This window comes from Streptopelia decaocto (assembly GCF_964273445.1).
Source record: "Streptopelia decaocto genome assembly, chromosome: 7".
In the NCBI taxonomy this organism is placed as follows: Eukaryota; Metazoa; Chordata; class Aves; order Columbiformes; family Columbidae; genus Streptopelia; species Streptopelia decaocto.
This window is the reverse complement of record NC_138661.1, coordinates 29,489,717-29,633,895: the sequence shown is the minus strand read 5'-3', so window position 1 is coordinate 29,633,895 and position 144,179 is coordinate 29,489,717. Positions and strand designations below refer to the sequence as shown.

At 37.4% G+C, this 144,179-nt stretch overlaps 2 protein-coding genes across 6 annotated transcripts; both read left to right on the top strand.

The window, feature by feature from the left end:
* Positions 1-58,602: 58,602 nt before the first annotated feature.
* G2E3 (G2/M-phase specific E3 ubiquitin protein ligase) lies at positions 58,603-79,672 on the top strand. Of its 4 annotated transcripts, XM_082057623.1 has the most exons (17): positions 58,798-59,288; positions 60,635-60,750; positions 61,543-61,598; positions 62,613-62,710; positions 64,674-64,775; positions 65,169-65,293; positions 66,716-66,881; positions 67,609-67,715; positions 68,758-68,874; positions 70,212-70,336; positions 70,440-70,572; positions 71,264-71,389; positions 72,191-72,501; positions 73,139-73,320; positions 73,497-73,669; positions 74,608-74,807; positions 75,407-79,672. In XM_082057623.1, exons 3-17 carry the CDS (start codon positions 61,562-61,564, stop codon positions 75,646-75,648), a joined length of 2,244 nt encoding a protein of 747 aa, XP_081913749.1. In that variant the 5' UTR covers positions 58,798-59,288; positions 60,635-60,750; positions 61,543-61,561; the 3' UTR covers positions 75,649-79,672. The 4 variants fall into 4 exon arrangements, with proteins under 4 accessions (XP_081913748.1, XP_081913749.1, XP_081913747.1 ...); XM_082057622.1 differs by lacking the exons at positions 58,798-59,288; positions 60,635-60,750 and adding an exon at positions 58,603-58,657; XM_082057621.1 differs by lacking the exon at positions 60,635-60,750.
* Positions 79,673-80,661: 989 nt separating this feature from the next.
* SCFD1 (sec1 family domain containing 1) lies at positions 80,662-135,174 on the top strand. 2 transcript variants are annotated; one of them, XM_082057625.1, is made up of 25 exons: positions 80,662-80,747; positions 84,735-84,805; positions 85,584-85,672; positions 86,705-86,795; positions 87,615-87,737; positions 88,250-88,337; positions 93,476-93,565; positions 94,732-94,787; positions 96,490-96,575; positions 98,354-98,453; positions 101,851-101,990; positions 102,398-102,488; positions 102,820-102,893; positions 103,454-103,535; positions 110,425-110,521; positions 114,357-114,427; positions 115,329-115,408; positions 115,973-116,035; positions 117,051-117,126; positions 119,296-119,349; positions 124,088-124,140; positions 126,692-126,725; positions 127,988-128,053; positions 132,130-132,198; positions 133,148-135,174. In XM_082057625.1, exons 1-25 carry the CDS (start codon positions 80,717-80,719, stop codon positions 133,169-133,171), a joined length of 1,899 nt encoding a protein of 632 aa, XP_081913751.1. In that variant the 5' UTR covers positions 80,662-80,716; the 3' UTR covers positions 133,172-135,174. The 2 variants fall into 2 exon arrangements, with proteins under 2 accessions (XP_081913751.1, XP_081913752.1); XM_082057626.1 differs by lacking the exons at positions 126,692-126,725; positions 127,988-128,053.
* Positions 135,175-144,179: the final 9,005 nt, after the last annotated feature.

Sequence of the window (144,179 nt, the reverse complement as noted above, 5' to 3'; positions counted from 1 at the left end):
AGCCAAAGGTTTCCAGACAGATGATAAGAAGACTTTAGAATATGTTCTCACATTATGTGATACACATGTACAGCCCATATAAAGTGTCAGATTCTATTGGATACATATGTGGGGTCACTATGGGAAATAACAACACAGCGTGAATGCTCACTCTTGTGAGGGTGACAAGTCACTGTCTTAGTAGTGCCCAAATCATAAGAGATCTTTGGTTTCCTACTTCCCAGGTGCAATCAGGGTATGAGAAAGGATTAAGCAGAGGATGTTGGTGTCAGAATCCCTTCTCAGGGTTTTGGCTGCCTGGGCTCAGGGCCAGCACTGACAGTGCGGCCATGCGGCCTTGAGTCAGAGAGCTGTTGGAGGAAGGGCTGTAAGAAGCCTTAGCACAGTTTGTCCCCTTTTGTCCCCTTTCTCTCAGGAGCTGCATAAAACTGGTCAATCACCCTTGGTCCCTGCCTGGGCTGTGTTGCAGCTATGCAGGTGCCTGGCCACATACCTCACTGGTCTGGACCTAACCCACTGATCTGGACCTTCTGGCTTGGTCTTGTACCTGCCTTACTGCTTATGGACTTGGCTGCTGGTTGACATGTTGGCCACATGTTCCTGGACCTGCTCTGCTCTCCTTGTTCAGGGACTGGGGGACTGTGCTGATTGTCAGTTGGGCCATTGCCCCCGCTGCCTTGCTGCTGACCTCGGCTCTGGCTCACCACCCTGGCAGAGCAGCCTGCTCTTGCTGCTCCTTCTCTGGTGGAGCCCAATGTGACCCCAGTTTCACCACTGCTAGGAGGAAGAAAGCATCCAAAGAGTATAACTTCTATGTTTTAGTTCACCTTGTTTAGGCTTACCTTTCAACCTCTGTGGAATACAGGGATTTTTTTTTTTATGTGCCTTTCTTTCGTGTCACTAAGATTTTGCAGGCCTATGGATGGTAATTGGTACTTTTAATGAGAATAAAACACTAACCACTTTGACATCGCAGTCTTCTCATGCATAATGTTTTTACTTTCATTTAAGTGTATTTATTTGGGAGTAAGTATGTAAGATCAAGCCTCTGAGAGCCCATAATACAATAATGTTTCTAGGACACTGTAGTAGCAGTAAATATGCATTCTCTTCATCATCATAAATGTAAATCAGAGCAGGTAATATTGACATAGCATGCATAGTGTCTTGCTTTCTATATAAACTTGGTGTACAGTCACAGAACTAAAGTAAGGCAAAATGAACATCCTCATTCATACTGTTTGTGCTCCAGCTTGCTCCATGTATGTAGAAATAAATGGAGACATTTAAATTAAAGCAAGCTTTGGCACAAATATTCAAGCACACTCTATAAGTGTATGATTTTTTTTGCTTCTCATGATTTAGAATCCAATAGCTATGAATGTTTTAAGACAGAGGAAATTGGTTATATGAAAGTGAGAATATCATTTTGCCAAGACTGGTGCTTAATTTATCTGTGCAGTATTTATGTGTTTGCAATTTGTTAATTTCCTCTTTGTCTAAAATTAAACTGAACTTTCATGAATGGCCTGTCCATTTTTGTATACCTCTCATAATAAAAAGCTGAAAACAAAACTCAGACATGGATACTATAACTAGTATCATGAAACACAATTAAAAAAAAAAAAAAAAAATTCCTCTTTACCTGTTATGGGACCGACTGTCATTCTCCAGGACCCTGCAAATTTCTAACAAATCCAGTAGATAGTATTTATACTCATATTGGTTTGTTCATTTGTGGGCTTTGTAAATCAGTTAGATACCATATAAACTTTCTAAGTGAGATGCTGAAACATGAAAGACTCATTGAGAACTGTCTCATACTGAAAAAGCCCAGTTTGCATTTTACCTGCAGAAGTTCAATCGGTCAGTGAAACTGAAGTGCAAAAAACTATATTTTTTTTTTAAGTGAGGATTACCGAATTCAGGATGATACATTTTTATGATGCAGTTTTTTAAAATGTTGTTGTGTTTAAACCCCAGCTGGCAACTAAGCACCACACAGCTGCTCGCTCACTCACCGCTCCCCTTGCCCACCGCTGGTGGGACCGGGGAGAGAGAGAATCAGAGAGTGAAAGTGAAAAAACTCATAGTTTGAGATAAAGACAGTTCAATAAGTAAAGCAAAAGCCATGCACACAAGCAAAGCAAAACAAGGGATTCATTCACCACTTTCCACCGGCAGGTGTTCAGCCATCTCCAGACAGCAGGACTCCATCACGTGTAACAGTTACTTGGGAAGACAAACACCATCACTCTGAATGTCCCACCCTTCCTTCTTCCCCCAGATTTATATACTGAGTGGGACACCATATAGTATGGAATATCCCTTTGGCCAGTCAGGGTCAGCTGTCCCAGCTGTGACCCCTCCCAGTTTCTTGTGCACCTGGCACACAGTGAGAAGCTGAAGAGTCCTGACTATTTAGCAAGAACTAAAACATCAGTGTCTGATCGACATTCTTCTCATCCAGATTCCAAAACACCAGCTATTAGGGAGAAAATAAACTCTATCCCAACTGAAACCAGGACATATGCTTTTCCTAACTGAAACCAGGAATAACAGGCATAAGCAAGGTAAATAAAGGAACTATACATGCATGTATTAATGAATTAAACAATTACTTTGAAAATAGTTTAATTTAACACTTGAAGACTGCAGAAAGGAAAACAGATTGTATCTAAGTACAGGGCAGTTATTTTCTTGCTTTCTTTAGCCTCTGAATCTGCTCAAGAAAACAGGAAGAGAACAAAGTGCCGCTGTGCTCTTCCAAAATAGTGCAAGTTCTGCACTTTCTGGATGGCACCAGCAGATTGTTTACACATGCTTACTATGCATACACCTGAATTCCTTCACAGTGAGTAAGCTGGTGTTGCAGTGTATGAATAATAATTATAATAAAAGCTACCCAAATGTTCAAAGATTTTACTGTTCAGCTCTGGGCACGTATATATGTGCCTGTATGGATGTGTCCCCAAGATTCACAAGAGAACCTGAGTAGATCAATAGCCAGAGGATCATAGCTGTTTATTTTTTAATACTGGTTTAGCTTGTAGCCATAAGAGTGCAATTTTCTATAAAATCTAGAAACACATTCTAGTATGTGAGTGCTCACTTTATCCATATTGCTTGTTAAAAAGTTTTGCTGTAACTCTTCTGCCTAACATAAGTAGGTCAGGTTTGAGTAAGATCCAATTAGTAACGGGTCTCAGTATAAGTTCCATTTAAACATTTACCAACAATATTTCATTTTTAAATGATGTGCAGTAGTGTGAACCTTTGACCATGAAAAAACATGTAGGGCTGCTTCTTCACTGTAAAGATATGTAGCAACATAGGTAATACTTTCTCCACAACTGGAATTATAAATTCTTTTCTGCTGTTACCTTATGATACTTATAAAAAGATACACATTGATATTAAAGTTGCCGCCATTGGTGCTTGACCATGAAATCATACAAAAGCTCGCTTTTCTACAAATCTACAAATGTCTAAGGTGAAATATTTTATTTTAATTAAAAGGAAAGCAGGTTGATTTTCCTTTATTATTATGTTAAAGTCACCAGCAGAACAACAAATAAATGAGGATAGATCAATAAGCAGTACACGAAATTAAAACTTCATTCATAATGAAGAAAAAACCCCACATTTCAAACAAATGTTCTGGCTTTTTAATATGAAGCTGATCTAGCACTTTTATTCCTGAGTCACACACAGAAATGTTGCTGTGCAGTGGACCATAACAGCATGGAAGTCTGACCATTTTACAGATTTATGGAATCCCAGAGGGATTTTCTTTCTAAATATAAACTGTATGCTATACTCACAGGTAGAGTCTTAAAACAACATTAATGCTCTGATATCAGTGTTGCCAGGAAAACATTGATACTTTGAACCACTGCTGTTACTGGGCAAATCTGTCATTTCAAACTTGATTGAAATCCAAGACTCTCAACACAAATGTGTATCAAACATTTTGAAAATAACCCACAAAAAATGTTGTAAATGAATACATAATTTTTAAAGTTATTCAAAACAGTCTTACTTCTTAACAAGCCTTTTAATCACCCTAATTACGCTAACCCTAAGAATGACTGAATGTGCAAAGTGCATAAAGGGAAAGCTATTTGTTTGCAGACAGCCTTGAACGTAAAGGCGATACTGTAACTGGCTACAGGCTTAGCTTTTCCATCATCACCCACACACATGGAGGTCTTCAATGTCTGTCAAAACAACAGCCACTCTACTGACAGTTCACTGGATCTTCAGGTTACTGTAACTTTGCAGTAACTGTTATGAAGAAAAAATACATTAACTGAATTATGAGCAAACTATAGATTATATATAGGATATAGCTGATAATATGTCTGTAAAGTCCTTTTATTTATTATAGGTTAAATTTTGGCAGATTTGCATCTGGCTTCCATTTGTGAGGTAAGGGCACTAACTTGAGATTTGAAATTACACTCATGCAGAACACTTTATTTTGTCAGCTTTGTAGTGGAGAGACATAAAATTACTTTTTAAGTGAAATTTTCATTGTCTATGACTGGAGTGGTGAAGCCAGAAGAGGGCACAGTGGAACACTTTAGGAGAAGAGTCTCCACCAGTGATGACACTTCACACCAAAAGATTTGTTCGTTCTGAGAGGGAAAATGTGGCTGGGTCCAAATGCCTGAAAGCAGTGAAGCCCCCAGTAGCCAACGCCCTATGAGACACACAAACATCAGCAGCTCTCACCTCTAGAGACCCCCCCAAGACACCATGATCTTTCAGGTCTTTCTCTAGAGCTGGCTGGGACTCTCTGGATCCCTCCAGCAGTCATCTCCTCCCATGGTCTCACCCTTAGACACACACAGAGAGACATGAACACACAGCTCCCTGGCCACTTCATCCACTCACTAACGCATCTGGTTTGATCTTTGCTAGTGCTTACACACTCACGTGTCTGCATATGCTCCAGTCCCTGGCACCACAGACACACGGTCCCTCCAACCCACCATCTGACTCCAGCTGGTGAACTCAGACCCCCATACACACACATGCACACAGAGTAGACCCTCACCCAAGAAAGAGTTGGGAAGGAATTTAATAAGAAGACAGAACAGACTGCACTGATCAGGCACAAGGGGTGGCCACACAAGCATACCCATCAACAAACTATTTACATGTGACAGGCCCTTTTTATCCCCTTATTTCTCTATTTTTCCCACACTTGTTCACCCCAAATCACCTAAATTCCTCCCTTTTCCATCCTTTAGTTCATCTCAATGGGTTTCACACCTGGACAGTGGGGCTCAGATTCTCCTGGAACAGGTCTGATAGGCTGTCCTGTCTTTTCAGTCCTTAATTTGCATTTCTTTACTGATTTTGTGCCCCAGTGCCCTCTGGTCACCTGGAGATGGGCCTTTAATGGGTCGATGGCTCCTGTGATGGGCCTGAAAGAAAGCTACCCCCCTGCCATTGTATCTCTTTGCTCTTTTGTGGATGTGCAGATGAGCGTAACATAACACATTCTGCAGGTATGCTGTATTAGAAAGGATTCAGCAGACAAAACATCCTCAAAACACATCATCCTCAAAACAACACAAGAAGTTGCTGAACCTCCAGTATGGGTTTGTGTAGTAACATATGTTATTACAGATATCACAGAATCATAGAATGCTCTGATTTGGAGCAGACCCACAATGATAATCAAGTCCACAGAATCACAGAATGTTAGGGATTGGAAGGAACCTCGAAAGATCATCTAGTCCAATCCCCCTGCCGGAGCAGGAACACCTAGATGAGGTTACATAGGAATGTGTCCAGGCGGGTTTTGAGTGTCTTCAGAGAAGGAGACTCCACAACCTTCCTGGGGAGCCTGTTCCAGTGTTCTGTTACCCTCACTGAGAAGAAGTTTCTTCTCATATTTAAGTGGAACCTTTGTGTTCCAGTTTGAACCCATTACCCCTTGTCGTACAGTTGGTTGTCACTGAGAAGAGCGTGGCTCCATCCTCGTGATAGTCACCCTTTACATATTTGTAAACATTAATAAGGTCATCCCTCAGTCTCCTCCAAACTAAAGAGACCCATCTCCCTCAGCCTTTCCTCATAAGGAAGATGCTCCACTACCTTGAACATCTTTGTTGCCTTGCTCTGGACTGTCTCCAGCAGTTCCCTGTCCTTCTTGAACTGAGGGGTCCAGAACTGGACACAATATTCCAAATGTGATCTCACCAAGGCAGAGCAGAGGGGGAGGAGAATTTCCCTCGACCTACTAACCACCCCCTTCTAATACACCACAAGATGCCATTGGCCTTTTTGGCCACAAGGGCACAGTGCTGGCTCATGGTCAGCCTGCTGTCCACCAGGACCCCCAGGTCCCTTTCCCCTACACTGCTCTCTAATTGGTCATTTCCCAACTTACACTGGAACCTGGGGTTGTTCCTACCCAGATGCAATACTCTACATTTGCCCTTGTTATATTTCATTAAATTTTTCCCTGCCCAACTCTCCAGCCTGTCCAGGTCCCGCTGGATGGCAGCACAGCCTTCTGGTGTGTCAGCCACTCCTCCCAGCTTGGTGTCATCAGCAAACTTGCTGACAGTGCACTCTGTTCCCTCATCCAAATCATTGATGAATATATTGAATAATACCAGCCCCAGTACTGACCCTTGAGGCACTCCACTAGATACAGGCCTCCAACTCTGCCCCATTGACCACAACTCTCTGGCTTCTTTCCTTCAGTCAGTTCACAGTCCACCTCACTACCTGATCGCCCAGACCACACTCCCTCAGTTTAGCTGTGAGGATGCTGTGGGAGACTGTGTGAAATGCCTTACTGAAGTCAAGGTAGACCACGTCCACTGCTCTGCCATCATGCATCCACCTCATTATGTCCTCATAAAAGGCTATGAGGTTGGTCAAGCACGGCTTCCCCTTGATGAAGCCATGTTAACTGCCCCTAATGACCCTCTTATCCTTGATATGCCTTGAGATGGCACCAAGGATAAGTTGTTCCATCACTTTCCCAGGGATGGAGGTGAGGCTGACTGGTCTATAGTTACCTGCATCCTCCTCCTTGCCCTTTTTGAAGACTGGAGGCACATTTGCTTTCCTGCAGTCCTAAGGCACCTCTCCCGTTTCCCAAGACTTGGAAAAGATGATGGTGAGTGGTCTAGCAATGACTTCAGCCAGCTCCCTCAGCAGCCGTGCATGCATCCCATCTGGACCCATGGATTTATCGATGTCCAGATTGCCTAATTGCTCCCTAACCCAGTCTTCATCAACCCAGGCAGACTCCTCCATTGTCCTGACTTCCTCTGTGGCCTCAGCAGTACGGGGCTCCTCAGGACAGCCTCCAGCAGAGTAGACAGAGACAAAGAAGGCATTCAGTAACTCTGCCTTCTCTGTATCTTCTGTCACCAGGGCACCCACCTCCTTCATCGGTGGGCCTGCATTGCCTCTGGTGTTAGTTTATCTGCCTCGTATTTGAAAAAGCTCCTTCTGTTGTTCTTTACCCCTCTCAACAGGTTTAATTCTAAGGAGGCCTTAGCTTTCCTAGTTGCCTCCCTACACCCTCTGACAACAGCCTTATATTCTTCCCCAGTGGCCAGCCCCTCCTTCCATGATCTGTAAACTCTCCTCTTTCACTTGAGCTTCCCCAGCAGTTCCCTGTTTAACCACACAGGTCTCCGGGCTCCCTTCCTTGACTATGTGTCTAGGATCGTATGTGTCAGCATGCTCTGATCTTGTGCCCGGTAGAAGCAGTCCCTGAACACTAACCAACTATCTTGGGCCCCTTTACCTTCAAGCAGCCTTGACCATGAGACTTCCCCTAGCAATTGTTTGAAAAGTCCAAAGTTTGCCCTGCTGAAGTCTAGGGTTGCAATTCTGCTTGTTATTCTGTTCCTGCCACACAAGATCCTGAGCTCCACCATTTCATGGTCGCTGCAACCAAGGCAGCCCTCCACCTCTGCTGCTTCAACCAGATCCTCCATGTTAGTGAGGAAGAGATCCAGCAGTGCTCCTCTCCTAGTCAGCTTCTCCACCATTTGCATCAGAAAGTTATCGGCAATGCACTGGAGGAACCTCCTGAACCATGGCTGGCTGGCTGAGTCGTCCTTCCAGCAAACATCAGGAAAGTTAAGATCCCCCATGACAACCAGGTCCTGTGACTGTGAGGCTGCTCTCAGCTGTCTGTAGAAGGTCTCAGCAACTTCCTCATCCTGATCTGGTGACCTGTAATAGACCCCCACAACAGTATCACTCCTGCCAGCCCGCCCCTTAATTCTCACCCACAGACTCTCAACTCCTTCCTTATCCACCTCTGGACAGTACTCAATACATTGTAGTTGCTCTCTCACGTAAAGAGCAACTGCACCACTATGCCTGGCTGGCCTGTCTTTCCTGAAAAGGACATAGCCATCCATGACCACATTCCAAGCATGTGAGCTGTCCCACCATGTCTCTGTAATTGCCACCAGGTCATAATCACCTGACCGAACACAGGTTTCTAACTCCTCCTGCTTATTCCCCATGTTGCACACATTGGTGTACAGGCATTTCAGAGAGCGAGCTGAGCACACCAATTTCACCCTGGGGGTATGGGAGGCCTTCCGGTCTTTATCAGTTCTAGAGCGCTGCCCCACTGGTGCAAGCCCAGCTACAACCCAAGTCCAACTCCAGTCCCTGCATAGGACAACCCCAAAATTCTGGTAATGCCTATGATTAGAACAGCATCAGCTACAGTAAATGATTCCTAAAACTGTTACCCACTGTCACAAATAGGAGCAGAAGTTTTCTCACATTTACCTGTGTAGAGATAAACTCTTAGTGCATATTGAGTCTAAGGAAGCAGGAGAGAACACTATCGTCCCAGGTAATTTGCCTGCAAAGTGAAAGTTTTGTTGGCCATTACGTACTATAACTGAGTTGGGAACCAGAGGCGTGTTGGTTCCAGTGGAGTTCCAGCTGGCAGGGTATAGACCTTCCAGGCCTACTGAAAACTTAGGACAGAGGTGTCCAAACTATGCCTTGCCTTCGCTGATAATTCTACAACACTTATATCAAATCTATTGTTCATGTTCATGTGGTTTCCATGTTTCCATACTGTTGAAATTTCAATCTGCTGTTGTTTATTTTTGTACCAGTTTGGAACTTTTATATCAATAGGCAGGATTCTCATTTGTCATCTTTGGTAGCAGAATGATAGTAAATGAACTTTTCAGATTAAATTCTTAGTGATTTTGTGGATGGTAAAACCGTATGTTGAAAAAAGAATGCAAGAGAGTATTGTGGAAGAGAATCCTCAACCAAGGGCAAAGCTATTCCTGAAGGGGACTTTCATATGTAACACATACCAGGTATTAGAAAGGACTCGGAATTCCCCATTTCAATTACTTTTGTGAAATGTCTGGAAGGATTTTAGAAAACAATTTTGTATATAGTTTAAGACAAGACACAGACCCCATCTGAATGAATATAACATTTAATAAGGTAAGCTAAAGGGTATCACAACTCCCTATTATTCTAACAAATAAGTTTACATCTGCTCCTGCTGAGGTAAAATCTACAAGCTTCTAGATTTCCACAGATATTACACATTCAATAACTGGCACAGGGAACTATTTTCATATCATCCCATTAAATCAATAGAAAACACAGATTTTACGTTAAAATGGTGTTAGACATCTGCTAGCATGAGTGAAGCAAGTATTTGGCATAGGGTGTTAAAATGAGATGACCTGTAAAAAAAAAAAGCATTTAGAAATCCTGGATCGAATTAATTTCTGTAATACTTCCATTAAAATGGTAGTACACGTTTGGGGTGGGTTTCATTTTATGTAAATCAACTATGAAAATAAAGAGTTCATTGTAAATAAAGAAGAATAAATAATATTGAATGTATATAAATTAGTAATATGCTCTCCCGTTAAATTGATTTTAGTCCTGGTCATCTTATCTCAAAAAAGGTTACATCAATAATAGAAAAGCATTTCAAAAACATTACTGGAGGAATATAAATGGCTTGGCATATTGAGTAATGTGAAAGATCAGCAGTTTCATAAGGTGAAGAAGGAAAGAGTAAAATACACAGAACAAGCTGAACGACTACGTCGAAGATATTCCACCTAGGGAACACATTGCCGTGGGATGCTGCTAATGCCTAATAGATTTCAGATTTGGAAGTCATATAAATTTTCATGCTAATGAACATAAATCAGCACAGAGAAAGTTAAGAAAAAGTACTTTTCCTCTAGGTAGATTGTTTCAGGTGTGTGTACTGTGGAGCCCTTTGTGGCTTCCCTTGAAGTATCTGCCAATTTATAGAGAGGAACTGGACTGAAAGTGCAGGGAGTTTCTGGTTCACAATATACGCATGACTGTGTTTTATTAAGTAAAGCTCAGAATATTCTTCTGAAGTATAGCTAAGGACAAGCTTGATTTTTGCATCAGTATATTTCTTCCTTTCCATTTCTGATCCCTCTGCCTTTGGAATCATGAGAGCAAGAAATTTGCTGGGTTTTCCTGCTTGTTTTTTTGTTTTTGCTTTTGTTTTGTTTTTCTTCCTGTTTAGGTGTTCCTTTTGTGTGTTCATTGTAACACACAGAGTAATAAAAATATCTTCTTATTGAAAACAGGAGGAAATGCATTGCAAAATACTCTAATATTTCTCTTAAGGTCCTTCATATTGGGCTTCCACCACTCTCAACCCTTCCATATTTACCATGTCTTAAATAGAGAAGTAATTTATTGTCACCAGAAACAGTATTTTTAGTAAGGCACCATGAACGATTGCTGTCACCATTCAGAGATGTATCTCATATTCTGAGAACTAGTTCTAACAAAAACATCCTTTGTTCTCAAGAAAGCACACATAAGATCAAAGTATTAGCAAGGCTACCGTAGCTCATCTCAGCTATAACATATTCTGTATGTCTAAAATGATTATGATATTTTATTTATGTAAACACCATTTTAAAACTTCCAGATGAGTGTTAATCAGTTATTATAGTGTTTCACAAGATCTCCTTGGCAGAGAAACCTCTCTCTGCTGTTAGATAAAGCAAGATTTTTCAAATATATTTATCCTCAGTGATAGTGGTGGGTTCCAAAGGAGCAGTTATCCCAAAAATCACTGACAAATCACAATCTTGGGGTAAGTTGTATGGTACTATTGGGATATTTGAAATTCATCACACTCCCTTTTAGGTTTACTAACGTTGATGTTAATCCATGAGTAGGATGTCCTTCAGTGAATGAAATCTATTTTTACAGCTGTTTTAAAATTGATTGGATTGCAGGCACGCCTACTGAAATCACTCAACCAACTGAAGAAACAGAATGAGATTTGGATTATAGGGTTTCAGATAATACCAAGTCCCTTCTGAAAGGTATGTTATTTCTTCTCTTTGTTCTGCTTTTGGAAAAGTATAGCTGTGGGTTGGTGGTTTTTCTCAACTGTATAGGTCACAGGAATTACAAAGATTTCCAAAGCAAAATCACAGTCTGTGTTCCGAATAAAGCTAATCCAAGGCAGAGTGCTTTGCAAAGGTATTTAGTAAGTTATGTTATATTAGATATGATCATCATTAGTGTTCTTTCATGGACACAGGAAGGTGTCCTCTAGTTATCTGTTCAAAACAATTCAAATATTTCAATTTTGATTATTATTTAACCATACGATTGGTTAGCAAAGCTCTTACAATGTATGTCACTACACAATATATTACACAACCATTAAGGGTAGAAACCATTTTTGTCAAAGTGACAACCAAACCTGGTTCCTTACAACAGGTATTGAAAGGCTGCTGCCCTGCTAACCAAATTCCTAGTCCTAGGAAAAGCCACTAATTCTAAGGATTTCAGCATGCACATCTTCATAAGCTGAAGGTGTAGAAAATAGTGATGCCATAGAGAAAACCAGCTGTCTACAGCTGGGAAGTCTACTTAAAAACCTGTCAGTTTTCTTTTAGAAACCTTGAGATCTACTCCCTTGGTTACCTATGAACTCTTAAGATACTGATGTTGATTTCATTTCAGATTTTCAGGGAAGCCTTTTTTTTTCAGGAAAAGCTGCATGAACAAGCCAAAAAGAGTACATTTCTAGTATCAACAAATATATATTACTTTAACTGCATTTTTCTACTAAAATAATGCTCTTTCATTTGAAATAATTGCATTCATTTACATTCTGTAACATTTGTATGTTAAAATATATTGACTGAATCTATCCATAGTAATGCTGAAAAAACAAATGTAAACTTTTTTGTATGTAAATATAATAAGAGAGGTAGTTTATCTTGACCTCATCGGACTCTTAGCACTGTCCACCATAAAAACAAAGTTAAGGTACAGTGACAGAGTTACAACAACTGAACTCAAAACCCTTCCACATTATCTAACTAGAATGATACTTCAGTACAGGTTTCACAATGATCTCTCCTGTATTTGGTTCAGTGTTCTTATTATTGATTTCTGTCATGGAATAGAAAACAAACATGACATTTGAAGATGACACAACTTAGGAGAAATTGCAAGTATATTGGAAACTGCATTAAACTGCATTAAAAAGTTCTTAATAAACTGGAAAGGTGATGCTGAAAAGAGACTGCAGCTCAGTAGGGACAAGTGTCAAAGTTCAGCTATACAGACACAGCATGGGCAGTAACAGGTGAGGGGGGAGTTCTGCAGCACACAATCTGAAACAAGTCTCACACCTTGTTGTTCAAGGCATGTTGAATTTTCTTTTGGTCCACTTGATGTCAGCTGAACAACTTCATCCAGTCTTGGAAAATGCTACTTACAGAAAGTTGTGCACATCTGGATAGAGTCCAGAAAAAGGAACTAAAACAGACAAAGATCTGGAAAACATGACATATTATTACAGGTTGGAAGAAAGTAGCTAAAAAAAGCTGAGAGAAGGCAGCAAGGAAGGGAATATGCTATTAACCTGCCCTGTGCTGGATATGACGAGAAAGAATAGCCTAAAATTGCAGGAAACAAGTTTTAAACTATACAAGTGACCATGTAAATAGAATGCAAAATAACATACAGGCATAGATAGATTCAGCATATTGCAGAATTGCCACTAGATACATGAACCTTAAAGACAGGTTGGGTGGCTTTGTGCACCCTAAGCTCAGCGTCTCCCTGAAGTCAGTTTGTATTACCCAGTCTTAATCAAAAAACAATGAAGAGACAAAATCTTAATCAAAAGCAAGCATAATCCTATTTGAATATGTTTGATTGTCAATTTACACATTTACATTAAATGTAACGTACAATTTATCTTGATAAATATGAAGATACCAATGACTAAGCATTGCTTTAGCATGTAGGAAAGAGAATTTTCCTTTTTGGTTTGTCAATGATTCACCTCTGACCAGCACAGAGTATTTCAGCAGGTTATAAAGGCATCTAAACATGCCTAGAAGACCCTGGCATTTTCAAAGCTGGGAAGACAAGGCAATGGAGTGATGAAAGGAAACTTTTCACCACTGAATTAATATTAACAAAAACAGAAAGAGTGGGAGGGAGGGGGATTTTGAATATGAATAGCTCTCAAATATAGCCTTCTATAAAAATAAGTATGACTCCACGCTGTCAGATTCCTTTCCATTAGTACAACTTGAAGATGCAGGGTTGTACATCAGCCAGAAACCATAAAGTATGTTTTAGCTTGACAACAAGATACAAATAGGGTGAGAAAAACTTTGGAACTCATTAAGTATTAGGTAGAATTATAGTCAGCTTTCCATTTCTGTACTATTGTCTTAATACTTGTATTATAGTAGTTGTTTATTTTTATTTTGTAAATGAATACATTAATTTCACCGTGGTCTCAAGCCAGATGAATTTAGTTCTTCTATGACAGATTTATTCCATTTTGAAGCATGCACTGAACCTGCAGACAGGGATATCAAGCACTCTAGCATTTCCCAGCCCATTATTAGAAGCTGACATTGTCTCTGCTCCAACTTGAGAACTGATAATGTGGGGATTTACAATTAAAAGGTTTTTAGATGTCAACCAAACAAATTGTTTGGAATGGGTTGGACCATCTTTAAATCCAATTCTAAAGCCTTTGGGGACCAGATTTCATAAGATACATCAGGAATAATTGAGATACAGTTCATTCTGTTTTGCAAGGGAGGGTATATTACATGATTTCTCATGGTCCATTCTTATTTTCCACAAAAGGGACATGGACCTGTTGGAATAAGTCCACAGGAGGCCATGAAGATGATCAGAGGGCTGGGGCACCTCTCCTATGAAGATCAGCTGAGGGAGTCCAGGTTTTTCATCCTGGGGAAGAGAAGGCTCGAGGGAGACCTTATAGTAGCCTTCTAGTACCTAAAGAGGCCTACAAGAAAGCTGGAGACTTTTTACAAAGCCATGTAGTCAAATGACAAGAGGTAATGGCTTTAAACTGAAAGAGGGTAGATTTAGATTAGATATAACGAAGAAATTCTTCACCCATGAGGATGGTGAGGTGTTATAACAGTTTGCCCGGGGAAGTTTTGGATGCTTCAGCCCTGGAAGTGTTCAAGACCAGGTTAGATGGGGCTTTGAGCAACCTGGTCTAGTGGAAAGTGTCCCTGCCTATGGCAGGATGGTTGGAACCAGAGCTTTAAGGTCCCTTCCAACCCAAAGCATTCTATGATTCTATGACAGAGATTACCTTTAATCCAGTTAACACAGACAGTAAGAGCAATGAAGACCTCACAATCTTTTTAGAGCTGTACAGGGTTTCTGGCATTCAGGATGTATGATCTCAGGCTCCATTATTCTAATGTGCCATTTCCTGATCTTTTGCCTCTATCATGTTGTCTTTCTCTAAAGTCCACAACATTTAACATATGAACCTCACTGGAGACCTTTCTACTATTTTCCATCACATATATTTGAAGATCCTTACTATGTGCCTGATACAGCCCAAATTCAACTGAATTATCACATATTAGTAAATTTGCATGATTAGTTGAACTGTGATTGCTGTCTCTGTGGATGTCCCTAATCTGCAGAAAGTGAAAGAAAATATGACGTAGCTTAAGCTGAAATGAGAAATGAGAAAAAGTAACAAAACATTTCTGGGGAAAAAAAAAAAAAAAAGAGAAAAAAAGAAGAAAAAAGAAAAGAAAAAGAAAAAAAGATTGCTGGGAAAATCATGGGTATTGCACTTTAGAACCACTCTTTGTATGTTTTGGTCTATGTTTTTATTTTCTGAACTATTTCATAAAAATAACTGAGAAACTAATTTATACCCTTGTAAAAGATTTAGAAATCTGTGTAAGAAAATATGGACATTGAAAATAATTTAAGCAGAGTCTTTTTATTAATAGCACACTCGGTTACCATAGCTCAGCTGACATACTTTTACTTCTACTGTGGTCTCTTTATTTTTAGTCCAAGGCTTTAGTATCTTAAGCCAGACCTTGCAGCACTGAACGAAACAACTCAATAAAACCAATTTGGATACAATACCCCGAACTGGTACTTAGTGCAATATCCAGTGTTGGTGACAGGCTGTCTGGGGCCCTGCCAATGCTGATTTAGCAGTATATGCCAGCTCAGTGAGTCAGAAACAGTTTTTAGATGTGCTATCTCAATTGTGCAAGGTTGCTCAGAAATCCCTTTCCATTTCCAGGCAGAATAATTGCTGTATTTCCAATCTACTTTCCTTAGGAGAAAGGAACAAAGGAAAGGAGAAGCATCAATAGAATGGCTTTTACTATCAAATTTGTGGCCTGCTTTGGAAGGTCACCACTTTGAAAATATTCCACTCTAAGTGAATATTTAGGTCATGTGATAGTGGGTGCAGCTTTCTGTCATTCAAGTATGCAAGAGAAAAATAGTAATGGAAAAGAATAAGTGCTATGAAACAGAAGGAATAAAGGTTAAAAAAAGTCACTTGCTTAGGAAAAAAATAGTTTAGCAAAGATTCAGGAACGCACATGTGTAGTTCTATATAAATTTAGCCCACATAACATATGTGAAAGCAAAAGAGAAAGACAGAACACAGGTATGATCTTTTTAAACATGTCTTTAATGAAATGATCTGGTACCAGTTCAGTTGTTGGGATAATACTTTCCCTCGAGTATAGAATGGGTTTGTAAAAAATGCCAGTTTCAGACCAATTCCTGTAGAGTTTCTCTGTTCAGCTCACTATGAAAAATGAAAATGGCATTTTTATAAAAACAGCCTAAAATAGCTATTTGTCATTTGCCTAGGACAGCATCATTATTGACTGGCTGCATAAACAGCAAATAGAAACCAGAAACCAACTAGAATAGGCTTATCTTACTTGATTTTTTTTTTAATGTAATAAAACTGGATAAGATAAAATGTATGTTATAACAGTTACTGAAATCAGTAACCATCACTTACTGAGTACCTGTGACAAGACTGGTACAGCGTAAAAGAAAGAAAACTTGCCATCTATTCAGATGTCCATTTGAGGAAATTACAAGCCCAGTGAGACAAACAGGAACACTCAAACTCATGTTCCCTACCCCAAAATCTAGTTACAATAGCTGCAATAAGTGATTGGAAAAAGAAATTCTCCATTCCTAGGCATTGAATGAATGACCATCCTGCTTAGCAACACTATTTATTCCCAATGGGTGAAGCACCTCCTTGTACTGCCACCTGTTCTTCTCATGTGACAAATGACCCTTTGTTCCAATGGCTTTAAGAGTCATATATCTTTCTGCTAATTTTAACCTCTGAAAAATCCCTCTCTGAATTTTTGGACCAGTCTTTTTCTTTCCTACCTCCCCCACAAATCTGGCTGATCTTCCCATCAGAATTCCTTCTTGATGAGTTTTCTATTGCTGTTTTCTTTTATTTTGTGTCTCACCTTTGGATAATAACAGGCAAGCCTCTGTAGCTAAAGCCTAGCTTATGCCATTCTAATCACTTGAAACACTGAAGAACAGTTTCCTTTATTTGCTTCGAGACACTATTTGCCTTCCATGCTACTCCAAAAGGAAATACTCAAGAGTTCTTAAAAGCTGAAGAGGTGCTTATGATAAACACTTTAATGATAAAATTAAAAGGAAAAAAATAAAGAGGTTTGGGTTTTGTTCCATTTTTTTTTAATACTGACCTCACTTCCTCCTTAAATATGGTGCACAATAAAAACTGAAGTAAACAAATGCAAGGGGAATTTTTTTTTAGGTTTAAAATTATTTCATCATCATTAATGGAAACAAGCCATTTTAACAAAATCATAGATTTAAATTAAATGTCAATATACTTTAAATCCAAAGCAATGTCAATGCAAGTAGGCACTGTTAAAGGCTTAAGCCTCTCCTTTGAAATACCTGTGTTGAAAGACATGCAAAAACTGTAAGTCCAAAAAATGTTAAAAACCATCAAATTAAATATATCTACAAGTTGAAAAAACTTGATATAAAAGCTGAATTTGCAAGTGTCCATGTAATCTGTTGTTTACAGGCTTGATGTCTGTAAACCACATTCCCATGTTGAAAAATTTAGCTCATGGTAGACCCTAAACTCCTCTGAGAGAAGTGTAGCCATCTGAGAAATGTGGCAGGTGTCGTTGCAAAACATTGCATCATAGAATGAAATTGCAAGTGTCATAGTGACAGATTTGTGGTCTGGCATTCTGTACAGATCATCTACTGAGCTGTGAAAATACATAATGGGACAGAGAGTACTATGACCTCTCTGCAGGATGGAAAGCAGTTTCCTCTTGGCAGGGCAAAAACTTTAGAACAAAAGACATGAACAATTTAGACTTCATTTCAGAATTATATGTGGCTTCACCCAAGGATATATTCGATCATTTGGTCAGTTTGGTCAGTTGGGGGCAGCTGTCCGGGCTGTGTCCCCTCCCAGCTTCTTGTGTACCCCCAGCCTCCTTGCTGGTGGCGTGGCGTGAGAAGCTGAAAAGTCCTTGACTTAATGTAAGAGCTGCTCAGCAATAACAAAAAACAACTTGTGTTATCAACACTCTGTCCATCACAAGTCGAAAACAGCATTATACCAACTACTGGGAAGAAAATTAACTCTATCCTAGTCAAAACCTGGACAACAATTTAAAAAAAAAAAAAAAAATAAAAAAGTGAGAACATGGGATTTTGATAGTGATGGATCACTGAATTCCCAAGAAATAATATAGCTGGTATTCTCAAGAAATCCCAACATAAACATGCAACATTCATATAGCTATTGCCATGCCTTAATCTCTTCCTGCAGTAAAACGAGTGAAGAGTGGAGTAAGTCCAGTAAATTAACTTGGAGAACATAAAACCATTATCCAGCAAATTTAATATTATTCAAAAAACTAAGGGCTGTAAGGCAAGGTGGCCATTGGCTTGTAGAAAGAACAGATATAGATAGTTTAAGTGAGTTAATGTGCAATTATTAGATTGTGGGGGACAGTCTGGTCTGGTCTTTTTTCCCTGCACATCCTAAACTGTTTCTAGATGCAGTGCTGATTTTTATTCTTTAGTATATTGGAAATCAGAGAGGGAGAGAAGGTTTTCTTCTCTTGTTGAGAAGAACTGGAGATGGAACCTAGCCATGATAGGACAAATAAAATCAGGTTCCAGAATCTGGTTGGGAAAGAGCACCGTGTTCAAGGGATTTGATAACACTGTATCTGTAAAGCTTTTGCTGTTTCTCCTCTGTATATCTTCTGACAAATATATGTTGTATCACACTTCAAAGAGAAGAGCACTGAGTTTGTGAGAGATCGACTTCTTGTAGTCATCCTTTGGGGCAAGTCTCAGTATATATTTTGGGGTATACAAATTCAGGTATATATTTTTTTCTCTTTTTCTCATAATTGTGCATTATACTTACATGACACTCTAATATCTAATAACCACTCTTCAGACAAAAGTTACTAGAAAAGACAAAAATGTGTAAGGATTGTTGGTAGGATTGTTAGTATTTGGATACAGAAATGCTCTCAGAAGACTTTTACTTCAGTCTTGATTCTGCCTCTGATTTGCTATAAAATGTCAAACACAATGTTCCTCCCAGATTTTCCCGTAAGAGCACTTTGGTTCTATCCTTTCTATTGAGTCTGTTTTAAGATGTTGGAGCATGTTCTCTGCCTTTTCCCCTACTACTCAGAAGGCAAGATCCTGTTTCTACTGATTACACTAATATAGTATATTCCTACAGACCAGAACAGAACAAGATCTGCTTGAGAGCTTTTGCTGTCAACAAAAGATGAGGCTTCCAGCTGTTTGTAGGCTTGCCCTGTCAGTTTGAGCAACAGTGAAACTTCAGCACTGAATATCATTATGCAGTAGCGACAGCCAAAAAATGGGCAGATCACTTAGCATTTATAAATATACAACACCCCTCAGAAGTTTCTTAGATTTTCTGTAGAGTAGTTTCATGCTTTCAGTTCAGCAGTCCATCCTTTCTACTTCATAAAAGCCTTATGAAGCTCCATGAAAACCATTCATTCCCCTCATTCCACAATATTTTGCGTGTAGTCCGCAAGATACTCTTCAGTGAATTCAGAGGAATAAACCAGATTCTCATCTACAGATCAATTAATTATAGGATTATATGACAGGAAACAAAACTTGAAGGCTAATGTTTTCTTATTGCTCAGATGTCGTGAGACTAGTGCACCAGGGCACCCCTGTTGCTACTTAGAGTCAGGTGAAGTAAATTTCAGTACGGTAAATTAATTACATCTGGAAGTTCTTGGCTGGAAAAATATGCAACATATTGAGTGTATGAATGGTAAGATTGTACCTTTGAGCTGGTTTATGACAGTAGCAAATAAGCACTCATTTATTTATCCATAGTGAAATCTGTTTATGCTGATACACTTATCTACACATAAGAAATCTAGAGAGCAATGCTCCTGACAAATCTAAACTTCAAGGTTTAATTTTACAGTTTAAATTTGAAACTATTGAAAATAATATGTTTGAAGGAATTATTAGAATGGAGTAAAACAAAATTGAATACAAGGAATCATCAAGCAGGATGCCATCTTTATTAATTAAATGAAGAATATATAGGGTTATATCATAATCAGGGTTTTATATGTTCAACAGAAATGTGTCGACCTACATGGGCAAAAATGTATATGTTTTTCATTAAATTGATAAAAACTTTCCAAATTTGCCCTCTATATATTTTCTTTTATGGATACATATCTGTCAAGCTCATGATTACTAAATGGAGTTCTGTCACATTAAAAAAATGTATCTGTGACAAAGATGAGATGACTGTGAACAAGGCCAGTGACACTGAGCTACAGCAGGACAGAATAAAGCAGAAGGTTTGATAATGAGAGATTGCACTTTCCAGCTATTCTTGGGGACCAGAGGGAGGGAATTATTTGGTTTATGCTGGCAGCAATTTCCCTAAGCCATGTGAGATGGCATACCTCAAGCTGTTGCAAATGTAGGCAGAACAACCACAGGCCATGGCTCTTGGTTAGATCTAGATTCCCTGGGGTATAAAATATATTGAAAAGGCTCCTAAATAGGGGCTGATCACTTAATTTGACTGTTTGAATGGAAGTCCCACATATTCTTCAATCACTAACACTTGTTCACAGCTCCCTTGAAGCTTAATAATCACTTCTGCTTTTTTTTAAAATTAGATTAGCTGCTTGTGGTTACAGTTTTACAACTGTAACATATCAAATGTGTTAAGCAGTACTTAGGCACTGTCCCCTTTTCTAGGTTCTGTAAAGCTGCAATGAACAAAGGTTATTAAGATCCTGCTGTGTTTAAGTTTCCTAAGGATCAGTTTTAATAAACTGTTTGTTTCTTCAGAAATGTACAGTGGTCACGTTAATCCTTGGTTCTTGAAAACTTAAAACTTAAAACAAGCTTTCCCAAAGAATATTTGAAAAGAAAAGTGTATCAGTATTCATTTGTGGATATTTAAATAGCTCACGATTTATCCTTTTTCTGTAAGGAAATTGTGGTTAACTGCAATGGTTAAAGATCGTGTTTGGCATTTTTCTGAAGTGACAATACTTGTAGCCTTTTGTTCTTTCTAATGTCACTGCAAGAAAAAAATCATTCAAGGTTTTCAGTTTTAGCAAACAAGAAACACCTTTATCAAAACACACCAAAAAATCTATTCTTATGCAAATTCTGTGTCAGACATATAAATGACCCTTTTGGTCACTCCTCTACAGGAGGTGACTGATTCATGCTACAAGTCTAAAATATATATACTAATCAAAACACTAAGAAAAATTTATTTTCATAATGTCAGGTAATGTAAACTTTATTATAAAATACTTCACAATTGCATATATTGTATTTTAATTTAAATCCAGCCAGGTGTTCTTTAAGGATAATATGCCTTAGGCTGAAGCAAGACGCACTAAAAATATACTTTATCCACCTAATTATGCTTAGATAGGTGACAACAAAAATGTGTGTATGTGTGTCTTCTTGTGTGTATATTGTACAGACCATTTGTAAATTGCCATAAAGATTAGTCACCTAATTAGTTGCTTCTGTATATAATTTTTAAAAGATCCAGATAGAGGATACATTGGCAAATGTTCAGACCATCTTTATGTTATTACATCTAATTGTAAACATCAACACATTTAATTATCATGCAAGTATGAACAATTATGTCATTACTTCATAAACACACATGAAAGGTTATGCATCACTGCCATATATTATAAAATATTAGTAATATCATGAAAGACAACCGTACCAAACTTCTTCCCTAGTCTTTGGTTTACACATCCTTTGAGAAAGTTGCAATAGCGAGGTTATTAAAACAGAAGATTGTTTTTCTGAGAGAGAATATGTATCTATTCTATCTGAAACATTGAGAGGTATCTGCATTGTCTTTCCTTTAATACCTTGTTGGAGTTACTAATACAAGTTTATACATCCTTGACGATGTTTAGTCACATACATTCCACAAAAAAACAGAAGTAAACATCCATTTACCTTCGGAAGAGGCCTTATGAAAACTAATTTACAGTAAATAATCTAGGATCATGGAAGCTGTATTGTGCTTTTTAATTTGTTTGAAAGCAGATAACGAGTAGGCTAACAAAAAAGTAGTAATTTTATATTATCATATTTACACATGCTCCTTTGCACAAAAGACACTCATTTTAGAATATGTCTAGACTTATTGTTGTCTAACGCTTTAGCATTTTAATATTCAATTTTGACTTACACTTAAATTTGCTAAATTTTCAAACTCTGGACTCAAACTCTCATGTCAGGTGTTGGATTCTGAATATTTTTCAAATATTTGCTATATATTATAAAAGCCTTTCATAAGGAATTCTTAGCCCATGCATGCTTTGGAGCAGAAATCTCAATGTTGTCCAATCATATACAGCCAAGTTAGGAACTTTTAGCTATTACAGTTCATCTTGTGCTAAAGAATATCACATATTAGATCTTAGTAAGAAATTTTCAGAATTGTGCAAGATACTTTCCTGAACACTAGGCATGCTTAACTCAGCAGTGCATGACAATATGTGCACTAGGCATCCTTCAACTCTACCCAGCAGTCAACAGGTCCTTACAGTCCAAGGTACTCCTATGCAAAGACACTATTCAAGTCCAAAAGTGGATTAGGTATTTCAGCATCAAACTGCATCCATTCTAACAAACCTACAAAGACACCAGGCTCTTTAGCTACAGGGAAGCAATCTGCCACACAACTATACTACTTCCCAATTAACTGCTCCAGAATTCTTCTGCAGTAAGAAAAATAGCCGCGAAGCATGCTGGGAAAATGATGTAACATCAGCTAAAAGACAATAGCCTATTACTTACCAGCTATTTACCAAGATATACTACAAAAGTTCTGTGCTGGTGGTTATATACAAGATGCAATATGGTTATTATGCTGCCAATTTTTGCTATTTGTTTTCTGGAAAAAAATTAAAAATTGTATCTGTTGCTGTGCAAGAATGCTAATTTTCTAAGTTAGAAACTCAAAACAGGAAACCCAGGAACTGAGGTTGATTTGGCAATATCAATTCAGTCTTCACAAGTATGTTTTAGGCTGTAGTCCTTATTTATCTGTTCTTGCAATATTTTTTTCACATTTTGCCTAATTGAATAGACTACACTGTGTTCTGGAAGTGAATCAAAGATAAATTGTGAGGGAGAATAATGACCAAAAAACCCGTGATTCATCCATCGTGTAACTAGGAAAGTCTGTAGGAACAGAGTATGTCTGGAAATGGTAAGCAAAGGATGAGGGATTTGAATTGTGACAGTAAGAACTGAAACTATCACAAAGTTCTAATGTGATGGTAATCAAGACACTTAAACCAAAATTTTCACATATGGCTGCTAATGGTTGCTAAAGATGGCCACATTTTCTGGGTACCTATTTGAGTCATCCTTGGCAGATACATAGAAGTGCCAAGTGATCACAGCTGTGACTAAAATGAGCTGGATCTGTGCTTGTTATTTAAAGTGCTCTGAAAAAATCAGGCCCAAACTCTTTCAAATTAGCTAAATATTAGTGAAAACTTGATGATTTGAATTTGTTTCAAAACTTTAATTTCTTGTACAGACTTCCTTAATACTGACAGAGTAATTTTGCGAATTCTTGAGTTTCTAATCATCTTACAGTTTTAATACAGAATTTGTAGTTATTTTGATGTAGCTTACACAGGTAGACCTAAAGGCCCAGACTCAAATTACCTATATTCCACCAAAGTATCTATGGCTAAGTGGAATTTAGAAATTACATTAATGCTTGCAATACTGTTTTCACTTGCAATAAGCCAATTTAGCCTCTGAATGGATTTAGTACTGTAATGTTAGACTGACTGTAAACCTTAGCTGGTTGAATGAAGTTTCAGATGGGCATAGAGATGCTGTTTCCATTGCGTTATCCAGGAAGTTCACTTCTTTGCTTGTTTTCACTGTTCCCACAGCCACTGGAAATGTGGAGTGTCTTCATCATTTTCAGAAACTTGTAGACAGCATCATGCAAGGACGTGTTGAAAACTGAGATAATCAAGCATACCTCAAAGATTTCAGTTTCTGACCTCTGGGCTACTTGCAGACTAGCTTTCATCTGAGAGGTAATTTTATTTTTTTAAATTAATTAAATTAACTGACAGTTTATTTCCTGGTGGTAACAAGATCGCTTTTATAAACAGGATATATCCTGTATATCCTATTTTACAAGAGAATTCTAGTATGAAAACTTGGCTTTTTCTAGCTAGTGGAAGAATTTAGCTTAGGAAGATCATAAAATGACAGATTGGTTGAGGTTGGAAGGGACCTCTGGAGATCATTAATCCCATGCCTCGCTCAGGCAGGGTGAGCTAAAGCAGGTTGCTCAGGACCATGTCCAGTCAGGTGTTGATCATCTCCACAGACAGTGACTCCACAGCCTCACCATACTAACACACCTGTATTCAAGTTAGCTTGTGTTTATTTCTACATTTTCTTTCCTTCTTGAATTGCCTAAAAGTCCTCTCTGCTAAATGGTTATACCATTATAGCATAGCAGGGATGAATATTCATCAGCTTTCATCAACCTCCAACCTACTTCTAGGACAACTTCTTTCTTAAATCAAACATAAATCAAACACAGTACCTTCCAAATCTGATAGCCCTATCAAATAATAGAAGAATTATAGAATTGTCCTGGTTTTGTTAAAAACAAGACCAGTTCTCTTTTAGTGATTTTTTCTTTTAGCTAAGTTCTTCTAGGTGGCTGTACTTTTCTGAGTTTTAGCCTGCATATTTTTTCTCGGATGTTGTACTCGGTGCTGATAAGAAGACCAATGGAACGCTGAAGAAGCTCATGTTTAAATTTATTACTATGGTAGCCAAGAAAGGTTGATAAGTTTTCCCACGTTCTGTTGTGAGAGGGGCGTATTTGAGGAGGTGGATGGAACAGGTGACTAAAAACTGAACAACTGAAGTATTCCATCCCATAATCGTCATACCCCCTATATAAGAGGGTGATCACAAGGGTCAAGCTTTCTTCGACCATGGCCGGCACCTAGAGAGGACCCTGTCTGTCTGCCTGAGATCTACAGGCCTCAGGCCCTGCATCCCTGCAAACAGTTTTCAGTGTGCTGTGAAGTCCCTCCCATGACTTCTGGGTGCCTGCCCTACAGCTGCTGGAGCTGCCAGCTCCGCACACCCAGCTCCTGCTGCTGGAGTGACACCAACTCCACATCGAGCACTTGAGATTGGTTTTGTATATTTTGTATATATTCTCTATTTATTAGTAGCATTAGTAAAACTCTTTAAGCCCTTCCAACTTGAACTCTAAGTCTCTCTTCTCTTTTATCTTCCCTATCATCTTTCCAATCTAAAGGAAAAAGGGTGGTGGGAAGTAAGAGGGTAACAGGCACCGTCTGTCACGGTTTATTGCCGCCTTGCCTTACACCCTGACAAGAATAAAAGTCACAATGATTTTGACCTAATACAGTCCCTGTTTTTACAGCATTTCATCTACTCTAGAGATTTAAACTGTATAGTGTGCCTTTTCTACTCAGGCACTGAGCCTGTAAATATGTAATGCATACCTAAATTTAATGGATTTTATCCCCATTGAATTCCAAAGCACTAAAGTTTTCCATGTTGTAAAGTTTCCATGTTTCATGTGGTTGCTCTGTCATTGTAGCAGAGCTAGTGTTTGTGGTCTAAGAATCAACATTTTCTCCAGTTTTGTTGAATATCATCTCTTCTTTCTGAAAATCAAACTTTTGAACCCTTATAATGTATGACCACTTGTAAAGTGATAGTATTCTTGTTACTGTGATTTGTTAGCAGTTACTTTCTTTTTAAAGACTAATATGTTTTCCAAGTTATTATCAGGGAAACTGTTTGGTATTCGCTTTCCATTATTGCTCTAGGCAGGTTTCCTGGAGGATTATCCTTTTGTTAATGCTTACTATCTTTTGCTCAAAAACACATTGAAATTTAGTAATAAAGTATATGTCCTTCTTCCTATAAATCTGAGAATCATTTATTCTGATGAAATATTGTGAAAGATATTAAATAGTTTGGCAGAGGGCTGGGAAGCATAGAGAGGTAGCAAAGTCTGTTTGTAAGTAACACGGGTAACCTCTGTGCATACAAAGGTCTTTATTGCCTTTATAGGTATATAGTCAGACTTTTTGGTCAGTAAGAGGTAGTGCAGGATAGGCGGTACACGTGTGAGGTGTAGGTTTGTGGCCAGGTGTGGATTTTATAATAAAGGAAGGTGAGTTTTCAGTCAAATGAAAAGCTTTTGAAGGGAGTGTAGAAAAGGAAAAGAGTAGTACCCTGAGCCTCAAAGTAGCAGTTGATGGAAGTTTCTGAAGTGTTGGTTGTGAACGTAAAATGATCAAACAGGAGGAACAGGAAATCATAACATGAAATGGGTGGGTATTTCTGAAGAGAGAACTTAAGTTCTCTTAGAGATCTTAAGTTGATGACTGGGAAATTATGGGAGGCACTGAGCTTAGAATGGTTCAGTTGCATTGTCAAAACTGAGTGTAGAAGAAGCAAGATAAGTCATGTATAGAATTGGTGGTGTACATGTTGACATTAGGGGGCAAGACTTGAGCTAGATTTGAATGAATGAAATTGAGAGTGGAAATAGGGAAGAGGTGACACAGTGATAAAAATTTATCCCAAACTGTCCTTACTACAAAGTGTCCCAGTTTTCTATTTTAGTACTGAAAGTGAGAGGAAGAGTGCCCCCTTTTTATTTTTTTTTTCCTGAATTCCTGGCCAGCTTCCCTTTCCCTGTCCCAGAATGTTTCCTTGAGAACCCTTGAACACAACACCCCAGTTTTTCACTTTAAAAATATGATCGGTCTGCAAGGAGCTAGAAAGAATCTGCAGATCGCTACTGACTTACCAGTTATTTTGGCATCTTTTTCCACATGACCTATCTTGGGAGATATTTTAACTCACATTGTGAGGGACGTTTCTAAATGCAAACCTTAATCTTTAATGGTTGTTTTTGTCGCATGAGCCAGCCTCACAATTTTGATCTGGATTGTACAAGTAAGATTTTGGTCTGATGTTTTTCATATTTGCTGTCTTTGCTTTCAGCTACATGAATGTAAATACACTAGTACTCAGTTAAGTGTCTCAGTCTACTGAAGTACAATTTATTCTGAATTTTGGTCTGTTTTCATTCTGAGATTTGCTCTACCATATCATGAGGGACAACAGAGGTTCAAAAATACACACCGACTGTCTAGAATGTTGTTAGCCTTTTGGTAACCATGTGTCTTCATTAGTTGAATGAATATTTAGTATGCCTACCTAACAAATAGTTACTGATTTTCAGGCAAAGTGATTCTATGATGATATCTGTCATCACAGCTAGAAATCTAGAATCTCGCCAAAAGTCTGTGGATGTAAATATGGATTTGATGTTTTAAGGTTAGATGAGTTTGGTCAGAAAGGGCAATAAAACTATCAATCTTTGACAGAAAATACAAAATAAATTCTGACTTCCTCATCCCTACTTATCTGGGATGACTTGGGAATTCCTTTTCAGCTTAAGTCCAGTCTGAATTCTCTTAGATTCTCAAACATTTGCCATCCTACTGGCATGGCAGTGCTTCTCTCTCATTTTGGCGGTAGAGGAAAAGGAAAAGAACTTTCCTCATCCATTTATGTCAGAGAATACTTTCCACTACCATTTAAAAGGCAGTTTTCCCCCATCATGATTAAGCCATAGTATTTAGCTTCTGAAAACAGCCTCTGGATGGAAGTGCAATGTGTTCCAATACAGTTTGCTTTCACATGTGCAATTTGTTTGTGACTCATGAATCCCCATCAATATGCCTTCTGTAGAAGACATGAAAATGCCATCAATCCTTTATTTGTATTTGAATCACATGTATAAGGCACTGAGATTTCATAAGATACCAAGCAGATTTTAAGAGGTCAGCAGTTTTCAGCTCCAGAACAAAAAAAATACCATCTATGTGCAAGATTTTAGTGAAAAAGTCAATGTGAAAGAGCAACAGAAATTCCTGACAAAGCCTCCCCCCTTCAATCCCTCCCACTGCCTCTCTGTTGTCATCCTTCTTAAGTATCACCTCTCCTTTCCATCAGGACTGGCACTCAAAGATACCAGATGGCAGCCTCAAGATTGTAGCACCCTTTAATGTCTGCCCTTTACTGTCTGGCAAAAGTGTTGACATTTCTGCCTTGAATGAGAACTGAAAACATTTAAAAATATATTCAACATGAACAGTCAGTGTCTAAGATGTTGTTTACACACTGCTAATGGGCTTTGACTTTAATAGAATGATCCTTAGGTTTGCAGAACCCACAGTCAGGTGTGAACTGGATATTTTCTTCCGTTATATCCATTACACTAGAGAAATAACCAGCTTTTCTGCCCATGGACTTTAGAGCTGCACATACTATTTCTGTCAGCAAATATGAAGGCACTGTTGCGGCTTTTCTTGCAAGCATCAGCCAAGCTATGAGAGTACAGTCTCCTAGAACAGCCCCCAGGAAGCTCTTCCTCCTCCTCTGGGAGGAGTTCTTACATGGGTAGCATCAGGAAGACATCAGGCTCCTAATTTTAAGAAATAAGAAGTTCCTGTGCTATTAAATGTTTGAGTCTCGAGCCGTTACTAAATTTTAATACTCACCATCACAGGTTTTTGTCTTTAGTCATGCACTGATGTCCAGGAGGTAAATTGTACAAATGTCTCTTTGTTGCTGAAAGTAAAATTAGTTTATTTTGTTGGATGAACTGAGTGCAGAAATAATGATTGAAGTGTCCATTTCTGAGAGTAAGCTTCAGGGAAATCGCTGGAATTCTTTCTTTTCTGAAGGACTCAAAATAGGTGCCTGAATCCATAAGAAGACAGGTGTTTTCTATAAAATGCTAAACAGTTTCAACGTACAGTAGAGCAGGGTTACAAGCAGTTCTTGGTATGTCACGTTATTGGGCGCTGACTGAATGCACCCCTGATGCTTGTGAAGAGAGCACTGGTAGCTGCTCTCTACTCCTGGGACTCATTCATAGCACAGTGTTATTTCTGATGGACATTTTAAAACCCTGTTTTTCTCCTCTTCATCATAAGCTGTTAGACAGCTCTTACTATAAAGGTTTTGAGACAACATTTTATGTTTTACATGTTTGCAGAGTTTTCTTTTTTGTTGTTACTAATTTGTCTCTAAATATTCCCAGTTGTTAACAGGCAGAAATTTCCCATTAACAATATATGCAGCCCTTTAATCCTCAAATATGTGGAACAATTCAAGACATATGGGTGACAAAATATAGGACATAATTTACCAACAAATCCCGCAGATTAATGTATACTGCTTAAAGATTTAGCGCAGAAGGACTACACGTCTGGGAAATGAATGCTACTTTCTGCTTGCAAACCCTGTATTTTGACAGGCCATATTGTCTTGAGAGAGAACATCAGAAAAAGAATGAATAATTAAATCAGAAATAGATGAGACAAATAGTATAAGGGACGGTACATGGATTTCCTTCTTAAAAGCTGAATTCTACCCACACTTCACATGATCAGCCAACCATTCCACACTAAATGGTGACTTGACTGGACACAGGTTTCTTCCTGTTAGTTTCTAAACTAAACAGATGAAACATTCAGATTGCTAGCAGATGCAGTGAGTTGTTCTATGGATTTATGAAGGCACATATCCTTCAGTGCTTTTATTAAAAGTCTGTGAGGTCATCTTAAGATTAAACCTGCTACCTCATTGATCTAAATTATTTAATCAGTGTTTTATTCAACAAAACAACGAAAACAATTGGGTTGATTTTTCTAAAAATAGTACATAGATTTACTTTTTGGATCCAAGCTTTAATCTGGAATAATATTCCATATGATTTATCTGAAAAAAATTGGATATCATTGTACTTTATTAGACATCTCCCTTCTCCTCCTCAGCAGCATGAAAACTGTAGGACAGAGTTATTTTTAGATGGAGTGAGCAGAATGAGAAACTCCATGTCCTGTATTAAGAACTAAATATGAGTGGTCTCTTTTGTTCGAAAGAGGTAGAATAAGAATGTGGGACACAAATGGCTTATGTCAAGGCATGCTGTTCCTGCATTACCTTATTATTCTTTCATATTTTAAATGTTGTTTTATTTCATCTTCACATTAGAACACGCTGAGTGATAGGGTTAGAAAGATCTAGTGGTTTTAAATTTGCACGTCTAAACCCTCTTTATTGGTATTTTGATGACATCTAGTGGTGACAAAGCTGTTAGCCAATTTTATGTGCTACGCCTATGTAGCAAGACCATCACATGCAGAATGCTTGTGACTGTGGGTGCGAGGCTGGCATTTCATAAACGGAAGAAGAAAAGGCTCCGCAATAGTTCTCTTCTTTCACTGCCTAATAATTTCTGCTACTTTCACATTCAAAGAAACTGATATTCTTGTAGGTTATTTTGAGATTTCAAAGTCAGGTTCCACTGATATTATCAGGAGTGATAGCAAAATAGACCGGTACCTGGGTTAGATGATGCCATAGTGAGACTTCGATAGCCAGCCCGTTCTTCAGCCTTCACCCACTGCTAACAAGATAAAAACATTGTGTACAAATTTTAAGTGCTTACATGTGACAAAGCAATACCTGGTGGTGACAGAAAGCCGCAGAAAACATGGCGGTTTAGATGTTTCTTAATGAAAGAGAACGAATCTCAGCTGCCCTGGTTGTGAATATCAAACCAGTTTTACATATGTTAGACAGTTGCCTTTGTTAAAATTCACATCCATATCTGCGAAATCAGTCTCAGGCCCAGTGTATGCAATAAAGCAAAAAGAGAAATCAAGCTGTGAGAATTCTCTTTTCTCTCCCTCAGAGAATTAGTGTTGAATAGAGATACTGTGGTTGAACACCACTATTTTCTACAACACAAACATTTTATTTTTAATAAATATTTATGAGGAGTTGGCAGAGGAGGAAGAGGTTATATTTTGTTGATTAGAAAAAACAGTGATTCAATAAATGACATTAAGCTACTGGCTTTTCTGCTTTTGTTTCAATAGCATGAATATGTAGTGAGAGAGTGTGAGAGAGAGTCTGTGTGTGTGTGTGTGTGTGTGTGTGTGTGTTTGAAAGAGAGAAATAGTGTGTGTGAGACAGGTGGCAGTGGGGTTGCTATAGCAATTACTTGTCACTAATGATAGGAGGGTAATTACTGCAGCAAATTCCCACATAGCTATTCAGCACACAAGTTAGACTATTTCCCATCCTAAAATATTCTTTCTGTATTTATAAGATTACCTTTTTCACCAGATGGCTACAGGCTACATTTCTAAAATTTACAATAGTGTAAAATGAGAAGTTCATTAATTATGGTGTCCCTGGAATCAGAATTTGGTCACCCTATCAATTTTTGAACAAGGCAGTGAAGTTCTGTCTTTTGGGGTCTACTTTTTTTGAGACACAATACAAAATTGTATTTTTCAGAACGCTTTTGGTAAGTTCAATGTCAAAAAACATATTGAGGTCACCTTCAGTGTTGCATTCAAGTAATCGAGATTAGTACGTGATTGAGTCTGACTCATCACTTAATTGCACGAGATGTAAATCAGGTTTTTCTGCAGTGAACTAATAAAATTAAACTATTAATAACTGTGCAAACAACTACAAATCAGGCTATGTTGGAAGGAAAATAGACTCAGGCATTGAGAGAGTCATTGAGAGAGTTTCATTGCAACATGTTCATTAGTATATTTTTCACTTCCTCTCTTTCCATTATTTGTAGCTTAACACTGGCGTAGCCTCTCATACCAATCAGAAAAAAAATATATATATATGCTGCACTTCATCTTTAGGCTGGTTCATTCTGCAGGGCTTAAAAATTTCTAAAGGAATAAATATAGATACAACTTCTTTGCTAATATATATAATGAACATTTGTGTTTTGTGTAGAGCAATCACCACTAATAAAATGGTCTCAAAAGGTGTATATATCTCATTTCCACAAAAACATGATGTTACCTTGGCTACAGTATTTCTTAATGATTCTCTTTTCCTTAATGATTCTCTTTATCCTTTTACCTGCCTTTTAGTAATGAAAATATGGATTACAGACATTACCTTTTAATTAACTGGTGGCAAATATGTGGAATTACAAGCTGCTTTAGAGAGTTCATTTTTTCACCCCAGCTGGCTGGACTGTGATGATTTGAGGAGATACACAATAATTTCTGTCTTTTCAAGAAGATGAAGTAATGGATTTCATAACTACAGGCTGGAAAGACAGCACCCAGGCTTCCTGGGTGTATGAGATTGTCTCTTGTGCCATAATTAAAATATGTTTGATGCACTCCAACTTCAGTGTATTTCTTTCTGACTTGTTATAAAATTTAAAACTGTGCATCTGTCTGGTTACTGGTATTAAAAATAGTGTGAAACTGCTTGCCTAGTCTTATTTCACTTTCCATTCTTCAGACTATTTACTGATAAATTAATTTTTCCCACTTTTGTTTCTCCAACATTGCATTTTATTAATGGAAAAAAAAATATAGCTGTTATTTGGTGTACTAATATTACTAAAAGAAACTCTTATAAAATGCAAATGTTCAGAGTTATTTTTTTAGTACAATTGAGTTATTTCAATTTATAGATAATAACAGGTTAATACACTGGAAATTAAAATCCACTTGCCAGCTGGTGACCTTGTATAGTAATTAAAATAATACTTGCTATAACAACATGAATAATTGTATGTTTAAATAAGGATTTTCACAATTTCCTTTCCTTTGTTTATGCCTCAGGTAAACATTTCATAAATGGGAAGGTTGATTTATAATCTGCTTCTGATGTGTGAATCAGTAAATCTTATGAATCAGTTTCTCTTCAAAGACAGCACTTGAATTCCCAAGGATTTCATGAAAAGCACTTCCCATTTTTCTTACTAAAAATATATAGCTTGATGCCAATTAAAATTCAGTGCACAGTGTATCCAGTAACCCTGATAATCAGTAAAAACATGTCAGAGAGCAAGATGGTTTCTGCAACTGAATGGAAATTTCAACAAGCAGTTAACCTACAATAGGAAGAAACTCATTACTGGGATAGCTTGCTGCCTTACAGCACTTGAAAAGCTGATTAAAGAAATAATGATGTGAAACTATACAAAATCCCAGCAAAAGCAGTAGGAATGGTAATGACAGATGTTTCACTTTGCACCAATACTTATTTTGGCTCAGGACGACAACAAAAAAAAAATCTATCGGACATTTACATGTTACATTAATACACAAGAATGACAATTTCTTCCCCAAAATCCCACATTGTTTTTATTGTTTCAGCTCTTTGACTCTTGATGACTTGAGCTCAAGTCCCAAACGGACTTCTGATCAGCAGGATAGCTGACTGCAGAATAAAGAGAGAGAAAATGTGTAAACTTGGTGAAGTGTTCCACAAGCCCCAGCTTGCAAACCTCACAGAGACTGCAGCCCATCCAGCTCACAAACTCTCACCTAATACAGCATGCTGTAAGTTGTGAAGAAATGTGTTTAAGTATAAATAGACTGCACTGGCTTCAGGAAGTAAAACTGTTCCCTTAGTTTAGTCAACACATTGCTTGCTGGGGAAGCTGAGAGGCCAATGTCCCAGACTCACCAGTGATTTCTCCCAGTAAAATGAAAGTCAGCAATAATTGTGTGTATAATATTGTCTATTAGGTGGTGCATAAAGGCTTGCATTGTATGTACATACTGTAGTTGTATAGAAAACATTACCGAGTGAACCTGCTTTTAGCTTGATGCCTCATACAGTGGTAATTAAGGAGAACAGTCTTTTGATTTGCTACTATTTGCAGTTCTGCAGGAAAAACCTAGTTTAGGCTATCTTGTGCTGTGCATTGTTGCCATGTTTAATCTTCTGATTCGCTAGGAACAATTACAGACGACACCTATGGGGAATTTAATTGCTTAGCTCCTGCCTCTACAGCAATTGTAATTATGGTGCAGTACTATTTGGAAGAAAAAAAAAAAAAAGACAGAGAGAGAAGGAAAAAAAAGTGTGGTGTTTTTTAGAACATAGCACTGAATAATACCAAAGTTAGACCTATACAACAGCATAGCTCCAAGAATTACCTTCCAGAATTAACCCTGTGTTTCTTTTGATGAGAGGCCAGACAAAATAAAGCATTGGTTATTGTAAATATCCTCATGTAAAGCTTTTCATTTAAGCCTATCGAATGCATTTATCCTCCCAATATATGTGGGAGTTAGCACAGCTTCTTTTTTTTCCCTCTTTCTCCAGCTGAGGAAACTAAGGCACAGAAATGTGCTGCCTGATTTGTCTTTATGAAAAATCCAAAGGAGAGAAAATTAGTATGTGAGAAATTTTGAATTTCTAGCATTTCCAAGCTCCTTTTACTTCTCATGGATGCAGCTTTGAAAGAAACATAATGGGCAAAAGATGTGCCTTTTTAAGCTATAAGACCTTAAAAAAATCTGTAAAATGGAACACAATAAATAAATGAATAAATGTTGCTGTGCACTATTCTGCTGATAATTCCTGTTGAGCAGAATTGAAGATGTCATTGTCTGAATCATCCTGCACAATCCCAACCAAAGGAAGCTGTAGACAGGATTATCCTATTGCGTTCTGAAAGGAAATTTAAAGAGAATCCAAAAAGGACTACTGTATTAGAATTTATTTTATTTCTTATAGAAAAAGAATGATCACTGCTTCGTTTGCAGTAAGGCATTTTTATTTCTTTCATCATCCGGATGATTTTCAGAACTGATCTTGATGGCAATTCTGTTAGAAATTAAACTCTCATCAGGAAGTCCTCCGGTGACTTCATGCGTTAACACTTTTAGATGTTCTATACAGATCCAAATCAGGACCGATACTCCACAGAACAGAGCCTGTTCTGGCTGAAGAACTCATGACATTTAATAATAATGCTGAGGTTTATTTGTCTCAAATAAACACTAATCATACAGAAGTGAAATTCACTTACAATTTTCTGTAAGTTACCTGTTCACCTTCAACATCTGCTGTTTTCCCCTTTAAATGATATACAACATGGCCAAACGTGTGACCTATAGATAGCAAAAAGGCAACCCACTCCTTTAGTATAATTATACTGTACAAGAAATATACGTTGAAGATAACTACTAGGTTTTTGTCTTTGCAGCCTATCAAACATAAGTTTAGTCATGCCAGAGAAGTATAATGCTATAATTGCCTGTATGAATCTTGGTAGCATTTAGACAATGTGCTGCAAAAGTGAAGGTGCACAGTACGTGCCCCTGCAGATCTGCTGCTGTGATTAACCTGAGAAATTATGTATGAGAAAGAGAGTAACCAAGAGAAATGTGTTTTCTTCACATAATTATTAACTTCTTTTGATACTGACATCAACAGTACTGACAAGATCTCTTTGAAAGTCAAGATTACCTTTCTGTAAGTTTTGCATTCTTTGTCATTAAAAGAAAAAATACCTACATTGACATTTTAAGCTTTTCCCAAGTTTCATATTAAAAAAGCAAAGGAATTACTGAAAGATTCTATGAAGGCCAAAGGGAACACATCTCATACAAGGGCCACTATAATTTTTTCCACATAGTATATCCTTTTTCTTTTTCTTCCAGTGAGTTATGATAATAGCTGGTCATTTCACTGAATAAGCAGTTCCGTGTGCGAACTATCCGTATCTGTTCTCCCTACCTTTTATTCTGTTGCAAAGGACTTCTTCTGGACTGCTACAAGACTGGTCAGGTTTTCCACTCATAACATAATCTCTGTGTTCAAAGCCAACGTGATAATCTCCCTGAGAAGACAGCACACAGGAACTGTCATTTGAAGACCTGTATTTTTCCACCATCTGGCCAAACAATGTTGGATAAGTCACTTGAAGACTTTGTTCTTCAAATTTCTCACTTGTAAAGTAAAGATATAAACCAACATTTGCAAATTGCTTTGTGCTTCTGTTGTAGGTTTAAAGTGATTTTTGTCTTTACTGTACCTTAAAACCATGTTCTGACTTTGTCTTCTCCAAATTTACATATGTAACCCTCAACCAACCTCAAACTGTGTCTCCTGTTTTGTAATATGAACGGTGCAGGCATAGAACAGACAAGAAGAGACTCCAAACAGTGAATCTGAATGCACTTTCTAAACATGCTTTTCCATTGCAGATATTTGCAAATGAAACCCTGTGATGTAGCATTTAATTCCCACGAGAAGTACTATTCTCATTATATCTTCTGTCTGTATACAAGCTTCTGCTGTGTTACTTGTATTGCCATTTTCAGCAGGGACTCAGAAGAGAGAAAAGATAGAAACTCAGACTGAATTACTAAACTGAAACACAAAGATAATGAACTGGAGTGCAAGAGGACAGCAAATTAAAAGACTGGGAAGTTGTTAGCCCATGTAAAAATAGGAAGAAAAAGAGCTTTATTCCATACTTTTGAAGCGTTCTTCAAAGCTCAGAGAGCCTACTAAACGAAGCAGTCCAGTTAATCTGCCTAGAGCTCCTCAGTTCAGCTCTCTTTACAAAAGAAATCAAACCAGACATTTTTAAGAGCAATTATTTTTTTATGAAAAGGAAATAACCAAGACCTAGAAAGGCACATTAGGGGCTAGAAGACACACCAATCAGGAAATGGTTTAAGATCCCCATTCAGCTCAATTTGTTTTAAAGTATTTCAAACCCCCTGAATACAGCAAATTCTACAAATCGCCAAGTGGCTGGGAGACACAGTGCATATTGCCAAACAGATTTAAATGCAAAACCAAGACTCTTGTTTCCCAAAGCTGTGGAGGGTGATTATAACACTGTCTAGTCTTAAGGCAAAGCTACTCTCTGCTGGTTTTATGTATTTTCCACCAGAGCCCTAATGTTCGCCCTCTGTGCAAATACACCCACACAAGAATAAACCCATTCAGAAATTTTGTGGTTCCAAAAATGGCAAGGATTTGGCCAAATCATGCCCTGGTTCACAACATTATCAGCCACAAGTACTCAAGCATCATCAAATACTCCCTGTCCTTTGCTTTAAGACCAAAATTATAGTAATTTACAAATATGTATTTAATAATACATTTTAGAATTTTAGTACTTTTCATTTTGAAAACTCTTGTGAAAGTGTATATCATATGTTAATTTTTTGAGAAACATAAATTCTAGGAATTTATATTTTTTATTCAAATTGAATCCTCAGATTCTACTCTATCCAAATAATTTTAGCAGCTGAAACATACAGAAATGCACCACGTATCACAAGACCATGATAAAATCTGAAAGATTACAATGTTGGATCCAAGGGCTGCAGCTTAGTTTTATTGCTTCAGAAGTTTATGGGTACTGTCACATGAAAGGGTACAAAGCTATTGTAATTCTGACCTTTTCAAGTAACTGGCATTCTGCAAATGTTCTGACACTACTAATTTATGGGATTGTGTGAATTTTCTTTTTTTTCCTTGAAAAAATAAGCCATCTGAATCTCTTAGTCTCGATAGGAACCTGAGAACTGAAAGAAATGAAAGCAATATTTCCAGGTTTTTTTTAAAAAAAAGGACTACCACTCAGGAAATCAGATATTCAGCTGTGTCTGCAGGTTATAGAAAGCTATGACATAATCTTTCAGCAGAATGAGGGAGATTTGCAAAGTCCTTTGCAAGGCTTGCAAGACAGAATAATTCAGAATATTTCTAACAAGACTATTGATTGCAAAAGCACATTTTCTCTCCACTTACCCACAGTTCTGATTTTAAAGGCCTGCACAATAATGGCGAGGGATATGGAGCTGAAAACCTGGTAAAAGCTGCACACAGAATCCCTGATATCTGATCAAAGACAAGCTATTTGAGACATTTCATAAGCAACTGCAACTATTTGAAGGATAAATTAAAACTATTTACTGAGAAATAATATGTGAAATAATGTCTATCAAATAAAGATTAATAAATAGGCATTAAAACAGAATATTAATATAGTCCAATAGCAAAGACCAGATTTCTTCCCAAGACACATGGAAACAATTCCACAGATTTTCAGCAAAGCAGCACCGGGTCAGACATGCATTGAAAGCAGTCGGTTTCAGCATAAGTTGCACCACAAAATGCAAAGAAAAGCGGAAGTGGATTAATATATTCTTGACTAGGAGACAAAGCTGTAGTGTTGCCCACAATCATACGGAAAACGATTCTTTCTTGGATCTCATAAAAATGTACAAAAGTTTTTTCAGATTACATATTTGTGATATCGGAAACGAATTAATGTTAAAGAAGGATTAGGAACAATGACAACCTGAAGGAAAAAGTATGAATTCTGACTCTTTTATGTGTATGTTGCAAATTCACAATGGCATATTTCTAGAATAATTGCCATTGTGAGACAAAAGTTTCCAAATGCAAAATCCAAAGATGGGTTCTCGTTATCTGAAGAAAAAGGTCTCCTTAACTAACAATGGCATCCAAAAGTTATTATATGTCATAGATATAACAGTGAAAATGCTGCAAAACACCTGTATTATATGTAAAATCTCATAACCATGCAGACTAAGTAAAAGCTGACCATGCTTGAATACTCCATCATGTGACTGCAATATCAGTGTTTACCACAATAAAGCAAAACTATGTAAGAAGTGTTATAGAATAAGAGCTTTAAGTAGGTGAACACAATTCCTCTCACCAAAAGTGCTGCTATTAAAGATAATAGAATAAATCCCCAGTTGCAAGACACTGGTGTGAAAACAAAACTACAGCAAGAATGACAACTGCATGTAGAAGAAATGTGACTTCAACCTTTCAAAGTAATGGTTAAGTGATTCGCTCCATGGTCAAGATAGCTATTCTTGCAAATCAATCTGGTCACACTCATTCCTGAGGATCAGTCCTGCAAAAAGCACCAAAGCTAAAGAAAAAAAAGCTAATAGAGTTTCCCAGTTCTTTCAGAATACTCAAAATAATACACCTATATTTCTTCACCAACAAATTCTTACCTAATCACTAATAGTGAAAGTCATTGAATGCACAGCAAAAAAAGGCTACGATAGAGGCCTAGCTGGATGAATTGTTTGGATAATAAAGGCCTGAGATTCAGTAGTTAAACCCTATGAACAAATGTCCTGTAATGTCCCTGTCTCACAGAGTGCTGCTGAGTGAATTTATTTGGTATTTGTTGCTGTTTTTATTTAGCATTATGTTTTGTTTTCATTTGCATTAAATGGCTATCAAAATGAAGTTTAATCTTCAATGTTGAATTAGTTTTAAGCATTAAAATAATCAACTGTTTCTTGAGCCAGATTTTGTATCCTTTTAATCATTATCTTTTCCTACCCTTCAAAGAATGTTTCAAGAAAAATGTTTATAAAGACCTCCTTTTTGTTCTGCTAACCCTGCAAACTAAACATGTTCCATTTATTTTTAAATAAAGTGAAAATTAGCCAGGTGTGATAGATAAGCTTTCTATACACAGGTCTAAATATTGACAAAAGGAGACGTGTCACTGGAAAAATCATCAGTCTAGCAATTATCACGTTAGCATGTTAAGTGGAAAAAGATGTGAAACTTCCAAATGTGTCAATACAGATTATTTCATTTCCACCAGCTATCAGCTATACTGTGAACATCAGTGCCTTAATGTATATGCAGCAGCAGGTTGGCTTTTGCAAGCAAATACCTTCATTGTGGCATCCAGAATTGCCAGACCTATGGGAAAATCATGTCTATCCCTGTGCTGCCAAGCAAATATTAGACATTTTGAGAAGGCCAGACAATACAGAGATAGAGCCAGAGGACAGGGGCAGGAACAGCCAGTCAGCAAGAAGTGTCTTTCTACCAGATGTGGCAGCAACTTTCAGGTCTTCACCCAGGTGGGCAGAGAAGAGAGGACAAGGAGCTGGACACCATTTCCCCAGGGAGAAAGTAGCAGCAGAGAACAAAATGTCCTAAAACCCTTTTTAATAGTAGATCCAGAAACCAGTTGTGATTTTTAACAGCTGGTTATGCCAGACTAAATCCAATGTCCTTCAGTACAGTCCTAATCCTTTTACAATTCCCTGCCGAAAACTTAAAAATGGGATTGGTAGCTGAAAAAGAAAGCCTTTTCATCACTTCCTTCCAACCTCTGCTAGTCATTTCACATCCCTACATATTAATAACTTCTCAGATAAGGAATGTACTTGCCATTTTCATAATCTAGCCAATGTCACATTGCTTGCAAGTCAGCTTAACCTTTTCTATTGTTGCTGCCCATCAAAGAAGTTAGATTAAGTTGCCTTCATTAATGAGCAGACAAAGAGAAGAAGACAGAATAATGATCCATGTACAGGGAGCATTTAAAACATATTTTTCTTTATAATGTAAATAATTTAATTTATTCCAAGAGCCCTGAGTGGATCGCTGCCTACACTAGGTTTGAAGTTGAACCTCTTTCTCGGGTGAATAATAGCACCAGCAATTTTGAGGCAGCTTATGAGAACTGGAATCACAGGATAATAGCTCTCAGGATACATTATTTTGGTGGGGGAACTTAAAGGAAGTTCTCACCCCTGTGTGACCAAACAGCATGAGATAAATACTCTTGACACCAATTAAACTTTCTTTCAAGAATCTCACATAATCTAAGAATTTTTAATATAATTTTTAAAAATACTTTTTAAAAGTCAGTGTTATATGATGTGTGCTCAAAACATGAGATATTTTTGGTAATGATTATTTTGATGTATATCAATATAAGGTTAGCAGCATGGACAGTGCCTCAAACAAAGCCTGTGGACCTCTATAGAAGGAATCCCACCAATTTCAGTGACTGTGGATCAGACCATTACTGAATGACTCCAGGCCGCATTGTGCAATTTGTATGGGTAGTTTTGTTAAGAGCTACAGTACAGTACATGACTACCATATTTTGGCCAAATTATGTCCCATCCTTATTCGATATTTTGAGCCTCTTTTGCCTCAGAAGTGCATTATGCAGGCTGCTGGTGGGATAGCGCAAACATTATTTGAAGTTTGAAACTACTTTTCTACAGAAACAAATCTGCATATGCTAATTTTTAATAAGTACTGGCAACTGTTAAGGTGTATTACCTTCCTATCTATTTCCTTCAAGTATTTTAGTATTCTTTGACTTTCAGGCAAGAACTCTCAAGCACATAAAACAGTGACAAAAAGATGACATTCAGAAAAATATCACAAGACAAAATTCCAAAAGTTAACAAGAAAGATATTTTAAGATCGCCTTTATGTCTTTTTTTACTCTCCCTTGGTGCTCAGCATCCTGCAAGATTTGGCCCCAAGTCATGGAGATTTTAGGCAATAGTTTCCCTACGCTTAAATTTTAAAAGTAGTTGCCATGACAACTGCCAGACACAGCATATGGTGTGTCTGTTACCTCCAAGATAACAGAGCAATTTTTAAAGAATTTTCTTTACAATATGTTATGAACCTTTGTACTTTTTACAATTTTTTAGAGTGCAGTCTAAGGTACTGTTGTTCCCTGACATTCTCTTCAAGTTGAATGCTCATTTTGTAACTCTCTCATATTAGGCAAATATTTCCCTTTCTTTCTTGTCTTTTTATTCTCCCAATATTCAGCAAAACATGAAAGAATAAAAGGGAAAAGAGACGTCTATTAATATTTGTGTACAGATTTCGCTTAGTTTTGCTACAGTATTACCTTTCTTTCATAGTGACAATTCAAATGCCAAAAAAAACAGAAAAAGACAGAATACAGAAAAAGACAGAAATCTTATTAAGACGTCTTTAATATATTGGTGCTGGGCAGACATGATGCAGAACTATATGCAGCCTTCAACCCTTTGACTCCCATACTTGCCCAGCTTCTCATCTCCAATGAAGAGTTAATGTCTGTGTGAAGTGGCCTCAAAAAAGAGGGGCTCAGAAACACGCCCGTCACCTCGTGTTTGGGAGGCAGTATATTCTCCTTGAACACCAAAGACCTGTGTTGCAAACCCTCATCCAAAATGGCTTGGCTCATGAAAATAAATCCGCCAGGACAGCTTGCCGGTGGGATGACACTACTGACCTCCCTCCACACACCCCAGAAGATCCCACAGTCCAGCAGAGCTCCCAACAGTTACACATTGCAGTGCTTGCCTGGCTTTGTAGAACCATACGCAGCGGCCTTTATTCCCCCTTCTGCCCCTGAGATAGGATTAAAAGAATAGTTACTAGGATACATAATAATGCTCTGCTCTGTAATTCTCTGTCCCCCGAGTCCTTCATTCTGACAACTTTCTGCAGTTAAGGCACCTTCTGCATAAATCTTCTAAAAAATGAAAAAATAAAACTCCACCAAAATAGGACGTATGAGTGCATATTTAATTTTCCCCCTGAGGAGAAGCTAAGCAAGAGAATGAACCACTCATTAAACACTTAGCTTAATGCACAACTACAAGGTGCTGACACTACTTTGATGAAGACAGAAGATAGTGTGACAACAGAATAAAATATTTTAAAGGGGACTTTGCATGATTGTGTTTTTTTCCTTTATTTACTCTTCATTTACCACAGTTACTTCTCAGGGAAGGGGTAGTCATTCTGTAATTGGAATTGCATGTGATTACCTTCAAGAAATACTTGGCCAAATGTTTTGCAAATAAATGCTTATATTTAATTAACAAGTTGCATGGTTCATGGCAGCAATTTATAGTGTAGTTTGGTGGGTGTTTTTTTTTTTTTAAATCCTCTATTGCTGTCTGGCCAAGGTGAGAAAAAGACCAAAAAGCATAGTAGCAGGTACTATTTCTGGGCAAGTGCAGCTTTCAGCAAAGGGTGAATGACTGTGCTGTGGGAAAAACAGGAGAAATTTTTGCTGCTAAAAAGAGACCAGTGACAGCATTTTTTTCCTAGTAATAGCAGTTGAAGTTAGCTAATAACCATAGTTACAGGAAAAGCAATGGCAGTAACTTCAGGTTTTAGCTGCTAAGTGACATGTAATAGAAAAAGAAGCATGGTGATGTGTGAGTTTCACCTTAGTCATGCATTATCAATTTATTAGCCTGGAGCATTTAGGAGAAAAAAATTACTTATGGTACCCTGACTGATCGAAGGATGGTGAGAAAACAGGATAACTATGCTAAATTAATAAAAAATATATTATATCTATTGTATATAAGTTGAGAATAAATGAAAATTCTAAAATGTACGAAGATACAGTTGTCATACACCATGCCTCACTTTCATTTATGCTGCAGATAATATCATAGTACACGGGTAGGTGATGAGTTAAGGCCACTTCAGTACCCATGAATGTAATGTTTCTCTGAAATTGTAACTGCATGGGTTCTTATGGCTTAATTTTCCTTGCCAGCTCACGGATGGCATTGTCTGTTGCATTAGACTATGCTTGATGTTAAGGTCTTTGCAAGTCCCTAAAGGAACACTTGATCTCTCTCCTACTTAGTCACTTCCTTTTTCTGAAACAACCTCTTTCCACTTAATCCTGATATTTCTAGTTCTGCTCTTAGCAATCAACCACAATCTCCATGGACACTGGCTGGCTGTTCCAGGCCAAGAAGGTGCTGAAAGAAGTGGGTTTGTTAGTCTTAAGAAGAATGAGTAAAGGGGAGATCTTATTGCTGCCATCAACTGCCTACTAGGAGGATGTGGAAGAGCAGAGCAAAACTCCTTCTAGGGTGCACAATGATAAGAGGTGATGGACACAAATTGCAAAATGGGAAATTCCAATCAGATGTTAAGTAAAATATTTTCACCAAACAGTGGAACAGGTTTCCCAGAGAAGTTGTGGCATTGCCACCACTCAAAACTCAATCACACAAGGAACTGAGCAACCTATTTAAGTTGGTGTTGCTGTAAGTGTGCCCAGATGACCTCAAAAGGTCTCTTTAAACCTAAATTATGTGGTGATTCTGTCATCTAGTCAACGCCAGCTCAGGAGAGCTCAGCAGGCAGTGTTTGTCGCTGAAGAAACCACTCTAATTGAAAATCTAAGTATGCCTGAGAGAAGAGGTCCCTCTTATAATTGAAAGGGTGTGATTTATCCAAAAGTAGTTTGTGCCACAGAGAAAGAGGTTGGTGTTGTTTTCTTTTGCATGTATTTTTTCTGTGCTGGTGTAGAGGTGTTCCTGATGAAAATATAAATAGCACAGAATCAACTCCTAAACATGAATGCACCAAAAATAAAATATCTTATAAGTTTCCTTTCAGTATGGCTTATTCTATTTCAGGAAACGTAGAACCTAATAAGTTATATTCAAAGCCCCCCCTATAATTAAGTGTAAGTGAAGTATATTGCTATGGTGTATTAGTGACTCCATGTAAACATATTTTCCTCCTGAATGGTTATAAACAAGCGCACCATAACCTCATTTTTAGCTTTTTTCCACATTATAAATTCATTTTTCTCTTTGCAAAATGTCACTTTCTTTCCAGCAGGTTAATCCCAGGAGGTCTGGTAACTACAATTACTCCATTTAAATATTCCACATATCTGTCAAGACTCAAAAGAATTCTGTAGTGTCAGTTTAAATATAAATATATATAATTCTAGTTAATAATCATCACTTCATGTCTGTTATGAAAACTGTATTACTCATTCTGAGTGTGTGTGATGCTGTGTACATATGCAGTGTTTGTTGCAGCATTTTCATTGATTTATTGGTTAAAAAAAGACAATACTAGCTGCAACACATGAATGATCTCATGCAGAAAACAATACTCTTTAAAGGAAAACTTGTCTATAAATTTTAATTCTAATTACTTAAGGAAAAGCATCAGAAATTTCCTAGCTTTTACACAGAGAAATCTGAAAACGTATATAGTACTGTAAAAGCAAATTGCAGCAAAACATATTTGATGCTTTTCATTTCTATGTCATTTCCATGCGAAGCAAAGCTTTTCATTTACCACTGACCAGAACTTTTTTTTCTTGGTAGGGGGTAGGAAGGTTTGGGAGAGTTGACAACTTTCTGCCATCTTATAAATAGCCTGAAACACGACACGGTGAAAAGACAAACATCTTAATGGCTTTGAAACTAAAATTGTAATTTTGATCAAAAATAGATCACAGTTTATTTTCCTTAAGTTGAATGTTCTCATCGGATCTTTATTTATAACTTAGCCTGCTAGAATAGCCTTTGTGACACAGGTAGAAGTGTAACTGTTTTTACAATGAAAGTTTCAAAGCAGCAGAATGAATATCCTTATGCCCAATAAACACAACTAATACCAATGAATAGCATTTCAAAGCTTTTAATCTCCATGACAACCCACCTCCGATTCTTCAATAAAATGCCACTTGACATGCACACAAACATACTCATTTATGCACACCTACCATGTGTTCAGAAATATCACCGGTCCTGTACATCTTAAAATCATATATAATACCACTGATGTCTTTCTCTTGGAAAACTAATCAGTCAGCACTCTGGCTAAAAACTTAATTTGTATCCTTCTGCTTGTATTAACTGTTGAATAAACAAAAGGCAAGGAGACACATACAAAATACGGTCGAAGCATACAAGGACATACCTTGCATTTTGGCAAGCATCAGGAGAAATAACTGATACATAAACAAACCTAAATAATTACTTCAAAGACCTACACAACAGAAATTGCATAGCAGAATTATTCACATGACTTTTTCTGTCTCAGAAAGAAAACAGTTGACTTAAATATTATAAGCAGAGGGCTCACTCGACAATGTGAGTAAGTATCTAATTACTGATATGAGTCACGTACTGATGTAAAAGTAGCTCACACCTTATACTGGAAAAATCACGACAAATGTTTAAAAAACTGTCCCAAGACCAAAGTTCAACTTAAGCCTCTCCAGGAAATAGAATGTAACAGAGATCTGTCCACGTGAAGGAAACAGATACCCACTGCCACTCGCCAGCTTGTAAGATTGCATCCACAAAATTTACTAATTACAGTCACTTTTCTTGCCTGGTTGGTGTTTTTAGGACTGGTTCCCTGGACTACCCGCCCTGCCACAGCTGTAACACACCTTGCCAACATTGCTAAATAACCTGTTTTAACCATCTGTCATATCTAACACCCCTACCCAATCACAACACCCTTTATTAGTCAGGGTTAATTGCACATGTTTCAAGTACATTTTGTACCTATTAAGCTACTCTGCAAGGTAAGAGCTGATGAACCAAGCAGATCTCTTTTTCCTGCCTTCTCCCACGGTGTATCAAAGGGTAGCCTGGCCATCAGCATCAATTTTGGGAAGAGCACTTTTCTCTGCACACACACAGAAAGAGAAGAAAAAGTCAGAAGTGGATTTCAGCTGTAGGAACAGCCTTCTCTGTGGCCTCCTAGGCCATCCCTCACTTTCTTGTGAGTCTGCTCACCACAAGACCTTTTATGCCAATTAGTATGGTCAGTGCACAGCAGATGACATAAAACTCCTGTGAATCTCACTGGCAGCCTGGAAGCACAAGTGAGAACCTTGGCAGAGAGAACTCTGAAATACCACCAGGTATCTTTTGTGACATACAGAAACAGAAATTCTCAGCATTCCCCTCCTTGTCCATTCCTTTCCACCATCCCTACACTGACCTCTACTACAGAACAACACTACACATGAGTTTAGAGAAGAACAAAGGCCACTTCAGCATCCCTGAAGGTATGCAAGGTATGTCACAGGACCTTAAAGGTTTAGGAAAGGCTCCAGGGCATGCTGAAGACCTTCAGTGTGCATGTGAAGGGCTTGGCCCTTAACAGAGTTTCAGAAGGTATTATGGATGCAGTCCAGTTGGCTCATATGCACTGCTAAAAGACGCATAACAGAACTGTGTTTCAGAAATGTGAGGGGGCAGGGCAGGGGGGCATTTTGCAGTCTTGGAGTAACCAGTGCTGCACAACCTGACCACTCTGCAGACATCCTTGACCAGTAATCTATCAGATATATTAACTCTGCCTATTCACTTAAGATTAGCTGTGAACTCTGTAATAAATGTGCCAGTTTAAATATCAGAACTGACTTTTGCTGTTGCCTTAGGTGTCCAGACAAAAAGAAAAAGCTTCCTGCAATCCAAGTACACCTCCCATAATGTATCAATACTAATAAAGCTGTCTGTCCCAAAAGCCTCCAGTGTGGCCACCCCCCTTCCTATGACTCTATCAATAGTGAAGTCATACCATGCATTCTAAAATGGCATTGCATATACTATAAAATAAAGGTAACTTGTTTAAGTTTTGTGGTTAAATGCGAAATTGAGTTTATTTTCAAACTTGGGTACATAAGGTCTGCAGTCCACTTCACTGCAAGTCAACAGAATGAGCCTGTCAAGATGTATTCACAAAAATTTCTTGTTCTGCCCTGTAATGTCTTCATATAATACTTTTCCCGCTTCAGAAACTTCAATATGAATTATTATCGAGACAGAAACTCATCTGCCTTTTCTTAGATGTTTATGTTCCTTCTAAATCTGGCAAAAGGGCAGGAAGTCTGAAAGACCAAAATTGAATTATTTCCTTCAAGAAGACTTAATATATTTTCTCATAGTAAAAAAGTGGAGTTCCAGGGTGACAGAGGCATATACAGGATTTTACAAGGCAAAATTAAACTTTCCTGAAAAAAAAAAGCCTTGAGGTGCTTCATCTTGCAGCCTTTCTTCATTGATGGCCAGTTACATCACTTCTAAGTTTTCATTATCCTCCCTCCATTAAAAAGACCACCTAAGTTACCAAAAGGCCATTTAGAATTTGCATAATCTCCTTTCATGTATGTTGAATGCCACATGCATCTTCAAAATGCTAATGCTTGATTGTACTGTCTAGACTGAACATCGAAATTGCATACCTAGAGCTTCCCTGAAATGTTTTGTTTCATAGGCTGGTGGTGCCAAAAAGATCTTAGCTACATTATTTAGCTCCTTCTTACTCAAACACAACAAAAGGTCAGAGTAACCTTTTATCTGAATTTCTAAGATGTAGAAAGCCCAAGGTTGGCCTGTGCACCTCTACAGCACAAATCGTTGTAGAACATAAAACTGTAGAGATTCAGCTTATTGTTTCTGCTTCTTTAAGGCACAGTTGAAATAAAATTAAAAAGACAGTGAACCAGACTTTACATGGAGCCCAGATATAGTTCAGAGTAGATTGAGAAAGTCACAAGTTCAGAGATACTAATTGTTATTAATCACAGTGATATTTTTACACTATAGCTATCACAATGGTAACAACTTAATTTTAGATAAAGAACCCTGTGAACAGGTAGCAAAAATCTTTCTTTGCCACTTGGGTTTCTAAGAGAAATCTTACATAGAGACTACAGGTTTTACATGAGTTAGCAGAGCCTTTGAGCTGTCAAGACCCAGCGCAAGTTAGAAGATCTAGCCATGCAACTCATGGTAAGGATAAGAACCTTCTTCCTATTGAATGAGTTTAGGTGTTAAACCAATGCTTCACTTTAAAAAAAAAAAAAAGATGTTTTATATGTTCATTTTATAAATACTGCATCATGCAGTTAATTCTCAAGTCAAAATACTGTTTGTCTAGGATCCTAATGACATTTACAGGGCTTACAATTAAATAAACGATACTTTACCATGTCTCAGTGTCTTGTCCCCGTAAAAATTACATACTGTACTTCTGCAGAAATGTATCTTTTCTTCTGTTTAGCTTATTATCTATGGAGAAAAAGTTTTAGGTATCTTTTTATGTCGTGTAGCTGTAGTTTCTAAACTATATGTAATTACTTTCAATGCAAAAAGAAAACTATAATGGGAATAGCTTTATTGTCATAGTTTTACAAGTGGGTGTGAGAAGTGATTTAACTTACAGGTACTGATTATTTAATTGTATTGATATAGAGCATACAGCCTACCATGACTAGTGAATCATTCAGACTGACAAGAGGAGGTGTAAGAACACTTCTTGCTTCTATTCTGCCATATCCTTCCAGTTTTACAAAGGAAAAAGCTTTATTCATAGGTGGGGGTTAGTGAGCCATTAAAGTTCTTGATAACAGCTATGAATGCATAAAGTGAACACGTCAAATCCATACAGTATAATTCTGAAATTAATTGGATAGTGAAACAAACTATTCCAAGAGATGACTATATCATCAGATACACAATATAGCTGACTCTGAGCCTACATATGGTTTAAAAATAATCTTTGTAAACTTTACAAAATCAAGCTTATACATAAATGGCTTGTTCTAACACGTTCCATTTCATTTGTTAGTGTGCGACCTTTATTCAACACAATTGTTGCATAAACCCATTTACTTGTTTAGATGTAAAAAGACACCACAAACTATTAAAGTCTTAGCTACATCATTATGTATGAAAGTAATTGTACTGTGTATTTTTAAACCTATGGTCCAGCAGCAGTAGTTGATAAAAAGAACATTAATCTAGTCTGCAAAATATTGTGCTCTGGACAATACCTGACCAAAAATAATTAGCAGAATTTAGATAAATTCTCAGTCTGGCTTTCAGCAACCTGTATAGAAAAAGTTACCTATAGATATAGGCTTGAATATGACTGTTTGAGTTCTACAGCAATGTTATACAGAAATAATAGGGCTCAGATTTTAGATACACAGCGAAGCAAAGGCTTTTGGCTCAACAAAGTCTGTTTCTCTTTTCTTCCTCATCAGTTTTGTTTATGTTTTTCACTCAGCACAACATGATGAGAAGCAAGCAAGTAAGGGATTCACATAAATCTCTTAATTTCTTTTCAGTATCACTTTTTGATGGGGATAATTAAAAATAAGATGCAAGTCATCTGCTTTCTTTAAATAGTTATAATTTTGTATAGTTACAGTTAACAATAAATTTTAAAGTTATATTTTTCTCACTGTTTTTCCTACAGTACCTAAATAATATATATATTTCTGTTTGTGTGATTTTTTCACAGCATACATAACCAAAATGCTTATCTTCTATTTTCAATATTATTAATAATTCTTTTGTTAGCATAAACAAATATTCTAAGAATCTGGGTAAAAGTAGTATCCTCAAAGCAGTAACTAATTTGCCTAGTAACAGAAACATTAAATGTAAGATGAGATTTTTCTTTTTATTACTTTTTTTTCTCATTATTAACAGAAGGAACAAAATAAGAGCTGTGTTAGAAGAGATCCAGCACCGGTAAAAGAGTTCTGAACTAGTGATTATATTCACTAAATCGTGACAGAGTTCCTTTTAAGTACTGCCACGTGCTTGTTTTGCCAGAAATGAAGTGGTTTTCTTCAACAAATTACTAAAAGTCTGCCTGGTACTTGTAGCCCAAGAAGAGCAATGTTGTTGAAGGGAAATCTTTTCTCCCTTTTTTGTTTGGTACAAAAGCCAACCCCAACAGGCCTACCCACAGGGCAAAAATCTCAGAAAATGAGTGGCTGAATATCCTGCACAACTTCACAAGTGACGTGTTTGTAATGGCCCATGGGAAGAAAGCTGGCACTTCTGGACTACTCTTTGGTGAAAACAAGTTACATTTTATGGAATAAAAACAAATGAAATCTTTGGCTGGCTAGCTATCTTCAGATGAGGAAGCTAGACTATTCTAAGTAATGGATCACGAAAAAAACCTACAGTTTCACTTGGATGACACCTGAAATGAAAATAATCCTGGTCTAAGGCAAAGCTTGCAGATCCTGACAGAAGAACCTTTGTGCTGGTAAATTTAGCACAGCTTATTTCTAACACCTGGGATTTCATGATTGGTGATGGTTTCCAAGTTGCTTTTCCAAACAGTGCATAATGGTGTTTTTATTTAAACATGAACTGAAAGTTATAAGTATGGCAATTCACCCTATTTATCCATTTATAATTAATAAAATGATGAAACCACTACAATTGAACTTACCCTTTGAAAAATAGGATTTAAGAGGCTCATAACAACAACTTAGAGACCTAAACGTGGAATGTGAGCATTGATACAGAATGTTCTAAGTCTGCTAAAGAATTCTATTAATATATTGTTGTTCAGCATTAAATTGTAAAAAATATTTTCAGATGAGGTGAAAAATCATAGAATTGTGAAGTTTAAAGAACAGGTAGTGTAATTATAACAAGATACAGGTGAGCTACTTAAATTATCATATTCCACTTAACAACTCAGTGATCATAATCATTTTGCAACTCTATTATATCCAAAGTGATGAAGAATAATTCAGAAAATCATTGACTCCATCTAGTGGTGATTTTCTGTAATTTTCACATGCAACTCCGCTTCAGTAGGGAACTCTATTCCAAGCTTTGATTCTAAAACAAGAGATAACAACAGCAATCCACTTGATTGATATATGAAATGCTTTTAGACTTTTTATAGTATTGAAGTAAATCTGTTTCAAAACCTATGCTTAAGCGTTTCAATTTTAATCTTAGGAAAATCAGGTGGTAGTAACTCCCCTATCTCTTCCAAGAACGGTGCTCAAAATGTCTTGCAAAGAAAGTCAACATCCTTTTTGATACACTTGTGAGAGGGTATGTATCTCCGCTTGGGGAGCTGAGACAGGGAGAAAGGAGACAATTTTGGCTAGTGCCAGAAGGTAGGAAAGAACCTGAGTCTCCCCAGCCACGTGGCTCAGGGTTCCCCCACCGAGAACCATGATGAGGGAGGCAGAGTCTTTCTCCTTGGATGTTTTTGGCTTAGATCAAGGACAAACTGGTGCTGACTGGCACTCCATTATGACAAACGAAATGAATTTTTTTTTTCACTTTATAGCTTAAAGAAGGGAGCCATTTCACTGCAGCCGCGACCTCAGCCATTACAATGAAGTACGTTTGCAGCCTGCTGAGATGATATAAACTCATTAGACTTCACAACCTGATCTACTTACACAGTTCCCACTAGTGTACAACGGAATCAAAATGGCAGCATGGTAGGAAGGAATTTACACTGCCACTCCCCAATGATATACTTTATTCTATAGAAAAAAAAACAATGCCAAATTCCCAGGGCAATAACTGACATTTTTCAAAAGCATTTAATCCAGATGAAGTCATTTTGGATATTCTTGTTAATATAACAAGTACAATGCAAGTCTGCTTGCAAAGTCTGAGAGGCTTGGAAAGCAGTTTACACCAGGCTGCCACATTTATTCAGGGTCGATGAAGTCCATAGTGATCAGAATCAAAGGAAGTAGAGACAAAAGTGATTTTAACATTGTGAAGATTTGGGGCTTTGTGGAAGTGTGGACATCAAACAAGGTTAATTTTTATTTCTATTTTTACAACAGTACTGTTCAAGCAATATGGTGGACCTCAGGAAGGAGGCCCAGTATTCATCTCTGGTTACCATGATAGGGCAACATAAATGTCCAAAGTACTGTTCTATAAAGTCAAATATATAACACTTCCCAATTAATAATTTGCAAAGCTGTCAATAAACTGTGAACTGGTCCACAGCTATTAGAAAAATATCAATTACTGATATAAATAAACATAATTCCATAAGTAGGATGACAGGGCTTCAACTCGAGCTTGATCTGACTAGAACCACCTTGTCAAACATGGCTTACAATAACACCTTGGACACCAAGCGAAGGATTTGCAAATTCGCAATACAGTGAACTGTGCTTTCAGAGCTAAAAAAAAAACATTCACTGGTGAAATTATCCAAAGATTATTTTGAGTACATAAACTTGGGAAACAGAGCGCGCTTCCAGCAGCAATATAAATAGCCCATGTCAATAAAGCAGCTCACTTGCCCTCTGCTGGTTTTAAGCAACCACAGTTGATTCACAGCATTTGTCCAGCCAAGGCCTCTCCCACTCAAACCTCTCTTCCCTTGACAAGAGCAGTAATGAAAATTGACTGGTTCTTAGCTACTAGCATGCATTTTCACAAGACATCACTTGCGTTCAGTACGCTCCTTCCAGGACAAAGTTTTATTTTATGGCTGTCCTTGGCAACACCTGTATATGAATAGAGCATCTTTAAGTAATCCTCTAGACAACTGAGAGTGGCCTGGTAGCTAAACAGTTTAAAATGCTGGAATTTCATAGGACTCTTCTCTCTCAGGCATGATTAATGAAATAAAAAACAGAGGAAAAGCCCTTTTCCAGTTTTCAAGTGATGGAGATTCAGGATGACCTCAGGTCTTCATATATGAGCCAACTGCAGCCTGGCATGAGACCAGTCATTTAGGATGTATTACATTTTCTACAGCATCTAACAATCTACTAATTTGGTATGAGTGGTTGGATGTGAGTAACAGTTCTCTCCTGACTGTTCATAAATAAGATGTAGATCAACATAATAAATGCAGGACTTGAAACAAATACAGTACTATATTTTTCATGGTAAGTGATGCAGCAAACAGTTGTAAGAAACACAGCTTTATTAATGTATTAAAAAGACTGACATCAGATACTAGCCCTTTTCTATTTACCTTCTAAATAACACCCCAGAGCTGGTCCCCAGTGCACAGTTCTAATACTATGGTCTTATAGTTGTATGCGCCTCCTCCTATTACATTCATACCTTAGAAAAAGCAAAAATGCCTAAACAGAAGAACAGGCTTTTAAATAAGAGTAATTTTCAGATCTTGGCCAATTTGCAGACTGTGAAAAGTCTGGATAATCATGGATTGTGGTAGTTAGTTTCAGCTCTAAATTTCTGCAATGAGATAACACTCATGAGACAACATCTCAACCAAACTTTTGTTCTTCAAAGAAGATCTCCTTGGTAGAATGGAAATTGAACACAGAATGTTTACGTAAGGGTAGCACAGCTGAATTCAGGTGCAGAATATCTCATAATCATTAAAACAATCAAGACTTCAGGTTGCCATTTTGGAGCTGAGAATTTAACCTGATGTCAGCACTTGAGAAGAAATAATGAAGAGGTTTAAGATCAAATTTCCTATATTTGAAAATACAAAAGAAATCATCAGTAACAAATACAAAAATCAAGACTCATACTCATTTGTCACCAGTGAATAATGCTTCCTTGTCTGGTGCTGGCTCATCTGGTATTTTCATTCCACCTGCCCATGAACTTCATGAGAGCACTTGCATAGGCCCTTCCTCCCAGACTCTTCATTGCAGAAAAAAAATGTAGATATCGTAACCCACTGAAACCTTCCTGCCTTTTACTGACATGAAGTATGGTCAGCAGAGAGTTAACTGAGCCCATCGCCATTTTTCTTCTGCTTTTGTCAGATTCCAGCTCTACTCTTTCACAGTGAAATTCCTATATTAGCATCTCAATCTTCTGAACAGAGATTTAGTGTTACAAAGCAACAAAATTGAAACAGTGTTCTGGATCTCAAAGCTGGAATCTTCATTCATATGTAATTCAGAGGCATTTGTGCAGCACAAGACCATTACGTGCTCCCTCAGGGTACATCACAGGTTTCACATGGAAGTGGATCTGTATTTCTGTCTTGTCTGGGTCTGATGAAAACAAAGGGTCTGCAGGGTGCACTGAAGGATGATCTACCATTGTCTGAGAAGTCAAAATTAGCATCTTAATTATCACTGTTAAAACCAATGTTCTTTCAAAAACATGCAGTTAATTTTTTTTTTTTTTTTTGTCAGGGCAGTTTGCTTTTCGGTGTGTGAAGTTGTGTCTCTGTATTGGTAAAAACTAAAAGGGTCTTATCCATCTTAGTTGTAAATGATATGCAGAATACCAGTACTGAAGGAAAAAAAAAAAATGATTGGGTATTAGGTGAAAGGAATTTAAAGTCGACTCTAAATGGTGGTCAACTCTCATTGACAATTCAGGGATGTGTTCCCCTTGTTTCCAAAATCTGAGGTTCTTCCTGGCATCCTCATTAAAGATCAGGAAAACAATAACAAGTCCTGTTTTATTAAGAACTAGGACTCATCACCTCTCCAGCAAGGTTCTCCACGAGCTTTTAGCAGAAGCAACATGCTAAGCAGGGAAGAGACAGAAACCTTCTTCAAGTAAAAACATCATCATCTGACGTACGCTTTTGGTTCATTTCGAGATGCTTGAGAAATTCCTGTTTTGGCATCCATTGACTGCTTCCTCATCTGAGTCTTCTCCATTACCTGTTTCACTGTGCGTGGACTCAGTTATTACTCGATGAGTAAGCTGACTGCAGTCTATCTGACTGAAGCACTTTGATTTAAACTATTTCAGTTAAGTTTGCCTACTTCTGCTTATTTATAAAAGCATTAAGATTTCCACAGTAAACTAAACAGAAAACAGCAGCCCTTAAAGGAACAACCCCTGCTCACCTTTAAAATAAGTATTTTATTTAAATGCTCAAAGAAAATGTTTCATACTCTACTTAACCTTTATTGATTAGATTCTTGCCTGAGGTGGGCTAGGAATTTCATAAGCGAGGCTGCCTATTTCCCAAATTATGTAAAGTATTTGTATGCTCAAAAGAACATCTCAAGAAACCTTAAACTTTTTTAAAGATAGAAAAAATACAGAAAGGCTTTGACCTTCAAAGAACTAAGTAGACTGCTAAGTAGACTGCTAGAATACCAAAACATTTTCCCAGCTACCCATTTTCCTTAAAGCTACCTACTGTACAAAAATCATACAATTTTCTTTTGGAATGTTTAGAAGACTCTAAAACAAAAGTATTTTTGCAAAAATGAATTCAGAGTACTAAAGAAGCTGTATAAGACCTGGCAGTGTTCTCCTGACCTTTAGAAAACAGGATGTACCTTACCCTTTAAAGATATTATGACTGGTTGTTTGCATCTTAATCAAATACCTCACGAAGTATCATCAGCATCACCCACAATCTGCAATTAACGACTCTACAAAATGCTTTCTGCAGGGCAAGTATTAACTGACATTTAAATATAACTTTCAAACATAAAACAAAACATAAACTATTCAAGCAAAACATCACATTTACACCTACAGGCTAGAGTTTGTTCATTGGGACTGGGAGATGATAAGTGGAAGTTTTCCTGCCTCATATTTACATATTACATATTTTTTTCATAAGAAAAAAACTTTCTATGTTTTTTAATGAACCTAAAAAGCTCAATAAATAAGCAAGTAAATAAAACATAGATACATGAACTACAACTGGTCATCACATGCAGAAAAGTAATTTTAAGTGTTTTCTCAACTTCAGAAAGGGTAACAGACACAATGTGTGTAATCACTTTCACCTCAAATATCTGGGTTGTTCCCCCAGGGTTCATCTACCCAAGGCAATTGCCTTGCCCTCAGCAGAGAGCTGATCATGGATCACAGTGTTCACATACAGCAAAAGAGAAGCACCATTTAAACTTTTAGCTCGGGAGGGAAGAATTATAAGCAATTTAGATTATGTCCTGTCTGAAAGGACAGGGAGTGGAACAGAGTGGTATTGCACTTTAATATAGACGCATTAAGCTCTGACCCAGAATGAGCACAGCAACGGTAGCAGCACACTAGTTCGGCAGGGTGAAGCCACAGCATCTCGCAGCAGGAGAAATATCACCCCTAACCGCTGCTGCTCACGTACCTGCTTATTATCTGAGCAACCCGGTACCAGGAGACCTGAAATTGCTGTTTTGTGAGGAAATTCCTGCTGCCAAGAGGTGGTATGTTTGAGTTCAAAAGACACTGAGAACAGTCAGAAGTGGTTTCAGATCAAAACATTCAAACAAAGACCAGCAAAGACAACATGGGAGAACCGGGCGGGGGGGGGGGGGGGGGGAACAAAAAACAAACAACATTTGTTTTGTGCTAAATACTGAACTAGTACTTTTCAAGGGGTTATGTGAAAACAAAAGAACCAAGAGAACTCATGATTAAAAAAAAAAAAAAATTAAAAGGCAAGCTAGCCACCTTTCTCCTGAAAAAGTTAGAGACTAAGGACCCAATTAGTTGGTCTTCACATTTTATTAATATTAACCATGCAAATTGAGTATAAAATGCTGCCATCATGGTTAGGTCCTAAAACCTTAACAAGCTATGCCATGACTGCGCATCTCCAGACATGATCTGGAATTCTAGACAGCCCACTGTACTTCAGATGTTTAGAGGAGGATGCTATTGATTGTCAGAGTTTTACCTAAATATAGAAAAACGTTTGAGGATGTCCCATTAAAAAAAAAAAAATCCATAAAGAACAGCAGAACACACAGATGCTTTCAAATATTAATTCTTCCTTTAGAACTTTTTCTTCCTTCTGAGTAGGGCTACCTGAATGACAGACAAAGACTGAAAGAAAACCAAAATGTTCAGGCTTTTTCTGACTGCTAATAATATTAAAAAAAAAAAAAAAAAACAACCCAAAACAACAACAATATACTGGTTTTAGAAATTATCAGCATACAGCAGAAGTATGTAGATTATTACTTGGGACATTTATCAAGAATGTGTCAGACTGGGTTTTAACCCCTGACTCTCAAAAGACAACTTTAAAGCTTCTCATTCCCGTTGGCAGTGTGACAGCTCCTTTTACATATTAGAATAGTCAGCAAGCCAGAGGGGGTAGGGTCAGGAATTACACACTACACTTATTGAAAATACAGAGTGAAATCCACATAGGAGGATGGAAATCCACATAGGAGATGGAACCTATTCTGGATTTTTCATCTAGCAGGTAAGTGCTCAGTTATTGGATAAAATGGGACATCCATCATACTGAGGCACATTTAGGAAAACCAATGTGATTTCTTAAAAATAACTTATTTTAGCAAAACAATAATTACCTATCATTGTCTATCTCCACCTTTTGCCCTGTTTCACATCTGGAGACGTCCTTCTTTTTCAGAAGTACACACTGTAAGGTTATGGGGAATAGTATTTTTTTCTGAGGATATCTGATTAACAGCTGTTTAAGTAAGTACGTAAACTCCAGATATACGAGCCCAGGAGATAATGGACACAATACCAAAGACCAGAAATCTCAGGCCACTGATGGGCCATTGAAGGAACCACTCAAAAGTCTTCAGGAGATTCAACCGGAACTGTCTAAATGGCGAGGGGGGTGGCAGATTATCACAAGTCCCTCAGGAATGAACAAATTCATGATGGGATATTTTAGGGTGCCTGTATGACTGTGCAAAATGCATTATGGGACTTTTAGGGGAAAGGGTGCGGTGAGGGTATTTTGAGGACAGAGCTCACCTACAGCCCCAAACCCACCGGACTGAGCCTCCTTTTGAGGCAGTGGTGTCCAGATGGCAAAACATTGTGTGAACATCAAATACACAGCCTTAGTGGAGAAACTACATTATAGTAAATATCATTTTGTCCAAGTGGGTTTCCCATCAGCCATGGGACAAACAGGTCAGGGCTTGGCAGCAGAACCGCTGCAGCAGAGCAAGCTGCAAAAGAGAGTAATTTTACAACAAACAAACAAACAAACAAACAGGATTTCTCAGGAAGGGAAAAAAAAAGTGCTCAAAAACAGGCTTTCTGGAACGGACTGCCCGGTATTACAGAGTTTGCAAGGGCTGAGGGGGTCGACAGTTTGTGCAGACCCGGCACTTTGTGAGGGCAGAGATGCCGAAGGCAGCCCAGGCTGCCGCAGCCCCTGTGCGGGGCTTTGCTTCTGCGCGGCGGCGGCGCCAGGAGACCGGCGGCCCGTTAAACCCCAGCGGCAGGAGCGCTGCCCGCGGCGGGAGGGAAGAGAAGGGGAGTGGCGGCCGCGGGCGCTCCCGCTCGCTGAGCCCGGCCACACAGCGCGGCCAGCGGCCCCTCCAGTCAGGCACCGAGCCCCACTATTGCCCGTCTCCCCGCGCCAATGCAATGCACGGCGGAGCGGGGGCGCTGGCTCTCCGCTTCCGGAGCGGCGGCGGATGTTGGGGTTTGAATCGTCTGTCAGTTAGCACGGGCTGGTGGCGGGACTGCCTTCGGTGAGTAACGCCTCAAGGGGGCTGAGGCTTTTCCCGGCCACCTCTGACCTCGGGGTTGGCTGAGCCTGGGGATGAAGGGGCGAGCACAGCCTTGCTGCGGGCGAGGAGAGGCGGGTGGGGCGCTGGGCCGCGGAAGGGGCAGTTTGAGCTGCCGTGACGGGGAAGCGGGAGGCCCGTGGTTCTTCTGAGGGGAGCCCGGCGGGGCAGTAACCTGCAACAGCTTCCCGGCCCGTGTCTGGGGGCAGGAGATCGCGCAATAACAAATTACGAGGAAATCTTCCCTCTTCCTGTCGCGCTTCTGGGAGGAAAGCTGGTGGGGGGCCGGGGAGCGTCCCCGGGAGACTCGCCCGGTCCGGCCGCGGGAGGGAGGCGGGACGGGCTCTCTGGGTGGCGCTTCCCACAAAAGCTGTTATGGCCGCTGTGTCCTTTTAAAAGACGGCGGTCGGGTTTCGTGGCTGAACCCGTGTAAAACTCGGACAGTAAGTGGCCGCCTGAACCTTAATCGGTTGGGGTTCCTCGGAACGTGGCGGGAGTTCTCCCGCTCCCGCCGGGGGGCTGCTGAGGAGGGGTTTTCTCTCAGGACACGGCGACCTGTTATAAGCCATGAGATGAACCGGAGACTCTGTCAAACGTAAGCTCAGGACACGCAGCACTAACGGGTGGGATCTGGAAGGGTTCCGCGAAGCCTTTGTTGCTGTGCTAGAGAAAACGTGCACCTGAAACCTTGCCTTTTAGGGTTGTTTGGTGGTTTTTTTTTTGGTTGGTTGGTTTTGGGGTTTGTTTGGGGTATGTGTTTTTTTCCCCATCCTATAATTAAAAAACTCTTTAAAAGCACCTTATGTTCTAGAGCAGTAAAGAGTTATAGAACTTATAAAACTCCTAAATATTCACTTCGAGCGTCTTTTTAGCCTATTTAGGCAAAGTAGATAGATTTTATTTACGCTTCGGTTTTTATAAACACTGTGGGATAATGTGTTCCTGTCCTGCAAATAGAGGGATCCAGAATCGCTTTGTTCCTGTAGAAAGCCCGGTAGGACTTATGCATGGAGCCTCAGTGGTTGTTCTCTCTATCTTTTTACTTGCAAATTTGAACTCCGGGCCATTTTCATGAAAGAGTTGGAGAAAAATAGAAGGACTTGGGGAGGTAGTGTGTTTTTCTGGAGCCAGGGAAAGGTCGGAAGATGCTTTTCTTGTTTCCGCCCAGATATGTGCTTTCTCCACCTGGTAGGTGGTTATATGTATAGATTGTTTCTTTGTTGTGATACCCTGGTAGATCCAGAACTGTGAAGCTGACTGTGACCATTCTTGGGAGATCTTGAAGAGAAGGGAACATATGTGACCTGTGCGCTTGTCTTGCTTCCCCCTGTACCTGATTAAGCATATTTATTTTTTTGTAATTTTGAAAGAGGGAAGTGTATTTCTCGGCAAACTGGGATCTGGAACTAATTATTTCATCTGGCTGTCGGTGCAGTGCGTGTTCTTAAGAGTCTCTTGACCTAGTTTGTTTGTGGGATTGTTTATTATTTGTTTGTTTTCCCTTTAGACTGTTTACTGGCAAAAGTCTTTTGCGTCCAGCTACTCTGGTTCTGAAACAAGGTGCAATGGTGTACAGCAGTTGCCTAATGCCTGAGACTTCTGCCTCCATTTTTTTTTTCTTTCTCTATGCAACTCCTTTCCTAAAACTCCAGTAAAATGAACTGCAGAACATAATTTGCAATAGTTTGGACTAGCCTGAGGTTTGTTCTTGAAGCCTGAACCTGGCAGCCATCTAAACTGTAAATACCAAAACTCCAATAGCTTGGAGTCTGTCAGGCTTCTGGTTTAGATGTTGGATTTGTTACTGGCTGCCTCCCTACTCACTTTGGCCTGTGTGAAAGAAGTTGTCCACCTACCTGTGAGGTCAAGCATGGATCTGCAAGCAATCACCCATGATTCTTGTCTTGCAAAACTTCTGTAATGCTTTCCTCTGCCTTCTAGGAGAAGGCAAGTCAAACATCTACAGATACATTCCTAAAAGCGTTCTACCTTGCACTAGAGGAAGAATAATCATCTGCTGCAGTGAAGAAACATGTATTTTTAAATTTTTTTCCAAGGTGGGCTAGATTGCATGGTGTGGCACAAAGTAAAGACTAGCTCCCAGTATATCCACGTTAATGTATCTTGGGGATCTAATTTTTAGCGGCATGTGGTGTTTAAAAGAAGTGTGGTTTAGATAAGTGTTTCTAAATTAATTCCCCTGTATGCATGTCCCACGTCCTTGTTTTGGATTCCTCGCTGTTGTTTGGGGTTTTTTTGGTGCGTGGTTTGTTGGTGGGGTTTTTTTGTTCTGTTTTTGTGTGTCTTAGATCAGGATTTATTTGACTAGGCCAGGATCCTGCATTTTCTCCAAACAGTGGAGACTGTCTTCATAGTTATGTCACTAATCCTACCCAGTTAATTTTTTCTTCTGGGTCCCTCATGCTGTTACAATCTTTATATGAGCAGGAGTCACTGTCACTTCCTTGGTTGTCCTTGGATCAGTATTTTTGATGCTTAAAATAACTACAAACTCTTCTGTACAATTAAGTCTAACTAGCTGTTGCATTGGACTTCTTTATTTTCTCTTTCAAAAATCAAACTTCTTGTTTGATAATTTGGGGAAATAGTTATAAGTTGCTACATGTTTCATTGGTCTGAAATTATTTTTTCTGAACACTTGGATCCTGCTTTCTGAACCCCTGTCTCTCATAATAACAGTTTGATTATAATATTCTTTTGTTCTTGATCCCATTTTTACTGAGTTTGGGTGGTTTTTTTCCAATTTAAAATCAAATGTAAAAGTAGAATATAATGGTCATTGTTAATGCACTAGGTGTATTTAACACCTCATTTCTTTTTCATGACAGACAGCCAGAGGAACTCAGGATGAGTAAAACCAATAATTTTGGCATTCCAAGTCCATGTAAGTAAGGTTTTTATTAAATAGTTATAGAAATCTTTAATCTGCACATACAATGCCAATTACAACTAGTTGTATTTGGACTCAAAGAACAGGTGAATTTTCAGTAATCAAATTGTGTTGGAACCACTCCCTCAGGGAATGAAAAAGAAATAAATTCTAAACTTCCCTGGATTTGTTTGCTATAATTTGAATATTTAAAAGTAGTCTTTTCTGCAGATGTTTTAAGAACGTAACCTTGGGAATTCAGCTGCTAAAATCACACACAGCTGTGTTTGAGATGCATCATTCAGTACTTACATAGGCTGAAGCAGTACCTCTATTCCCATCACTATGACTGTTCTTGATATTAGAATATTGAAAATGTATCGTATATATGTATTGAGAATTGAAGGGTAGATATTGCATTTCCGTGGATGTACGTTAGTGGGCTAATAACTGCGAAAATGGGGAAATCCTCAAGGTTTTAGTTGACTCCAATGTTGTCTCAAATCCTTGAATGTTTTGAAACTAGCATATGTTTTAAAAGCACTGGTAGCTTATGGCTTGATACAGTCAGGATACCATTCATATGCTTTTCACAAAGGTTATCACACCAATGTACAAAGAAACAGTTGTTTCAGGGATTCTAATATAGTGATGTCTTAATGTACAATACTAAAAACAATTAGATTACATTTCACATGCATCTGGACTTTATTGGCCATTTGATAATTACCTGTGGGTGATTTGGGAAGAACATTTCAGCTGGGCGCATAAACTGCTTGTGAATTTAGCTTGGGTGATAGCCCTCTCCTGAATTAGCAGGCAGGTTAGGAACTAGAGAAGGAACAAGTAGTACCCTTTTCTGCATTTACTATGGAATGCATTAAGGGGAGAGAGGTCTCTACTGTCCTTTATCCAGCAAGCTACTTCAAGATACATGTGATTAAAATACGTGAAAGTTACCGCTTTACAGCTGATCCATAGTAATTCCAGTACATTTGCTGTGATTATAAATATGATTCTATATTTTAGTCTGTGTTCTCTGTGGACGGACAGATGACTGCCCTGAAAAGTATGGAGAAAAAAAGACCTATGTGGAACACAATCTCACTGTTCACTATTACTGTTTGGTAAGTATATAGTATTGATCTTGGAGCTTGTCTGTTTTAACTACAGAAAAAAAAAAAAAGTAAATGCAACAATTATTAAATAGGAATTGCATGTCCAAACAGTTGTTGTAATAGTTTTGTTGTTGTAAAACTTGAAGTGTCAGCTTTAACTTGTAGCCTTGAAGGCTTGTACTTGTCAGGTGCAGCAGATGAAATAAATAAATCCCAACAAGCCGTTATTCAAAGCTAAATTCTGCTCATGACCCATTTAAATGAATGACTTAATTCTCCCAGCCTATCATAGCAATGAAAGTACATTCTAAGAGAAAGATAAGATTGCACCTACGTATTCACTTCTATAGGAAAGTGTAGTTTCAAAATTTGGAATGTAAAAATTCCACCCTTTGTGGAAAAAGTTGAGAAAAGTTGTCTTTTTTTATTTTCCCTCATTTCTCACTAGTTCTTGCTTGGGTGTGAGTTATTATATAGGACATTCTAACACTAAAGTAATAGTCCTACTTTTCAGTTTATTAATATGTACCCTACTGATCATATAAAGCTACAGTAATCACTATTTAGTAAAAGCTTGTAATTTGAACAAAGCTATGGACATAAACTACAGTTTAGTATCTTTTGTTATCACACTTGATATTTTCCTAGACTCCTATTCTTAAAGGTATACTTAAACTACCTTTCAAACTAAATTTTTGCAGGTCTTTACAGTAATATGAATACTTCAAAACATTGTTAATAAATACAGTTTGAATTTTTTTTGCCAAGTGAAAAAAAAAACCAGTCTCAAGAACAATTCGGAATGTTTGTTTTCTCAACCAGTTATTAAAAGATTGTGTTGATTGCAGATGGCTTAACAGGTTGGATATTGAATCCTTTGAAGACTAGGCAGAGTGGAGATTTCCTGAAGTTATATAAAGATAGATTTTTTTTTTTTTTTTTCTTAAATAACTTTTAAGCAGCTGAAAGGAAATGTGTGTTCATGATAATTTTGTCTCATACAGAAGGCCAAATGAAATGATAGGAAAAAGTTCTTTCCTGATGGAGCAGAACAGCTAGGAAAGTGCATGCTTGCAAAACTGAGCCTTATGATTTATAGGATATTTTACTGTTATGAGCTTCCTGCAGTTTTCTTCTAGGTTTTGGTTCCTGCTTCTTTTTAAAAACAAACAAACAAAATGCTGTGATTTTACTTAATTATAGTGAATATTATATAAGAAAAGAGTTCAGCTAGAAAGAGGCCAGTTAGTGGTGCGGTTTCATTTTTCTTTACTAAATGTCCTACATTTTGGAAAAAAAATATATTTGGTTTTAGTATAAAATTTTAGATTTATTCTACCAAAATATTGATCCAGTGCTATAGTTAGAAAACGGTGCTGTGTTGAAATTGTAAAATGAGTTTATAAAGAATATAGGAGGCATGAAGTTGTGAAACTAGTTATTTCAAGTCTGTGATGTAACTGCCTTACTAAGTAACTTTAATCTAAATTATCATCAGGCTCTTTTGACTTGCCTGGTTGATTCTGTTTTTATTTAATTTTCCTCTAAAGTGGTTGCACTTCAGTACAGATACTTCCTACTGTGTGTCGTTATCTTCATAGCACAATTGTTATTCACATTACCTAAACGAATGTAATTTTACTTCCTCTGAAGCTTTATATGCTGAAAATAATTGTTTGACAATTATCTGAATAGTCTGTATACTCCAAAAAGAAGGTAAAATACACCATCTAGGACTCTACAACATTACATAAGACTGATGTTATGAAATATTTATTTTCATGTTACGGGTTACTATTCCCTATTGTGTCATATCAGATGAAAACATAGATGTTTTGGATCAGTGTTTTTAATCATCAAAATGTTTGCGCACAAGCTTTGTTAGACTAAACTCTCTTGCTTGACAAATGCAATGTAAGTAATTTTAACTCTTTAGGTGATTTTTTTAAAAATGCTTAATTTGTTTTCATAGTTGATGTCAAGTGGCATTTGGCAGAGAGGGGAAGAAGATGAAGGTGTAGATGGATTCTTAATCACAGATATTAGAAAAGAAGTAAATAGAGCTGCAAAACTGGTAAGAATGAAGTCTTTGGTATTTACAAGGGGAAAAAAAAGTAAATTTAAATGCACTTAGTATTGGCTGTGGGGTTTGTTTTCTTTTCCTTCTGCAATGGGTAGTGTGCTGAACCCATTCAAGCATCTGAATTTTACATTTAAGTAGCAATTATAATGGATGATAAAACCTGCAGAATTTTGCTAACATTTATTTCCTGGGTGTGTTGCCAATAAATTAAAAAGAGGAAATTACACGTCCATAATATCTCATGACATTATGCCAAACCTCAAGCTGACATTATATAATTTTACAAATGCAACTAAACTGTAGGTACTGTTAGTTTAATTCCTGTAATTTTACTTGGACTTTAGATGTTAATATTCTGTTATTTCTGAAACAAATTATTCCTAGACATGTAACGTCTGTAAGAAGAAGGGTGCTTCAATTGGATGTGTAGCTCCCAAATGCAAACGAAGTTATCATTTTCCTTGTGGGATACAAAAAGAATGTATTTTCCAGTTCATGGAAGACTTCAGGTAAGTTCTGGGGCTTTTGTTGCTTTTAAATTTTCAATTATCTTTATACAGGAGGTGATTTGTTTTTTCCATGGCTTGTCATTTATAATTAACAGTCTATTCAATTGCATCTGGGTATCTAAGAAAAAATACCTGAGATGGACTACTGGAGAAATGGGTTTAATATCAAATGTCTAAAAAATGTTTTATTTTCTTTTGCTATCCACCTGTCCAGCATCTTGGCTGTAGGGAAAAAACTCTTGAGTACATTTGATAATGGCTTTTTTTTCTGCCTGCTATAAGCTGAGTTTGCAGGCTGGATAGACTTGCAGGCACTTTTACTTCTTAAATAAATCATATTAAGTCAAGCACATGTAAAAATAATGCATTTTCATAAAGGTTTCTTGTAGAGCTGCATTTCTTGGCTTATTCCTTTGAGTTTGTACAAAATTAGAAAATTTATCACGCTACCTAGACTCTGCATAATCAATGTGCAAACTCAAAATTACTCCTTTAACATCACGGTGACATTGAAATATAGGAAGATCTTGAGGTGCTGAGTAGACAGGAAACCCATTATTTGGGCCAAAGGAAGTTTTGAGAAAAAGGAGGTATCTGCAATGTACAGAGCATCAGTTGGCAACACGCTTCTTCATTTCTGTTGTTCTATTGACTTGCTCTGTTGGGTACGTAATTTGTTAACATGTGTGTTGTGGTTTAACCCTGATAGGCAGCAGAGTACCACACAGCTACTTGCTCACTACCCCTAGTGGGATGGCGGAGAAAATCAGAAGGGTAAAAGTGAGGAAACTCATGAGTTGAGATAAAGACAATTTAATAGGGAAAGCAACAACTGCATGCGCAAGCAAAGCAAAATAAGGAGTTAATTTACTGCTTCTTGTTGGCAGGCAGATTCTTAGGTATTTCCGGGAAAGCAGGGTTCCATCATGTGTAGCAGTCACTTGGGAAGACGAATACCGTAACTCCAAATATTTCCCTGTCCTCCTCCTTTCCCTCAGCTTTATTGCTGAGCATGATGTCATATGGTATGGAATGTCCCTTTGGTCAGCGGGGGTCATCTGTCCAAGCTGTGTGCCCTCCCAGCTCCTTGTGCACCCCCAGCCTGTTTGCTGGTGGGGTGATGTGAGTAACAGAAAAGGCCTTGACACTGTGCAAGTACTGCTTAGCAATAACTAAAACATCCTTGTGTTACCAACGCGGTTTTCATCAGAGATCCAAAACATAGCCCCATGCAAGCTTCTGTGAAGAAAATAACCTCTGTCCCAGCTAAAACCAGTACTTGTCTGCCTTTCTAGCTTGTTGTACAGCGTTTATTCATTAAAAACAGCTATAATACAGAATTCATTTTGGTATCTTCAAATTTTATGAGGAAGCTTCTTAAAACCTTGTTTTGATAAGGGAACCTCAAATTACTTTTTCTAGATCTTACTGTTGGGAACATAAACCAGTCCAAAAGATTTCAGATGAAGAATCTAGAGGAACTTCACAGTGTACAATATGTCTGGATTTGGTTGAACAGGTTCCAGTGTACACTGTATTGAAAAGTCCTTGCTGTAAAAATGCTTGGTTTCATCGAGAATGCTTGCAGGTAACACAGGTTCTTTTTTCCCTTTTGCCTTTTCCCCTTCTGTGGGGATCACATTTCTTTGTGTTTAAAAATAATAGAAGAGTTGCTTAAAATTGTATAAAATTGTTTAGGATTAATGTAGGCAGTAGGTATGGAAATATACTAGGTTATATACTAGGTTTGAAAGACAATATGCATTTTGTGTTTTGGAGACCAGTGTCTTACAAGAAGACTCTTTCGTTTTGTTTTGGTTTTTTTACACTAATCATTCCCGTTCCCCCTGTTGCTGCATATGTGATATACTTGAACACTTTTAAGTTATTTTGGGGAACTGAAGTCCAGCCTAGGTGGTTGCCTTCTTGCAAGACATGTAGAGAATCTAAATGCTAAAAATGTCATTTATCCATCATGGGTTCTTTGCTTATGTCTAGAGCTGGAAAAAGTTGTAAGGTTCTTTTTGTAAGCTCACTCTAGCTCTGGAGAGGTTGAATGAAAAGGATTGACCTTTTCTTTATGAACCTGATTCTACCATGGGAACTCTTGTTCTCTAAGAGAAAATGCTGACCATTTGTTTCAATGTCAAGTGACATCATGATTGATGTCAGCTTTAACATCCATGTCATGACAATATGCATGAATGTAATGGTTATAGATATTAAAGCATTATTTATTGGCATCCTAAGGATGGTAGTAATTCAAGAATTGTTTTTGTGGCTGTTTTTTTGTTTGTTTTTTTCTCTTGACACAGTATCAAGCTTTGAGTGCTGGGATATTTTTCTTTAGATGTACAGTATGTAATAACAAGGACAAATTTCAGAAAGAAATGCTGAGAATGGGTATACACATTCCAGAAAAGTGAGTAATTTTGTAAATAATCACTCTACTATAAAAACTTTATAGGTGTTAAAGCCATGTTTTATTTATTCTATAGGACTGCATCTATTAATATGTGACAACATAGTCCTATTTTCAATGGTAGGATTGTTTGGTTTGGTAAGGAGTAGCATGTTCTCTTTTAGTAATGCATAAAAATTGTCAAAGGCCAGATTAGTCATCTCCAACATAAAGCAGGAAGGTCTGAAAAGTGATTTTTAATACCATGATTCGATCAAGGACCTATTTAAAAAATCAAAACACTTCTTAAACACAATTGTTTCTCATTAACACAAAGGTTGCCGAGAAGTGTATTTTCTGTGCCCAAGTTCTTAAATTATTTTAATTTCTTTCCCGATAGTATTATAACCGACTGATTACTCAGCCATACAGCTTCCATCTTCTCTCAAGAGATTGTTAAGGATATGTTTAGTATAACAACTGCTTCTAAAATTCTGACCTGCTTTTTATAAGTTTCCACCATTTGATGGGGCTCAAAATAAGACAGAAAGTGATCAGAATGTTTCTTTGTTGTAAGTATTATTCATTAATAATTATTAATCTCTTCAGAGACTACCATTAATTTCCTCCAGAGACAGAAGCTCAAGATTTTAGATAGGAAGAAGAGTCAAAGTACTTGATGAACTTTGCTGTACTGGCCTGGAGAATTCTGAGTAACCTTTCATGGGTAACTTGAGCAGACTGCTGAAACAAATATCCATGTCTGCTGCGAGAGAGAAAGTGGAATGATACAAAACAGAGCAAACATGCACTGAGATCATAGGAAAAATACTAAATACTTCAATCAAAATAACTGTACACAAAAGTCTGGATGTATATTTTATAGTATTATTTCGTTGTTCCTAGACTCTTTTCTTTCCCCTCTCAGTTGTCTAGCTGTTGCCTAGAATATTACATGATTGGTTATTCATGTGGTTATTACATGCTTCTTTTCTAAAGACAGTAACCTATTTAAACAATCGGAAATACAGTTGTAATAATAGATCTTCTGCCTTGTTTATAGGGATGCATCTTGGGAACTTGAAGAAAATGCATATCAAGACCTACTGCAATGTTATCAACATTGTGACATTAGAAGATGCCGCTGCAAGAAAGGAAGAGACTATAATGAACCTGATAGGTATGACACTTTTGCAGGAAGGTATAACCTAGGTTGGCATAGTTCTTTGGTGTCATGGTTTGTTGGTTTGGTGTGCTTTTGTGTTGGTGTATTTAGTTTTTGTTGTTGTTTTTCTGGGTTTTGTGGTTTTTGTTTGTTTGTTTTAAATTTGTTTTAAAACCTGATTCTTAAAAGTATTAATGTCAAGCCAAGACACAATGTCCAAATAAAAAATTTGTTGTACTCCATATAATCATAATATTTCAATCACAATTTTCTCTAATCAGATCATAAAAGCCAAGAAAACCAAACCAATCAATTATCAGTTATCTTGTCCTTGATCGCATTCGATACAGAGCTGAAGGAGGATTTGCACATCCATATAACATGTAGAAAAACATGTGCTTAAATTAACGTTGTGTATCTTTCATCCAAAATTTAATTCAACAATTTAATAATAGTTAGAATATTAATACTTAACCTTTAACAGAAATTAATTAACGTATTGGACTTACCTGAACACTAGCTGTGTGAAATCAGGCTAAAATCAATCTAGCTCTGAGCTGTCCCTCTGCATGCAAATGGCAGCTAGAATATTACTGATAGCTTAGGGGGGTTTGAGTGATCATGTAAAAGGCTTTATTCTGCTCTACCACTTGCTTAATTTTTGACTAACAAGTTCATTTTATGCCTTCTCTCTTGTTTCATTTGTGTGCTTCTGAAATGTGTACCGTCCATTGGCATGTCCAGTAGACATTAACTTTGCTTTGTACAAACTTGACCAAGCATTGCTTGGTTCATTCATGGCATGTGTACACCTCAGGATTTACTTTGCCTTTAAGAGTTGTACCTTAAGCTTCCAATATTTGAGTTAATATCAGTCACATTGTTCCATTGTATATTTAAGCAAAATTGAAGTAATCTGAACAAAAAACTAACATACTTAAACACCGTCACTAATGAAGAGTCTTATTCAGAATGTGTAAGAATAATCAGATATGCTGCTTTAAAAAATTTACCATTTGGAAAAGTTGTATGGTGCATACCCATAAAACACAGAGGAAGTTGCTGGCTAGCAACATGAGGAGAAAATATTAGCTGTAAGCTTCAAGGCACACTATAACTCATAGCTTCTTTCAATACAAGATGCTGGAACATGGGTAGCTTTTTTTAACTATTGTTGCAGCCAGGAATTGCAAGTACATATTTTCTGAAGAAAGTACCCCTTGATTATGTACAGTCCTACCAGATTGATAAAATAATGCTTTGTTAGTTTAGTGTCTGGGTTACGCTTACTGTTAAATATTCTTTGTTTTAACTAGCTTCATTATTCTAAATACGTAAGTTTTTAATTTTAGTAAATGGGAAATAAAGCGTTGCCAGTATTGTGGTTCCCGTGGAACTCACTTGGCCTGTTCATCTATGAAGTCATGGGAGCAAAACTGGGAATGCACAGAATGCAGAAGTATCCTTGCAAAATCAGGTAAAGTTATGGATGTGACAGTGACTTCTTAAAATGATAAATTTTAATGCCATGTATTTTACAACTAGCAAATTCACTAAATTAGTATAATTTAATCCTATAGGGAACTATAGCAAACAGAAAAAGCGTTCTTTGGCTACCTCGGAAAAGACGGGTGGAACAACTTGTTTGCTGGAAGAGCCATCTCCAAAGTGCCCTCGACAGTCACCTGGGTCTCAACGCAATTTTCTTCTCCAGTGTGTAATTTTCTGTTTTCAATCAGAAACTATAACATAAAATAGTACTTAAACATCAGGAGGTGAATGGCTTATTCTGTAGCAGAAACTGCTTACACTAAATTGCAAATTGAATAAAATTGGAGTAGAGTTTAGTGATTTAAGTTTTCTGAGTAAGCCATGATCTCTGTAAATTTGCTATAATTATTCACATTCTATAGCATGTAAACCAGTTTTTACTTTGATAAATTTAGATCCTTGTAGAAGGAATCTTAACGATTTAGATATAACTTCGAATGTACAAATGGCAAAACTTAAAGCTGAGGTTGCTTATCAGTATTTTCTCCATGTCATTAGTGTGCTAGAAATCTATTTTACAGAAATATATATATAAAGAACATTTTCCTCTGCTATAATAAAAACTTTTCAAGTCTATGGAAACTAAAATTTTTAGGCTTTATTTTATTGTGCCTGGAAGGATTTCCATCTCATGTACGGGATACAACTAAAAATGGGTCCTAAACCCACCACATAATAAAATACTGAATTATTTTTTAAATTGTAGTTCAGGTACTGATGGGCTTTATGTAAATGAACATACAAATGAGATTCAGTACTGAAACAGGGGGTAGTTATGTTGCTACATTCAAATAAGAAGTGTTTATCCATTCTTCAATTGTATCTCTTTTTAAAATAATGTTTTGGCTTATAGATCACCAAAAATCATGTGCCAGAACAACTTGTCAGCCTGCTCGCACCTAGAACTTCCAGCATCCAACAGAGTGATGATGTCCTTATCTCCACTGATGTCAAACAGGAACTGGTCCCTGAGGAAAAAGTATTTTCTTCTGGTTTTCTTACATTGAAGAGTAATCTAGCACATGACTTTATACCATATTTCCTAGAGAACATGGCAGGGGGGATGTCTGCATATATGTGTGTGTGTGTTTGTGTATATAGTGGCTGTCTATATTTGTGTGTATATATAGTCACTGCAAAAAATGGAATAGTAAACTGAAGAGCTAAAGACATAACTTAAAGGCCTCTGTTTCTAAATGCTAGCGAGCAGTGAGGAGAGAAGAATGATACCTATTGAGAATTTTTAGGTTAGGTAATAAAGGGATCAAAACCCAGAAACGAGTATTTGTCCTTACTGAAGCATGGTAGCCATTCTTTAGAAAAGGGGGAATAAAAAGAATCCTCTAATTACTTTATTCAAATTAGACATGTCCTGAATTTTCAATGTTTTTGCATTTGTACCATAGGAATAGTTCAGGATTATACTAAAATAAGTGGTTAAAAACATGTTGTAATATAGACTATTCAGGTTAAGAATGCAAAATTCATTGTCTTGTGAGTTATTAATTTATTAGTCCTACCTGTAACATGTGCTAAAACTTTGAGGGAATTAGTTACTTCTAGTAGGTAGAGTATTTGCCATAGTTTTGATTGCAAGTTAGAAAACAAGGAAGGGGTCTTATTTAGCCTAATGTATTATGTTTTAAATGAGAACCGCAACATATCAACCAAAGTATTTAAAGAGGCCTTATTCTTAAAAGGTTTTAGAATGTTTCTTGTATAACTGTTGCTAATTATGAATCATAATTTCATCTGAAAATAACCTGCAATTTTCTTGTAGGCATTTAAGAGAGCAAAGAAGAGAAGTTTCTAATATACTGAAGGAGTTAAAGCTGCAAGTTAATACAAAAACTACAAGGCTTAACATCAATGCAGAAAACATCTGGAACAGTGCTTTAAAAGGATTTAAACAGCGCAACTTCAATCCTATGAAGACCATTGAGATAAAATTCACAAATGGTAAAAATAGATCCAAGACAGATGTTTCTGCTGCTTCAAAACACCGTTTCTTCCAGTTATTAATGCATCACCTTCAGAACTCATCATTGTTTGAGGGCTCTTCTGCAAAGAACTTGGCTCTTGATTTTCAAGGTAATTAAATGCTTTGTTCAAAAATACATTAAGAACTATGTAACTTGAAAGGTTTTTAAATCTTCAGCCAGTATGACTGTCAGTTCACAGTTACAGGCCTGATGGATAGATATTGGGTGTTGAATTTTTTTGCCTTTCGATTCTAAAGGGAGGTGGGGTGTGGATTTGTAATAACAAAAAAACCCCTTGGTTTAGTTGAAAAAGTTGATGAAAACCAAGAAAATACAGCATATAATTAGACTTGGGACTTTTTAATTAACTACAAGTGAATTTCTTTCTTCCTGACTCACTTTCTCTGTTACTTATTTTCCTTTCCTCAAATTTCAACACCATTATCTCTGATAGCATGTTCCCTAAACACCCAGTTAGCTTCTTTGAGTTCTTATAGTTTGTGCCTTGATCATAAAGTGGAAGAGGAAGCTATATCTCCCAAACCTTGACAGCGGCTGAAGAGTTGGAGTAAAAGAATATGGTACTCCTATGGTCTCACTGTTTAAACAAGCAGGAGATGGCAAACCTCATTTGTTGCATCTCCTAAATTGGGAAGGAATTGCATTATGAGATTTTTCTATTAAAAAATTGAGGATGACAAATTATTTTTATGCATAATATAGTAATTTTTTGTTTTCCTTTGCAGCTGTAGAAGAGAATCTTTATTTTGAAGCTGGTAAAATGATTGCGGTTTCTCTGGTTCATGGTGGCCCGTCTCCTGGTTTCTTTTCCAAAACACTGTTTGATTGTCTTGTCTATGGTCCAGAGAAGGTGAAGCCAGCTTTAGAAGATGTTGCTGATGTTGATGTAGCACAAACAATAAAAATGGTAAATAAAACTAAACTTATTGGCAAATTCTTGTTCAACACTATATTTGGAGATAAAGGCTGATTGAATATAACTTTGATTCAAATTTAAAAGCATATATATATATATGTGTATATATATATATTTAAATACACATGCATGTAGTAAACATTCCTAACTTTTATCTTCTGATACAGATAAAATATGCAGATAGTCTGGCTGAACTACAGTCTACAATACACGACTGTTATGAATTCCTTGCTGCTGCTGGATGTTTAAGACCTATAACATCTTTGTGTGATAAGAAGATGCTGGTGAATGACATATTGATCCATCATGTAATCAAGAGAATAATTTCACCCTTAGAAAGGTTTGTTTTGTTTTAGTTTGCAAACTTCCTGGGTGTTTTCCTCACTGAAATACTAAATACCAAACAGCTTTTGAGTGTCTCTGTGGATAGGGACTGTACAGCCTCACTGGGCAACCTGTGCTGGTTCTCTGTCACCCTCACAGTAAAAAAGTATTTCCTGATGTTCAGACGGAAGCTCTGGTCCTGGCACTGGGCACTGCTGCCTGCTTCCAGCTTCTTCCCACACTCCCTTAGATGCTTACACACATTGAGGTTCCACCTGAGCCTTCTCCTGGCTGAACAGTCCTGGCTCTCAGCCGTTCCTCACAGTGTTATGCTTCAGTCCCTTAAGCATCCTACTGGCCCTCTGCTGGGCTCTCTCCAGTATGTGGGGACCCCAGAGCTGGACACAGTGCTCTCAGTGAGGTTTTACCACAGTGCTAAGCAGAAGCATCAGCTCATTTGACCTGCTGGCACCACAATTCCTAATGCAGCCCAGGATACCATTATCTGCATTTGCCACAGGGAGAAACAATGGCATGTAAACATATGGAGACTGCAGAAGCCAAGTGAAGGCTTTTAGAACACCTCATTTTACCTAAGGACAATTAATTTAAACTGTTTTTATAGGGATATTTCTAAGAAAGAAATTCAGTATGTTCTTACATAAAAATTAAAAGTAAATCATGTTCATACAGTAAAATACCAGGAAATGAAGTTAATTTCTGCATATCACTGATATGTTCCACAGAAACACTTTGTTAAAATCAGAATTAAATTCATTTACAAGATTTAAAAAAATGAGACTACTATGTACACCTTATTGACAAGACTTGGGGACTGAGGAAGGGGAAACTTTACTATGTCCAGTGTTACAGCTTTACAAAATGCAACATACAATTAGTTACCTACTGGATTTCTGACATTGTGCTCACTTTTTCCCCCCTCCCACCTCCTAGTTTTAGGCAAGGTTTGAAAACTCTTGGTGTACTAGAGAAAATGCAAATGCATCCAGAAGCATTCTCTAGCATATTGTGCCACAAACCTGAAAGACTTTCAGCAGAAACCATTTGTGATCTCTTTAAAATCCATTCCTCATCAGATGTAGATAAGGTTCAAGGTGCTGACTTTTGGATGGGTTATTTGCAAGATGTGGAAAGTAAGTAGCTTTTTCTTTTCTTTTCCCCCTTCCCTGTTGAGGGTATTTAGCTGCTGGTATAAATACGGGGTTTGGTTTTTTAATGTTCAGTGGGGTAAATAAGTGAAGATTTTGTGGTCACTGTCAGTTCCTAATTGTTGCTTCTCCCACTTCTTTCTTACTAATGATAACTTTTGAAACTGTTTTCCAATCATAATCAAACTTAAAAGAGGTAAATATCTGTGACTAAAAAAAAAAAGGGGCAAGCAAAAAAACCAAACAAACCCAACAACTTAAGTGATACAGAAAAATCCTTTAATCCCCTTTCCTCAGCTTTGCTGTGAACTTACTCGTATTACAGTGTTTGTGTCAAAAATAGAGAACAGCGGTCTCTCTTTGCAGAAGAGTTATTTTTCTGTTTGCCTAACATTCTTCAGAACTAACCCAAGTGGGCTTTTCTTGCTCAAATTTTTCTTATTTGGCCATATATCTGCGTATTCATTCATATTGGTCTGGGGTTTCCTGGTTTCAGGGTTTTTTTTCCTCTAGCATTTAACATGCAGCATAATGGTCTCTGAGTAATAGCCAATGAATGATACAACCTAATCCTGTTTTTTCAGGTGGTGAGTCTGTAGTGACATTGGAGGATATTCTGTTCTTCGTAACAGGCTCTTATTCTGTACCACCCATTGGTTTTGATCCTGAACCTACTATTAAGTTTTCGCATAGAAGATATCCCACTGGAAACAGATTCCTTAATTGCTTAGAGCTCCCTATAACTACAACATATGAGCAGTTTAAAAATAAAATGGATTTGACAATCAGAAACACACTAACAGTCGAAAGAGAATTTAGCTTCTGAACTGGATGCTGGAAACTTCAGTTTTCTGCAGGAACGTCTGTTTGCAAATCGCTACTGTATTTTTAGACAGCATGCTCTCAGCCTTTTCTCACTTCTCTTCCAAAGATATGCTAAAAGTAGTAATCCTGTAAGTTGTAAAATTATTTTCAAATGAAAATACACTTCATCTTTTGAATCATGTTGTTTGTAGTTGGCTTTAAGAGTCAGCAATCTCTTGCAGAAGTACTTTAAATGTCTACTTTTGCTGTAGACACCTATGAAATGTTACAAAACTCTCTAACATTCTAGTTAATTCCCACAGGTAAGTATGTTGAGTGTATAACATCAGTAACTTATTTATCAAAGTCAAGTCAGGTACATTTTGAAGATAACTGCTGCAGAGCTTTGTCTTGGGTAAAATGGTGATGCTATTTTTCAGTTGTTCTGTGTATATTTTTTCAGTAATTGTTTTTATATTGATGATTCATTTACATTTTGATGATTCATACAAACGTATGAATGTTAAGAAACTTGGAGTTTTAAGTCATTGTGGTTAGTGCATTGAAATAGAATTCAGGTCTGGAGAAAACCCAGGCAAAATAATAAGGCACAAGAACAAAATATGGTGGAACTCCAGTTTCTCTCGTTAAACAAAACTTTTGGCATTTGCAGATGTTTCTGCACTCTGCTGTTATACATTAGTTTTTAATTGTACACATAGCCAAAATAATAAAGACTAGAAGTAAATCTTGAATATGCAACAATAAGTGGTCTTCCAAAGGAAATGAGTTAAACTTAATGCTATTGAGTATGAAAATATAGGAATTTGTTGCTCATTAGAACATGTTACTTCGTCTTTAATGTCAGTATTTTCATAGGAATATGCACTAAAACCATTAAACTAAAGGTAGTCTACCATCAAACTTGTCAGTGCCTGACACTTTTCTAGCTTTTAGTCTAAACTCTTCCTGTTTAATTGTAGGTGCATTCTGAGCAACCTCAACTGTACAAAATATATTTCAGTTCTGCAGTATTTGTATAAATACCATTAAGCCATATAAAAGATAAGAAGTGAAACCCCTAAACTGTAACACTTTATTGTTACTAATACTAAAACTGTGAGACTAAAAGGACATTTAAGTACAGTTTTTTAAAAATGTATGCAGGTCTCTCTTTTGAAATTACTATTTCCACCCTTTAAGTTTGACCACCTATACTGCATCCTAAACATAGATTGTGTTATACATGTGCATAGATATACATATCTAGATACGCCCACATTCTTCAAAATACTGAAAAGTAGTCATACACTTTGTTTAATTAATATAGCTTGGTTTTAATTGAAAATACAAGGAGGATTGCTTTACTTTTTTTTAATGCCTTGACAAGAAATTACACCCACAGGAAATTACAAATGGATAGGTGCTTCTAGTAAAAAAATAATCCAAACTAACCTGGTTTCTGGTTTATGGTTCATTGCAAATATTCCTCTAATTGACAGATTGCTTTACTAGACGCTAATTGCACAGCAGTGTACTGCAACTCGGGAACTATGGAAGTGGCAGTCAAGTCTCACTAAATTTAAGAACATGCTATGAAGGGTTAAAGACAAAGAGGCAGATGGGTATTTAAATTGCACAGTTCATTTAACAATAAGCAGCTATTTTGAAATCTTTCTTCAACTGCTATATCTCCTCTTTCTTTCTTGATCTTGGGAGAGGTGCTAATCTTTTGTTAGACAGACCTGTTTCTGTCACTGGGTAACAAAAGTGACCGTGCCTTTTTTAATTGCAGCGTTTCTGAGGGAATTATTGCAAGGCTTAGATCAAGCATTTCTCACTACTTTCAAATAGCTAAAACAATCTAATCTCAAAGTCCTGTCATTAAAAATTTAAGAATATTTGAAATTAAGGAAGAGCTAGTGGTATTTTTCTGGTTCTTAGCCAAAAGCATATTAAAGTTTCCTTTAAAATCAGTGTATAAGCTCTTGCAGAATGTCATTTGACTTGTTAATATAATGTTTTCTCATTCTTTTCTGATATTTTTTTTCTCCAATAATATTCCATGTTTGTCATCTCTGCATAATTTTTGAATGTCATACTGCCAATAACCTCTTTATATCCTTACCCTTCAGAATGGTCTGTTACCATTATAAGGAAGGTGTTTTGTTGCAAATGTATTTGCATAGTAAGGATTAATGTTGTCTGTTCATATTTTTAAAATATAGTAATGAGTCTCCTGCAGGTAGAGTATAATACTTTAGAAATGAGCGGCATACCCAGTGCAGTGTTCCTTTTTCTTACCTACTTGGAGACAAATGTCTTCTGTAATACTATGTTATTTTTCTGTATGGAAAGTACAGAACTTACAGAAGTAGCAAGCAGAGTGTGGATAACTTTAAAGGACAATTCTTGGACTTTTGGTACCTGCAATGGCAAGGGAAATTACTTAGAACTTGGAATAAACTGCATTTTAAAACATTTCATGGAGAAAGAAATAGAAGGTAATGTGAATAGAAGGCTTTAAAAAGTATCTAAGATAAAAATAGGGTTCACACCTTTTATTGTTTTAGTTGTGAATTCAGCAGTTGATAGGTTTTATATAAAGGTAGAACTAACCTATCTGTCAGCTTAATTGAAATTTAAAATTATCTGCTATACAACGCTATATCAAAACATGGAATTTGTAAAATCCTGTAGTTACTAATATTGCTTGAAAAGATTTTGCTCATACAGAACTTTTTCTTGTTTTCTAATATTGATGTTTACACATGTAGGACAAGTTGTCTTTCCTTTCTTGTCAATTTGATAAGTTCCATCTAGACATTGTAAAATAATATGTGATATATTCAAGTTAAATTCCTAACTCCTGCTATGGAGAGGAACCTCCTCTCTTTTGGCCATTTTCAGCTTTCAGTTATATAGACCAATCTTACATTTCCTCTGTTTATTAAAATTTCTGTTGAACAAGCTGATGTCCAATCCATCAAAACACAGAAAGGCCTCTTTTTGTCTGGATACCGTAAGAGCAATTTCCATAGCTATAATGACCACCAGGTTTTAATTGCTATGGCAGGTCACTGAAGTGCAATATTATTGGGTAGTTTTCATTTTACATAAACTTTAACCTGAGGCACCTGTGGAAATCAGGGAAGTTGTGTACTTTGAGTATTTCTGTATATACATTAGCTGTTGTGTATTAAGTATGTTTTTATAGAAGTTACATCTTTGTCAGGGCCACAAGAGAACTATTGCACTCCTCTTTGGGTTTAGCCAAAGAACTTCACCCCTCAACTTCTGCATCAAACCCTAAGCTTCCATCTGGAATTAGCACATCAAATAAGCTATTTATTTTCTAGAGTGATCATTTCCTAGTTAACAATAATAGATTAGTATTAGTGGTTTAGTATGGCCTCCTTAAGAAGCACATATAATTAAAAAGCAAACAAACAAAACAAAACAAGCCCTCAAGTATTTTAGATCTATGTCTGGAAAAACAAGGGATAAGAAATTTCTGTGACTTGCTTTCACCCATGCAAGGGATGCTTACTAGAAAAAGCTGATAGTATTTTTAGCTTGTTTATGGGTGAAATATAGTCAAAAGAAGTTAATATCAGTTCATATTTAGAGTCTAAATCATGTGTGCCACAGCTTTGACTTTTTTCGTTAAGATGTTCAGTCTTGGGATTGGAAGACTTGCAGATTTTGAGAGGTATATTTAACATGTAAAGCAAAGTATTAGTCATTATTAACACTCACATTCTGCATGTGCATTTTGAAAACAGTATAAAAAAATTCTCATTCAAATAGAAGGAAATGCAGCTCTGGAGGCTACAAAATGTGTCTTTAAAACTTATTTTCATTTTGTATTATATGGGGAAAGCATTTTAAAGCTCAAGCTTCCTTTTTTTTTTTTACTTCAGGGAATTAATTGCTGGTTGGGTAAAAAAAAATGAAATGCAAGAACTTCTACAATGTCAAATAATGTGTACAAAAATCATTGTCAAAATACTAATGTTTGTAAAAAAAAAAAAAAACCACAACAATGCAACCCTCTGATTTTTGTATTGCATATACAATGTTCTTTTAAAACTTATGCTAATTAGAATATTATGTAAGAAAGTATGATTTTGTAAATACTTCTAGCTCTAACTTGAACTGCAGGATCAGTGCTTGAAGTGTTGCATCTTCAAGCAATGTTATACTTGACAGGTGTAGCATCAGTGTTGAAATAATTGGTAATTGTGGGAAATAACTGTATCTGTTTGAAGTGCAATAAAGCCATAAATTTCTGTTGGAGTAAGCATGTAACTTCAGTGGTTTTATTTCAGTACTTTGATGGGTTTTAGCTCTAGAAGTGTCATCGCTATTTTCTGTAGTTTGGTTTGTGTACCTATAGACACCTTTCTGTACATCAATACTGTTGGGGTGAGCGGGACTGTTCCCCTGTGGGATTTGTTAGTGCGCAGCTGTAAAGCAGAGCCGAGGTGGATGCTGCCTGAGGCTGAGAGAAACAAACCACGTATTTTACTTTTTGATAACTCACTAAAGCTTCATTACTCTATCTTTAGCTGGCTGCCTGTTTTTGAAACAGTCCTCGGAGCTGCCCTGGTTGTATTTAAGCGGTTTCCTAGGAAGCATTTCAGTTCTCTGTTCCCAAAAGTTAATGCGAGGTTTTGCTCAAAAAAAAAAAAAAAAAGGTGGGAAATAGCACCACCCTGCTCTCTGAACCATATCAACCTGTTTTTCTCAGCTGGGGAAAAGCACAGGCCCAAATTTTAACTGAAAAGGTGCAGCTTCTTAATTACAACTCCCTCAAGAACAAGGGCTGGTTCTAGAGCTGCTGGCTGCCGTAAGGCAGCACGGCCCCCGGGGCGGGGAGAGCGCGGAGCTGTGCCGCAGCTGCCGCCGCGGAAGCGGCTCGGGGTGGGGAGGACGGCGCACCTGTGTTGCCGGGGCAGGGGCGAGCAGTCGCCGCCGGACTGCGGGACCCGCCTCTCGCCGCCCTCCGGGCCGCCACGTCGTCCGGCGGCTGCGTACGCGGCGGTGGGCGGGGCGCCGCGCCAAGGCCGGGCTGGCGGCGCAGGAAGATGGCGGCCGGTATCCGGGAGAAGCAAACAGGTGAGCGGCTTCCCGCGGTCCCCGTAGCGCGGCGCGGCAGCTGCCGTTCCCGGGGCTCGGGGTGGGGAGGGAGCACGCTCAGCTTCACGGTGCTTTCGGAGGCTTTCTCCTGCCTCGCCCTTTTCCCTGGCGGAGCTCCGGGACGGGACGTGGGCGTCTCCGGCGCCTCGCCGCCGCTGGGGGATTCGCGCCTTCTCACCCGGCTTGGGTCTCCCGGCAACGGGACGGCGGCCTACTCCTTGCTCGGAGCCCGCGGCCGCTGGAGCGGAGAGCTGGGGCGCCGCTCAGCTGCCTCCGCAGCGGCGGGCCCGGGGGAGCGGGGCTCCGGGGTCTCTGGCCGAAGCTTCTGCCGAGGGGCCCGGTCCCGCTGCGGGCAGAGGGCCGTGCGTGTGCCCCGCCGGGCAGCGCCGGGCACAGGCCCCGGGGGCATGCCCGCAGGTGCCGCCGTGGTGTGGAAATCGCCCCCGGGACGGGGCGTGAGCGGTGCTGCCTTCTCCCGTGGCCGTGGGAGCGGGTTGTGCGCTCCCTCCGTTTCGGTTTCCTTTCTGCCTGTAGCAAGGATCAACGGGAAAGAAACAGCGTTTAGTGGAGCAAAAATAAAGCTTCTGTGGTGATGCTTCTGTTAGGGCGATGCAGGGGCTTGGGAGTGTGTACTGATCCTCAGGTAACTGAGAATGCGAGATTAACAACTACAACTAATTATGCAGGAGGTTTGCTATGGTTAAAGGGTTAGTTATTCGGCCTTTCCTTATGCTGTACTACAGCTTCGTGACTGACGCTTTCTTCTCTGTCTTGACACTGCTTTGTGGAGCCTTGTGCCTCCCAAAAGCTCACGTCAGCTCCACAGCCCTCTACTTTTCTTGCTTGCCAAAGTTTTTGTCAGTAGTTTGAGCTGTAATCTTGTCACCTTTTCATTGACAACTGCAGTATCTTTCTGGTGGTATAGAGGGTTCTGGGTTCATTTATTTAACATGAAATGTCTAAAATCATCTGCCTGAAAATTTCAGGCTGAGTCTCTGTAGTCTCTACTAGTATTCTTCACCTTCTTTTTGTACCAGCAGCCTACTTCTGTAGTCTCATTCCTGTGGCCATCTGGCATTAATAGTGCTATTTGATGTTCCTTTGCAGGCCTTTACCTCGCTTTGCTACTTTTCTGACAAAGCCCACTGTCATTGAGCCCTTATTCCATACCGCTTTATTTTTTTCTACTCTGCTTCACCTTGTTACTTGATTATTTCAGTCAGCCTTTACTCCAGAACCCATGTCATTTTCCATTGGTGATGTCATTTGCAAGGAACTAGATTGAACAACTAAAAGACACTCAGAAAAATGAAATTATTTATTATCATTTAGTGTTCATATTACCACATCTGTGCAACATCTGTTGTGACCTTTGTCCTGGTTCATAACCAGGCAAAACATATAATTGTGCAAACACAACAAAAACTTGATCCTTGATCCCAGATAGTATCCAGCCTAAATACAAATGAAGTGGCAATATAAATTAAAAAAAAAAAGAAACCTAGGGACTTTCTGAGTGTTTGTTGTGATTGTCACAGCATGTCACTAGTCTTATTGCTGTCTTCTGTAGAGAGCTTATGCCAAGTTTAAATTTAAATGGTCAGCTCTACAAAGCAGGTGCTTCAGATCCATTAGCACCAAAATACAAACCCTTGCAGCTTTATACAAAAATATGAATAAGGAAAAATGTTATATCATTGCTAAATGGAGCCAGTCATTTAGTGGTGATGGACACGGGTAAGGCTGAGATACCCAATGCCTTCTTTGCCTCAGACTTCACCAACAAATTCTCCCAGGCTTTTGTGTCACTCTGGAGTTAATCACAGAGTGAACCCTCTTAGCAAAGATTGACCACCCTGGCTGCCTTCAGTGATACAATGACTGGATTTGTGGATGACAGGAGAGCAGACTTATGTCATTCACCCTGACTCCAACAAGAAGACGTTGTCTTCTTGTATCCAAGTTAGGATGTTATGAGCTGGAGGGATGGACAACTGGGTAAGTGGGGAAAAAAAAAAAAAGGTTGAGTGGTTCAGGTTCAGGGGGTTGTGATTAATCAGATATAGTATACCTGGAGGCTGCTGACACCTAGGGTGCCACATGGGTCTGTCCTGTGACCCGTCTTGTTTAAAAATCTCTTATCAGTGACCTGGAGGGGGTGTCAAAGTGCACTCTCATTACTTGTACTGGTGACAGCAAACTAGGCGAATCAGTTAATATACTCAGGGGCAGAGCTGCAGCTCCAAGAGACCTCAGTGGGCACGAGGAATGGGCCAACAGGTACCTTATGAAATTCAACAATGACAAATGTAAATTCCTGCACCTGGAAGGGAAGAACCCTTTGCAACATACAGCTGACAGTGCAGAACACAGGCAGGCTGGAGAGCAGCTCTGCCCAAAAGGCCCATGGGGATTATTCTTGGTGGACAGTGAGCTAAGCACCAGCCTGCGGTGTTCCCTGGCATAGCAGCATCCGCAGCCATATCCACAGGAGGGCAGCCAGATTGAGGCCAGTGATTGTCCCCCTGCTACTCAGGCCCAGGAGACCACATCTAGGTACTGTGTCCAGTTTGCAGCCATCAGTACAGGCAAGGCATTTATCAGGTGAAGAGAGTTCAGCAAAGGACTGCCTAGGTGGTCAGGGGCTGGAGCACTTGCCTTGTGAGCTGAGGCTGCAGAACTGGGGCTTGTTCGGCCTGGAGAAAAGTTGGCTTGGGAGGGGGCGACCTAACAGCAGCTCCCCAATACCTATGGGGAGGGCATGGAGAAGATGGAACCAGGCTCCTTGGGGTGGTGTATGGCAGTAGGTTGAGGAACAACAGGCAGAAGTTGAAATGAGATACTCAAACCTGATATAAGGAAGAACTTTTTCACCATGAGGACAGCTGGTGCTACAGGTTGCACAAGGTGGTTTGTGGCATCTCCATCGCCGAAGATTTTTCAAAACTTGATTGGGTAAATCCCTGAGTAGCCTGGCCTGGCCTCACAGCTGACCCTGCTTGAGCAGGAGGTTGGACTGGAGATCTCCTGAGGTCCTTTCCAGCCTGAGCTGTCCTGTGATACTGTAAACCCCAGGGGAAATGCCCTGAGAATGCTCACAAGTCTCCTTCAGATAAAGAGTTAGAAGTTAACCATTTCTACTCCTCTCCATTTATGAGCAAAGTGGTGTATGTTGCCCTAATTTCTGAAATTTTTTCCTCTTTGCAAAGCTTTGTGATGATTTTGGTTTTGAGTTTGAACAGAATAGCCACTAACTTATGTTGATACAAAGTCTTTTGCTTGTAGTCAAAGATGGGAGAACAGTGCATAGTTAATATTGTTGAGTCGAATAAATGAGGAAAGACTGCTTACTTAATAGATTTATAAGTTAGAGGTAGGTGAAGGAATCTGCTTTGTTTTTTGTTTTGAATGGGAAGTTAAATGAAAGCTCATTCCTGTTTCAAAGAGTTTTTTTGCCTCAAAGTAGTATTTTTGTACCCCTTAAAGCAGCAATTTCTTCCTGTAAGTACTCAAAATGTTTCAAAATATGTGTCGGTTTTAGTTAGGTGAAAAAGTATTTTTTGCTTGTGCGCATACTGTTGTTCTCGTAGGGTAGGAAAAGCATATCAGGGGAATAACGCAAACTAGTACCTACCATACAGAATGCATCTTCAGGAAGATACTGGCATTATTCCTAAGGCAAACTGTGACAGAATGCAGCCTGTATAGGTAAGGAGAGAGATTCTTTCTTTCTGTTTTGGGACTTGCTTTTTCTCCATTTAGTGTGTCTTTGGGAACCCATAAATTCTAGCTGATATGTGCCACTTGTCAGTCAAAGCTACATAAAAATAGTGAAAATGTGATTTGTTGCGTTTATATTTTATGATGGTTTCCTCTTAAATGAAACATGTGATAAAACCTTGGTAATGTGTTTGATCTCTATTGAAATGTAAAGAGAGTAAAGCATTATTCTGTTCTATTTTCCAGTGGCTTTGAAACGTATGCTGAACTTCAATGTTCCTCCTGTTAAAAACAGCACAGGAGAACCAGTATGGAAGGTAAGAACTGTTTGAATGGGAATAGGAGAATCTTATAGTGTTGAAAAAAATTCAGATTTTGAAATTTTAACTAACTCCGGTATCTTATCTATGTTCTTAACTTGTACAAAATATTTTTCCTGTATGTTATGAATGTGCAGAATTAAATATCAGAATTGCTGAGAAAAATACATATTTGAGATATTAGCTGCTTCAAGACCCAGTGACTGCTTCTTTAGACAATATTTTAATGAGCAACTGAGGAGAATATGTTTGAAATATACTCAGGTCTCATTGATACCTGTTGGCAGAAACCTATGGGATACCTTACAGATAAACTCACAGTCAGGAACAACTATTGGTAGCCTTAAATTTAGGACAACTGAGCTCAAGCTAGTTTTATTAGATTTAAAGAGTAAGTAATTTGTGAGAATTTTTTTGCTACTACAAAGCATATATTATGTCTCTTCATCCATTCTGTGGTCTCTTTTTTTGCTAGTTCCTTTTTTTTCTTCTCTGCTTCTCCTTTTGTTTCCTCCCAAATGCAGTAGAGAAGTTCTGCACTCAAAATAACAAATTTCTGACAGCACATTCCTGTTTGACTGACACTTTTCAGGAGATGGAAGTGATGAATTTGTTTCCCTTTATCATTGAGAAATGGAAATCCATGACTAATGATGTGTTATAAATTGGTAAATGTTTAGCACTTTTCAGGTTAGGACAGTAGTTCTGAAACTTGAATTCCTGTATCCTGTATTCTAATATATCCACTTTGTAAAAAGGTGTATATCTATTTCAGGTTCTCATTTATGACAGATTTGGCCAAGATATAATCTCACCTTTGCTGTCAGTGAAAGAGCTGAGAGATATGGGGATCACTTTGCATCTGTAAGTAAAAAAAACAGATATTTTATTTTATTTTTTTTCTAAAAATAACGTTATTTTATATTCACCCAAAATCACAAACAAAGCATTGACAATCATTTGGTGAATAACTGCTAAAATAAAGATCATGCCCTAGTTTGTTTCTAAAGACAGGTGGTATTATTCAGAAGCAGGAAGTAGAAAGGTCATTTCAAATACTGTTCAGTAAGATTTCTTACGAAGTAGAAGAGCTCCCTGCTCCAAAGGAAGAATTACCCAATAAGTCTTTTGAGGAATCTGTCTGTACAATTCCTTCTGTATTCATCTGTCTTAAAATTATTTTGGCACAAACCGTTTCACGGGACTGTACATACACTCTGCTCGTCTTTATGCACATAGATTGTAATGGTCTCTTGTTAAAGATATGGAATCTTTAAGTACTATTTTAAGAGATTTCCCATTTCTCTTTCTCCAGATTATATTTGTTTAGCTCATTGTCATTCCTTAGCTGTGGTAAGAGTCATGGATGATCTTTGAAGATACATTTATTTTTTTGAAAAGTTTTTTAACTTTTACTAAGTGAAGTCTAGAAATGGAAACACAGTTTAACATTTCGACGTATCAGCAGAAATGTGAGAGAAACATGTAAGCACCTTGCCCATCTTTGTTTTAATGAGCAGGATAGGCAAGTTTAATAGTGTGAGATTTGAGGGTTTTTCTTATCCTGTCAGCAATTAATAATTGGTATATGAACTTTGCGGATGCAGTATTTTACTTTTCTCTGAATGGATTAATCTCCTTTTGAAGATTTGCAAAGCCTTTTCACAAGCTTTGTATAAACTTTGGAGAGCTCTATTAATACATTCAGCTAGAAATTTTACAAATACGATTTTGCTATTTTCCATGTCTTGTTCTTGCTAAAATCTAGGTAAATATAGGAAGAAATTGCAGGAAATTACATGTGTCTGTATGAGTAAATAATTTCTTTAACTCTTCTAATTTTACACAAATCAGAGGAGCAACACGTTCGAGATGTATTTTTTTTCTTCCTTTCAGGCTTTTGCATTCAGATCGGGATGCTATTCCAGATGTTCCAGCTGTTTACTTCGTAATGCCAACAGAAGAAAATATTGACAGAATGTGCCAGGTAACTTGAGTGCTCAATGTTTCAAATGAGTGGATGCAGCAGAGGTAGAGTGTGTGAAGCACTCCTGCACTCACCAGAGTGTGACCGTTCTGCATCTAGTTCTAGTGCCTGCCTGTGCTTGTGTTTTTTATATATTAGCAAGTATTTGTCATAAAAATATTATCCAAAATTTTTACATGCAGATGTTCCAGTTTCGAAGAAAGTAGAAAAGTGGTCTTTGTTTTGGAGAGAGACTTTTGGGAGTGAAAAGACAAGAGGCATAAAGTGGGCATAAATCAAAATATAGGCAGTTCCATTTAAATGTAAGAAATAGCTGGTTTAATGAGGGTGACCAAATGCTGGAAGAGATTGCCTGGAGAGTTTGTGGAGTCTCCATCCTTGTGGATGTTCGGCACTCGGCTGGAGAAGCCTGCTCTGTTTGACTCTGCTTTGGGCAGGGGGGTTGGACTGGGCTAACCACAGTTTTTCACATTCTCTGGGAGGAATTGATGGAAGGTTGACATCCTCGCCAAAGGACAGCAGAAGAGCAAAGGGTACTTTTGGTCAGTGGTAAAGTGGGGAGTAATAGTCAGTATCTGGTAGCTCAAATTTCCTTTTCTTTTTTTTGCAGTTCTGTGTTAGGTTAGTTAAACCGATTTATGTAGTCAAACCACTGTGTACAGGGCTGTATGAACAGACAGCTAAGCACTTCTAAAAATTTAGTTTGACTGTGGATAATGGGAACACTACATAATAAAAGTAAGAATGTTTTTTAATTAGTTAGAAATATATTAGTACTTCTTCAGAAAAAAAAAATATTGTGGTTTTCCTCCTTTTTAGGATCTTCGAAACCAGCTTTATGAATCTTATTATTTAAACTTTATTTCTGCCATTTCGAGAAGTAAACTGGAAGATATTGCAAATGCTGCCATAGGTGCTAATGCAGTAGCTCAGGTGGCCAAGGTAAGAAAATCTCACAGTCTCTAATGTTAAAGATACTACCATTACAGGTGTTATTGCGTTCTTACGTGGCCACTTCAGTGCCATACACAGCTTTTCTGACTGAATCATGAACAAATAAATGTTTAGCTAGATTCACAGTCAGGCATAGATTTACTGGGGGGAAAAAAAAAGGGAATCTCAGTCACCTCAGTAATGCAGCTTAGTACTACACTTCAGCTTAGTTAAAGGTGCTGCAAGACCCTTGTGCTAAATGATAAGAGGGGAAATATAGTGGTTTTAGAGTATTGCCAATCTCATCAGCTCATTAAGTGCACCCAGTGCATATATAATACTTTGTGTTATCACTCAATCGTCACACAGGTTTTTTTAATTCATACATTATATTTGCATTTCTTTCGTTTAATAGGTAGTTCTGTAAAAGGTTCAAAAAGAAGTAGCAATAAATCACAAACAGATTTTTTTTTTTTATGTTTCACTCTGGACTCTTCTGACCATTATTCCTTGATTTCTAGGTGTTTGATCAATATCTTAATTTTATTACTTTAGAAGATGACATGTTTATATTGTGTAACCAAAACAAAGAACTTGTTTCATATCGTGGTAAGTAAAATTTGTATAAAAATTATACCAGAATATCTAAAGTTTAAATTTACTTTTGAAGTTGTAGCTAATACCAAGCAAAGATTTTATTTTGCTTTGATCTGCTCAGAATTCAGGATAATCTGTTAAATGTGTAGTTTAAAGTCATGAAGGAAGCAGTTCTTAGATACTAATTTCAGCATTTTTACTACACAGCTATTGTAATATTGAAAAATAATTATGTATTTTTAAATAACAAATTTAATAAAGCAAAACTGCAGCATAACCTTATATGGATAGTACAGCTTTTTTATATGTGGAATAATATGGGAAAAATTTGATATTATCTGCACATGTAGATAAATACTGTGGGTAGCTGCTCTGTGGAGGCACCACTGTTTTGTCGTCATCCCTTCTGCAGTTCTTAAGGAATTAAGTATTTTGTTTCTGTTTGAATGGTCAGTTGGAAAGTTACTGTAAGAAATGCAAAGCAAGAAAGATTACTTTAACTGATAAGAGTTTCTTGTATCTTCTGGAGAGTGACCAGTCAGTACCTGCTTTTCTTATTCAAGACATGAAAACGTGGGGGTATGCAAGGGGAGGTGATTAGGATCAGGGGCTGGAGTAGCACAGGGAAGAATCTGGGAAAGGGCATTCTAGAAAGTAATCCACAAAAAGGGCTGCAAAGCTGACCCTGGCAACTACAGGCTTGTCAGCTTCACCTCGGTGCCTGGCAGGGTTATGGAGCAGATCATCCTGAATGGAATCACACAGCACCTTCAGGATGGACAAGGGATCAGACCCAGCCAGCATGGGTTTAGGAGGGGCAGGTCCTGTCTGACCAACCTGATCTCCTTTTATGATCAGGTGACCTACCTGGTGGATGAGGGGAAAGCTGTAGATGTGGTCTATCTAGACTTCAGCAAGGCCTTTGACACTGTCTCCCATAATATACTCCTGCAAAAGCTGGTAGCCCATGGCTTGGACAAGTGCACTCTCTGCTGGGTTAAGAACTGGCTGGAGGGCCGGGCCCAGAGAGTGCTGGTGAATGGGGCTGCATCTAGCTGGCGGCCAGTCACTAGTGGTGTTCCCCAGGGGTCAGTGTTGGGTCCAGTCCTGTTTAACATCTTTATTGATGATTTAGATGATGGGATTGAGACCATCATCAGCAAATTTGCTGATGACACCAAGCTGGGAGGGAGTGTCGACCTGCTGGAAGGCAGGAGGGCTCTGCAAAGGGATCTAGATAGACTGGAAAAAAGGGGTGATTCCAATGGGATGAAGTTCAATAAGGCCAAGTGCCGGGTCCTGCACTTTTGCCACAACAACCCCCTGCAGCGCTACAGGCTGGGCACAGAGTGGCTGGAGAGCAGTCAGACAGAAAGGGACCTGGGGGTACTAATTGACAGGAAGCTCAACATGAGCCATCAGTGTGCCCAGGTGCCCAAGAAGGCCAACGGCATCCTGTCCTGTATCAAAAAGTGTGGTCAGCAGGACAAGGGAAGTGATCCTTCCCCTGTACTCTGCATTGGTGATGCCACACCTGGAGTATTGTGTTCAGTTCTGGGCCCCTCAATTCAGGAAAGATATTGAAGTGCTGGAGCAGGTCCAGAGAAGAGCAACAAGACTGGTGAAAGGACTTGAGCACAAGACCTATGGGGAGAGGCTGAGGGAGCTGGGCTTGTTTAGTCTGGAGAAGAGGAGGCTTAGAGGTGACCTCATCACTCTCTATAACTACCTGAAGGGAAGTTATAGCCAGGTGGGGATTGGTCTCTTCTCCCAGGCAGTTAGCAATAGGACAAGGGGGCATGGGCTTAAACTCTGCCAGGGGAAATTTAGGCTGGATATTAGAAAGAAATTCTTTACAGAGAGAGTGGTCAGGCATTGGAATGGCCTGCCCAGGGAGGTGGTGGACTCACCGTCCCTGGAGGTTTTTAAACTGAGATTGGACATGGCACTTAGTGCCATGATCTCGTAAATGGACTGAGGTTGGACCAAGAGTTGGACTTGATGATCTCTGAGGTCTTTTCCAACCCAGTCGATTCTGTGATTCTGTGAAATGCTGGTTGCTTCTGCAAACATGCGAGCCAAGCGTGCCAGCTTCTTTGTAAAATTTTGGAGTTGCAAGTCAAGTCAGTTTCATGGAACTCTTTTGTTTTTTTCCCTTTTCTTGGGACTTGTGTTGGACTTTTTTTGGGAACCAAGCAGGAAAAGTGAGTGGCTGCCTTAGGTCAGTGACCTATAGTGTTAACAGCAGCTCACATCAACATATATACTACTATACTCAGTGCTTTAGTGTAGACACAGTGTCTCCAGAAAGCTTCACATAGTTAATTCCTGGTTTATTTGGATGCAGTGACCTGGTAGAGATGAGAAGTCTATATGCCTGACATTTGGCAGTGAGAATTTTCTCCTCTCTTGCCCGATTTCTAACGTCAGTACCTTTCTGTAAAACTGAATCCATAATACTGAATTCTGTCTCATGCTGGGGATTGATTCCATTGTCAAAATGAAGGGCATTTTTGTTTGAAAAGCAGACTTTTCATTTTTTTCATTTTTTTTACTAAAATCAGAGTTTTAGTAATACTTGGGGGGGTTACGTGTTTGTGTGTATGATAGCTAACATGGAATTTGAATTAAAATGACTGAAAATGTTTTGAACCTGTCAGTTTCTGTGTGATTTGTTTTCTTCTCCTGGGCCTCTGAAATTTGCCACACAACAAGTGATTTCACACTATATTTAAAGCAATCTAGAAGTGGGCTATTTCCAAAAACTGATCGAACAGAAATCTAATCTCCCATAGAGAGTGATTAGTTTTCCATTAGTTGCTGAGCCGATCCATCATGCTGTGTGAGTTCTAGATCTGATACAGGCAGATAGTAGGAGTGCAGGGGTGAAGGAGAGGGGTCTTTTTTGTCTTTGGAGAGCAACCCTAGCAGGAAACTGCCAGTTTTTTGTATTTTTGTAATCCGCATACAGTGTAAATCTGACAGTGATGAAAGACAGCTGCTGTTCTTGCAGAAGCACTGCCATGTGTAGCCATGCATGGAGCTGAATGGGTGAACTAACAACAAATATAACAAAAAGGGTTAATTTTCAGTTTCTTGATTTCCTGGCTGTATGACAGCATTTGTAGAGAGGTAGCTTCAGAATAAGTAAGTGTGATAACATTCTTCAGTCATGTAAAAGGCTTTCGCAGACAGAAAGGTGATAACACATGTAGTAATGGACAAGAAGTGATGAGCTTAAATTGCAACAAGAATCTGGTCAGATATGAGGAGCACTTTCTAACATGAAAGGCAGCGAAATATTACAATAGATTACCTGTAAATATTAGGGCATTTTCATGAATGGGAGGCTTTTGGAATTGGTTTAGACACAGAAATAACGTAGGTTTACCTCATCTTTGGGCAAGAGGTCTGACTAGATAATGCCTCAGGCTCCCTTTGGTTCTCTTTTTCTATGACTGAGTAGAAGGGAAGAGTAAATGGGTAATGTTGGCATAAAGTCAATGTTCCTAGCATCCTGTTTGATGCTATTTGAATACTTTTTTACCAAATTTGGATCAATTTTGTAAACCAAGAAAATGTAGGAGACCTAAGCTTGCTTTTCTGTAATAGATGCATCTCCAATAAGCTTGTTACAGCGAAGAGGAGTGTATATATAAAACATGATAGAACATTTTACTGAAAGATTATTAATGGAGTTTGACAAAGGTTGACCTAAAGAGCAGGAATATTGAATATTTGTGTTGATTGCTATGATACAAAAAAAAAAAAAAAAGGAATGTGCTCATAAAATATGCATGTTACACAAAATTCGAAAGCATTGACACTATGCACTTTACTAGAACATCATAAATGAGTACCTTAAACATAATAATAGGGAGGGAGTTAAATTCTAAAATTGAGAAAGGCAAGGAAGTAAAAATAAGATTATTTTTGCCCTGTAAACTGGGAGGTAAGAAGAGCCCATTAGTTGGAGAGAACTAGAGAATGATAGCCTCAGTTAACTTCAAAACTTTGTCATTACAGGAAAATACAGATATTGGGAACAGTCTGGCTTTCTTGGTGCTGATATTTCAGAAACTTGAACTCAGAATAAAAAAAGTGCTGAAGGGAGCACTCCTATTGCTGCTGTCATCCTGGAAGCCTAGTAGAAAGTGTGGCTTACTAAGTATAGCTGCTGATAGAAATTGCTGATGTAATCCATCTCTCTAAAGTTCTTAGAGGACAAAAGCTCGGGAACAAAAGTGCCTTTAAAGTAAGAGAATTATTATGGCTGGCCATGCATAAATTGGAATGGAAGGCTTATTAATGTTCAAAGCTTTAAAGTTCATTTTTGAAGAAAGAATGTAAGACAGGTAGTTATTTGAGAAATTTTTAGAGGTAAAATAAAACAAAGGGAGGATAGGATTTATGGCATGAGTCCTGAGGTAGTGCTTGACTTGAGACCTGTGATAAGATTAGGTTTGATGTTTCCTGTTGGCTATTGCACTCTTGTCAGTATTAATTATTTATTAGAAATGTTGCTTCATGTCTTTTGTTCTGACCTAAATATGTGAGGGAAATCTTTCTATCTGCAGTGTGAAATGTTTTAGAACTTGGGAATTACCCCTAACCAGGGGACTGACATTAAATTTATTTTAAAAAGAAAAAAAAAAAAGATAAAATAAAAGGAATGTCTATTGCAAGAGGTGGGATTTAGAATCTTTAAATAAAGAACATCACAGTATGCAGTTATCTATAAATTACACGAGTAATTCTTAAGGATTTTATATCTGAAAAATGGTTTCCAAGTGGACGACCATTTCTGTTCTGTAACAAGGTTTTATGGGAGTTTTTTAACAATGTAATACTAACACAATCCAGAAGTTACAGTATGCATTGTCAGAGACAATTGGAAAAGATTGTGCAGTGTTTGACTTTATACGGTGAGCAATAATTAAGTTCTCCCATATTTTTGCTCAAAAAAAGAAAAAGCGGGGGGAGAAAAAGCCAATGGATGTGCTAACAGGGGAATTTCATGATTTAATCTCTTTGCAATAAAAGCTGTTGGCTATTAACAACCATTAGGTAAGAAGAGGATCGATTTCTCAGTGTTAAAGTGGCATAAACTTCTTTAACCCTATTCTTAACTCTTTTCCACACTGTTCTAGCCATTAACCGACCAGATATAACGGACACAGAAATGGAAACTATAATGGACACTATTGTTGATAGTCTCTTCTGTTTTTTTGTTACACTTGGTAAGTTTTCAAATTCTAGCATATTTTCCATATGTTTTCCTTTTAGAAAAGATCCATATTCAATGAGATGCCTAGAATTTTAGTGATTTCATGTTGGAAATTAAAGGCAGAATTAGATCTGTGACAGAAATAGTTTGTGGAGTGGGTTTCTCAAATCATTACTACACATCACTGCAAAAGACAGTAAAGACTGCCCTACATGGGAGTTGAGTGTCAGTCTTCAGTATCAATGGGAGAATAATACTGAAGCGCAAAGGTTTGGATTCACTGTTTTTACAAAATCCTAGTTTGCGATGAAGAGCAATAGTGCTTTGAGTTTGGCTTTGTAGCTCTCAAAAAATAAAAAAACCCAAACAAACAAATAAAACACCCCACACAACCAACCAAAAAAAAAGCAAAACAGAAAAAGAAGAAAAAATAATCCCTCACACAAACCCTGCAAAGATCTACCTGAAATACAGGAGAGGAAGATGTATTAAATTTACTTATTGTGTTGTGAGTTTTCATGACGTTTAATCTATGTTCTCAGTGGACTTATCTCAGTTAGAGATAGCGATTCCCAGCTTCCCTTGTAGGAATGCTACAGGGCAGTCTGTTCAAGAGAGATTCCCTTGGACCTGTTGATTTCTTTCAAATGTTAGCATGTTGCAAAATAAGTCTCCTTTATTCAGTCACTTAAACTCTATGGTATTTGAATTTTCATATTTATATAGATAAGTGAGAAACAGTAGCTAAAGGTTTTGACACCTGAAAGCCAATGAAAAATGCGCTTTTGAAAATAACATTACCTTGCAGTGAGTTGTAATGGATATATTGTGGTAGTGGTGTTATAGTGCTTGTTATAGTTTTTAAGGGACTTCTCACCTTTTGAAACTAAGTTTTAATGCTTCTATGTGAGACAATGTCCCCTCCACAGTACAGTAGCTATCTTTCTCATAAATTGCTGTATGAGGTGTTCACCTACTTTTGTAAAACCTTATTTGATATTTCTATATAGTATTTTTTGTTTCATATATAAAGACCACAAGAGACAAATTTAATATGTTTGTATTGTCCACTTGAAAAATTTCATCTCAGAATGTTCCTAAAATTTGTTTTATGAAAAGTACACTAACTTATAATCTGAAAATTATAATGCAAGTAGCAGTCAATGTATCTTTTATTAGGAGCTATTCCTATAATCAGATGCTCAAGAGGAACTGCAGCTGAAATGGTGGCAGTGGTAAGAAACTGTTTTCTAAACAAGTATCATTTTAAAACTTTCCTAAGAGCTTGTTTACTTTTCTCAATACTAGGCAGAGATCTAGTGTCATCCTTTTCCCTATGAAGGAAATAAAACTTGAAAGGAGATACACCAGTTTTCCTCTCTGATTTCAGTTCTATGGAACTCACCTGTAGAAATTGTAATATTATGGAATCAGCTGATGAGAAACTTAAACGTGAACAATCATTCCTAATCTAGAGTTTACTGTGATTTTCTGACAGGCATTATAATTACAACCATTAAGCTATATCTACACAGTTTAAAAAGTGGCTGTCTGGCCTGGGCTTTTCTGTGTGTCTTAGTAAGAAATTTTTATTTATCTTAGTGGAAAACCCCGTAAGTGTAAGACATTTTTACTATACTGAACCAGCTCACATTGAGCTTGGTCATCAAGTAGGGATGAAATTACCAAACTAAATTAAAAATATCTGCAGCACTGTCTTCATTAGGAGTCACTGTGTTTTGTTTCTTCTGTCTTCCTCATGTGTTTCTTTGTCAGTGAAGTCTTAATACTGATTAGACCTAAGCATTCAGTGTGGATGCATTCATATTGAGGGTCATCTCATTTTTATGCAACACAATGTGGCAGCGTCTGACTGCCCAGTTTGCTGCTTCTGCTTTGGTTCTCTCTTGGTGCCTCCTACTGGTATTTTCTATTCACATGTTTAGGGAAGGTGTGCTCACTGTCAGGAAGGAGATTAGTGGACATAAAGGAAGCATCTTCTATGTAGTCCTGGATATAGCTATGTGCTGGTTTGACTGAAAATGGGTTAATTGTCTTTGTGCAGTTAGAAACTTTTTCATAGCAAGCATGCTCATTATTTGGACTTAGATTGAGAACAAGCAGGTAACACCCTAGCACAGAACTAATGTTTTTGATTGCTCTGGTGTAAGAGCCAAGGGCATTCTGAGGGGTCTTCTAAAAGGTGTGAGACATCGAGATAGGCAGGGCAGAGCTTGACTGACATCCAGATTGATGAATAAGAGTATTCCACCCCATTAGTGTCATGCTAATGATTTAAGGAGAGTTGCTCTTCCAGGTTGTTTAGCTTTTTCTCTTGCGCTTCCTCTGTCTCTTGTTCTTGCTAATGATGTGAGGGAGTTTCGGTTGGGATGTTTAGCTTGGCCTTTTGCCATCCTGCAGAGGCCTCTGGGCTTTTCTGCCTTTTTCTTCTCTTTTCTCTCTCTGGGATCAGCTGTTTGGACCAGATGTGGCTTGCTGGGACTGGCTGCTCAGTTGTGGACAGAGTTCATGAGGAATTGCCTTGAGTATCTTTTATTTCTATTATATATATATTTACTAGCAGTGTATTGGTATTTTGTTATTTTATTAAACTGTGTTTGTCTCAATCCAAGTTTCTCCCTTCCCTTTTTATTCTCTCCCCTGTTGGGCAGGGGGTAGGGGGCAAGTGAGCAGCTCTCATGATTGTATTGCTAGCTTGGGTTAAACCACAAGCAGCTATAAATGCTGGAGGGAGAAAATAGAAAGAAGAGATTTCATTCTTTCACATACGTAGTGGATCTAGACTTCCTGCAGCTAAGACACCTGTAAACTACCAAAATAGCACAATACATCTTCAAATGTTCACCTTACAAAGAGGTTAGGAAACACCTGGTTTGTTGTTTGTTAAAAGCTGTTTTGTTTTTTCCCCCCCCTCAGAAATTAGATAAGAAGCTCAGAGAGAATCTAAGAGATGCCAGAAACAGTCTTTTTACAGGTGACGCACTTGGAACTGGCCAGTTCAGGTATGGTGTCTTTCATATTTCAGTTGTCTGAAATATTAGCGTAAATCACCACTGTACTGAAAATTGTATTGACAAGAATTTGATTCAAAATCTATATTAAAAGAATTTATATACTCTTGAGCGAGTTTTCCAGTCTCTTAGCGTAAGTGATTTGAAAACTTTTATAGCTAGTAAGTGTGCACTCCTAGGTCAGTGAGACAGGAATTATTTAACAAACTGGGTGGTTTTGTTCAACCTTTAAACCCAGCAAGAACCAAGCTCCTGCAAAACCACACAGTTGACAGAACCACAATATGCAGCTGGCTGTCTGAACATATCTGTGAGCAACCTTTAGTCCATTGAAGGCAAATACCCGTTTTCTCACTTGTGAGCACTGTTATCGGTTGTCGTTGTGTCTAAAGCAAGTATTTCTCTGCCAACCCCTAAATTCTACCAGAGGAGGATTGCTTAAGGACTACCACTTGGACAATTAGATGCTTAAGGACTGTTAAGTCATGACCATTTGAATCCTTCGAGGAGAGAGGTGAGAAGAGACATTGTGGATGCTTGCATGTATCTGACAATGTGTTCTCTGTAGCCTCCTGTGTATACCGTTGCCCCCAGATAGCTGAATACTTCAGAGGCTGCCTCAGGAAAGTGTATTACAGGAGTTTACACTGTACTGGAAAGGTGAGGAGATATACTGAGAATACTGTAGGAAACAGTTATGATCTCTTAACTGGATGTAAAATAGTAATCATATTTGTGTCACAAATTAAGACCAGAACTTGGATAAAAGACACAAAAACCGTCAAGGGTTGCAAAATGGAATGAGCTCGAAAGGTATTAGGAGAGAATAGCTGTAAAGTACCAGTTCCCTCATTTTCATGGGAAGTGAATTCTAACCACTGGCTTGTATTCCCGATAGTGTAGCATCATTGCCCTCAGAAAATCAAAATGCAGGGAAAGGGAAACATGGGAACCAGCTAAATGGCTTCAGATGTTTAGTTTGGTTTTCAGAATCAGTTGACTAAGGCTCTTGAGATTATATATCTACTTGAAAATACTTACTGCATGGACATCCAGAGCATGGAATTAACATGCTTTTACTCTGCTCAAATACACTGTAATTTGGCCATCACATTTACTATAGGGTTAATGTGCTTAAGGGAAATGGTTGCAATAATGTTCTGTCAATTCGCAGCCTTCCTATCTTCACTATAAATGTTTCATGTAATCATAACCCAAGACATTAAGGCATGTCCGCATACTTTTTTCCACTAAATTGAGTATTGATGGAATTAACACAATGCACCTCAGAAGTTCATATTTTTTCCTTTATGGATTTCATATACAAAGAGAAAAAATAAATTAAAAACCTTTGAGAGAGAGATTTTATATTTGAGGTTCATGATGGCTCTAAAGGTCAAATATTACCCACTCAGACAGTTGTTTGGAACTCAAATGTGTACCCATAGGAGGAGTTATTAGTTAATACCTAAAAAACTAGTTACTGTTCAGTGTTCTGACTTCTGCTCAACATTTATGCATTGTTAATTTGACTTAGTAATGATTAAAAAAAAAATAATGATATTTTATTTTGTACTAAGACAGCATTTCATGGAATTTCTGGCAGTGATCAGCCCCAGATGCTTTGGGGAAGGATGGAGGAACTCTGCAGTAGGCAGTTTGGCTTTTAACTTGAAATATGATATAGAAGGTGGTTGATATCACTCAGGATGTTACTGAGGCGTTCTAAACATGTTTAAAGAAGTACTAATACAGTGTCATCTTTTCAGCTTCCAAAGGCCCCTATTAGTCCTTGTTGACAGAAACATAGATTTAGCAACTCCTCTACATCACACATGGACATACCAAGCTTTAGTGCATGATGTTCTGGTAAGAATAAATCTGATCTTGTTACTGAAACTATTTCTTCATTCAGTTTTTTATAAAATTTAATACCATATTCTCTCTTAATCCAAAATCTCTTTGTTTTATGTGAAACCTGTTTATTAAAAAACTATTTAGAAGATTTTCTCTAGAAGGTTTATTTAGCAATAACTTCTAAAATGGTTAAAACGGAGAAATCTTTGTATTATCAAAAGATAGGTAATTCAACAATCCTAGCTTTTTCTTCAGTAGTTCATGATCTTTTATGTAAACTCTAAATGCCATCAAGTGCAATTCAGTTTTGAAAAATAAATGCTTTTAATGGGTTTTTAAACTGATCTAGTGTTAGTTTGAATTTCTGGTTTTCTGGTTTTCTCCACAAGGTGGTGTAGGTGTTCAATATAGAGTTACCAAGTGCTATAATGACACTACTGTGAGGAATCTAAAACAGAATTTTTTAATAATTTTTTGGAAATTCAGATAGCCATAAACCACTTCTGTTTCCTCAAGTTTACTGTATCAAATCAGTAGTAGAAATGTACTTGAATGAAAGCAAATATTATTTACCTAAGATTTATGCATTTTGTATATAGTGATGGATGAAATAATAGAAGATAATATGAGTAAGAATAGTTACTGTCTGGAGGCTTTTTTATATGGTAGGGTTACACATGCAAATCATTTCAGTATCTAGCTTTGAGGAATATTTTGGTTTTATTGTTGAGACTATTAGAGGAGTAGGTAAAATGCGCACATGCATGTATGTGTTTGTATACAAAGTTGGTTGTGAACTGTATAGTCCTACATATATAGTCATACATAGTCATACATACAGTGTTGTCCAGAAACTTGCATTGCTATGATGAAAATATTTTAGCACTAATGGGATGCTTTAGGACACTTTAAAATTCCATTTTATGTAATTCACTTTTCATAAAAAGTCCCTTCATCTTAAGGGTGCTTTTTACAAATAGACAATTGTTGGCCTGGTTTCTTTAGGAAAGGCATATATGAAAAAAACACAATTTGCACTGTGTTTTCTTCAGTAATGATTGAACTGGCCAGACACTTGCAAATAGAAGAACCGAATTTCTGCAGGTTTCTTTTGAAAAATCAGTGAACGAGTAGGGGATGGAAACCCAAACAAGAATTTTTACGGCTGTAAATGCTATTTCACAAGGTCTACACTTCAGTTTGTTACCTGCCAACCACTTAATCAGCAAATACTCACTTAATAGCTAGTAAATCCATGCAGTGCTCCAGGTATTTACCTCCTGCTCAGCTGCTGGGTAGAGAAGACAGGGTTGGGTGGCCTCAGGCACATGTTGACGTAGAGCTTTGGTGCATCAGGGTGCAGAGGGATCAGAGATGTAGTGGAAGCTGAGGAGAACTAGGGCTGCAAGTATGGAGAGGTACTAGAATAACACTAAAAGAATGATTTGAAGATCCTTGGGTAGTCATTTGTACTGCATCAGGCTTCAGTTGTTTCGCTGGAACAAATGGTTAAATGTTGCATATTGCTTCTCAGTTTTGACTGAGTTGATAGGATGATAAATTTGTCTAGTGAAATTGTAACCAAGTGGCCTGTGATTCCATGTCAAAGAGAATAGTTTAATTTCAAAACCAGTCTAGTTATTCATCTTAAAGGCAAGCATGCCAGGTTCTTCATGTACTGAGCATAATGTTTCATGAAATAACCGCAGTAGCCTTTTAAAATGCCATAAATTTTAACCATGAAAATGTTACCAAGGCGATGATTATGTAAACTGTACTTTCAAATAAATTGTTTTCCATTTAAGTTCTCAGTTACAATGGTCCAGGAATTTTGTGGGGTGTTGAACTAAATGCTAATCCAACCACAAAGTTGTGTGCTACATCTGTTTAGATTATAATGATGGTGTTTCTACACATAAACAGGCTTGTATGAAGAGATTCCCATTTTGGAATAGAAAACCATTTTAGGAGTAGATACAGGAAAACTGGAGACCTGGATAGAAAGCCTTATAAAGACAAAATGGGGAGGCAAAAGGAGGAAGACTCTAGTCAATAAGAATCATTTTAGTAAAACTTGTAAATGCCAAAACTAACTTGGAAACTAACTTGGTCACTGGTGAGTTAAATTGAGACAAAACAGATTTCCATCAAAAATTACAGCTGAATTTGCAATCAAATGATATTTTTTTCCTTTAAGTTTTCATCGAACATATGTACTTGAATTATACTCTTTTTTTGATGAAGCATTAAAGAAGTCTTGTGAGATGAGGTTTGTGCTCACTGACTGCATGTGCTTCCTTTGAGTAGCTACTTGGTTTTGTTTCTATTCTGGAATGGATCATTTATAGCATTTCATTTTAAGTGTAAACTCTGCCAAGGGATAACTAGAAACATTTTTAAATTTTATTTGACAAATTTATTACAGTGATCTAGTTCTGTGTACTGTAATGAACATAATAAAGTGGAGTTTTATTTCTGGAAAAATATCTCTTTTAAAAGATTTGCAGCAGATTCTCTATAGTTGAAGATTTGCCTGTTCTTATTGTTATTTGCCAAGCAAAGAGCACCTCTGAAATTTTAAGCGTTCTTGAACAGGGTTAGAATTAAGTCAGCAAATGGAATACTCATTAATCTTTGTTGAAAACCAGAGGGAATCTGTATGCAGCAGAAAACACAGAGCTGTCCTTAGCAAAAGTAGTGGGGGAAAGAACCAGAAGACGCACAGGGAGCAGCGCACTGACATAATTGTGTGAGCATAACTGTCATCTAGCAAAAAAATGTAGTTTCTAGGTTCATGTGCCTATGGAAGAAGAAGAACTCTATGGAGAAATAGCAGCTTTCTTGAAAGCTGTTGCTTTATCATGCACTCACTATTTCACCAGTGTTTAGAAAAACAGGGAAAGAGCTGTGAAGGTGCAGTGAAATAGTCCTCACAGTGGAGATTCCTGTTGTTGATGTCATGAGCTTTGCAGCTTTGATACATTTGCTGTAGCTGTGTAAGCAAAATTTAGCCTCAAACATTTTTTTGTCTGCAAAACAAACTCTTGTTACTTTCAAGTTTTGGTCAGTTGTTAGAGCTCAGTTATTGCTAAGTAATTTATTTTCTGTACAGAAAACAGTGTTCAGAGTCCGGTGTCAGAAGACTGCTTGCATGTGAGACAATCAGATGTCTTTGTTTAGCATTAGTTTCTTTGTTAGGCATTTTTTCAATAAATGTGAGTAATTTTGGAGTTCTGACATTGCTGTTGTTATTATCTAGTTGGTATATGTTTCCTGTCCTTTTAAGAAATTCTTATAATCATCTGTGTTAATATTTTTAGAAAGTATTCTGGAAGATACTTTGTTGAGTATAAAAGACATTAAATAATTTAAACCTGTCAATATTTACACAAGATTTGTCTTTTTTTAGGATTTCCATTTGAATCGAGTTAACTTGGAAGAATCAACAGGAACAGAAAGTTCTCCAGCAGGTGCTAGACCTAAGAAAAAAAATAAGAAGTCCTATGATTTAACTGCATCTGATAAATTCTGGCAAAAGCATAAGGGCAGGTAAGCTATAATGGTACAGAGTTTATATTTAGTCAATAAAATTCTAAGTATTCTTCATAGTACGTTAGTTCTATTTTTAAGCTTCTTTGAAAATATTTTTTGTTTGTTTTTTTAAGGAATGATCTTTGTCAGTATTATTAATTGTATATTAGCTTGTTGTTACAGAGCACAAAATTGTTCTTATCAAAATTATATAAAAATATTGAAAGCAGTGAATATTTCATATAAAGTTTAAGTAAACTTACAGTGAGATATTATTATTTTCACTGATTTGATACTGTTGCATGATTTGGGTTTTGGTGTTTCTGAAAACGTTTTCGTTATCATCTTGATCATGCAACCTCTCTGGTTCTAGTATTGCAATTTGTTGATTTAACTGAGGAGCCTAATGCAGAGTGTCACATTAGTCCTTTTCCAGAGGTAGCTGAGTCTGTTCAGCAAGAACTGGAATCCTATAGGGCCCAAGAAGATGAAGTCAAAAGACTTAAAAGTATCATGGTAAGTTTTATCACCTATATGTGTTTTATGTAAAGCATAACAGGACTTGTAGAGATGCTTAGTCCATTCTGTCACCACACACAAAAAACTTGTCAGGACATAGTGAATTTTAGGCATAATACAATATTAAAGATAGAGGAGGTTCAATGTCTTGCATTTATTGGCGTTACACATATAGCTTCCATAATAACTGTAAAACATGATCCAGACTTTCATGCCATTATGAGAAAATAGTTTTTAAACGCACTGACTGTATTTGCATGTGTGGTCTTGCTGTTTATTATGAAATACAACTTTTATTCATCTTTCCAAACCCTTCCTCAAAACCCAGGGTATAGAAGGGGAGGATGAAGGAGCAATAAGTATGCTTTCCGACAATACAGCCAAGCTAACTTCAGCTGTCAGGTAAGTAATCAACAGTGCATTATTATTTAATTAATTGGGAACCATTTCTAATTCCTTCTGTCATTTTGCATTTAATATCTTTTGAATTAACTAGCTTTAAAAATTGGCTATTCAGCTCAATAATAGAGTTTAAATACTTTATAATTATGGTGAAGTTTAATGCAATGTCCTAGAGAAGTACTTGCCCATTTGACTTCCACAGCGTGTGTATGAGCCCTGTACACATGACTTTGGAGTGCTTCCTCAGAAAAGCTGAATAACCTTAGGTGCATCATAGCTTTGCTGACACTTCCACCAGAAGAGCTTCCTACCTCTGCATTCCTTCCTTAAAAAGAACTGTTAGTGAAACATGTGGATAACATCCTTCTGTTATGAGAATCATTACATCTATACTTGGTCATTTTTTAGTTCCAATCCTACTGTATTCTATAATTTTAAATTTTAATAATATCTAAGGGTCCCTTCCAACCTAAACTCTTCTATGATTCTATGATTTTACACAATACACAATTCAACTAACTGTGCAACTCAGCAGGTTAGTTTGTATTTAATCTCTTCAGCTCTCTTCCAGAACTTCTGGAAAAGAAGAGGCTCATTGATCTTCATACAAATGTTGCAACAGCCGTTTTGGAGCATATAAAGGTACGATTGCTCTCCAGCTTCAGTTTTCTATCAGTACTGCTCCTTACCTTGAGAAACACATTTGAGCAGGTGAAGTAGGATAAGCAAGTGGGCCTTCTCAACTGTGCTACCTTTTACAGAAATCACTGTGTAACTATTTACTGTTGAAGAGTGAGAGGGAATTAATTTTGAATGCCTCTGTGTGGAAAGTGAAGTGAAAATAGTTTTTAAATGCACTGACTGTATTTGCATGTGTGGTCTTGCTGTTTATTATGACAACTTTTATTCGTCTTTCCAAACCCTTCCTCAAAACCCAGGGTATAGAAGGGGAGGATGAAGGAGCAATAAGTATGCTTTCCGACAATACAATAGGTGATTCTTCCTTATCAGAATTTACTGGTATGCTCTCATTTTTTTATGGTGGCATAACCTTTAGTGTGGGTTGAAGTCTTTCCAAAATCAGTTTATGATGGAAGCGTCTCGTTTGCTTTGGAGATGTGTCATGGCAAGTTACGACTTTAGTCCAAGCAATTTTCCGTTCTGTGTGTGTTTATCAGAAGGATACTGTTTACTGTTCATCAACAAAAATGATACGTAGAAGTGTGGCAATAATGATGCAAGTTACTAAACTGATCTTTCCCACTGGGTCCATATTAGATGTCCTGTGCATAATTTAAGCACTTCAGAAGGATGCTTGTCCTCTTTCCTGTTTAAGTCTGCTGCTCTTGTATTGGTGAACTTGCAGATGGCTTCAGGATCAAACAAAGACCTTGGTTACTACTAGGATAACTAGGAAGATGGATCTGTTTTCAAAATATGAGAACAGAAATCATAGATGAGGCTTTCAGAAACACTGAAGTTCTGGTTTTGAAAGTGATTCAAGCACAAAATCTCACTGAAAATAAATAGAAAATTTTACCCAATGCTATTTATAACTCATAGAAGGCAATGTGTTTTGAAGCTGACTTTAACATATGTAAAGTGCATAAAATCTGTCCTCACATATTACTGCTACTTAATTCTTTAAAACTAAGCACTGTAAATGCACAAAGGATTCATTCTGAATGTTAATGAATAAATTAATTTTACATATTTATAAAGCTGGCAAGAGATATAAGTGTGTCTGTGTGGCTCATGACTGTAGGGGCTAACTTATCTGCCTTTGCAGTATTGGGCATTTCAGTTCTCATATCTGGCAATTTGAAAGTACTACATTAATACTATTGAAAAAAATAAGTAGAAGTCGACAATGTCGATATTTACCGTAGGGTCCCTCGACTGCAGCGCTCTGCTGGCCTGCAGGCCCTCTCCTCGGACTGGGAGCCTGCTCTCACAGAGCTCCCAGGGAGCGGGGACCCACTGCTCCAAAAATGATCCTTGATTCTGGTATTGTGAAGTGCTCAGGCTCCAAACCTCCTGATTCTATAGCTGTCAAAGATGATTGTGAGACAAATGAGCATGCAGCTTCTTCAGTATGTTGATGATATGTGCATTTGTATCATCTCTTACTTTAGAAAGGATCACTTCCTTCATCTCCAGATATTTAGGAAACTATCTTAAACTAATGCAGAAGTGCATGTTTTTTCTGTGGAATTTACCTACATTAAGCCATATCGCTGAATGAATATAAAGTGTCTTCCAACTGCTTTTTCTGCCCACTTTCTCCTCTCTTTTCACTCTCTAGTGTTATAGCATTACAAAAAATATCTCTCTCGAGGTATGGAATTTTAATGTGCAGGATGATATGCTACCTAATGGATTCTTGAAAAATACTCTTAAAAAGGATGCTATCTCAGCCAGTACTTCTTACAGAAAATCTGATCGCACCGTGAGGCTGTGGTTATTAGGTTTTATATACAGTTAAATAACTTAATCAGGTTATGATAAGAGAGAATTTTTTTGGCAAATGCCCGGTTATGAGGGGCTAGTATGGCATCATGCTCTTCCCCAGCTTACTGTATTTTCAGTTTTAAAATCATCTGAAAGCACATTCATACTTTAAAATAAACTGTTTGCATTGTCCCTCATGGTTTTTTGCTACATTAAGTATTTGAGCATTTTTCTTCACTACATATATCAGTGTGAAGAATCCTACAGGACCTACTTTAGATATACTAAGTGAATTTAATTTTTCTTGTGGTCAAATTTTAGTGTTCAGTTTACAGCTGCTTTCCACATTCTCTTGGATCATTTTCTAAGACACAGCAAGAGGAAACCAGAAATTAATCACATACTTAGGGGTCTTGGCAGTTTTCTGGCACAGCTAAGTGTTTAGTGAAATAATGGAAAGAATGCATCACTTTTTTCATAAAGTGAACTATCAAGTATTTATTGTCAGTGCTTAGAACAGATGCATCCTTGTTTGCATTGATTTTTTTTTTTTTTTTCCCCTCTGAAGAAGGTGGTGACTGAAGGACTGTACCCAACAGATAACAAATTTAGAACTAGAATTATGGAAATCTTTCTAGCTGATTTAGAGTTCAGGCAGGTGATGCTTGTCTTTGCCTGTCATTTTAATGCGAATACTAGGATTACTGAAGTATGTTAAATAGTGACATATAAAAAGGTGTACATGTACATTTTTCTAAAATTATTAATTGAAGAAGGGGTAGATTACATAACATCTTGCTAGAATTCTATGCATGTGAATTTAAGTGGCATATTTTTATGTGAATTGTTGTCTGTCTTAGATTACTTACTTTTCTTTGGTTTAGGTTTTTTTTTTTAATTCCTACATAATTTTCTTATCATGTATCTCTAATTTTGCTTGATCTCCAGGCCTGATACTTTGAGTGGCTCCATTATCTGGTTGCCACATAGCCTTTCAAATTGTCAAATTCATATTTTGTAAAGGAATTCCACCATTTTAACTATCGTGTTTTAAATGAAGTTACATTTTTGTCTTACCATGTGAACAGACACGATATGTGTTTGTGAAGTATATATGTCACACTGGTCCAGGCTGTTTTTCTGTAGTTCAGAACTAATTGAGTAACTTTCCAGTGAACAACAGCTTTTTTGGAGTTCAGTTACAGTGACCTTTCCAGCATCATTCCGTGCAGTTCAGTCACAGCGAACCGGCTGTAGCTGCCACTTTGAGTCTTTTCCCAGAGCTTCTCTTCCTCCTGACAGGAGTACACTGTAATTACCTGACCCACCCCACTTATTCTAGAGGCTGCTATTTCTGGTTGTTTTCTGCCAGTATCTTTGAGATAGTAATTTCTTAGAAAAGTTCTTCTGCATGTTCTCTCTCTAAGAGGAAGAACCTTTCTCCTTTAAAGACAAAAGGAGAGTCTCGTCCTTACAAAAATGACCCTCTAAGAGATTTCAATGGGTCCTGCTTCCACTTCTCTGCTTAAAAGAGAAGGAATTTTGTGTTCATTTGGAAGTACGGTACTCAGGTAGAGATGCCCACGCACTTCAGTAATTTACCCTAAAGTAAGTTTTGTCTTACAAGCAGCCTTTTTCTAAAGATGCCGAGTTGAAAGCTTTCACAAATATATTTACCAAAAAAAGTCAAAGCAAGCTGAAGCATTGCACTTCAACTGCAATGTGTCCCTGAACTGGCAGCCAGAAAGGTCTCCTGAATGAGGGGGGTGTGGAACAAGATGTCATAGCAGGAAATCAACAGCAGGAGGCAGAAAGGCAGAAACTGTAAATGTAAACAGATCTTTATTTTATTATTGGGTTTTATTATTATTTTTCTTCACCCTGCTTGCCAGTTTGGCACCTATGAGAACCTCTTCTTTGCTGTCTCTCTATTTAATCTACAGGATTGTTTAGCTCCTATTCCCCAGCTTTTCCTTTTGGCGTGTCTGAGTTTGCCGTTGAGTGAGCAAAACTGTACTTAATTAAATTAAATGGGACATCTGCTTCTTATCAACACGTCTTAGACAAATTGGCTTTCGGGAAGTAACTGTCTCATTGATGTGGCATATCTGGGAAATCTGTCAAAAGGTAACCAGTAGTGTTTAGGGCTATTCTATAATCCATATATTTGTTGAGGTGACCATCTAATTCCTGGTGAACCAGTATAAGAAAAATATTGCCCTAGTTAGCATCTTTGACAGTAACCTTTGTTAGTTACCTAGTGAAGAAGCAGCTGAATAGACTCACCATATTGATCCATCTCTTTAGTTCGTTCTTTCATCGCATCAAAAAGAGAGTCTCAAAAATTTTAGGTTGCTGCTTACCTCCGATGTCCCTATTGTGGATAGAAATTAAGGAGCTGAAGTTTTAGGACTTTGAGTGAGTTTGTTCTCCCTGAAGAGTACTAAGTTCACACTTCAAAAGTAATTTTCCAACATTTTTGAAGAGAGTGAGTGTAAATGTACCACTTATGTTTCAGTTTAGGTTCAAAGTGTAGCAAATATATACAACCATTGAGTTTTCTTTGCTGCAGTTAGTCTGTTTTGTTCAGCAATCTTGGTCAGTCATAAGGTTGCACATGATTGAGAAGAATTTTACCTAGTTTATGCCTCAGGTAAGCTAATAACTGTAAATTTATTCTTACATTTGAAAGTATTTAATGTTTGAATTACATAATTTTATTTAAAAGTTGATATGTGAATGAATATAGAGAATTAGTAGGGGTTGATTTATGTTGTACATTTTTACATGCCATCTGAATAAATATGTTTTGAACAGGTCACCAGCTAAGATAATAAGGGCATTGCCAAATTCAACAATAATATATTTATCTTAATAAGATTAAATTTCCACATTTCAAGACAATCCTTTGTTTGTTGGATTTTGCCCTTTTGTCTGGGAAAATATTTTAAACTTAAAAACATTGAATCTAGCTCCCTGTAAGGAGATACAAATGTAGTTAAAACACAAAAAGCAAGTGAATTTAATGGAAAAACTGTAAAAATCATAGTGGTTTCTTTGCAATTATTTTATCTCACTAGAGAGAGTTAAGGAAACTATAAAGCTGACAGTCTCCAAGATGCTGTAGAACTGAAGTCACAGAACGTGTCTGATGTGCCAAATGCCAAATTGCATCTGAAATAAGGACTTGCAAAAAGGCTGGTAGTTCTATTTGGACTTTAATGTAACATAACCACTCATAATCACTTTAATTTGGCCTAAATACAGGTTTTACAGTAGCATAACTACCAAAATTTGTCTGACTGCTCTTCTAACATGAGCTCAAGGTAAATATAGCTTGAAACAAAATCTAGCTCTTTTTTGTCACTTTGTACACATTAAATGTAGTTGTAGTCACTATGACAAACAGAAGACACCCTTCTGCCCCTAGAAGTAGCAAGTGATCCTTTTTTGAGGACTCTTCATGGTAATTTACTTTAATTACAAGCTTCCACAAAGGTTTTAGATTAAGTTATTGTTCTGCAAGTAACTGCTCTTCTCAATGAGTCCAGTAGATAGTGAGTGATAGAAGTGTTATATAGCTACCTGTATCATTAGCTGATTGTCGAAGGCTTTCAGTATTAAAATATTATTGTGACTTACCTCTTCTTTTTTTTTGTATTCTCATTTCCAACGCTTTTTTTATGAACTTAAAATACTCAGAAGGTGAGATATCCTAAAATCCTTAGCTAGAGAAGTATGGGGTTTTTTCCTTTTTTTGGGGGGGAGGGGTGTGAAATAATGATTTTTAAAGATTCCACTTCCTTATTTGTGATCTCAGGAACAATTTTAGTAGAATTCAAAAACATGTGAAAACCAGTCTTGTGAAGTCTTTCTGTTGCTGTCATTACAACAACCAGTGCCCTGGGTTAGACGGTACCATAACAGTTATATGTTATCAGTGAAAATTTCCTGAATCTCTTAACCCAAGGAAAGCCCCAGTGACTCTTGCCTCACTCTGGCAATATAATTTTGGTCTCCCAATGGGTACGTTATGGAGTCAAAACACTTCCAAGGCAACGAGATCCATTCTGCCCGTCTCCTCTTTGAGCCAATGTGTGGCTGAATGTGTCCAGACACCAAGATTTACTTAGTTACGGGATATTAAGGTTTTGTAAGCAGAGTAGTTATAACATTTGTTGTGATGCTACAGTTTAATGTTCAAGCGCTCATAGTGATCTGTGATGTCATGGAAGTTTTGAAAATAAGTTTTAGAATGCATTTTGCTATGTTTACATTGTACGTTCATGATACAATGGTCAAGAAGTGCAAAGCTTGGCGGTTTGTGCAGATATATTGCAGTGTGGTCACTAGTTGCATGCATGGCCATGCCGTGGCTTCCATAAAGCTGTTGCCTTGTTAATTTTGTGCAGTCCCTGTGCCATCCTCCTGAAAAAAAAGGATTTTTCACAATTTAATCTGCATGTGTCACTATATAATGAGAGACTCCTTTTCTGGTATTAGCAAGATAATCTAATTATTAAGTCCTCCATCTTTGGTGTGTATGAATTATTGCAAGCCTTTGATCTGAGGTGTTTTTGTCAGTACCAGTCCAAGTTGGCAGTTGCCAGCTTTCCTCTGTGATGATGCCTTAACATATTCAGGAATTTCACACGTTCATCTTGGTTGAGTAACTGCCTTGTTGACTGAGGGACTTGAGTTTCAACATAAATTTGATATAATATTGACTAGAATATTATTTTTTTCCAGCATAACACTACATATGACAGCATGTAGTTTTCAGCTATGGCAAAACCATAGTTGAAAACAAAGCTGCTCTGCCAGTTTAGTATTTGCATGTCAGACATTCCTTGCTTAACTTGTTTTTTACTTTTAATATGAGATTTATATAAGTGTCAATCTTCTTAGAGTCAGTAAAAGCACATTGTTGTGCAAGCATTAGTTACTTTTACTGGTAATTTATTTTAAAATAAATTTTTAAAAACAATCCTGCTAACAAAAACTATGTAGGGTTTTAAAGAGGAAATCAATATTCTTTCACAGAGTTACGATGTTAACCATAACAGTTACTCTTAAACAGAGTCGAAAGCTGGATGTGTATTTTGAATACGAGGAAAAAATAATGAGCAAATCCACTCTGGATAAATCTCTTCTGGACATGATTTCTGACCCAGATGGTGAGTACTTTAAATCTGAACTTGGCATAAAATTTGTTAAGATGTACAAGAAATCTGTACCTGCTGGGACTTAGGGTTTGGTGAAGAGCTTATGTGTAAGCTGTGCAAGACTGGTAAAGAAAACAGCTTTTTCTTGATTTTTAGTAGCAATCTAGGGAGTTTAGTATTTTGGTTGAGTAATATCAAAAATATTGGCAACATTTGCAGCTCCACTAAAATGCTTTCTGAACTACTTGATTCTGAATGTCAAAATATTTTCACTTCTGTGCTTCTCTAGTGTTTATTAGTATAGCTTGGAATTGTGTGGTCTGAACAATACTGCTGCTTTAAAATCCTATTGCATGTTTTGTAACACCTACATACCTCATAAACAGAATGGAAGAGGGCATTTCGTAGAATTTCATTAGATCATGGAGTTGTAATGTAGGTACTTCTTGCTTGTGTGAAGAAAGAGGGATGGGAGAAGGTGGAGAGAAAGGGAAACGAGAGGTAAATTGGCCAGTTCACTGAGTCGCCTCAAGTTCTGCACTCCTTGACTCAACTGTGGCATGTCCATTTTCATCAGCCAAGAGCAATGCATCCCAGCCTCTATTTCATATGCGGTTCATACATAATAAAGCTTTACACACTGTGTGACACTCAGGTTCTTTATTAGCAGGAGTCACTAGGGGTCTTTCTGTAGAAGCTTGAGAGCAGAATGGGTTCTCAGCTTTTCACAGCATCTCCTCTCATTTCAACCTCTCACAACCTGAGGTACGTCACAGCCCCCTGACAGATTTCAATGACATCTGATACCAGTTGGCCAGAACAAAATAACCCACAGAGCAAGACTGTAAAACTTACGACCACTGGCCTTTCTGCATATTGGCAAGTATATTGGCAAACCTCGAGCATTGCAGAGACCCAGGGTTCCTGCTCTTTTCCCAGTATTCTCTTAAAGAAAATGTTTTGTTACTGCATGCTTATGTGCATAGTCTTGTAGCTACACACTGGACATAAGGTCTGCTTGGAGTTTGTATAATGATTCATATTTAAACAAAGAGTATATATAAATCCTGCTGACCGTTTAGAAGAATCTTTTATTAGTGTCTGTGCTATAGAATCAAAAGGTAGTAGAAGAAATAGTACATGATTGGTAGAAGTCTGAGCTAAAATTTTACAGATCTCATATTGGATCAAGTCTAGAAACTAACAGACTTTCAGAAAATCTAATGCCAGGCATCAATCTGTTGTAATTCAGTAGAGACAGTCATTGCTAATATGAAGCTAATAAAAAGACATATAATCTGTATTGTCATTAAGGATCAATGCAAACTTGTCCTTTTCCATGTTCAGAATTAACTGTTCATGTACTATTTTGAGTTCAGCTTTTATGCTCACTTGAACTTAGTTATAAAACCAGAAATTATTACGCTTGCTAGTATTTCCTACTGGACCAATTACTTTTTAGCTGAATCCACATTTTTTTATGTGTTTTTAGATTGCAATATAAAGCAAATTGTTTTCCAAGCCTGATGATGTATCATATCAATAGTCCTGCCTGTTAAGTTCCTGGTTTTTATGCAGGAGAAAGATTAGATTTCCAAGCTGGAGTTTTCCTTCATAACCTAAGTGTTCAGGTGTTCACAGCAGCACATTAGCATTTCATATGTGGTCCCTAGGTTTACAATAAGTTTATATAGCAAAAGGATTTAAGTTAAATCACGGTTATTATTTCCGGGCACGCCATCTTGTGAAACTGGCCAGCTTCCTATCACGTGATTCACTGAGAAATACCAGCAGAAAGTATTTTGAAGGAATGGTGCATCTAGTCTTCCAGTGCTTTCCATGGCGAGCCACTTGTTTGCATGATCTGTGGGGATGCTTGTCCCATGGACGATGACACCTGCAGAGCTCTTCACAAACGCGCTCAGACTTGACCACCAAACAGCTTCAGGCTTCAGCCTCCCGTTTCTCACTGTGTTGTGCTGATCTGCTGCTCAGGGCTGTCAGCTGCCTCCAGGGCGGTGGGTGTTGTTACATCCTGGAGTGATAAAATGGGAGCTACTGGTTTTGCTTTGCTCTAGTAGTTAATCAGTAGCCCTAAAGGCTGCAGGCTGGGATTTGAGTGGAAAATAAAATTGTTCTGTTCTAGGTTTACCGAGTTAAGTTTTCTTCAGAACGTTTAGCACTCCCCCTCTCTATGCTGTCACGGACCATAGCCTAGAAGAATATAGCGAACATTTTACAGGCAACTGACCCAGGTCTTATTGCTGTTTCTCACAGCTATGATTTACATCAGTAGTATGTCAAAGTACTTTTGCCAAACAAAGTGATTTTTCCTAAGATTTAGTGAAGTGTGCACAATACAATCACAGATGTTTTTTAAAGTTTATTATCTTTTAGTAAGACAAATTATCACACTCCTGCGAGCAGAAACCTTCTAGGAGTTTCGAAGATATGGTGTATAGACCCAGCGAAGGAAAAGCTGCTGAGTGCCAGGGGATTCCAGTTGAAACTGAAACTTAGTGATCAGCAAAGTACTGGAACAAGCTAGAAACGAAGTTTCCAAGTCCTTGGCAGCAACCAAAGTCACTTACCCTGTATATGTAGAATGTTCAAGGGCTTTTTTTACGCAAGTGAACTCCAAGTGGATGTCTACCTTGAAAGTTGGCTTTTGGTTTAGATAATACAAGGTTTCTTCAGTTCTTGATCTTCTGGCTTACTGGTATTTGGTAAAGGTTAATAAAACTTCTTTCCCAGAAAAAATTGTACCAAGTCATAAATGTTCATTATGACAGCTCTTACTCTTAACTTCTGCCAAACTAAATATATGCTCACATATAAACAAAAGTTGCAGATTAGATTAAACGATCCCCTGCTGACATGATCCACATTCCATAGAGGGGGGAGGAAAACACAAAACAAAACAAAAACTGAAAAAAAAAAAAAATTGTTTTTCCCAAAAGTACAAAAAGTACATTTTAATAAGATATTGCACTGTATCTAAAGGTATCGAGCTTTTTTAATTAAGCATTGGATTACAAATTTGAAGCATTTATTTTCAGAAATTGTACTTCTGAAATCTTTGTTTGAAACTATGGTCTGTACTAATAGTGATTTTCTTCTAGAAAAAAGTTGATGGTGTTCAAAATTTGCTGTAGTAGGTTATGGTCTGAGTAATACAGGGATGGCCTTCCACCCTTTTCATCTGGCAGAGGTGAATTTTGATTGCTATTGATAATGCTTCCCAAGAATTTTTAGCAGTATTCTTCTCCAGTGAGTGGTGTGACAAAAGGAGGTGAAATCCTTCCTGAAGGCAAGTTGGAAGGTCAGGATTTTTTTTCCTGACCAGAAGTTTGTATAAGTGCCTTTGCAGCCCTCAAATTTTTCAGTACAGTAAACCATAGAGCTGCATAAACAAATTGTAGAGCTAAAAAGTAATATGCTGTGGGTTTTATTTTTATGATTTTTCTTTAGTCCCTCTTTCATTGATCTACTTCCTGATAATGCTTGCAGCCCCCACATAAAATAAGACATCATGCCACTACATAACTGATTTAGTATGTTATTTGAAGAATAATATTTGCTACAAGCAAAAGGGGGGAAATGTAAGTAAACTTTCAGAAACAGTGAGCCAGTCTAACCCAACTTTTAATAAAATTTCTAGATGTCTTTCTACCATTTTATACACTGAACGAGACCATGGGTGTATAATAGATAATGATTAATGTCATTATCGGAGGTCTGAATGTGTATATATATATATATATATATATATATATATATAATTACTGAAGAGCAATTAACATAGCAGCATAGTTACAACAGAAATTATTTTTTTTTTCCACTGCAGCAGGAACTCCAGAAGACAAAATGCGATTATTTCTTATCTATTACATAAGCTCAGCTCAGGCACCTTCAGAGGTATGTATGTTCTTTATAACTTCCAGCACAAAATTGTGCCACACAGGATTTTTCTGTATCATTTCAGCACTAAATAGATAGTTCTGATTCTCTGTGAAGTATGAAATGCCCAGGAAATACTAAACCTTTAAATAAATTGTGTAGTATTATTGGAGAATCTGCTCACAAAGCTCAGCCATCATTTCAAAGGATATGAAAGAATATGAATGAGTAGTAAGAATGAAGATTATCTTTTGAAATACTTAGTTCAGAGTTACTGCAAGACACATCTTGGCATGCTTTCTATTATTCTGCTCCACTGCTCAAAAGAAGTAGATAAACCAAGACGTTAAGGTGACTCTTTTCATTCCATCCTTGTATATTCAAGAATAATTTGATCAGTTGACTAGTAGATGAATAAAGTTGAAATGCTTCTTGTGTCAATGTCTGAATAATTCGGGAAACAATTTCTTAGTATTTCTTTTGAACTTATGATGATTTTTATTGTAGAAATACTGTGTGGTAGAAGAAATATGTTGGGTTAGGCAAAGAGAAAGTATTCTTGCAGATGTATATTAACTCTTCTTAATTTTTATTATCTGCTGTTGTGACATTTTACGGAAACCAGTATTCTGTCAGGCTTTTAAAAGATGCTGATATAAAAGACTGTTCCCATATCTGAAAGTGCACAGAATTTTATGTCACGAATATTGTTAAGTTTAAAAAAAAACCAATCATTTTAAATTATATTTTCATACTTGGTAGGAGATGGGATTAAGACTCATAATTACTTTTAGACTTTGGTTAATGCTATAACTTTACACTGCTTATTTAATATTTAGATAAGGATATCTTGTCTTTCCACATAAAGAGAGTTAAGAGTAGTTTCAATCTGTTGCAATTCTCTGCTTCATAATTTCAGATTGATTTGGAGCAGTATAAAAAAGCGTTGATGGATGCAGGTTGTAATCTTGCTCCTTTGAACTACATAAAACAGTGGAAGTAAGTAATTTCTCTCCTACATGAGGGTATAACTGGGTAATTTTACAGAACTCAGCCTTGTCGTCAAAGAATTATGTATTATTTCTTATACATCATAAATCATACTTAAACGTTCATTCTGTAATAATTTTTTGCTGTCATTTGTTATGGTAATACATGCAAATCTTATTTTCAAACTAAACTCCAGTTTAGAACACTATTGAACATGACACATAGTAATGTATTTAATGATCCAAGACAGAAACAACGTACTGAATTAAATAAAAGTTGTGCACGTTCAGATTCCCAAGTGTTTTTGGTTCATACCAAAGGACCACGCTGCTTGTCATTTACTCCAGTTTTGCATGGTATCAAAATAAGGCTTTGTCTTTTAAGTATAAAAATGTAATTCCTTTCAGTTCCTAAACTATTGTATTCCTAGACAACAGGGATGTATGTAATACATAGTTACTTCCTGAGAGTTTGAGAAGCAGAAGTTTTTTACTTTCAAATGACCAGAGTGAAACATTCTATAGCAGTGTGCGCCATGACATGAACATTTGGTTTCTGTCCCTGCTTTCACAGGGCTTTCACTAAGATGGCTTCGGCTCCAACCAGCTATGGAAACACTACGCCTAAACCTTTGGGGTATGCTTTGGTTAATTTTCTCTAAGTCTTTGGGTTCTTTTAGCTTATTTTAGTAGTACTGAAAGTGTGATTAGTGCTGTACAAGGCTTAGAATAAAACATTTCCCTGTTTGTAAAAAGCTTCAGGTTACAGACAATTCCAAGCACTCATCTCCCCTTAACAGTGCATAGGACTTACACACAGGAAAATAAAATGATCTGTGACTAAATACATAAAGTAACTTAATATAGTGACATCTGCACCTGCAGATAGGAGAATTCGGCAGCAGGAAATGGATCTATGACAGCCATCATTTTGAGCCTTATTTAGTCAATGGAAGAAGATGAGAACAGCCCTATGTATTCAAAACTGGTTCCCACCAGGGCTTGGAGACTGTCAGGGATGCAAGAACGTGCTGCTCTTTCATTAGCATGCCTAGACTGGATGTCTGTCTGCTTGTTGAAAGGTGCAGTTATTTATTTCAGGACATGAAAAGATAATGACTGAGCTAAGCGTACATATATCCCATATAGGTTATGGGACTTTTGGATCTTTTCATGCTTGAAAGGATTTGAATACTCATTACCAACTTCACTTACAAGAATGCACTGTCGTTGTCATAAGGAAGCTGTGGTGCAGTGTGGTTAGAGAGAATTCCAGTGCTGTCTCTTGTGGAAAAATTGCTGTTTAGTTGGGTGTAGACACTGAGCATCTCTGTTAACTCTGGTGCTTAGGACACCCACTTAAAAGGAGCACTCAAATCTTCACATTACTGAAATTGCAAAAATAAACGGTTCAGTGGATTAAAGACTAGAACTCAGGACTCCTATGGATAGGTGAATATCTAACTGCTGCATTATAGGTAGCTTCCCCTGCACTTGGTTGCCATGTGGTTTGAAGAATATGTTTCGTGACAAGTTGAATGATTTGCTACTTAAGTCCTATCAACTCTAGTGGGAATTGGATGTCAACATAACGCTTTAGAATGCAAATGAAAAAAATAAGGTCTTACACATCACATTTTTTTGGTTTTCAGTCTGTTTTCACGTGTTATGAATACAGGATCACAGTATGTAATGGAAGGAGTGAAGAACTTGGTACTGAAGCAACAAGTAAGTTTAAAAACCAATTTTTTAAAAAGTCTATCACATGAGGATTGTGAAGATTCAGAAAAACAACTTTCAGTATCTCTGTTATATTAATAAAATTAATTGTACTGTAAAAAAAAAACAAACATCAACCTTTGCTGATGGATAGCTCAATCACTTTGTAGCTTCCAGTTTTTAGATAAGTAATTAATAATGTTCAAATTTTCTTCGAATGCCTCTGTTTGTGAGGAATTAGATTCCAGTATGTGTGATTAAGACTGATTTTAGCATTATAAAAAGAGCAGCTGTGGAATACTCAAAATAGACTAGACCTTCATAAACACCAAGAACACCCCTCCATGTCTTTATTTAGAACAGCATGTATTAAATGCATCTATTCCAGAGTGACTGAAAGGCTGAGCGTGTTCATTCTCTGTTCAATTAAAATTCAAGCATTTCTGGTTTTCCCACATAACTAATGTACAGCAACCATAATCTTGAAATGTGCTTGAAAATCGAAGTGTGTTTATAATGACATGGCTACCTTCAAATATTCACTTAACTTTAGAAAATATTTCTGACATGACTTGCATACAAATTTCAATGTACACACCTGAAAAGAAAACAGACAACAAAGAAAAAGACACTGTTTGTGTAACTTGTAGCTGAAATTTTGAATTGTGGTTCCTAGAAACTTGCTTCCCTGTAGAGGACACAGTAATTTCTCCACTGTGCGCTTTTGTCAGATGGCAATAAATATTTACAGTTTAAAATCTTAATTCTGTGATATTTTGACATCAAGATTTCTAAGAAAAAGATTGTTCACCGCAGTATAATTCTTACTGTATGAATCAGAATTTATTTTAGAAATGCAGCACATCAAAACTAAATAAAATTAAATCTCATCTCTAATTAAATATGCATCTTTTTGACATCATTAATCTGTAACTGTTGTTTGTTTTAGTCATCCTGTTATACACATAATTTATGCATGACATATATCAGCTGTCACATAAAAAAAAAAATTGGTTTTGTGTGAATTTCACTATGACTAGATATGATAAGTTACATTGCACGGTTACAAACCAGCAGTATGTCATGAAATTTAGTTGAGGAAACCTTTTACTATGCAGCTTGCCTCTATGTTTTGTATGTGTATTTTCTATGTGTATTTTATAGAGATCTTCATGTAAACTATTACTTGTAACAGTAGATAAAAATTATATTCCTGTTCTTCTTGTGTTAAACATTTTGTCGTTTCTTTTAACATGTGTAGCTTTAAAAAATCAGTATTATTCTTGACAAAATGACTTGCGTTGTTTTGAGTTCTGAGTAAGAAGCCACAGTGCTGATATTTTCAGCATTTTTTTTTGGCGACTTTTAATTCCTTTTCCAGCTGTTTTGGGGTAGCCAGATAAAATACTCTTCTTCCTCATAGTTTTAAGCTTGTTGTAGGTCTGTGGTGTTTCTGTTAAAGTTAACTTTATTTCTTGTTTGGTCGTTCAGGGATTTACACTGGGTTTTTACTAGTTGTTTTTCAGTGTTATTTGTAGAACATCCTTTGGAATGTCCTTTTTTGATATATTCTGTCAGACAAGACACATTTCCAATACCGTTGCTATGTAACCTGTCCCTCAGTTTATTATAACTAAAGTAGTTTGACTGTTTAATACTTCATCTCTTTTGTCCAAGCTGACATTTTCCATCTTAAATAATGACAAGTCACCTTGAATCTCACCTCAGTTTATTCCTTTCCAGTTCAATGAAACATTTTTGCCCAGGATTGCTTTTTTTACCCATTTGTTTCACAGCAGTAGTTCTTTTTTACAATCACATTACATTCTCATCTTTAGCATTAAAATTCTTTTGTTAAATTGTGCAGTATTTTTTTAATAAGAACTCAAATATCATCACATATCTGCATATATTGGTAACACCTAAATACAACTCTTGATCCCATTTTCGCCCTTTTTTTTACACTTCCTGCTCCTCCACTAGCTAGATGCTTCTCAGACAGTGGCATTTTCTGTACAGACAGCTGATTTAGATTATGGTAAAAATGCTCAACCTTTAAAAAAAGGTGCTGTTTAAAGTAGTATTTCAAATGTAAACTATTTCATAGTTAATGTATACCTGTGAATAATTCCTAGTAAGCATTTCAGCATTCCATTAATTCTGTGTTACGTTTTACAGAATTTACCAGTCACACGTATTTTGGACAACCTTATGGAGATGAAGTCAAACCCTGTGAGTATAAGTGCCTTCATGTGGAAAGAGGTAGAACAAATGAAGTCTTGAGGCTGTGATATGCGATATGTCATGGCTGTTTTTTTCATGATAATGCAGTTACATCTAATCACGAAGTATCTCAAGAACAGAAACATTTTTGTAACTATTTCATAAGATTTTTTTGCATAAAAGTAGCTTCTTAACAATGACAGTTTATTGTGTCTCATTGGAACCGGTGTTTTTGAGGTTTTCCTTATTCTAAGTTTCTGTAAACCTTGTGCAGTACTGAGTTTCTGTTGCCCCTAAATTTAAATTTAGACCATGGGCTGAAATTTTCTTTGCATTAAGGTGACTTTTTTTCTTTTTAATAAGAGCGCTATTTCAGAAGTAAAGTAGTTCCAAAGAGGGTATGTAAGAGAAAATTTTGTTTCCTTCATCTTTAAGGCTTTGTTGTTTAGAGGAAAATATTTTAGTACTCCTGCAGTCTTTCAGTTTGCAAGCAGACTTGGTTTTGTGTCAGAGAAGTCCTCTTTTCCCCTTGTTTCTGTCAACATTTATTCAGACTTACGTAAGTTACAAACTTTTGAAACACTTAAATGTTGGCTAGATAGTCAAGACATTTGCTAGACTTGCAGCTAAAAATAGCCCTAAGTCTTTTACACATAGTGTATAGTCAAAACAGGCTTTTTTTCCGTGCTATGTATTTCATTCTTTCAGAACTCTTACGTAAAACTGTCCTTTGCACAAACTTCTTCTGAAAAAGTCACCTGTTAAAAGTAATTTAGCAAGCTTTTTAGCAAGTGTTTGCCACATCGTATCATTCTTCCTGTTTTAATGGCATCAGCTTCAGACAGAGATACAGTTCTAATATCTCACACTGGTTAGTAGATTCAAAATGTTCTTCTTACTCCACTTTCACCTTCAGGTGTTAACTATATGTAAAGAGAGACAAATAATGGTTAAATATGAAAATTATCAACGTGCGAGTAATCCTGTCTTTTCTTAAACTGTACTTCGTAGCTAATATATGTCATGATGGTTAGCAAAAAAATTGCTTTCTCTTAACAAACAAAGAAATGGACTCTACTTTCAGTGGCAGTGGATTGCTGTCCTTATTTTCCAGACTTGGAAAAGCTGTACAGGGCTAATTTTGTCTAGTCAACCAGTAGAGGTCACTCAGAATACTTAAGGCAGAACGCTGGAATTAAAAACTACTGATAACTTACATGTAGGTCAAAAATGAAACAATTTTTTAAAAAATAAACACTAGTTCCCTCAGGCTACAAGTTCAGGAATTTATTTGGAAAAGTTTACAAGTCGTATGGGGCTTTTTTTCTGATTAGATGCTGTCACATTTCACTTAGCAGAAAACTGCCACAATCACTTTGATAATTTAGAGAAAACATTGATCTTCTCACTTGAAAATGCAGAGATTGAGCCAGTCTGTCAGATCGAGGTTTCGTGTTTCACTGCCAGGTTAGAGACTGGAATTCGTGGCCCAAAACAGGGAATCCTGCTTTTCAAGTCATAGGGAGTCCAGGCAAGCCTAAAGAATGATTCTCCTAAACCTGTAGGAAAATTGACAGTGACTTTTTGAGTAAGTTCCAGCTAACAAGTAAGCCAGAGAGTCATTGTGGAGTAGGTTTAGACTTGCTGAACCATCAACAGAAGTGAAATTGTATCTGGAAAACAGCAATGTATAAAATACACCACTGTGGCCTCTGTTCATCTTCTGATACTTGACATCCTTTTCTGTTCCCCAGAACAGAAAACTGTTGCACTGCAGGCAAAATACGAGGTGCGAGTGGAGAGGGGGGGAAGTTTAAGATTCTATTTATTTTATTTTTACAACAAAGAAAAAAACCTTTTTTATACTTCATTGAACTGTACTGACCACCGTGATCAGTTTATGAAATGTACACGCAGATAGAAGTCGTAATGCAAATTAGAACAGATTACTGAGAAGTCAAACAATTATTACAGTGAATGTAAATACTTTAAACTATTTTCTAAATATAAAATGCAAGAAGAAGGTAAATATATGAAAAGTACAGCTTGTACCACCAACATTCGCAAATACGATTGTCAATTGAAATGAAATTTTAAATTTGTTCAGAATGATATGCTGTGCAAAACTCTGTAGAGTTGTCTGTAAATCACTTTGGGTGTTTGTTGTGCCCGCTGCTGCTTGTCTCACAAGCAGGGCTACCAGGAAGGACAAGTGAGTCCCCACCGGCACTTTCCAAGTCCTTCAGAAGCAGGAACAGATGGAACAGTTCTTATGGGCAGTAATACCGTCCTGTAATTTTTAAAATTTGTCTAGATTGTTTAACTATAGTTAAACTTTTTCTTGAAGTATTTATTCAGAAACTTTCATTAATGACCATAAAGTTATCCATTACTTGTTCGTTTGGTTTGGTTTTGGTTGGTTTTTTTTTAATAGTGACATTTATTGGTGGAAGCCTGTTTTTAGGCAATTTATTTTGGCATTATGTTTTCATAAAGAAGTGTTCTCTTCATAAATCTAATAGCATAGTTGCTTCATTTTGGTATCACTAAATAGAAATTCATTAAAACCTTAAATCTTCGTAACACAAAAGGATAATGTTGTCAAGTATACACAAATTTTAACCCATAGATATGAAATTGAGCACCACTTACTATAGAATTATAGAGATTCTTTTAAGTGTCTTCCACAAAATGGCTTGATTCTTGAGTAAGGACAGTCTTTGATAAGTAAACCTCTAATATTTTTATGACAAAGTTCCAAAGGGGTTTAGCCTCCATCACTACAGTTTATGTGTTTGTGTTGACTTAAGGGTAGATAAATCTTATTTGTGATACATATGAGTGGAAATATATTTTAGTCAATATCGTCCATTTCAGTAAATATGGTGTTTTTCAGGCTAAGGATCTACATTACCTTTCATACATTGCCTTTCATGCATTACAATGACAAATTATAAAAAAGAGGCATTTCCTTAGTCCAACTAGTCATGTTAGATCCTGCACAAAAACAAATACAGGCTGAAAATCAAGGATATGTCCACGGGTCTTTTTCCATTTTTAATTTGAAATCTTGAAAATTAAGTTTACAATTTCAAAAGTATGAATTTTATTCTTGAATAACTTAGGGAAGTCACAAATTCAGTTGTATGTAAGGAAACCACCATACAGTTGTTTTTATTGACAGACCAGCTATTTCTTTAAGCAAATAAAATGTAGTAGGATTTCTTTCCCTGCACCCTCAGAACTGATTTCAGCAGGAATGGTGTATTTAAACAACAGAAAAAAATGAACTAGTTTATCACATTTCTACTACTTTACCACTTTTCGCATGTCTGCTTACACAAGCCCACAGTGAAAGAAACAACGGCAGTAATACGTTCAGTAGAACATGTTTGTAATAATGGGGTTTTTAACTCTAATATTAGTTCTGGCATTAATCTGTAATTTCTTTTTGACAAGTGGGGAAGTTGCATCTCTTTGTCAGAATTAAAGGTTTCTCAAATACCTTTCAGTTTTAGTGTAGCAATATCTGTCCATTCCCAGCGCTCTCATTGCTTCAAAGTTGCAATACCAACTTTCTGTACGAGGCTGCCAAAATCAAGAGCGCTGGCAGACTTTACAAATTCAGTTGAAATTCCCAGTGGAGCATATAAAAGCATTTTACAGAAATTCAGTGTGAAATGAGATCTACATTATTTTTTTTAATTGAAAGCCAAACTTGAGGATAAGAGACTTGTTTTATCTAATTACATGGAAGTCTTTAATATCAAATAGATTTATTTTCTCTGTGTGTAACCACCACATATATACTAAATATTCTGTAGTATTTGCTTTGTGAGCTCTAATAAATTCCCCAGGTAATCTGTCCACTACCTAAAAAGAATTACTTCTGCTCTACAGAATCATCAAAACACAGAGATCTTGTATGCAAGCACCCAGATGAAATCTGCTGTGGTTCTGCATGCAGTTTATCCACAAACTAAACTTCACAGTACCTGGGTGAAAATGTAGTTCTATAGAAAGAGAAGAAAGCCAAGTAGTTGTCAGAAGGAGTTACTAAGAAGTGTTGTTTTTCGTCTGTAATAATTGGCAAAAATCCTGCTTGTTGCCAATAAAAACATTGGAAGTGGCTCAGTGTTTTGTGTGAAGAAAGAAATTTTTCATATAGTTTAGACAGTCAGACTTTTCAGATTCTTGTGGAACTCATTTCTTCTTCACGAACTTAATTTTAGTTTAATAATAGTCATAAATCATAAAATGAAAAGGGTAAGTTATGTAACAGTAGCAGAGTTTGATCTGTCTTGTATGTAGCATGCATTGCCATAGAAGTGGTTTGGTTTATAATATTAAATCCATAGCAGATCTCTGTAATCTGGAAAATCTCAACATTTATAACTAACTGTGTGATGTTCCTCTTAAGCTGAATTTTTGTTTCTGCATGCTGCCTTTCTGTTGGGATTTATTATGCAACCTGTGTATTTTGTGAAGAGCGTGTAATAGTCAATTTTAGATGAACCAGAAGCAAAAAGCTCGATAGCACCCTTCATAGCTCCTCAGGGTTGTTTCTTCTGCACTGGTTCAGTTATGTACAAATGCTACTAATATTAGTGGACACCGCAATTAATTTTAAATGATGTGACTGCTAAATGGGAAATGTTGCTTTGAATGATGCTAATGTGGTAGATAGAAGCAGAAATCCATAAGCCAAAATTCTGATCTTTTGAGATAAATATATACTTCTTAATAGGAGACAGATGATTACCGGTATTTTGACCCCAAGATGCTACGAGGCAGTGACAGGTGAGTTTGCTGTGCGTTTTGCTTCTTTCCTTGTACCCTATGAAAAGGCTAACTTAAGAAATCCAGTTTTCTTTTACTTGCTGACTACAAGTAATTAATTTTAATCATCAGTTCTAAGTTGATGTTGAAAGAATTCACAACGGGAACTTGGATTAACCAGATAAATTTTTATAACACTGCAAAAAATAATCTTTTGTTCCAGTGACTGAACATGCCTGCTAACAAGTACAGTGATTCAGTCACAGGAATGTGTACTCATTTTTAGCAATAATAAATGTTAGAATTCTTTATAGTTGTAGCGCTTGCTTTCTTTGAAACTTTGTGGTTTTTCACTGTTAAATTAAAATGTCATTGGATAGTACACCAAAATTTCTTCATCACTTTTTAAACAGCTAAAATTTTACTTGAAATACAGCCCTTCTTTAGTAATTTGTTAATAAGTTTGCAAAAAAGTAATTAAAAATTGACTGCATTTGCTATTGTGTAGGCAGGCGCACATATTATATTGATGTACCTATGAAGGGAGAGTTGGATATAGTTTATTTTGCCAGAAATTACACTCAAAGTTTATAAATTTGTATCTTTTGCTTTATGTCTTTTACCAATAACTGTGGCAGATAATCTCACCTCTGATATCCTAGAAACAAAGAAAACACTTAATTTTAACTACCTTCTAAAAATAATTCTCATCTGCGCTGTGGGAAAGCAGTCAGCTCATGTAATTGCCTGATTTTATTACAGGACAAATATGGATAAAGTAGGTCCAGACTTGGTTTTAGTTATTTGCATTAAAATCCATCCCTGAGTCCTCTCTTCTTGAAACATGGAAAGTATATTTCTGAAAGCATAAGTAGTAATAGGAAAACAATTTCAGATAATATATGTTTAATTGGAAAGTATTATCACAGATTATACAATTTCAAATATAAGCAGATTTTATGTTTCATTTTAATTGCAACTTTCATTGTTTTGTTAGACTTTTGTAGCATTTTTTGAGAATTTTATGCAAAAGTGCAAAGATTTGTTTTATTAAAGCCAAAGGGGTTTTCTCATGTCAGTGTGTTGTTTTTACCCACTCCATGTATTTCTTATGTTGCTTTAAACAATGTGAAGATATGTATTTAGAGCAGTTGATAAATGTGCCATTCTGTGAAGCTGAATAATCATAAGAGGGAAAAATTTTAAATTTCTGGTTTGGGGTTTGTTTGGGCTTTTTACAGAAACTCAAGTTACATTCCTTACATCATATTTGAGCACGACAACAAAACTCTAGTATAGTCACGTAGGGGTTTGTCTTAATTCTCCCCTCAAATGATGATCAAAAAACAGAGGTTAGCTGACTTGGCAAAATATTATTAATTTAAAAAAACAATATCAAATAGTATAATCAATGGAAGGATATTAAAAAGCGACTAAACTTTTTTTTCCTAACCTACTCCTGTTTTAAGAAATATTGGCATTTCTACCTATTATTTTTAAAGAGTAGGGGCTGCATTACTGCAATTCAGTCTTGGCAAACCAATATCTTTATACTGTGTCAAGTATAAACAGGTCTTGCCTTCTGACAGTCAGGCAAACAGTTCTGTGTATGGGGAGTCTGTAGTATTCATGACAGATCACAACAACGTATTAGGGACAGCCATTCCCTCTTAGAAACTGCTTTTCCGATACCCTGGAATCTGTTTGGAGTGAACCATCATTGGTCACTCAGAGATCTGGGAAAACATCTTGAAATAAGGGAATAGACGAGTTGAGGGGAAAATGCAATGCTTTTAATCTGTGCTGGAATGCAGGATGGATTAGACGGCCTGGGGCAGCAGGGAAGGGAAGGGCTGGAGGGAGCTTGGCCTGGCACGGTTTTCCCTGTGCTTTTCCCATCCTGAAGGCACAAGGTGGTGCAGGACAAGAGGTTTCTCCCCATCTCCCTGCTGCATGCCTGGCTGTTCCAGCAGAGAGGAAGAGTCTGTACCACCCAAACTCTGATTTACCTCTTCCTCCTCAAATCATTTTAATCCCAGCGTTGTTGCTGTGACACCTGACAGCAGGACACCTACCTGCTGCCTACGGTAGTTTTTGAGATTTTGAAGCATCAGTAACTGCAGATGCTGCAAACAGACTGGCTGCCCTTGTTACAGTTCCAGTAGGCAGGATTTGGAAGTTACGAACCATGCTAATGCTGATGAATTGGGGCTTTTTTAACTCACCGTATTTGTTCCCATCTAGCAGCACTGTAGTTAGATCTTTTAAGCTCTAAATGAAGTGTTGTCATGAAGCTTATGATTCAAACAGCAACCTTTAAACTGATGAAGTAAATCTCCTATTTACTCGTGTATTCATTCTTTCCTGTTGAATGAATTATTTTCTATAACAAGTCATTTAAATGAAATATTCAAAGAATGAATGCAGAAAGGCCATTATTATTCTATTTTATATTTTTGTTTAATATTATGTATTGTTCTATAAACATGATGTGTACATTATACTTATTTTGCATATTTATATGAATCTCCAGTAAAATTTAAGTTGAAGTTTGTTTGTGGGTTCTTTATAGCTCAGTTCCAAGAAACAAAAATCCATTCCAGGAGGTAAGTCACACAGAAATTATTTTTTTAGTGTTCGTGTGTTTAAAAAAAAAAAAGAGGTCCTGAAGTACCAGTCATTTTTGGTGATCATGATTAAGAAAATGAGAGGTCTTGTTTGCAAAAGCCACTTAGGCTAACTACACCTAGTGTTAATTATAATTAGCTGTTATTCTGAAGAAATCTTTTCATCTTCAAAGGACTGTGTAAGCATTAACTAATACTGGAGAAAAAAAACTAGACAATTCTTCTGGAGGTAATTACAGGGATTTGTTAATATCATAATTGGGTACTCAGCAATTTAAAACCCCCATTTTTGTACTCGATCTTTAGAATGCTCTCTAGATTTAATCCTCTGTCTGGCCTTAAACAGCAGTGTTGGCCACTGATTTAAGTGACGGTGTTTTAAACAGTGTCTGCAATTAAAAGAAAAACGCAAAACCACAAGTTCTATAATTTCCTACAAGTACCAGTAACTTTCAGTGTTTTTCAACATAAATATTTGCAAATAGTAAAAGTATTACTTATCTGATTTTACTACCACATTTCACCGGAAAAGTCTTTGCTTTGGAAATGTACAAATGTCTCAGATTTCTCTTTAAATGTCCTCATCATCCTCCTGAACAAAAGAAATACCATGTAGTGTCATATATATGGCTGGCAGATGGTATTGCAAAAATGTCAGTAATAACAAAGTCTATATAAAATTCATATAGTGTAGTCAGTTTGGGGTATTGAATGTTAAAAAAATTAGGCAACTATTAACTCTTCTTTTTCTATTCATTAATCGTTCTCTTTTAAACCTAGCCCAGAAAATACTGATGGCTTTTACCTGTAATATTCTAGATTATTACTAGAAGTGGGAGGGGGAAAAATAATGAAAAAGTGTATTCCTTTATAACAGTATTTTATTTGTGTCCCAAATTAATTCTTAAGCATCCATGGAAAGTTATTTAACTGTTCCTGTGGACACTGGAGACATCTCCACACACAAAAAAATAATATGTTGAAACTGCAGATGTTTCAGATATTTCTTAGTAGCAGCCAGTGATATGTTAAAAGCTCTCTGCTTGCTATTCTGCATCCCACTGAAATTCTTCTGTTATCGTGTTTCAGGCAGGAAGTTAGTAGTTCTGTATCAAGTTCTTTTTAGACTGAAGTGTGGTTAGGATGATTTTTGCTGTAGGCTTCATGATTTCATATATATTTTACTACCGAAATGTAAATATTTGAATGCATATTCTGATTATGTGTGTGTTACCTTTTAGGCAATAGTGTTTGTAGTTGGAGGAGGCAACTATATTGAATATCAGAATCTTATTGACTACATAAAGGTATGCGCACTTCTGTTGGTTGTAGTCTGTAACTGATAGAAACCAGTTTTATCAGGTTTTCTGTAACATTTAATATTCAGAAGATTAAGTCTATGAAATTAGCCTTACTATATTCACAGTCTGGGAAAAAAACTATATAAGAAATCAGTAGAAAATGGGGGTTATTAATTCAGGCCAACAGAGAGTTACTGTTTCTAGTATTTTTGCTCACATTTCACTTTTGAATTGAGTATATAAACTACATTCTGTTTTGTTTTGTCTTTCATAATTTACACACTTAAGTGGTTGAAAGCTGACAGCAGAAGTAGCTGACTGAATTAACCTGTCTTCTGTTCTGGTACATCAAATGTCAGTTTGGCTTTTCGAATTGTTCTAGAGTCCTGTTTCCAGCTTTCATTTACTGGCGTCAAATAAAGCAGCTGTAGCATATAATAGCCTCAAAAGTAAGAAAATGGTCAGAATGATCTAGTTTTCATAAATCTCGCAAAATAAACACTATAGTGCTTTTTCATATGCAGCTCTGCAATTTGAAGTCTGTTCAAAAAAAGGCCTACAGATAGCTACTTTATTTCACAACAATCTTACTTTAGCATTATATCATTTCACAAGCCAACGTAATGCAAACACTATGCTATCTGTCAAAGCAAAGATCAGGTTGGCATCAATATCTGAGCATTTATTATTTACCCACATTTAGAAGTTTTTGTTAATGACAGGTCATTCCTGATATGCTGGATCATTTGATTCTATGTAGAAATCGTAAGAGGTCTCATATGCACAAAGAAGAAAAAAATATAATCAACTATGTAATGCTGCTCTAACAGCTTTAATTTCTCTGGTTCCAGCTGACCAGCCTAGCAGAACACATGTATACCAAAAATCAGTGGACGAAGTAGCTACATCATTGGCCTGTAAGGAACAGGGAGTTGGACTCGATGGGTCCCTTTCAACTTGAGATATTCTAGGATTACAGTTCTTGAGTGGCAGGGCTGGGATCCGAACACTTTCCACCAGTAAACAATATACAAAAGAATCTGGATAAATTTTTGAAGTAGGTAATAAATTATTTAAGAGCAGCAGCATACCATTCTTCCTACCAGATCTTACCTTCTTCATGGTACACTTGTCCCGTCCTGTGGCGGACTCGATTGAGGCTTTTCCCACAAAAGAATAAATAATGGAGCGTTAGTCACTGAAAAACACTTCTTCCACAACACAAGCACTTGAGAGTTTTATGTTTGGTAAATCTTGAAGAATGAGTAGTCAGAATGTGTGTGCTGGGTTGTTTTCCTCCTCTAACAGGCAGCCATTTAGGAACAGAGCTGGTCTGGATAGGGGAAAGGAGAGGAAGAGGAATGCAAGTTAAGTGCTTAGCTGAACCTAAATAATTTCTTTAAAATATTCTTGATAACTAGTTATAGCATTCATTGGGGCATCTGTGTGTACCAGAGTATTGTCAAACTTTTGGCTTCCTTAGTTTACCCAAAGCCACTTCAGGTGCCATATTAATTCAAAAGATGCCCAGCAACATGTATTTGTGATGTGCATGCATTACTTCCTACTAAAATAAAACTCTGAATCCCCTAGAGGCTAGTACTCTTGTCCAAGACGTCACTGCATAGCAACAGAGCTGAGGTTTGCTGTGTATGCATGTATGTCTATATGTGTGTATGCAGAGCATTTGTGTGATGACAAGGTAAATACTCAGCGCTTCATGCAAAGTGGCAGGAAGCTGAAGTTTCTGAGAAATAAGAGGCCAAACAGGAGGTCAGTTGGTAAAGAGATGGAGAGGACAGAAGGAACTGAAAACTATAGGAATGGTAACGTTAGATCTTCTGGAGAGCTAGAAGTTGGATGTAGTTTTAATTCTTCTGGAACCCATGGACAAAGGTTTCTTCATCATCAGTTGTCACAGGTGAAGGGTGTTTCTCCAGTCAGGCTGCGTACATGGCCAGGGGGAGATGCCCTCCCAAGAGAGAAGACTCCCTCACCTCTTTTCCACTTGGCCGTTTGCTCTTGAGAAAACAAAAAAGGTTAATGAAGCCTTAATTCCATCTCCCACTCCCCAGAGACTTGTCTGCCTCTCTCACAGGCCTCTCCAAATTGCTTTTCCATGTGGTACGCTTCCAGCATCTGTTCTTTCACCAGATGTAGCTTACTAATTATTCTAATATTCAATCAGTATTCCTCCAGAATAAAAAGAGAAAAATCAACAGCTCTGTTCCTGGAAGCAGATACCACAAAGATTTTATTCATGGCTTTGTTTTTCTAAGCACTATCTGCTTTGCCAGTTTGCCTCTGAAAGCACAGAGAAAGTATTTTAAAACTTTCTAAAACAGAAATCAATGTTCATTCAGCTTTGGCATTCTGGGGTTTTTGTAGGAGAACTAAGAGGAACCCTCAAATCCAATTATTTGCAGTTTTGTGCTAGAATGGACTATTTCACAAACATCAAAAAGCAAATATTTATAATGGCAGATTGTGCCTTAAAATAGATAAATTGGCCAAGTTCAGTTCAACATGCTGAAAACGTGTCATCAAAATTGCAAGCCTCTGAGAGGAGACTTGCATATTGTTTTGCACAAAAAGAACTTTGTGTGTCCCTTAATTTCCTTTAGTAGATGGCTTGATAATCTGTTCCAATTCACCTGTGATAGACATCATCATTTATCTCAAGAAATGTAAATCCAGCATAGTTTTTCAGTCATTAAAAATATGGGACTTTGAAGAGTACTGAGGTGTTTTGTTTGGTTGTTTTGACTTGGCTCCAATCATTGTTTGGAGATACAGCTCTTTGTTTGAATGGACTAATGAACCTTTAAAATATGTATGCTTTTATTTAAAATTACACTTTTAGAAGAACATATATGAGAGATTGGAAGTGTATATTAATGTATTTCAGATGTGTCTGAAAAGCAACAGACTCATTTCACAATGATCTGTATGGTTTAAAATATTTTTGGTACTAGGCAGAAACAAATGCTGTTTGGTCGTACTCCTGAAAGTGGAATCTGTCAAAATACCACTTTAGATCAAAACCAGACCTGTTCAGGCGTCACGATTAAAAAAAAAATGGCCTGAAACGTGGGAAGATGCAAACTCAAGATCCTGCTCAGTGACAAGAATAGTTTATTACCACAAACCACTCAAAACTAATAAGGATGAGGACTTGAACGAGGATTACCATCTCCCCCAATTAGCATGTGACCACCAGCTAAGGACTGTTTTAATCTGTTTGTGTTACTTTCTGCTGAAATGGCACAATCGGTAATATGTATGAAACAAAATCATTTTTGTCAAGGCTTAAGTTCCTATATTGCTCTTTAATAAGTAAGTTTTACCTATTTGATATAGAAAAAGCAATATAATTTAACAGCAAAAGCAGTTTCTCAAGCCTACGCTTTAACTTTGAGGAACCATGGGATTATTAGCCCAATGATAAAAAAACCTGAAAACTATGTATTACTTAAACTAATTTTCACTTCCAAAATGCTAATGTAGCACTTTGGCAGCCTTATTGGCAAGTGAAAACTGTTCAACTGTTCACTGCAAATGAGGTTTATTATACATCTGATTGAAATCAACATTTTGTTTCAAAATCCCTTTACAAAAGTGTGCTGGTTTTAATATCGTCCTCACATGGAAAAGAATTGCAGATTGAGGTTTTCAGGTTGTAACACAACGGAAATAGTAAATACGTTGTTACTATTCTTAGAGCAGTGCCCAGGTATTTTAGGGGGTAGAGTTTGCTCAAGTAAGGTTATTACCTTCCCCAAGCCATTCATAGATGTGTCAGAGAACCTGGCATTTTTCTGAGTTTAAATGTGTAAAATGCCCCATTTTTTTGCTTACTTTCTGCCTCTGGTCTCTCATTTTCCACAGAAATTTAATTACAGGGTTTTTTCCTCTGGTGGAACAACTTTCTTTTTCCAGCCAAAAGAACTTCAATAGAACTTCAATATCATCCAGAGTTATTTTCTGTTGTGTTTGGTTGGTTTTGTTTTACAGAATTAGTTTAAGCCACTTCTGCTACTCTCTTAAACACTTGATTTCTTCCTGTCTGTTTTCTTTTATAGGGTAAACAAGGCAAACATGTCCTGTATGGCTGCAGTGAACTTTTTAATGCTACGCAGTTTATAAAACAGGTAGGAATATTTGATAACTTCAGTAATATTTGTTACTTCTGTAACTGTGTGTTGATTTATATACCCTTACATCTCTCCATTGATTAAAAAAAAACACCACACTCATTTGTGAAAGGTTAACACTTGTTCTTGTTATCTGTTTTCACTTGATTGAAATGGAAGTTTGGAGTAATTATTTTTAATTAACTTTTGGAGGCCTGTATTGTTAGTGTGATTTCACAGGTAAGACAGGTGAACAAGTTCAAAATAATCAGCCTTAACATAAATCCTAATGAAAAACAGGACTCAGTTCTTGATAGTTTCACAAATATCACGCCTTCCGAGGCTATTCTAGCAACATTTACAAGTTGAAAACTGCTGTTCAACAGTGATCTTTAAACTTTGTCCTATTTATAAATACTGGCCTAGTGGTGTCCTAGTGATGTCCATACCTATATGAAAATCAGTCTTTTAGTGCTGTTAAAAACACTTTCATTACCATTACTTCTCTATGCCTCATTTCAATACAAATGCAAAATAAAAATTATTCACGGTGGGCAGCAAAGAGCGGCCCTTCAGTCACCACCTATGGTTTTGCTTCCTACTAAGATAAGAATGAATTATTATTCAAAACTACATTTTTAAGAATTAATTTAAATTCTTGTTGTACTTGAAGAAGACCAATGGAACTTATGAACTTGTAGCTCTTCTGTCAGCTGAGTTAACTTTTATGTTGACTTCACTGTGTACAATGTACCTTTACCGCTGAGATTTATTCAAATCTTACAATTTGAAGCTCAGATCCTCTTCTGTGAGGATATGCATGAAGCATTCGATTAGTAGCATACTCTTCATTGTAAGAGACAACCAAAGCTTATAGGATGGAAATATTTACTGTATTAAGTGGATATTAGTTTGACTGAAAGAAAAAGGTTAGAATCCTAATGGTTTTCTGTCTCTTCATGTTTAGCTGTCCCAACTTGGCCAGAAATAAGACTGGAACACCATTACCTGGATGGCAACGTGACAACAAAGAACTGTTAAAACATTCAGATGTCTTCATAACTATGATTTTGCCATTATATTAAAACTTAAACCCGTTTTCATTAATGTGATAACTTCAAAAAAATCTGTAATTAATACAGTGTATATCAGCGTTTCAGAAATAAACCTTAAAACCTGCTATATTTTGGTAGGGGTCAGTTTCACATTATTACATTTTAAATGTAATATTAGCTGGTACAGTATATGATATGGTATATGACAGAGCTGACTGAAAAGCATAGCATTTTCCAGTTCTTATATATAGTTTCTGTTACAGTAAAGAAAGCAATGGCTTGAAGGAAAGATCAAGTCTGTCTTTAGAAGATGTGTTCTTCTTGAAAGCCAGACTGTCTTTATTTAACAAAATTGAAAAGGTCAAAACTGCCTTTTAGGATCACAGACAACCAGCCTTAGTGCAAGAGAACTACTTCTTACCCTTTTATTTTCCTAAGGTTGTTGTACTTAGATTTGTGCAGTCTTTGTTTGATGGTCCAAAGATGTACTTGAAGATACCTTCAGTACAAGTTTCTGATACAGTGATACAGTAATTCAGTTTTCCTCTTAAGGTTAAGAGAAAATTGCTTGCCTACACAGTCACAGTTTCAAACTGTGAAATTTTTAATAGTTTTTTTTTGTTCGCACTTTTTATTGTAATTGCTTTGACTGTTATGTATGGGAATAAACCAAGTCCTACTCACAGAACAGCTCTTAAACTGTTCTATAAGCACAAGTTTAAAATACAGTTTTTCATGATTGCATGAGGTAGGGGGCATTTAGTAGTTCAAAGAACCTCTTGATATAATTTTTTGTCAGTAATGATAGCTCTGGAGAGTGCATACAGGATTGAGAGAAGGTAACAACATTTTTTTATAGATGCAGGTCTTTACCTCTAGAAACAGCACTGCTGGTGGTGATGAAGCAAGAAATGTCTTCAAAATGACACCTAACAAACATACTCAAAAAGTGAAAAGAAAACATTTGTTGTGGGTTTATTAAGAAACTGAGATCACAATAATTACTGGCTTACTGTAATTTTTTCAGCAGTGTTTTTTTTGCACTGTTCTTCAATACTGAATGTTAATTTTGTTCTAAAGGGAATACTTTTTGCCCCAGCTGGATTTTTTTTCAGAACATCTATAAAAGCAGTTTATCTATTTCTTAAAAGTATCACAATAAAAAAAATGCATAATCTAGACCATGTTAGCAAAAAGTAGTAATGTCATTTAATTATCTGAGCTCAGTGTTGTAAGCTACTACTATAAACTTCTAACTTTGCCAAGTCAATAAATATATTTAATGTCATGTTAGTTATAGTTGTTGTATGTGAGCACTCTCCCATACAGCAATCAGCAAGGACTCACTGTGTCAAATGCAGTTTATTATTCTAATTCCCTACATATACACTATATTTGTTAGTAAAAAAACAAGGTCAAAATGCATTTAGAAAATGAAAATTACATTTAAGGTATTTATTGCTTCCTGTGGGAGTTTATTCTGGGAGCTTGAAATAATCCATCCCCAAGAAAGCTGTGCTTCCTCTGCAGAGAGTTTTAACTTTGCAGCTGCCAACCAGCTTCTGAAAAATACGACCTTTTGTCCAGCTCTTGTGATAGGATGAGCCCTGCTTGTTTAAACCAGGAGCGGTCCTAAATCTCAGCTTAACAGAATTTGCTGGTTGCTGTGTTCAAAAACCTAACTTGTAGTCTTTACACTGCCTCTGGAGACAGGTTTGATTTGTGCCCAGCTTCATAGCTGGATCTTCAGGTCGGTTATGTGAGCATGTGCTGGTCAGTTTGGGTTTTGTTGGTTTTTTTTTTGCTGTGTTTTTTTTTTTTTTAAATACAATTTTAGTACTTCAAACATTCTCCTCTTTCCTTTCCGAACTAGATTTCTGGTTTTGCTGTATTAGCAGTCTTAAAGTTCTCTGTTACCATTAAAATCTCAGATTTACTACTTTGTAGAAGATCACTCATCGTGTTTCTCACAACCCAAGATACAATGTGCTGGTTTTTGTTACTTGGCTCTTTTCCGTAAATACCTCCTGTGGAATTAGGAGTGTAGAAGGATGTACAAGAAATCTCAAGGTTAAAAGTAAGCTGGCTCTTGGACAAGCTTATTCAATTTATAGCCAGTCACTATGCCCTTCACATCCTGAAAGGTGCCTCAAAGGCCTGCACCTAAAGAAGAGGTTGTGCACTGACTCTTAGGTAAAACAGTACCAGCAGCATTCATGGTGCTATTAAACATTTTAAGTGGCTGCATGTAGGACTAGGGAGTTTTGGAACTTTTGTAGGCTCTTCCTCATTAGAAAAGCTCAGGCAGGACTGGCTGACAGGGCAGCACCGACAGCAGCACCGGCCTCTGGTACAGCAGCTCCCGTGTCTAGGGTCTGAGAATTCTTTACTGGGATCTACCTTCCCACTTAGGTAAGTAAAAGAAGCACAAGGCTGTACTTGTTCTCAGGAAGAAAATAAGCATTCTGGTCTTCAGCTGTGGAAAATAGGCAAATCTGTCTTTCAGGAGGTATAGCAAACCTTACAAATGGTTACATATGAATGTCATTTAAGAAATAATTCACAATTTGAAACAGTAAGCTTTTGCTTGCTTTCATATTTTAATTTAAAGGTTTTAGAATATTTACATGAATATTTTGTGAATGATTAATTTAGTGCTTTTGTTTTTTTCAGAATTAGACACTGATACAAATCAGTATTTCTTTCCTATGTTAGAAGCAAATTTTGCCAACATTGATGGTGTTTACATCAGTCTGAATGGCACGTAGAACAGCAACTTTTTCCCAAAGCCCATTAGTTCTATAGAAGACAGGAAACGCTGCTGCCATTCACGGTTACAGAGCCGACACTGCTGTGTACACGAGTTCCATGACCAGAGTTGAAAAAAGTGCAGCTCTTACCTCTTCAATGATCTAGTCCAAAATGGAGTTGCTTAATGGTTGGTCCAGTGTGTTGACTGGAGCAATCCTAAGAATAAAATGTTTATGAGTAGGTACATAAGAACTAGCTTCAAAACTATCAATCATAAGTTCCTCAGATCTGAACTAAAAGGTGTTGGGCTGAAACAACCATCTAGCCCTTGTTTACCGACAGTCAGCGGAGAGACCTACTCGTTCTCATCGGTTGGACGATTCCTCAGTCATTACTTGTTGCTGGCAGAGGGCTCTGCCTCATAGAAGGTCAAGCGTGGTCCATGTTCTAGTGTTACGGAAAAACTAGCCACAGTGACAATGATTTCTCTGTAACTTCAGAGATCACAGAAAATGTTAATAATTTTCTTGCAGTGAATCAGTAGATGATTTAACCCACTGTTTTGTTTGGAAATGGTTTGGTGACTCTGCTCCATGTAGAAATCTGTCATTTTCAGCAACATTCAACTATATTCTGCTCCTTAATGTGGTCTCATGTCACTAAGACACGCATGCCCTCCTTCAAAGGCGTACAATAATCAGCATATTTAGTCAATCCACACATCATGATTTTTCTTCTCAAATTATAAACCCTTAGTTCAATTATAAAGTTAGCTTTCCCTTTATCTGCCAGTGTCTTTCCCCATCTGAAAACCAAGCAGGACCAACTTTTACATTTTTAAAATGTTATACTGAACCTATCCTGGCTCCTTCTCGTAATTGCATAGGTTGGCTTTCTTGGTTTGGCAATGAAGATGTGATCTTTGTCCTGTGACACCAGACACAGCCCCAAAAGCCTCAGGACTATTCAGTCATGAGTCCTGCTTCAGTCTTCCAATCTCATGTGTGTGCATTCATATTTTTGGCAGTCTAAGGGCTAGATCATATGCATAATGCTTTTAAATAAAATTGCTTTTTAGCACCTCGGCACGGATGTGCAATTTAGCTATTATTTACTGCTCCACATTCTTGTTTGTATTGTGTATGTATCATGAAAATAAACAGATGAAAATTAACCTGGATGAAAATGAAGTGCCAGACAGCTGTATGGCTTCCCTTACCAAGAACTGATGTGGATTCTTTCCATATTCACTGGGAGGTTTTGTTTTGGATTTAGTAATGACCTGATATTAATACAATTATCCATAGTGTTTACTGTAACTTAAACCATTCCCCTCACCTTTCTTTCCCTTCCCCAAATAAATTCATGATCTCTTCTCTACATACAGACCTTCAAAGGATTTGAAATTATACTGAAGATTTAGTTTTAACAAATAATGGGATTACTACTACTTCATTTTGGGAAGTAAAATTGGACGGATCAGCTCAGTCTTTTTGTGGTGAACTTAAATAAGCTGTTTAATTTACTCCCTGAAATGAGCCAGGACCATTTGTACATTCAGCTACAATGGCAACATTTTCTCAGTTCTTACAGCATCTCTAACACGGACAATAACTGCAACCTCTCATGTGCCAAATTTGGCACCTTATACATGAATGACGTCAGGAGCTCTGCTGCAAAATGTTTGTTTCAATGTAAGTATAGCATTAAATTGATTTTAAAATAGAATCCAAGCACTGAATCTGACAAATGCCTCTCAAAACACTTTTTAAACCATAAATCAACATGGACAGTTTTTATGTTTCAAAAGCAAGTAATTATGGCTATACACTTTTTCTAGACCACAAATATGCACCATATTAAATAGACTGAATAAGGGCTACTTTTTCTTACGTCTATAAATCCCATATGATTGGCGTCTTCCAATGTGGCTTGTTCATTCTTTTATGCACTGGTATTTTCTATTATGTGTCCATAACAAAGGCTATCAGATCAGGTCACAAAACCATATGAGGGAGAGATACCAGCCAAAGACGAGAGATTATGACACAAAATGTTTCACAGGCAAGCACACAGTATTTTTTGTAGAGCTTGTATAATAGCAGAGCTAATTGTCATATTGCCAGTTTTGCTAATGTTGAAATAATACTTCCCTTTTCATATGTGAATGAAGTGAAACTCTGCTGGTGCAATATTTTCTTCAGATTTCCTTACCAGTATGTTCCATTCCTCCAGGAGTATCTTTTTTGCTTCTTTTTCCTGGGATTGTTGACAGCTAAACTACGAGCTCCAGCTGGGATATGAATTCACTCTTCAACTACAACATCAATTCATTTCCCATAGATTGTAAATCAGCCACAGGCCCTCTTCATTCAGATAAAATGATAGTTTGAATTGGTAACTCACAGAGAAAGACACCTACTCCTAAATGCCATAGTCTGTCCAGCTGCAGTACTGAGGACATTTTTTTCTTCCCAGTGGAAAAGCTTTGCCTAGCCAGCCTTCCTTCTCTGTAACCACGCTCTGACAAGTTCTCTGAAAGCAAAGAACATTAAGATAAGCACAACTACACAGGGAAGGAAACTATACAAGTAATCTACCTGCTGTCGGGTTTTTATGAGTCTGGAAATCACCTTTATCCTATGAGGGAAATGTGGTAGTTTGAAGGGGAAGAGGGAAGAAAAACAAACAAACAACTGGCAGTCCTCTAGAAGTAAGCGAAGAACACAGACATACTTGCTCTGTAGACCCTCACTGTACGCTGCGGGCTTGTTCTGCAGCTCTTATTGGGACTTTGTACAAGTTTTCGCTAGGCACGTCACCAGCTTTGTGATGGTTCTGCAGACCACATTTCCCCCCAGGGGAGTAACCTGGCCCATTAACCTTGCACAGGGCAAGAAAAAGCAGTGTTATTATCAGCCTAGAGCTCTCAGGGAGAGGAGCGCTCACATCTTTAGCCACACTCGCTCCTCACTGGAAAAGCTGAACTTCTGCAGGCTTGGGCCCAACATGAAAACAGGTGAACCAAAAAGAGGCCACCCTCTGCAAAACAAGTTCTTTTTTTTTTTAATTATAATATCTCTCATTTATTAGTCAGAAATAAGTTTCTGTCTGTTTTTCCTTACCTCTCCCCCTCAATTCACTGCAATACCAATGATCAAAAGCATAGTCCCTATACTTTAGGATAGGATCCAGCTTAGTCAAAAAGTCAGGGAAAACCTGATGAAAACTGATGTAGTTTTATAACTGTGGCAGTCAAACCACGAACACCAAAGCTGTGATGTTTTCCAAATTCTTTTTCCTCCATTAGGTGTCATTAGTAATTTGTTCCGCTATTCTCCTGGCCTGGCCTCCCTACGTGCAGTCTCTATCTGGTCAGGATCCGGGCTTCAAGTGCCAAGCTCACCCGTAACCCAGCCAGGCTTTCTACAAAGCCTGACAGTTTCTAAAGTTCATTCATCAACACTGGCGTGGCCCCTAAATAGGGCCTTAGAAATCCGTTCCAGTGTCCCAGCAGAGACAAGGATTTAGCCCCAAAATGCTCATATCCTTTGATACCTCAAAGGAAACAACTAGTTGCCTTCCCAAACCCACAGAAATATTTGTACATCTAAAGTTCCTGAAGCAAAAACACACCAGATTTAGAAGAATCTTTTGGCACAAGATTACCTTGCTTTCTGTTACCTATTTCTTATAAATTTTCATTTTGGGAATGAAAACAGTGCTAAGAAAATACACGCAACTCTAGCTGACTTAGATCTAGAAAAGACTGCATTCTTTGGAAATTTTCACAGTAAGAAATCAAGGACGAATGTCTATCATTTAGTTAATATGTCACATTTTGTTGCTGTTCAGATATATATTTTTTCACAATGACAATAGAAAAGCTAAATGAACTCAAAGGGTGTTCACTGAAAGTCAATCTTACTCTAGTCTCCTTCTTTCTTTTTGCTTAAAATTATTACATTAAAGATATTCCCTTTTGTTCAAGTGTTTTTACTGGTCCCCTAAAATTTACCCCTTCTGTACACAGTATTTCAATTTTTTTGATCATGCATAGTGCTCTTAAGTGTAAGAAGATTTCCACTTCTGCAGCTACACCCTAGAGAAGTCTGTAAGGGAGCAGCCACTGTGCCCAAGTCCAGTTTCTCAAACGGTTTGATGGTTTGGGGTTTTTCCACCCCCCTCACAATGGAGGTAAAACTGGAGAGGGGTGGCAGAACTGATTGCAATTTGCAGATGCATCGTGGTTACCATCTTAGTTTCCCTTGCTCATTGAGAACAAATTTTGCTGTGTCTGCAACCTGGTGACTGACAGAGCCTGAGCACAGCCCGGCCTGGAGCTCAGCTCTGCAGCACATGGAGTGTCTGTGGTAAGGGCTCCATGGCTGCTCAAACTCCAGAACATCTGAAGCTTGAGGAGCAGCATTCCATCGGGCCCAGTGCCATGGCCTAAGCCAGACTGCACAGTAAGTCTTGCTGCCTAGGCAAGAAACTTGGCTGGGGTCACTAAGGGCCAGGAGGGACTATGAAAGAGGTAGGCCCAGATGAGCCATCCTTCTCCCAAATGAAGGCCCAGATCAGAAGATGTTGGGATGACACAAGCAGGAGAAAAGGTGCATGGGGCTGGCAGGGTCAAACTTATTTGGTTTACAGAAAGCTCTGGAACAGCCAAATATTAAATGGCTCATTGTTCAATGTGACCACAGGTAACCAAAGGGCTTCAGCCAATTTTAAAAGGGGAAAATGGAGAATTAGGCCCTTCCCAAGGCATCAAGGTGTACAAGTCACTCAGGTAGCAGAGTGGGAAGGAGGAGGGATCATAAAAGGACTCCAGCAAAAGTTCAAGAGGCAGATTGTCCCCTATAAGGCAAGGGCAGAAAGTAGTGCTATCCGTCAGCAAGCCTACAGAGAGACACTACACAGGCTCCCCATAGTCTTTCCACAGTAGTCACAAGTAAATGATCTGGCAATAGCAGTGGGCCCCATCCCAGGGGATGGTCCGAGGATAAAGGCCACCTCTCTCCCTCCTTCTCTCTCCTTCCCAGGAGGATGGCCAGGAGAAGAGCAGGGCACTGAGCCACAAACCTCTGGTGACCACATATGGTCAGTAGCATCCACTACCAAACAGAGCCAGGATGGAGACTCCAGCATCCAAAAATCACATCCTGCTGAGTCAGAGATGAGACTGGGGACACACTGGAATTCTTCACTAGAAGAAACAGCTACCAAGGAACAAGTGAATAAATTCACATATTTAGGCACAGAACTGAATACCAGGAAAAATTAATGCTACCTACCCAAAATTATGTGAACAGAAGCTAGAAGCACAATGTAAACACAGTGGAAATGACTACAGGTGGCTCCAAGATCTTGCACGTTGTGCCACAGCTACAGTTCCGCTGTATAAACCTTTGTGGGTACACAAAAGATTTAGTGGCTTGGCAATAATCCACCCCAAAGAAAAAAAAAAGGTGGAGATTTAAAACATTAGGTTGATCCTGTTGTTCTTTTATTGGAAAGCCTGGATTGGAAAGGAAACAAAATCTTAACCAGGTCTATGTATCAGACAGAAGTTGGCTATAAACTAAAATAATCTCTTGCTACAAATACCAGTACAGCTATTTTGAGAGGGAGCACAGAAAACATGAGTTTGTGCCAAAGGGCTGCCTTGTGGTGCATACAATCAGGTTCCCAAGGCTTTTGGAGAGATCGGTACTCATGCAAGAATATGCAACTGTATGTGAGTCAGATTCTTGAAATATAATGAAAGCCCAACAGTCAAGGAATGTCTACCTGCAGCATCTTATGCTGTTTCGTGTGTTCTTTTGTTAATCCCGAAATTCATTAAAACTCACCAGAAATGTCAGTGCTTTATCTACTGCAATGGCAGACATGCAATATATATTTCAACACACAAGGGCAGAAGCAAATTTCATGATTAAACACAAAACATGGTTTTAGGAATCTTAACATTTTCCACATCACCATTACGATTAGATGAGTGTGTTAACTTCCTTATGCAAGTATTTTTATTGTATTTGATATTTGAAATATCTGAACATGTCTAAATTTAAGAAGTCAGTAGGTCTGTTGTTTTGAAATGAGGAAAGAGTTGACATGATATGAATTAAAATAAAACTATTTCTAATCAAATGACATCAAGTAAGTTATTTTACTTGCTATTTACATTAAACCTGACTGGTAAGTAGGTATTATGAGCCATACTCAAAATGGAATGCAAGCAACTTGAAAAGGATATTTTTTTATTTTAATAAAAGTGTTTTTCATAACTCTGTGTTCCTTTTTCCTTTCCCCACTGTGATCAGAATTTAACTGTCTGAAAGTTCATCTGGCAGCGGAAATGTTATTTCCAGTTTGCCTACAGATACAGTCATTTCTCAGGAGCTGGCTCATAGCAGATGCTTTTGTAGATAGTCTTTAAACTTTGCCATTTCAGAGGCAAACACTCTTGATCAAAGGATGAATAAAAAGAAAAGCCTCAGGAGATTCCTTCTCGCTGACTACCTCCAAAGGGTCCTCTCAGGTTACGAGCTCTCTGAATCTCAAAGCTACCTTTAGTTTCTATTTTTATCTTCTAAGTTTCTAGATCTGTAGACCTAAAAGCAACTACAAAGCTTCCTTGTAGAACAGGCATGCTTCATCTTATTTCACTGGGTACGTTTAAAGAGAGGGAGACAGGGAGCTGTGGATGGGAGCCAACACCACAGCATAAGCACCAAACTGATCCGGTTGTCTCCTCCATAAGACAGTGCTGTTGCTCCATGGACTGCAGAAGAGGGCATGTTTGTAGGAGAAATACATGGTACTTGCTTTGAGGGCTGCAGATGAAGAACAGAACCTAGAGAGCAGCAGACATTTAGAGTGAAGGCACAAAAAGTGAAGGGATAATACATCACAGCCACGCGTGTGAACACTGTCCTTTTTCAGAGAGCAAGGGAAGAGCATCGGTGCCGCTGAAGGAATGGGAAGGAAGTAGGGAGCCTTCTGCACGGTGGGAAAGAAATGGCTAAGAGGGGTAAACAGACACCACTTGAGTTAGATTAGCTCTTGATTGGAGTCTCTTTAAAGAAAAGATGTAAAAGAAAGTAGAGGCACGCACACATAGAGAATTACCCTTGTAGGAGGAAAGTTTTTCCTATTGCAAGAGAAAAGGGCCCTATTCTACTGAAATGAAATACTGGCTATTCAACAGGACTTAAGAAAAAAAGAAAAAAGAGCATCTGAGAACAATGTATCTATTATAGCCTTGTTTTCCAGCAGATGTTTTGAGGTGACACAGAACAGCTTAGTAGCTGGGTGTTCTGTTTTAAAGACCATGCTGTGAGTCGTTCCGGAACAGAGCTATTTTGGCTATACAGGGCTTTTAAATTACCATTTTTAAAGTGTACTTAAGCTGGTAAGCTATGAGTAGCTAAAGACTTCTGTTTGAGGAAGAAGGGCAAGAGGCCAAGAAAGGTACCTCCAAAAGGAAAATGGGCTTTATTAAATCAAAGTGCATAAACAGTACTAATCTTATCTGGTTTTCATACATCACTCTGCAGCCTTAATAAAATAACGTATTTCACTTGAATTCAAAACTAACATTTCTAGCACATAGAAAAAGAGCTTTTACTTTGCAAAAATATTTTTACAACAACCAGGCATCTGAATGCAGTTCCCAAAGAATGAGCACGCGGTGAATAATGATGCTATAAACTCAGTTTGACCCTTAAACAGCTTTCATTTTGAAACAGGCCTTCGTTGAAGGTGCTATTCATAATGAAACATTCAGCAGAGTTGTTCAGCATGAACTTAGTTTCCAGAAGTCTGAATAAATAAACCTCTATGTAAGTAGCAAGAAGCTCAATAGTTTCCCCAATCTCATTAATTCTTCATGTCTGACAAAGGCCTGGGAGCAGCCGTGTGGCCGATGTGCAGGTACCTCAGCAGCACTCAGTGCCCTCCCTGTACCCAGGGCTTGTGCAGGTTTGTGGGCAGCAAAACACATGATTATTTTACTCACACCCTACCACAAATGCATTGCTGCCAAGCCTCTCTGCTTGACCAGCACCTTTCACATAAATACAATCAGACTATTTCCAGTGCTTGTCTTGCCCATCACTGCCTGAAAAACCCTTGCCCAAAAATCTCTCATCCTAATGCGAATCAATGTTTTTATAGGATGAAATT

Coding starts and splice junctions, on each gene's coding strand:
- SCFD1 (XM_082057625.1), top strand. CDS start 80,717: ATGGCGGCCGGTATCCGGGAGAAGCAAACAG. Junction 102,489..102,819: donor AAAGACTTAAAAGTATCATG/GTAAGTTTTATC, acceptor CTCAAAACCCAG/GGTATAGAAGGGGAGGATGA. Junction 116,036..117,050: donor ACTACGCCTAAACCTTTGGG/GTATGCTTTGGT, acceptor TTTGGTTTTCAG/TCTGTTTTCACGTGTTATGA.
- G2E3 (XM_082057621.1), top strand. CDS start 59,266: ATGAACCGGAGACTCTGTCAAAC. Junction 64,776..65,168: donor TAAATAGAGCTGCAAAACTG/GTAAGAATGAAG, acceptor AATTATTCCTAG/ACATGTAACGTCTGTAAGAA. Junction 72,502..73,138: donor CTTGGCTCTTGATTTTCAAG/GTAATTAAATGC, acceptor TTTCCTTTGCAG/CTGTAGAAGAGAATCTTTAT.